Raw genomic sequence first — 139,347 nt, 5'->3', positions numbered from 1 at the left:
GTCACTGAGGGCGAGGGAGGGAGCCGGGTGGACATGTGAGGGAAGAGCTTTGCAGGCAGAGGGAACCGGGCAGTGCAAAGGCCCTGAGGCAGGAGGCAGCGAGGCGGAAGTAGTGCTCGCAGAGTAGAGCTGTGGGATGAGACTGGAGAGGTGGCCGGCCTCATACAGGACCACTGTGTGCGTGCGGAGAATGCCGTGACAGGAGCCAGGCCGGAAAGCAGGGACACCAGCTGGGGGCGAGCGTTAGCAGTGGCTCAGACCTGGGGGGGCCGAGTCTGGCCACACGCTGCAGGTGGAACCAGCAGGCTTTCTGGCTGGACTGCATGGGAGATGTGAGACCAAGAGGAGTCTGGGCGACACTGGTTTGGACAGAACCCCAGGAAGAATGAGCCCTGTCCTGAGGTGGGGACCCTCAGGGGTTGGCTTTTGACCTCGTGACACTGGAGATGTCGTAGAACATCCAAGTGGGGATGCGGAGGGACAGCCGTCTGTGGGAGACATGAGTCTGGGACTCAGGAGGTCCAGGCTGAGGACCCTTGGGCATCGTCGCGGTGGCCGTGGGAGGGGTGGTGGCAGCAGGTCATGGGAAGCCACTGCCCTGCCTTTCTCTGCCCTCAGCTGCACCTCAGAGAAGAGGGCCAGACAGTCCACCGGAGCCCACCCCACTTCACCCACCAGCCACCCGCCCCACCCTCCTCCTTCCCTTTGCAGTCCCCTGCCGGCTGTCTCTGTGTGGGTTGTGGAGGGGTTGCTATTTTGAGCTCCCTCCACCCCACACCGAGCAGGGGAAAGAGCCCCAGAGCCCATCGATGCCAGCCCCAGCACGCTCCAAAGAAACTGGGTCGCGATCTAGCTCCGGCCCCATGGGTCACTGACCCGAGGTTGGTGTCCCTGTTCCCAGAGGGTGCCATCTGGGCCGCGTATGGCTCTGGTCGCCACCCCCCAAGCCCCTCCTTTTCGGCTTGGAGTGTGGAATGGCCGGCTCTCTGTGGTTCCATTGCGTTTCCACCCGCAGACGTGTCCCCAGGCTGACCGGAGCCGGCCCCCGTGATGACCAGGAATTCAAGTGGCTTTGCAGAGCCCCAGTCCTGTATTTCACCGGAAGGAGTCAGACTCACCCAGAACTGTCTTTGACTAAGACTTTCATCTTTTGATCAAGCAGGTTAGCTCTGAAACATGTGTAAAGAAGAATAATTTTTGTTGAGTTATAACACACACACACACACACACACACACACACAGCCACTGCCTAACTCGAGATCTAGAACATCCCCCCCCCCAGGCTCCCTCGTGCTTCTTCCCACCATCAGCTCCTCCCACCCTGCGCTAAGCCGGCCCTGACTCCATCTCCAGCGACTGGCTTCGCCTCTCTCAGAGCGTCCGCTATGTCCCCTACATGGAATCGGCGCTTCCTGCCCGGTTTCTCTCGCCCGAGGTTGTGCCGTGGAATTCGTTCCCCCCAGTGAGCGCAGCAGTGGCTTGTGCTTCTCTGTGCTTCTCATATCCCTTTGTCTGGGTCTCGCACTCGTTTGGTGTTAATGATTTTGCTCTAAGCAACATGGAGGCCTGGATGCTGTGTCTTTCTCAGCACAGAATCCACAGGAGTCTGGCGCAGAGTTTGCCCAGTAAATGACTGAATCGTTGCTTTTCCCTCGGGGGTCATTAGCCAGGGCTGGATCTGAGTCACACGGTGTGCGGGCACCATGCTCGTGGATCACCTCTAGGTCATGCTGGGATGACCTATCCAGGACCAAGAGTTGCTCATGGAACCCTCTGGGGAGGGCCTGGAGTCCTGTCCTTGTCCCTCCCTCCTGCTCCATGAAGAGTGTGTCCCCTCCTCCATCAGGGTATGGCAGACCCCCGACACCTTGTTACAAGCCTGGTTCCGGGGTGGCCCCTGACATGACTCCTCGGTCCTCACCTTGGGAAAGGGGAGAGGACATCCCTACATGAAGTAGTCAGAAGTAGTATATGCTGCAGCAGAGACGTGCCTAAGCCAGAGTAAGGAGACAGGCCTTGCTGTGTGACCATGGCCACAACACCACCCTCTCTGGGCCTTGCTTCCCTTGTCTGTACAAACAGTCTGGCTTGGTCCCATTTCAGGTTCTTTCAGGATTTCTGTCCACTGTTGCCACAGCTGTGGGAGCCTGTGGTGGGACAGGCGGGGCCGTTTCAGATGCCCCTCCTCCGTTGGCTGCCGGGATGGGCCGAAGGGCCCCCAGCTCCAGAAGACAGCTGTTGCTCAGCCAGGCATTGCGGATAAGACCGCTCCCCCAGCCCTGCCCCGGCCCTCGTCTTTGATGGTGACATGTGAAATCAGAAAGCGGCCAGCTCTCGAGTGAAGTTGTATCGAAATGAATCCTTCAAGGCAAATGGGATCTTGATTTTTTTTTCTGTTGAGTGGTTGCTGTTTCCTGAGTGGAAATGTAAAAGATGACAGCGTGCTTTCAGGCAAAACCACCGGGGGCTGGCGTGAACGTGAAGTGGGGTGTCAACACCGGGGTCTTCGTGAGGAGGCTGCCCTCCGAGAGGCCCTGGACCTTCTTACGCCGCGGCTTCCACACAGTCTAAACATGGGGGTTTGTCCACACAGGTAGCACATGTACGACACACATATGACCGACCCACTCCCGTACCCGTAACAGCCATCGTCCGTCAATCACAGCGTTCTTTCCTGCTGAATTCGGATCCGTTCCCGGCACAGACAGCGCTCCCGGCCAGCAGGCCTGGTACGCGTGCGCATCGAAATCCGCGTGTGACCTCTGGTCGAGGTCAACCCAGCTGTGCCTGCTGCCCGGTCTGTGGACTGTCAGAACTGAGCACCTTAACGGCATATGTAAAGCGGAGACGTGATCTGTCTTCCTCACTGGTGGTTCCGCGGGCTCGGCCCCATCTCCGCTCCTTGTGGGAGATGGCCTTCTCCCCTGGTCACCCGCACCCTCGTCACAGTGCTCCTGGGTTACCTGCTGCCTCTGGCTGTGGGCCGGAGGGTGGGGGACGGCACAGTGAGGCGAGGCTGCTGGGCTCTCTATGGACCCGGCCTCTGCAACTGGCCTTCCTTGCCCTGAAGCGGAATCAGCTTCTTAAATGCTGCAGGGCCTTAAGGGCAACTCCCATGAACATCTTCCTTATTTTCCTGTCCGGCTCTCTCTCAGTCACTGTGGACGTTTTCTGGGGACTGCAGGCTTCCGTATAAAAATAGACTGCTTTCCAAGTGAGACCTATCCCGAACCCCCAGGGAGAAAACAGAGAAGCTTTTCTGTAAAATCATCCCCAGTTTGATCCTGCACGGACAGTGTTGGGTCTCCCAACCAGTGCCCACCTCCAACCCTGTGCTCTGCCCAGTCTTTCCTCCAGACGGCTGCCAGTGATCTCTGTCCCACAGAAACCTGTCACCTCACCCTGCCCCCCCTTAAAGAACCCTTATTCCCAGCTCTTCAGCCCCTCCCCCATCACAGACACCAAGCAGGTAATATCAGTGAAATAACTGGACTAGAAGGGGAGACATCAGGAAGTGGTGGGGCCTGCATTGAACTGGGGGCATAGTGACCCCCCATCTACAGAGAACCATCCAGCCCTGATTGTTACCATAGAAGGATAGAGGCCCCATGTTCCCAGATCCTGATTTTCAACACAACCTGGGAAATTGAAGTTTTTCTATTAAATCTCCCAATTTTCAAGTGTCGGTTCATCTTTTTTATTTTTTTATCTTCACCCAAGGATGTTTTTGCATTTATCTTCAGACAGAGTGGGAGGGAGAGAAGGAGGAAGAGAGAGAGAGAGAGAGAAACATCTATGTGAGAGAGACACATTGATTGGTCACCACCCGCACAACCCCAACCGGGGCCGGGGACGAACTGCAACCGAGGTACATGCCCTTAGGGGAACCAAACCCGGGTCTCTCTGGACCGCAGGCCGACGCTCTAACCGCTGAGCCAAACCGGCCGGGGCTGGTTCATCTTTTTAAAAAAGCACCACGCGGGCCACCAGCAAGGCGTTTCTGTGGCCGCATGCCCACGTACTGTGACCTTTGCTTGTGCTGTGTGTCCGTGAGATGCTGGCAGCTCTCTGCAAACACCCTTTCATCTCGTGATTCCCCGCGTCCTGGTCCTGAGCTATCCTGGTAGGTCAGCTTGTCCTCGTTCAGACTGTGCTCATATCAGCTATGTGGCTTTGGCCAGGTAAGGGACCATCCTGGTGTCTCAGGCCCCTCCTCCTAAGGTGAAGATAGCAACGGCACCCACCTCAAAGAGTGAGGGCAACGATGATGTGTTAATGGCTTGTAAATGTTAGATTTTGCTTGGCAGAGTGTGGGCGCTGAGCCAGGGTTAGGTTATCACCTCCTCTGAGAAGCCTCCTGGGCTCTTTGAGGACAGACCGGCCCCTCCCTTGATCCTGTAACATCTGTGCACCCACATCCCTCATCTCACTGTATTTTTTTTTTTTTTTTATCTTCACCCAAGGACATTTTTGCATTTATCTTCAGATAGAGCGGGAGGGAGAGAGGGAGGAAGAGAGAGAGAGAGAGACATTGGTGTGAGAGAGACACATCAACTAATTGCTACCCACACCACCCCAACTGGGGCCGGGGACAAACTGCAACCGAGGTACGTGCCCTTAGCGGGAACTGAACCCGGGTCTCTCTGGTCCACAGGCTGATGCTCTAACTGCTGAGCCAAACCGGCCAGGGCTCATCTCACTGTATTAACTGTTGACTTCTCAGTCACCCCTGGGCCAGAAGAGGCCTCTGCAGAGGCTCATTAAGTGGATGGACCTTGAATGAATGGTGGACTGGAGGTCTGATGACTTGGCTATTTCGAGCCAAGGCGAGGGGTGTGCTCCTTCTGGAGACACAGGATGATGAGCTTGTCTGGCCCCACGTGGTGTGACAGCCCTCTCTTCCAGCAGCAGCCCCACGGATGGAAGCAAAGAAACAGGAAGTGAAATTGACAGTGACCAACCCCCTTTCACTTCAGGTGTGAATGAAAGGGACTGAGCCCCTTGAAGGGGGAGGGTGAGTCATGATGTGTCATCGTGATTTTTCTGGATACATCTTCATTTTCAAAAGCGTGAAGCACGGTGACTATGGGTTGAGACCTGGAGCACCAAATGACTGTGTCCCATGTGGGACGCTGCTCGTGCTGTCTGGTAAAGTACCTGGGAGTTTTCTGTGCTCCAAGGGAGGTTGGTGGCTGAGCTGTTAGCCTTAGAGTGGTGTTTTGGTTCCATACAGTGGTGTTCCTGAAACTCTGAGCCCTCATGAATTATTCTCCCTTTGAGCTGCTGTTTGAAAAAAAACATAAAAACCTTCTGTGGTCAACCAAGATGTGATGATAGACTTTGAGCCCCGAGAGTCTCACTCAGCCCACTCCGCACGTTTTGGGCATGCTGTGAAACTCGACGGAGCTGCCTGTCATCGTGAGAGAACCGAGCGAGTGGGGGCCAGACGCTCAGATCAGCACGAGTTCTGTTTCTCGCTGGCTGTACAAACAGGCACTTGCCGGAAGCTGCCTCGGTGGGAACGAGGAGGAGCCTCGCGAGGGCATCGTCAAGTCTTTGCTGGGAATGATGGAGGTTTTTTCCATTTTCTCATTTTCCATGACTCGAATACAGTTATGACCGGGGACTTTTTGTGTGTGGGGTCCTGGCTGCATGTTCATGATTTTCAGGAGTTCTGGTGGGAGTCGGGTGGGGTGTGGATGGGGCGAACCTGAAACTTGCCCTAAATTTGTGTTCCATTCATCGCTGCCAATTACTCTCATGTGGGTGATGTGTTCGAGAGATGCTTGGTGTGGCTGAAAGAATATGGGATCTAGAGTCAACTGGGTTTGGTCTCTCCTGGACACCTTGGTTGGATTAACTTCTCCACCTCTCTGAGCTCCAAACCCTCATTTTAAATAATGCATTTGTGATGTAGGATTAAAGAGACCGTGTGCAGGCAGGTCCTGGGACAGAGTGGGTGATATGTGGTTGTTATCGTTGGTGCACCTGCTCCCATCCCCACGCTCCAGGCAGATTGACCTTGAAGCTGGAGAAGGTCAACCTCAAGGCCATTCACTAACATGGATCCAATTTTATAGGTTTGCTCTTGGGTCCTTTTTAAAGAGGACCTCCAAAATTGTATGCGCTTTCAGCCCAGTAGAACCTGGATCTGTCCCTTGTCGAACACCACGAATAATAAAGTACTGGCTCAGTTGACTCTTAGAATCTTGGCTTCGTCTGTAGACAGGGTCCAGCTATTGACATATTTGTCCATCTTGTTTGCAGCTGCTGTGAAAAGTATTTACTTAATACCCCAAATAGGAATCGTATCTCCTGGAACCAGTCTCTCACGGCTGAGCAGTGAGGGTGGTCCCAGTGGGGATTTCTCAGCCTACAGCGGCCGTATATACCTGGTGCTGCACGATCTCACAGGTAGGGTTTCAATGCACCAACAACTGTATGAGAGGCGTGCAGGACACCATTATCACACTTCTATTCAGCTACTCTTCGGCTGGTTATTTAGGCCGATTGTTCTGTCATTTAGTTGTCATTTCAATTTGGTCCTGGGAGGAGATGAGCCCAGCCTCCACCTACTCTGCCGCTGTCTTGGTCCCTCACTGTTATCCCTGGTCAGCAGGTGCACAAATAGACCCAGAGACGCTAAGGAGCTCGTTCAGGTTCTCGCTGCCACTAAGTGACATGGCCAGGATTCAAATCCAAGTCATTAACACCCCAAGCTCAGTGCTCTTTCAGCTCCACCACACTGCTTCTCCGAGAAGCTGCGCACAAGAAGGCTGGAGTGGGTGTGCCGACAGGTGTTTGCTCTTGTGGAGTGACCTCACCTGAACTTCACCCACCGTGGCGGGGAGGGGGCTGTGTGCTGGGCTCTGTACCCCAGCAGTCACCAAGGCCTCTCAGTCCCGCCAGGTGTACATTACTCTCCGGGGTTAAGGGGAGACACTCTCCTCCTCCTCCAGCGTCTCTCCTTGATTGTGAGGTTCAAGGTTCACCTGAGGAGGATGGCGATGAGTCTACTGGTGGAAAACCAAGTCCCACCTTGGGGGACGTGGAGCAGTGAGGCTGTCCGACCCTGATCGATCCAGGTCCTGCCACTTACCCCATAAGTGACTTAAGCTCTGTGAGCCTTGGTTTTCATGTCCGTGTAACAGGGGTAGTAATACTGACGACTTCCTGCCTAGGCCTGGGGATTAGCCCGGAGAATGCATGGAAACCACGGAGTAAACAGCCTCTGTCAGCACCGTTAATACCGCGGGGCTGACGAAGAGAGCTTGGAATTGGTTAACTTGGGCCCAAGGGGAGGCTGTCACCTTCTAAGGCGTTCGAGGAAACTGGCAGCCACCGTCACTGGCCAGTGGTGATGGTAGAGGCAGGACCTGTTTTCAGGCATGAAGCTCAGTTCGGTGGGGAGGGGCCCGTGGGGGTGGGGAGGGGCCCTGGAGAGCCCCCGGTGACCTCTGTGACTCTGCACTTGTCTCACCGAGGAGGTGGGTTTAGAATTGAGTGGCTGGAGTGGGAGGGTGGCGGGTTAGCTGGGGTGCACTTTGAGACCCAGCTAAGATGTGTTTTCCCGAGAACTGCTCTGGCCGTCAGGGTAAGGATGGGACTGAGGGCAAGGGAGGCTCAAAGCAGGTGAGCTTGCCAGGGCCTTGGGGCACGGGGCATGCGGGTCTGAGGATGTTGTGCAGGCCGTCCAGGGGAGAGCTCCCAGAATGTGGCTAAGCTACAAGGAGCCTGAATCCAGCCTGGCTCCCTTTAGGGTCCAGCAGTTCTTAGCCTTGACTCAGAATTCCCTGGGGAGCTTAAAAAGCCCCTCTGTCCAGGCTGCACCCCAGACCAATTAAGTCAGGATTCCCGGGGTGGCTGCAGCAGGATTCTGTGTACCCTGAGCTCAGCCTTCGTTCAGCAAATTCTGAATAGACCCATTTGTGACTGTGACTACTTCTTAGTGTGATGGGGTGATGCTGGACAGCACTGTGTACACCCTCGGGCCATGCCGGCCTCACCATCAGTTCCTCCTCGGGTACTTTCGGGCGGCTCTCTGCTGACAAATGACTCTAGTAGGTGCCCAAACTGGTGTTTACTCTTCGGGTGGTTTGCGTCCCATGTCTGGTCACTGATGTGAGTAATGGATCACCGAGGAGAAGAGAAAAATAATCGTTGGGGTCTTTATGATACTGATCTGGGGTCTGCACTGACCGAGACTTGCAGGCATCGGTGTGGTGACTGACATTGTGTGGTCCACGGCTCTAGAGGGGCGGGCCAGATCTGTCAGCTGCCGGTCATGTGACTCCCCCTCGCCTGGCCTCAGTTTCCTCCTTTGTCCTGGGGGACGTGTGTGTCTGCCATTGCAGGGTTGCGGTGGGAAGCCAGTGCAAGGCTTCTGCTCCACGGTGTGCTTTGCAGCGACTGAGCTGTGCACCTGCAAAGCCCCGGTGTCAGGCTGGGAGCTTCTCATTTTTTTATTTATTACCTCTGACTCAGCACATTAATGGCCGACTCAGACACCTAGATCTTTCTCTATTTGCATTGCTAGTTCCGTGCATTACTTGGGGCCAGTGATTCTCAAACTTCTTAAGAATTACCTGAGTATACTTTTTATTTATTGAATTAATTTTTTTATTGTTGATAGTATTACAGATGTCCCCATTTCCCCCCCCCACCCAGCCCCCACCCCATCCCAGGCCTTCATCACACTATTGTCTATGTCCGTGGGCTGTGCATATATGTATATAAGTTCTTTGGTTCTGAATAAACGTTTTATTTTTATCATTTTTTAATTTTTTAATCCTCACCTGAGGATATTTTTTCATTTATCTTCAGATAGAGCAGGAGGGAGAGAGAAAGAGAGAGAGAGAAACACCGACCTGAGAGAGACACATCGACTGGTTGCCACCCGCACGACCTCAACCAGGGCCGGGGATGAACCACAACTGAGGTCCATGCCCTTGGTAGGACTCAAACCCGGGGCTCTCTGGGCCGACGCTCTAACCACTGAACCAAACCAGCCAGGGCCTGAGTACACTTTTTAAATGCAGCTTCTCCGTTTCAGTGAGTCTAGGTATTGGGCCCAGGGATTTGCATTTTCACGAGGGTCTTCACTTTTTATTTGAATAATTTCCACAGCCCACTGTGTGTGTGTGTGTGTGTGTGTGCGTGCGCGTGAACACCAGAGTCCCATTCCCTCCCTCCTTTATCTCAGCCCCTTCACTGCATCCCTTTGGGCACCTGCACTTGGGCTTTGGCATAAATAGACCAAGTCTGACTCCTGCTCTGCTACTTACAACAGTGAGACTCAGGACAAGGTGCCCCATCTCTTTGAGCCTCAGTGTCCTTGACTGTGAAACAGGGCGACAGTGTGGGGCTACATATGCATCGGCAGTGTTGTTACATTGCTGTGTGCCTGCCCGGGCGCTTGGGGAACAGACGCAGCCCTGTGATGGGCTGAGCTCTGGGCTGGGGACAAAGGGTCCGTGAGCCGCAGAAGGGACACTGTGATAAACAGGATGTGTCTCCAGCCCCGTCTGTTCTCGGGGGCCTCCTGTGAGCGGCCGGGGTAACAATGGCAGGGATGAGGGTGACACGAGCTGCCGGTTACTGAGCACATGGCTGTTTGCGGGGCGCCTACCAAACGACTGGCATCTTTAACCCATTTCACCTTCACACCAGCCAACGTGAGGCTGTTACTCACTCCATTCCAGACACAAGGGAGAGGAGGCCCAGCCAGCAAGTTCTGGAGTTGACTCCAGGTCTGCGGTGCGGCTGCACCCAGCTCTGCCACAGCCTTATTCATAACTTGGGCTGGCATCTCCATAACACATTACACTTTTCAAAACACGCAGGGACACAGTATCTGAATTGATTCGCCAGGTACTTTTTAAAAACAGCTTCGCTGAAGCATTATTTACATACCATAAAAGGTGCCTGTTTTACTTGTACAATGTAATCATCTTCAGCGAATGTACAGAGCTGTGCCACCGTCACCACGGACCAATGTTAGGACAGCGCCGTTACCCCAGAAAGATCCGCAGGCCCACTCGAGGTCACCCGCCATTCCGCCCCAGCTCCACGCGGTCACCAACCTGCTCTCTGTCTCGCTAGTTCTGCCTTTTCCGGATATTTCACGTAAACGAAACTGTAGACTGTGTGGTCTTTTGTGTCTGGCTTTTGTCCCTTAGCACGACTTTGAGGGTCGTGCTGGCTGTCGCCGTGTCAGGACATCCCTGTGAGTGGTGTTCCATCGTATGGATAGACCACTTTGTTTATCCAGTCGCCGGGGGATGGGCCTTTGGGTTATTTTCTCTCTTACCCCCAGGTTCTCATACTGCTTCTGTGACATTTTACGGTGCAAACACTGAGAGCCGAGTGTAACCCGGTGGGGGCTCACTGCCCAGTGGGCATAGAAGTTAATACCATGGCAGCGGCCTCTGGGAAAAGAAAAAGCTGTATTTGCAAGTTGACTGGCAAGAAGACAGGAAGCAAGGCTCAAATCTGTCTCCTCGGTCCAGGGTTTGAGGCGGGATTTTAATACCGGATCTTCCTGCACAGTAGACCCTTCGCTTCCGAAAGGATTATGGTGCCCAATGTCCAGTCCTTGGTTTGGTGGGGACAGGAGGTGAGGGTTCACAGGCGTTACTTGTAAGTGGGGTATCCAAGGCTTAAACCTTGGTTTCGGTCTCGTTAGAAATGGATAGGACCAGTCTGAGCTGCTTCTGCGGTTCCAAGGGTCGTTACCGGCTTACAGCTGCCGTGTCTTGCTGATGGACCTGTTAGAAAGTGTCAGAGCTGGACTGGCACCCAGCGGCCCAATTCGAAGCCCGTCCATGGCGCCCTCGAGCCCTGGCTGCAGCTGTAAGCGGGGCAGCCAGGCCTCCTCTCCCTCCCTGCCCTCCCCCCGCCCCCTGCTCTCCCAGGATGGGCATCACCAGCCTTGTTCCTGAGGCCTGGGATCAATTTCAGCTGAATAGTGGCTCCCTCCCTCCCTCCCTCCCTAGAGACAGGAGCTGATTTCCGGCAGCAGCAGTGGTGAGGACAGTGATGTGTGGTTTGGGCTTTTGACCTGGCTGCCCCCACCCCCACAGGTCCGAAAGCTGAGCGAGCACTGAACAGGCTTTGGTGTTGATTTAAAAGACTCCCAGATGCTGAGAAACTAGATTCAGACTTGAGCTGCTCGGGCATACGCACGGATGGTGTTTTCTGGTCTCTGTTTACCGTCCCTTGGTGTTGGAGACACAGCGCTGGCCGTTCTGAGGGCTGGCTGCTCCCAGCAATCCCTGGGACAGCCACCTCCCAGGTCTCTGGCCCCCAAGTTACCTTCGAGGGTCCAAGGGTCAGGCCATGGCTGGGGAGATGGGGTAAGCCTGGGGTCCCCTCTCTGGGCCCACTGCCCAGCCCAGCTCCCTGACTTCAAGGGAGGACAAAGACTGGGTTCACATGTCCTCTCAGCTTTGAAAGGTTTGCTCCAAGGAGGCAGGGCCGGTGGGAACAAGGGACTTCCTGGGACCAAAGTATGGTCCAGAGGGGGCTTCACCTTGGCGTGTGTGAGTGCTGGGGCCGGGGCCCTGCAGGAATGGAATTATGGGTGTGATGGGGTCCTCGTGCCCTGGACCTCCATGCACTGGCTCCCCGAGCTCCCGTCTACGGCTGCACGCTTGGGAAGACACGCATGTCCTCTGCATGTGCGAGGGGGCAGCAAGGGCAGGGAGCGGGCACTGGACAGGAGTCCAGCCGGACCTGTGGGATCCTGGACATGTCGTTTCCATGTGGCCCTAGTCCAGACACTTCACCTTTCTGACCCTTAGTGTCTGCACCTGTAGAATGGGGACCCCTGCACCTGCCCTGCCTCTTGCTGGGTGTGTCCCCAGCATGCTTAGGGAAAAGAAAGCAGCCTGAGACTTGAGCTGGACAGGACCATGGTCTCTGTAGCTGCTGCCTCTCATTTTTCCAGACTCCTTCCCAGGCCCAGGATGTGGTACCTGGGGGCACCCGCAGAGCCCGGAGGAGGAGAATAGTTCTGTCTGAGCACTTACAGGCAAAATGCTCGGTATTTAACTTCCTCCAGACGTGATTTGTTCATTTTAGCTGGTTATCATGAATCAAAGGCCCAAATGTGCAGAAAGCCGTGTTCACAGAGATTTTGGTGACGCCGAAGGGAGCTGGAGAGGGAAATGGCCTTTCTGAGTCTGGAACCGGGAACCTCGGTGCTGCTCCCGTCCTGACTGTGCCCAGAGATGAGCAGTTTGTTCTGTTCAGAATCACAGCTACAGTGAGTGAGCCTTATGCTGCCACTGAAGCCCGTGTGACGGTTTCCACGGACGCAAGTGCTGGTGTGGTGTGAGCGGCACACGCAAGCTCGCCCGGGGTACAGGGTGACCACAGCCGCTTCATGTATTTTAAGTTGTAATTTATAACTTGGTATTTTTATTTTCAATTTTTTTGTTACTGATTTTAGAGAGAGAAAGTGAGAGGGAGAGAGAGAGAGAAACATCGATGAGAGAGAACATCGTCTGGCCGCCTCCGGCTTGCCCCCCACTGGGGACTGGGCCCACAACCTGGGCATGTGCCCTGACCGGGAATCGAGCCTGAGACCTCTTGGTGTGTGAGTCGACGCTCAACTAGTGAGCCACACACACCAGCCGGGCATAACTTTGTATTTTTAATTTATAAAATACTAAATATGTAATGTAGAAATATAGTTTTAATTTTAAAATATTGGTTACTAATTATTTACTAAAATGATTGTTTATGCCTAAATAGTTCCTGCTTGATGGGCACTCCCTGTATACCAGGGGCTGCCAACAGCCCTTGCTGTGTCTTCCCGAATCCTCACAACCGTGTGAGACAAATTCTCTTTGTTTCCCCGTTTCCCCGCTCTTTATGTTATACAGACACACGCTGTTATACAGACACAGTGCGACACACAAGTACTTCATGTCCGTCAGCGGAGAAGGGGGTGGGGAGATTGAAAAACAATGCCTAAGAGGGAGCATTGATTTTCTCAGGGGTGGAGAGCTTGCTTATGGGCAATTTAAAAAGTTTTTTAGATGTTTGGGCATTTCTAAAATGTTAACATGTGACTGTATAGGGGAAGTAAAAAAAAAGAAAACACAAAATGTTCCCTTTACACTGTTAGGTTCTGTGCCTGGGGCCTGCGAATGAAACTGATTAAAGACAGAGTAATAGGAGAAAATGTTTATTTTGCATGAATATGCAAAGGAGTGAAAACCCAAAGGAGAGATTAACCTGGGAGTTTTTATACCATTCAAATGAAGGGTGACACACTGTGAAAAAGTAGGCAGAGGAAGGGGTGGGAAGCTTTCACGGGCGCTGGGGAAAGTGAATATACGGGGAAAGTAGTGGAGGATAGGGTGATTTAGTAAGGCTCGTTTTGCAGACTCAAGTTGGTGCCTTCTCCACTGATTAAGAGCCATCCTCGTCTTCCTGGTATGGGAATCTACAAATGGGAATTCACGTTACCTTCACAAAAGGAAATAGAGCCCCCCCCCCCTTTTTTTAGATAGAAAAGAGGAGAGCAGAGCTCATTGCTTTCAACTCAGAACAATTTTTACGCCAAAGTGGCTTATTTTGGAGTGGCATACTTCAATCTCTTTCAACTGTGGGTTACATTTGAGTCGGAAAAAATATGATTACACTGTTTGTCTTAAATGTACTAACTTTAAGGACACAATTTAAAGGAGAAAGATCTGTGTATTTTTTTTCTTTTTTTTTTTTATCCTTACCCGAGGACATTTTTCCATTTTTTGTTCAGATAGAGCGGGAGGGAGAGAGAGAAAGAGAGAGAGAGAGAAACATCGACGTGAAAAGGACACATCGAGTGGCTGCCACCTGCATGACCAACCAGGGCCAGGGACAAACTGCAACCGAGGTACGTGCCCTTAGCGGGAACCGAACCCGGGTCTCTCTGGACCGCAGGCCGACGCTCCAACCGCTGAGCCAAACCGGCCAGGGCAGATCTGTATATTTAAATGTCCACTATAGACCAATGTGCCACCTAAGACGGGACTAAAAGAAGGACCAAAAAGCCTTGGGCGGCTTCTCTCTGCTTCGGATTCCTGCACAGAATGTCTCATTCATTGTGCTGTAAAACGTGGCTGACCCAAGGAACACAGTCAATTCATTTAAACAAGGAAAACAGAGAAAATCACACCAAAATGGATGACTTTCCATCACAAAGCATCATTTCATTACAAAATAAAAAAGAATGACAAGAAAAGGGTCCTCTTCCCTTTTCGGAAACTGTGGTGGTTGGTGTTACAAAGAAAACAGAATTCGGCTGAACCTCCTGCGATCATGTGTGGAAAATAGATGTCAAGGGCTTTGAAAACCCAGAAGCAGTGATAACCACAGAGCATCGACAGCTAGGATTTATTGAGCGCGTACTGTATGCCAGGCGCTCAGCTGGAAGTGCCCCCAGAGCTCCCCATATTGTCACAAGAGTTTGATGGTGATGGTGATGACGATTGCGTCACTACTAGCAGCGGGCCTTTGTGGCGCGCAAGCCCTGCTCAGAGCACCTCTGTGCTCACCAAGAGCTCACAGAGACCACCCAGGGAGACGAGCAGAGGATACCCAGAGAAGGGAAGTCAACAGCCACCTCGTGGTGGGGGCTGGGCGCCATGACGAGTTCCACTCCGCCCGAGAAGAAATTAGGGGCTGAGAGAGGCCAAGTGACTAACTCAAGGTCAGCGGTACACGCTCAGGGCAGGCACCGTTGGTAGAATGACTAAATCAACACGTTGCGGGGTACACGTGGTGTTTAAGAGCGCTTCTTTAGAAGCATTGTCTGGGTGTTGGGCTCCATAATGATTCGAACCAGTGACAGGCCCTGCGGCGTGGAGAATTTGCCACCACCCTTTGCCAAGGCCAAGTCTTAATGACAGCTCCAGCTGAAACTGAGTTAAAAAGCAAAGGTTGCATGCAGCCAGCGAGGTAGCTTTCTGCGATTGCAGTTGAAACCAGGCTAGTGTTTCAGGAACAGGCAGCCACTGGGCTCTGCTGGAGGGCCCGCCTGGCCCGCGGGTGGGGCTGGGGGATTGGAAGCAGTTCCTGCAGTAGGTGGAAACGGAGTGGAGGAAAGAGAGTGCCCGCCAGGGTTTGGGTGAGTCTGGAAGGCTTTGTGGGTGAGGAGGGGCTCACCGGGGCCCCACCTGATGGTTGGGTCAGGGAAGGCCATGTAGGTGGGGGGACAGCAAGCACAGAAACGGAGCAACCAGAGGAAGGTGATGTCTGTGCAGAGGTGCACCTGAGGTGGATTCTTACTTGTCTGTGCAGGGACGTGTGAGCTTTAGAGAGCGGAAGGTGTTTGTTTCTTTGTTTTCATTTGTTGTTGTTTTTTTTATCCTCACCCGAGGACATTTTTTGCATTTATCTTCAGATAGAGTGGGAGGGAGAGAGGGAGGAAGAGAGAGAGAGAGAAACATCAATGTGTCTTTCATTGATTGGTTGCCACCCACACGACCCCAACCGGGGCCGGAGACAAACTGCAACCAAGGTACATGCCCTTAGCGGGAACTGAACCCGGGACTCTCTGGTCCGCAGGCCGACACTCTAACTGCTGAGCCAAACCGACCAGGGCTGTTTTGATTTTTAATTCAGACTTTCTCTTAGTGATCTTAGAACCTGGCCACTCATTAGGATCCACAGGAGATGGCCTTGCAAGGACAGTTTTATTTTACCGACTCTGTCCCCTTTACCTGCCGGGCAAGGAGAACGGGCCTGTTTTGATGGTTCAGAACACAACGTGGAGCTGCTGGAGATGCTGTGAGAAGGGCCAGCCACACACTGTGTTTGGAAGGGGCAGGGACTGGGATGACTCAGGTCAGCTCTTCCAGGTGATGCCTCCTCCTCAGGTGACCCAATCATCAAGTGTGGGGAAGAGGCTGGGAATCAGGGGCCTGTCCTTTGTCCTATCTCTGACTTCTAATGTTTGTTTATTCCCCTTCTCATTCCACAAAGGGTACGAGGCAGCAGTGCATTAAAGGGAAGAGGATAAAAATAAGAAGAGAATTATGGGTGATAGGAAAATAAGGATAGAAAACAAGATGAATTTAGTGGGAAGCTTGTCACTATGATGCAGCACACCAAAAGGTCTGTCTGCTGGGTGGTGGGGCATTGGCTTGCTTCTGAGCTTCCTGGTGGCCAAAGCAATGAGGTGAACTCAGCAGCCTGTGGGCTTTCTCTGCTGTCTTGACAGACATTCTCATCACCTCTATGAGCTATCAACAGCAAGTTTCGTGGAGCTGTTTCTTAGGAAATTCCTCAGTGCCTGAAGATCTGGCCCAAAGTACAGTTCAGTAAAGGCAGTTCTTCAGGGGCCAACAACAAATGAATGCCTGTGAAAGAAGCATCAATTACTGTCATAGCAAGTAGCAGAAATGTACCTATCAGTGGACAGGGCCTTTTTCAGCCCGGTTTCTAAAGTCAGAGACATTCTGGGAGTTTTGGCGAGAGTTTTCCCTAAGTGTCTTCAGGAACTGCCCACTTCTCAGAAATTGAAAGACACATGAAATGTGATTAGAACAGTCCCTGGCACATAGTAGGTGCTCAATAAAGTTTATTACCTCTGTTGGTTTAGAACTAAGGTGCCCAGGCGGAGCCCACTCGTGGGATTGCTACAGCATCAAAAGCTTTTTGCTAAGCCCTGGCCAGTTTGGCTCAGTGATTAGAGTGTCAGCCCTCAGACCACAGAGTCACGGTTCGGCTCTGGTCAAGGGCACATACCTCAGTTGTGATTTGATCCCTGGCCCTGGTTGGGGTCATGCAGGAGGCAATCAATTGATGTTTCTCTCTCTCTCTCCCTCTCCCTCCATCCCATTCTATATGAAAATCAATGGAAAAATATCCTCAGGTGAGGATTTTAAAAGAAAAGCTTTTTGCTAAGAAGAGGCTCGTTTTAGGAGCATTTGCAGGGAATATAGTGATGCTAGTAGGTACATTATTGAGAGATTTGTTGCAAAGCAACATGAAACTCAAGGCACGCTCGTGTGTGTGTGTGTGTGTGTGTGTGTGTGTGTGTGTGTGTTTCAGGGAAAGATGCAGGAAAGAGAGAGACGGGAGTGTGGGAGCATTCTGCAGAAAGAGGGCCAGACGCCTGGGTGGGAGGCAGGTGATGGCGCAGACCTTTGACGTTGGTCTGGCTGAAGGCAGCTGCATTCGAGTGAGTGTATGGCCCCAGCTGGCATTGGAAGTCACCTTCAGTCACCTCCAGATTAGGAAATAGGTATTGTTTAAACCTGACAGGTGTTTGAGGGCTTTCACGGTATCATTTGGGAGAGGAACACTATTTTTATCTGTACTGTTTATTCTAAATATGCCGAACACTTCGTATTCTTGAAAAATTGACTACTACCTCAAGGGATCAGCTGGAGGCATCTTAGGGTTCGTCTGATGTCCCCCATGTCCTCATCTTACAAAGGGGAAACCAGGCTTCAAGGACGGGGGTAGTGAATTAACATGGGTATGACATAGACAGTGAATTAACTAGCTTGGAGGCTGACTCCCAGTCCTGCTCACTCACTCAGACATTAACCACTAAGTGAAGTGTACAAACGATCTCAGTGTGCTTTCATAGGGCACTGGTTACATACATCATGGTAGATCCATTCAACAAGATGTATGGCAGGAAATATTTTAATGCAGATCATTAAAAAGGAATGCGGTAAATGGACTGTTATTGATGCAAGGATGTCTGGGACATATTGATGAGTGAAAGGAGCCATTTGCAAAACAGCACTTTCATGTGTGAGAACCTGTGACTGTACAGTAAAATGTTGGAGGTGATCCTTTCCAGGTGGTAAACTTTTTAGATTGTTTTTACTTTCTTCCCTAAGTGTTGTGTAGAGCGTAGCCTTTTTGTCTTTCAATGAGTATGGATTTGTTATAATCAGCTGTACTAATTTTGAAAACTGTTAGCTGCTCATTTAAAATAGCTTTTAAAAAGTATCCAAAAAGTACACATTCATAGTGGAAAACTATCTTTTCAAACTAGAAAGAAAACATTTGCCACCAATCCCAGCCTCCAGAGCATCCCGGGCAAGCCCTAGGTTTGCGTACTGTATGTTTTGCTGAGGTTTATAAAAAACAAAACAAACCCAAAAACATGGCATATAATGAACAAAATAAGTGGATGAACAAAACAGATCCAGAGACATAGAAAGAATTATGGTTCAGACTGACAAACCTCAGAGGAGGGGGTAGAGGGGCAGGGGAGGGATGAGATGAATCAAAGAACTTATATGCATGTATATGTAACCAACGGACGTAGACAATAACGCTGGGGGGGGGGGATTGGGAGGAGGGTGTCTGCGGGGGGGGGGGAGGGGGAGAAACAACTGCAACAAAAATAAATTAATTAATAAAAAAAATTTAAAAAAACCAAAAACCAAAAACACCACTTCTGAAAACTGCATAAAATTCTATCTAGTCCACACACCAGAATTTCCTAAATGCTTTTCCTAGATATGAGACACCCAGTTCTAGTTTCCCTTAGGACAGTAGAGCCATGTGCTGCTATGCGTGTGCCAATTGAAAGGACCGAGCAGACGTGAAATGTCAGGGAAATGCCCGCAGGCCGTTGACCGTGGGCCGAAGACGCTTGGTGCTGTCTTACAGCCCGTGTTTTGTTTTTACATCTGTACTGTGAGGAAGAAATGATTTTATAAGTAAGGATGTATTTAAGTCGTTACCATAGGGTAAAAAGTACAACTGAATGAAACACACACAACTCCCTAGCAACACACAGAAGGAACACACACGGCATTACGTGGGTTCGGAGGTTGAGCCGTGTTTTCTCTCCCGTCTGTCTTTTCCAAATTTTCTTCGCCTTCTCGACACTTCTCCACTCGGAGTGCCTCTGAGGCGGAAGCAGTGGGTCCCACTGTCCATCTGGAAAAGGTGCAACAAATAAGCACTGTCTCATGTGCGTTTCCAGACTTTTTGGACACTGTAATGTATTCGCTGGGCTGGAGGATGAAGAAAAATATATTAAGCGCAATATTTGAAACTTGAACGTGCTATTTAAAAATAAGTTTAGCTGCTGGGGCAATAAACACTATACAACCTCTTTGGAAAATGGTTTGGCAGTTTTGTTTGTTTGTTTGTTTTTTTAAGCTTTATCCGAGGATATGTTTTTATTGATTTTTTAGAGAGAGAGGAAGGGAGGGAGGGAGAGAGAAATATCGATAGGTTGCCTCCTGCACACTCCCCGACCAGGGATCGAACCTGCAACCTTGGTATGTGCTGACCACTTTCCAGTGTCTGGGATGACACTCCAACTAAGTGAGCCACCCAGCCAGGGCAGTCTGACAGTTTCTTATACAGTGAAACGAAAACGTGAGACCCAGACGCGGCGGGTGTGCAAATGCTCAGAGCAGCACTGCTCATAACAGCCCCGCTCTGGAAACCACCCAAATGTTCGCCAGCAGGTCCTGGGACAAACCGTGGTATATCCAGAGCTGAGAACATCAGAAAAGGACAAACACCAATGACAAGATAACAGGAAGAACCTCCAAATACGGCACTGAGGGAAGAGGCAGAAAAGCACACCACACAATTCCATCTGACAGGACTCTGGAGGCGACAGAAGTACGCTCTGGGGACGGACAGCGGGTCAGTAGCTGCCTGAAGCTGGGCTGGGGGTGGGGGCTGCACAGGGCATGAGGGAATTGTCTCGGGAGATGGAGATGCTCTATATCCTGATCGTGGAGGTGCTCACATGGATACACATTTGTGAAAACTCATTCACGGATCCACTTAAAATGGGTCCATTTTGTTGTATGTAAGGGATACCTCTATAAAGCTGTTTTTTCAAAAGTGAGTTTGTTCTATGCGGGGCCAGCAAAGTAATTAAGAATTCAGATGGTAGCAGCAGAGTATTAAACCGCGCCCAAGGTGGGTGGGGGTTGGGGCTGCACAGGTCCTACACCATGAAGCTGGCCCTGATTCTGTTTCCTGACTTTTCAGATAGTGTGTGTGTGTGTGTGTGTGTGTGTGTGTGTTACAACACATAAAAGGGATCTCACTACAAGTGCTATTTTAATTTTTTTAAATATGTTTTTATTGATTTTTTTTTGAAAGAGAGAGGAAGGGAGATAGAAACATCGATGTGAAAGAGAAACATCCATCGGCTGCCTCCTGCATGCCCCCCACTGGGGACTGAGCCTGCAACCCGGGCATGTGCCCTCATCTGGAATTGAACCGGGACCTCTCAGTCCATAGGATGACCCTCCTCAATCCACTGAGCCACACTGACTGGCACAAATGCTGTTTTTTTTTTTTTTTTTTTTTTTAGAGAGAGAGGGAGGGGGAGGAAGAGCGAGGGAAAGAGAGAGATAGAAATATTCATGAGCGAGAACATCGACTGGCCGCCTCCTGCAGCCCCCCACTGGGGATCAGGCCCACCACCTGGGCATGTGCCCTGACCAGGAATCAAACTGGTGACCTCTTGGTGCCTGGGTTGACGCTCAGCCAGTGAGTTAGATTCATTCTTTAACTCAGTAACAAGCTGAGGCGGTGTCTCCAAACCCATACACCAGCCTGACAGCCTTCTCCAGCGAGCACTCTGCTGCCAGGCGTGTGCTCGTCAGCGTGCCATCGCTGACGCGACAACCTCCTTCTGCTGGTTTTAGGATGTTTTCCATTCTCCACAAGTGTCAGGACCCAGCCCCCACCGCAGGGGCCTGCACAGCAGCGAGGTCGAGGTCGAGGTCGAGGTCGAGGCCGTTCCCAGCAGCCGCCCCGCCCCACCGGCGACAGCGCCCAGGTTGTTTGCCTTCTGCACTTCCCTTCCCGCTTTCTTTTTCTCTTGAGCTTTAAATAGAGCGGGGAGGTCTCAGTAATCTCCTGCCACCACTCCTCCTCCAGGGCCCGTGGGATCGGCTCCTTGCACCCGAAGGAGGTCTTGCTCCTGCAGAGGCCCCCAAGTCCCCCGGCTGGAAAGCGAGGCTGCATCCCGGCTTCCTCAGGGTCAGGCAGTCAAGCCCTCGCCCTGGTAGGGCTGCCACCCTATGGAAGTCAGCAGTGGGCCTGACCAGCTTCGTGGCCTCAGGAAAGCCACCTGACGCCCTCAGCTTCCACGTCAGTGTAATGGGATCGTTGCTCTAGGGGGTCTTCAGGGTCTTGAAGGTTTCCAACGTCCACGCCCCCAAGGTCAAGGTCCAGTCTCTGCCTCTCCGCAGTAGGAGGAATGTTCCTCCGCTGGGAAGGACTTCAGTCAGCCCTGAGCTCCCAGAGCACCAGCAGGTAACTCCTCTGCAAGGAGACAGGCTGGCCCTGCCGGTTGGCTCAGTGGTTGAGCACTGACCCATGCACCAAGAGGTCGCTGGTTCAGTTCCCAATCAGGGCACATGCCCAGGTTGTGGGCCCAATCCTCCGCTGGGGGCATGCAGGAGGCAGCCAATCGATGTTCTCTCTCATCAATGTTTCTATCTCTCTTTTCTTCTCCCTTCCTCTCTCTAAAATCAATAAAGAAAAAATAAAAATAAATAAAAGACAGGCTGAGGGGGAGGTGAGGGATTCCCTGGGAGCAATGGGGACTGGCCAGTGAAACCTGCCGGCTACCTTGGCTGGCTGGGTGATGGTGTCCTGCTGGTGGGTGCGGAGGCCTCTCAGGCCCCAGCTGGTCCCAGGTCCCTCGGGAAAGAGCACTGTGGTTGACCTGTAGTTCTGCCAGTGGAGGGATTTGCACCCTGTCAGCCATCACCAAGTGGGCACCATGGGCCATGTGGGCAGATGGTGTGCAGCACTAACTACTGTCCGGGGACTCTGAGCTCAAGTTCGGTTTGCGCAGGGGTGGCTGGTGATTTAAACAGAGAGAGAAGGGGCCGTGGTGGGGGCTCTAGCAGAGTCAGGGAAGTGAAAAATTATAAAAAGCAGGTACAAGGATTGGTCAGTGACTGGGCCGCTGTGCCTGCTAACTGGATTTATCCAAGTTAGGCTTCTACACTCCCACAGAGATGGTGTCAGGAGCCCGTCCTTCCTGACGATCCCATTCAAAGCAACGGCTCCCAGGTCCCTGAGACAGGCACTCTTGAGTTGCAGGAGATGCATACACATCTCAGAGGGATGCAGAGAGGATGGACCATGATCCGTTTTTAAAATAAAGGCTCTATGGAAAGGGAGGTCACGGGACTTCCTCGGGTGATGGCTGGAAGAAACTGCAAATTCTTTTGTCTGTCTTGAGCTTTTCCAGACAGAAACGCGGGGGGCTGGGGCACCCAGGGTGTGGCCTTGGGCTGCTGGCAGCCACCCTGGAGCTCCGTCAGGTGTCCTCGTGCAGGGGTTCGGACCGAAGAGTTCATGCTGAAAGCATGTGCAGTTCTCAACACAGAGGGCTTCCCTTTCTTCGCCTTTGACCCAGGCTGGTGGCCTCCATATGGGAAGGGGCCGGGGGTCTCAAGGGAATTGATTCCAGACCTTCGACCTCCTTCTGCGATCCACTCCCCACCCTGTCTACCTCCTCTGGCTCCCCTGGTCCCCCTTTCGTGATTGCTCTTCTCCCACTTGGCCAAAAACGATGAAGTCCTAACCCATCTCTGATCCCACTGGATGGAAAAAATAGTGGGCCGCCGACAAAGGGAGCTGAAGTGTGGGCGCTGGCGATGAGGAAGTGAGCGGCTCTAAGATAACAAATCACTTTGCGAGGCAGGTGGTTTCTAGCTTTTATTTTTGACAGAATCTTACAAATTAAAAAATAATTCAATGCTAGATTACTTTGTGATGGTTGGCATCTAACTTAGACACAGTGAAAGCATTGAGTGGCATCACTATTAAAAAATTCCTTCTAGCCCCATCCCATCCATGCGCACATCTATAAAAAGGAACAAACAGGATGCTAATATTTTGTTTTAGCAGGAAGTAATATCCATCCATTGATACATTAACTAAATGAGGGGTGGATCTAAATATTAAGAGATGCATTTTCTATAAAATTTAGTTTTTTATGGCTAATAATTATTTATCATTAAGAGATACCTTTCCTATAAACTTTAACTATTGTGGTTAATAATTATTTATCAAAATTGTAATACCCATGTTATTTTAATTTGTTGCTAATAATAATTGTAATACTTGTAACATACTCTAAGGAAAAAAATTTATTTTTCTTTATTGATTTTAGAGAGAGAGAAAGGGAGAGGGAGAGAGTAGAAACACTGATGAGAGAGAACACTGACTGGCTGCCTCTTGCATGCCCCCCACTGGGGATCGGGCCCACAACCTGGGCATGTGCCCTGACCAGGAATCAAACTGGCGACCTCTTGGTGCATGGGTCGATGCTCAGCCACTGAGCCACACCAGCTGGGCAGGGAAAATTTTTTATCAGAGCCTTATGGCCACAGGAAATGGTAAAGTTTTCATATTTGAATTTCTATACATTTTTGTTTCAAAGCATGATAGGATGAGTACCATAAGACTTAAAAGCATGAACATATATCAGGATATTACTAGATGGAGGAAACAGAATAAGAGTTCAAGAAGAAGAGGGAACGATGTAAAATCATTAACCGTTGAAGAATGGCTTACTCAGATAGTTTAAAAATAGGCAGTGGTTGTACACTATAGGGGAGGCACATTTTTACCTCCACTTACTTAGGCTTTTCGGCTGGCCTAAAAACTGCCAGGAGACAGATTAACGAGGAAATGCATACTCATTTACATCGTGTCACGTGACGAGGAAGTCCTCATAAGGGAAGAAGACCCAAAGAAATGGTGGAACCTAAGTGCCTTCACAGCAGGTGGAACACACAGAGGCTATGGCGGAAAAGTAACTTAACTATCTGGGAGGCTAAAGGCAGACAAGAACTTTTTTTTTTTTTAATTATTTTTATCCTCACCCAAGGACATTTTTGCATTTATCTTCAGATAGAGGGGGAAAAAGAGAGGGAGGAAGAGAGAGAGAGAAACGTCTATGTGAGAGAGACACAGCGACTGACTGCCACCCACACAACCCCAACCGGGGCCGGGGACAAACTGCAACCGAGGTACGTGCCCCCAGCGTGTACCGAACCCAGGACTCTCTGGTCCACAGGCCGACACTCCAACCGCTGAGCCAAACTGGCCAGGGTGACAAGAACTATTTTAACAAGGTCCGTTGGTACAGAATTCTCTCCATCTCCACTTCTCGTCAATGATGCTTTCCTTCTGGCATAAGGAGACCATCTTTCACGTGGGAATTTTACCTTCTGCTTTTAAGAAAAAGGAAGGAAGATCAGAGTGTTTTTCTTGTATTTGCTGTTTTTCAAACTAATCCGTATGCCAAAGTGGCATATTTTGGGGCGGCACATTCTGCCACCCTTCAGCACCCACATCCACAGCAGCATTAACAGGAGCTAAAATGTGGGAGCACGCTGTTGGCGGGTGAATGGAGAGGCAAAATGTGGTCAGTATGCAGAGTGGCACATTATCCAGCCTGGAACAGGAAGGCAGTTCTGACAGCTGCTACAACACAATGAACCTTGAGGACATCATGCTAAGTGAAATAAACCAGTACTGTTTGATTCCACTTATGTGAGATACTTAGAGTAATCAAAATCATAGAGACAGAAAGTAGAATGGTGGTTTCCAGGGACGGGGGTGAGGGAAACGGGGAGTTATTGTTAAATGGGTATAGTTTCAGTTTGACAAGATGAAAAGACTTATGGAGATGGATGGTACGTGATGAATGCGTAACATTATGAATGTATTTAATACCGCCGAACGGTTCTTAAAAATCGTTAAGATGGTAAAATTTGGGTTGTGTGTATTTTACCACAATAAAAATTTTTGAAAGAACAAAACAAAACAAAAAACAAAGCGCAGTGGTGGATATTATCGAAGTTCCATCCCACCGGGTTCATTGCAAAGGATGATGTAACCGTTTTCTTTGAAAATGTCAGTATTTAAAATATGACATTGAATATAAAATAGGAATCACATCCTGCTCCATTAGACTTTTGATGAAACGTTTTAGAAAACAACTTACAAATGTGTGAAGACTGCTGATGCCTCTTCTAAAGACCCTTCCGGCAAACCAGGGCCAGCGAGCTGCCTCCCCCGGGTAATGCTGGCCCAGGGCTTGGTTTTATACGGCCTGCAAACCGAGAATGGCTTTTTTCTATGTTTAAATGGTTGGAAAAAAAGGGAAAAGATGATTATGTTGTGACACATAAAAATGATATGCAATTCAAATTTTAGCATCCATAAATAGAGTTTGATTGGAACACAGCCACACTTAATCGGTGCATTTTGTCTATGGCAGTGTTCACAGTTTCAGGCAGCGTGGAGTAGTTTTGACAGAGACCGGATGGCCAGCAAATTCTGAAGTACTTACCAGCTGGCCATCTACAGAAATGTTTAGCCCTAGACCCCAGACTCCGGAAAGCTGCCTCGTGGCTCTGGCTGTACTCCTAACCATGGATAAACCACTTCACCTCTCCCATCCAAAAAATCGTGTGGTGGTGGGAATTGTTTACTTCCCATTGGCCTGGTTGCAGGCTGCTCACAGGTGTAACATATCAAATCTTGTGTCATTGTGATGGTTTTCTTTTTCTAAAGACCAAGGTGGTATGCATTCTCACAAATGGTGATGTTGTATTAAAATAAGACATTTTTTTTTTTCTATTTTTAAAAAAACAAAACACCTTTAAAAAAAATTGTGTTGCTTGGACAAAGTGGTCCCTAAATTTTCTTCCAGCTTAGAAAACATGGATGTCCTGGGCACAGTTCATACTCGGGTGTTAATGGCTGATACCTGCTTGGAGTACCTGCCTTTAAAAGGGACCCCTGAAGAGCCTACTCCCTCACTGAGACAGATGAAACGCCAGCAGACAGCAGGAGTGCACGGGGATGATTTTGTTGAGTCCCAGCATCGTGCGATTTCTGTGTTTGTGGTGAACAGACGGAGGTTTGTACAAATCAATCTGTCCAGTTACAAACACCCACTGACTTCCCCGGAGGCCAGTCCTGGTTTATTCCAAGCCCACAAGCTTCCTGGGTCCTGTAAATGCCTCAGGGTAGACCAGGCACAGAGCAGACCAGAAATAGCACCGTGCTTAAGCCAGCCCACCCCAGTGCCAGGCTAGGTCGCTGGATGGGTGCAGCAAGACTGCTTTTCTTCTCTTCTTGTGAGGGGCTGGCAGGGAGCCATGGAGATGCCACCCAAGTTACAGGCAGACCAGGGACAGGCTACCCCCCAGGCCCTGATGTTCCAAGGCCCCTGGAAGGGTACAGTGCCACCTCCCATCTACTTCAGTGGCTGTGCACTGCGGGGGTGGCAACCCAGGGCCAACAGGGTCCCTGGCTGGGGGAGAAGCAGCCCTGGGCCATCGCAGAGGGGCTGCCTTGCTCCAGCCCCAGCTGACTGTAGACCATAATTGAGGTTCCAGACCTGGGGTGCCAAAACTTGCAATTTTTCCAAAAAGCCAGAAAGGTGGAATTGTATGTGAAATCTGATTCTCAAATGTTAGCAGTTTATTTTTTTTTAATGTAAAAACCAGCAAGCTGACCTCTAACAGCGCAAAGGTAGATTACATTTGGGCTCCAGGCTACCGGTTTGAGACCTGTGGGAAGGAAGAGCCTCACTCTGGGCTCAGAGGTCGGACTGGTGTCTCACTCCGGCACTGACAGTGTGGGGCCTGAGGGCCTATCCTGGGAGCCCAATGAGCATTGACATTTTTCACCTCCAAAGCGGGGTGTGTGTGTGCAACAGTCCGCGCCAATGTCCCTCCGTTCTTGGCTTGGGAACTTGGCTGTGTTTTCCAGCGACAAGAAAAGGGAGGTTGGGGTCTGAGATTCTGCCCACTGCTCCTTGTCTGGCTGCTTGTGGAAGGGAGCGCTAGACTTGCCTGGGGAAGGTGCCCGGGCAACCTCACTGTGCCCGTGTAGGTGTTGCCAGAGGCCTGTCTGTGGCCCCTCCACCCACCCAAGGAAGCCTCTCAGACTGAAGATGGTCTAGATCCCACTGACGGAGGCCTGGGGAGGGGGCGGGGGCTCGATGGCGCTGATAACTTTGTCGCACTGGGACGCGTTCGGTGTTCGCGTGGGCGTTTCCCCTGGTCCGGCGCCGGTCACGTGCGTGACCGCAGAGCCCAGGGCTTGGCCTCCATGATGCGGGTTTGAGTTCCACGTTGCTGCTGGTCACCTGCTGTTCCCCAAGCTTCTGTTTCTCCACCGCAGGAAGGAGGTCATGGCAGCCACGCAGGACCGAAGGCGGCAGGCAGGTGCCAGCCGGGCACAGAGCCGCACCGCGAGGAGGGGCTTGGAGCTGGAGGGGTACATACGGCACGAGGAATGAGAACAGAAGGAACGGGTGAGGAAGGCCATTCTTTACCTCTGCTTTGGGAACTAGTATGATGCCCACTAGGTGCCCCGAAGGCTTTCCCACTGTGTTTCCCACTCTGTGCCTGCGGGGGAGAGGGGGGGCAGGCAGAAGCTGGGGCTCCCACAGCACGGGGTTAGCAAAGAACAGCACGGGGAGGTGACTGGGACCTTCACAAAACCGGGGCCTGGCCTACTGGGGGCAGGATGGGGCATCTGCTGGGGCACAGAGAGCAGGGGAGGAGCGAGGCTGAGCCTTTTCATTGCTTTAAATTGGGGCAGACATGAGGGATGACAGTAACAACCATTTACAACTTAAAAAAAAAACACCTTTTTGGAACACAGATGTTCAGGTTGCAGCATAATCTATTTATAGAAACACACGTCAAAGGAAGGAGCAAGACTACTTCTCAAACAGACAAAATTAAACTGAAGACCTTCCGACGCTGGGTAAAAGCTGCAGAATCTGGTTCTCCAAGGACACGTGCCTTCTGCACCTGCCTCTCTAGCTGGCCTGGGTCTCTTCCTCCACCGTCCCCTGCGACGGGGAAGCAGGCCAATTCAAGGGTTTTCCTGAGCGCTCCCCAGAGCGAGGGGGCCAGATGGTCTCCACCTTGCCTCCACTGCATGAGATCAGTGAGACCTGCCCTTTTCTCTGCAGCCGGCCCCTTGTGTTTCCACTCCGCCGCAGAATGCCCTGCGCAGTAACAAAGTAACGGCACACGCCGGGCCTAGGCAGGTGGGCGGGGGGCGGCGGAGCGCTAACGCTCCTTCATCCGCCGACGTGGGTGACTCAGACTCTGCGCCCAGGGATGTCTAGAGGTGTCTGTGCAGGAGGAACAAAAGGGCCAGAAGCTTGAAAGACGCTGGGACCAAAGCTGAAAACTGCTCCTCCCTCCCTCCCTCAGAATATATCAGTTGTATTGTTTTTCTGAGGAACATTCTGTTAGAATCGGGGGAGAGGTAAGGACAGAAAAACAACAAGTTTAGGCCTTGCCCTTGAGGAACTTATAAACTTGAAGAAACTATGAAAAATGTAAGAAGGAAAAATAATAGATAGACTCGAAGATTGAATGGTGGATGGTGGGAGCAGGTGTCTCGGTGCCGTGGTGGGAGGTTAGGGACAAACAAGGGAAGGCTGGAATGATCCCCTGGTACTGGCTTCCGGGCAGAGGCATGACTGTGGACTGATGGTCACCCCAATATACATACAAGTGGCTACGAGTGGAGATTTTTATGGATTTGTAAGTATACACAGGTTATTTACACACACGCACACACACACACACACAATGTGGGTCTGTGAAACACAGGAGCCCATGGGAGGAGCTCCCAATGACCAAACTGCACAAAATAACCTAAAATAAACCCCACAACCCATAGTGACATCAGTAAATCACTGAAGAAAAAACAGAGGAAAACAGACAGTTCTCCCGAGCAGGAAAGTTCCAGAAGTTTATGTAGGTACTCTGTCCTCGACGCACTGGAGTGTCGGGTGTACACGGAGACTTCCTCCGAGCGAGGATGAAGAGTAACTGCGGTGGAGAGACCTGAGAGATGTTGCCTCCACCAGTGACCGAGGTCAACATCAGCAGGGAAAGGCCATGTTGAAAGATGTACCGTAGATGGGAGGGGGTGAGAATGGCCCTTTACCTCTGTGGGCTTCCTCTCCCAAACCATAACCCCTGTCTGAGGACGAGAAAAACATCAGACAAATTGCAGCTGAGGGTCACTTTACAAGATGCCCGGTCAGCTCTGCTCCAGACTGTCGTGGCCATCAGAAACCACGGAAGTCTGAGAAACTCAGCCGAAAGGGCCCACGGAGACACGATGATTCAGTGTCATGTGGTGATCGGGATGGGATCTGGGAGCAGGAAAAGGATGTTAGGTAAACGTAAAGGGATCTGAATAGTATATAGACTTTAGTTAATATAATGTCCCCACAGCAGCTTGTTATTGTGGTACATTTGCCATTACCAGTGTGAGGTGTTAATAATGGGGAAACCAAGTGTGAGGTGTAGGAGAACTTTGTACTACCTGTGTCATTGTTCTGCAAATCTAAAACTGTTCTAAAAGGAAAAGTTAATTTAAAAAAGTGAAAAATGCCACAAGGGAAATGGGGAGGAAGCCTCGCTTGCAGAGGAACCGGGAGAGGATGACGAGGGTCCAGCAGGAATCAGAACAGACACCTGAAGACTAGGCGGCTGGGGCGGCTCCGTCTTCCTGGGGGTGCTGGTCCCACACCTCGCTTCTCACACACTGACCACGTTCTCTTGTCTTCACCAGCTCTGGGCTGCCCCTGCTGTGTGCCTGCTCCCGGGGCACCTGCTGGCCCCAAGGTTGTCACCTCTGCACTCCAGGGACCCCAGGAATGTTGGGATTCGGAGAAGCGAGCTCTATCTGGACACTCGTCCATCCCTGTCCCACCCATAACTGTCTCTGCCTGGCTGTGAGCCTCCTCGGGCAGGGACCATGTCCTCTCTTGGTGCCAGCACTCCATAATGGGCCTGGCTCTGAGGTGCCCATTCAGCAGTCGTGAAATGCATGTCGCTGAGCTGGTAACCACAGGACAGGAGCTACATATCATTGGATCACCAGCCACTGGTGAGAAAGCGATGCCCTGTCAATTCTGTGCCAGTCTTTCTCATGGCACCGCGAATGGCTCAGGCTGGAGTGAAGACGGCTAAACACAGCCCCCCCTCCTTGTCCATCCCCACCTCTAACCAACACAGGCAGGTCTTGGGCTCAAACTTAGCAACCAATGTATCCAGAAAGAGTAATGTCATTGTTTTAATTTAATTTATTTTAAAAAATTTTTTTCTTTATTGATTTTAGAGAGAGAGGAAGGGAGAGGGAGAGAAACAGATAGAAACATCAATGAGAAAGAACGTTGATTGGCCGCCCCCTGCATGCCCCCCACTGGGGATCGGGTCCACAACCTGGGCATGTGCCCTGACCGGGAATTGGACCGTTGACCTCTTGGTGCATGGGTCGATGCTCAACCACTGAGCCACACCGGCTGGGCAGCACTGCTTCAATTTAGAATTACCTTTGCCCTGGCTGGTTTGGCTCAGCGGTTAGAGCGACGACCCATGGACCAAAGAGTCTCAGGTTTGATTCCGGTCAAGGTCGCGTGCCTCAGTTGGGGTGCTGTCCCCAACCCTGGTCAGAGTCATGTGGGAGGCAACCAATCGATGTCTCTCTCTCTCTCTCTTTCCCATTCTAGCTGAAGATAAGTGGAAGAATATTCTCAGGTGAAGATTTAAAAATAAATAAATAAAAATAGAATTACCTTTAATTGGTAGTAAGTGATGCTGTTATGACAACATAAAGTTTCTCTCAAATGTGTTTTATTTTATTTTAAAAAAATTTTTTCTTTATTGAATTTTAGAGAGGAACAAAGAGGGAGAGAGAGAGAGAGACATTGATGACAGAGAACATTGATTGCTGCCTCCTGTATGCCCCCCACTGGGGATTGGGCCCATTACCTGGGCATGTGCCCTGACCGGGAATCGAACCCATAACCTCTTGGTGCGATGGGTCGACACTCAATCACTGAGCCACACTGGCCGGGCTAAATGTGTTTTAAAACAATTTCAGACTTAGAGAAAAATTGGAAGAATAATGCAAAGGATTCCTGAATACTCTTCATCCAGCTTCTCCTAGTGTTAACATTTTATTGCTTTATAGTCTCTCTCCCTCTCTGTCTCTCAGCTTCCTTCCCTTCCTCCCAACCTCCTTCCCTCCCTCCCTGTCTCTCTCCCTCTCTCTGTCTCCCCCCCACCATCTCTCTCTTCTACCTACCACACCCCACACACACACAGATTATCTTTTTCCAAACTATTTAAAGATAAGTTGCCCCACCCTGACCGGTTTGGCTCAGCGGTTGGAGCGTCGGCCTGCAGACCAGAGAGTCCCGGGTTCGGTTCCTGCTAGGGGCACGTACCAAAAAAAAAAAAAAAGATAGGTTGCCCCTGTACGTCTGACACTAATACAGAAGAATATGGACTGTAAATGTAATTGAAAAATAAAACAAGAGGTTGCCCCTTCACTCCTGAACACATCCATGCCTCAGTGTGCATGTCCTAACAGCATGAAATGTCCTTACACAGCTGCAGTGCACTTATCAGGACCAGGGGGTCACCACAGACACGGCACCGGCATCGGATCTGCGGCTCGTGTCCGCTCACCATCTGTCCCCAGGTCCTTCAGAGAAAAGAGACCCGGGGTGCACCTGCCACGTCTCTTAGGTTCCCTTCATCTGGAACCGTTCCTGAGCCTGCGTGTCCGTGACGTCAGCATTTGGAAAAGCACATTGAGGTATTTTGTAAAATGGCTGAAGTTTCCTTTTGCAATAAATTTAACTTTCGAAAAACGTGAATCCATTGAAAGAAAAACCGTTAAGCGGGCAAGAGGACCAAGGGCCCACAGGAAAAACAAACGCTGAGGTTTGGAGCCAGTGGGCACAGACAGTGGTGTGGGGAAGGCAGGAGGGGTGGGAGCAGGGAGGAGAGGGCAAGGGGGGCAAAAGGCGGGGCTTCTGTCATACGTTCAACAATAAAGATAAAACAAACAAACAAAAACCGGAGGTTTGGGAATATTGGTTTAAATGGACTGTATTCTGTCCCTGAATGGCCGTCACCCCATGCTCCAAGGGGTTCCCACAGCTGGAGGTGCAGGGTGACCTGGACGCCTGTGCGCCTCCCGCACCTGGAGGCTGGAGTGTCGTGGGCCTGGGAAAGGGAGCCCAGCAGGGGCACCTGCTCTCAGCCAGGGTGGGGCTGGGTCCTCTTGGGGAGGCTGTCTCCCATCCCCCCTTGGCCGCCGTCCCCCTTCGGGCTGTCCAGCCCCCTGCCCATCTCCTTCCTCTCCTCCTTCCTGCCTGCTCTCTGGGCTCCTGTGTCTGCTCCCAGGGTCCTAGCTGGGTGTCCTTGAACGAGTTCGTGACATCTCTGGGCTTCACTTTTTCACCTGGAAGACAACAGAGAGCAGGAGGCCTCACTGCCCTGAGGGTCTGAGGATTAAGCGAGCCGCACATGTCAGGAAGGGACCAAGGCAGCCTTGTGGGGCCCACTGTCTCCCCAGTGTCTGCGCAGACACGCGGGGCCTCCGCTCCTCCTCTCTGTCTCCTTCTTCTCTCTCTCCTCTCCCTTTGACTCTTTCTTCTTTGCCTTCCTCTGTTGCTATTTTGGTCCTTCCTCGATGATGTTGGTGAGGGGTGAGCCTCTTTTCATGTCAGGATGCCAGAACCCCGTCAAGCTGGTAAACAGCTGAAGGATGTGGTGGGAGATGAACTTTCCACTGAGGCGACTTTGAACTCGTCCTCCCTGATGGGTCTCCCCTGCTCCTCCTCTCGCTGGAGCCTCATCCCCCCTTCACGAAGCCAAGCGGGGGGCCTGGGGCCCCGGCGAAGAGGGGTCCGCACCGCAGCCACACGGGGCTCCGGCCACCTCTGCTCCTCTGCAGACCAGTCAAGAGGGTCTTAGGCAGGGACGGAGGCGGAAACCACAGATGGAGCGATAGGGAGGGATGGAGGCCGAGTGGTGGCCCGATAGGGAGGGGTGGGGGCCGAGCGGTGGCCCGATAGGGAGGGATGGGGGCCGAGCGGTGGCCCGATAGGGAGGGATGGAGGCCGAGTGGTGGCCCGATAGGGAGGGATGGAGGCCGAGTGGTGGCCCGATAGGGAGGGATGGAGGCCGAGTGGTGGCCCGATAGGGAGGGATGGAGGCCGAGCGGTGGCCCGATAGGGAGGGATGGAGGCCGAGCGGTGGCCCGATAGGGAGGGATGGGGGCCGAGCGGTGGCCCGATAGGGAGGGATGGGGGCCGAGCGGTGGCCCGATAGGGAGGGATGGGGGCCGAGCGGTGGCCCGATAGGGAGGGATGGGGGCCGAGCGGTGGCCCGATAGGGAGGGATGGGGGCCGAGCGGTGGCCCGATAGGGAGGGGTGGGGGCCAAGTGGTGGCCCGATAGGGAGGGGTGGGGGCCGAGTGGTGGCCTGATAGGGAGGGATGGAGGCCGAGTGGTGGCCCGATAGGGAGGGGTGGGGCCGAGCGGTGGCCCGATAGGGAGGGGTGGGGGCCGAGTGGTGGCCCGATAGGGAGGGGTGGGGGCCGAGTGGTGGCCTGATAGGGAGGGATGGAGGCCGAGTGGTGGCCCGATAGGGAGGGGTGGGGGCCGAGTGGTGGCCTGATAGGGAGGGATGGAGGCCGAGTGGTGGCCCGATAGGGAGGGGTGGGGGCCGAGTGGTGGCCCGATAGGGAGGGGTGGGGCCGAGTGGTGGCTTGGCCGACGTGCCTCGGAGGCGAGGCTTCCAGTGGGAAAGGCCAGGTCCCAGCAGGCGCTGCTCGAGCCTGAGCTCCTGGGAGAGGCCTCGGAGCCACGGTCATGCAGCCCGGGAGGGACAGGAGCGGAGGGTCCTGGAGGCATCGCTCTGCCCAGGTCCGGGCCTCACCCCCGGGCTCTCCCAGATGTCTGTCAACCGTGGGGCCGAAGCATTAGTGCTGTTTGCCTGGGCGGTCAGGTCAGTGAGCACGAAGGAGCCCGCAGTGTGGAAGCCACGCGGAGCAGCAGCCAGGGTCGAGCTGACGGCCCCAGGAAAACCTCTGAATCTTCCTGAGCCTCGGTTCCCTCCCGCCTAATGTGGGGATCATACGAACCCCCCAACCCCGCGCGGGGTTTTGTATTACTGAGTCAGTAACTGTGATGTACCCAGAAGGGCCTGATGCTTTCTAGCTGTGTGACTTGGGCTTTTCACTTAACCTCTTTGGGCCTCAAGTTTTTCCACCTAGGGAACAGTTGGTTTGAGAATGGACTGTCCTCGGTCTCTTCTCTCAGGTTGGACCACCTCTGACCTCCAGGGTTCTGTGTCCGCTCATCCCATCGACGTGGGCTGCCCCTCCGGACCTTCATCCATAGGACCTTCATCCTAACTCCCACTCACCCTATATGACCCTGAGGTGGGGTGGAGGAGGGTAGGGCCGAATGATGACGTGGCTATTACCTCTCGGAGTGACCTTAGACAAGTCCTTTCCCCTGCCAGGCCTCAGCGTCCTTATCTGTTAAATGGACAAGGCGCTCATAGCTGCTTCAGCATGAATGGCTGACTGTCTTCTCTTGTCCCTTCTCTCCGTTTAAGGAGCTCTCTCGCCTCTATTCATTAATCTAACAATGAGAGGGAACCTTTATTGCCAAGACTCTAACCCTTGCCATTTGCCTCTGTGGTGCCTACTACTGCTGTGCACTCTCTACAGACAAACTTCATAGCAAAGGCTCAGAGATGTCGAGTGACTTGCCTGAGACCACACAGCCAAGACAGGGTGCAGTTGGGATTTGAACCCAGGCCATCTGACAAAAAAGGCTTTCACAAACTGCCCTGGAAGTCTGTCCCCGCCCACCCCAGCACTGGCCCCTCCCCTAGGAGTCCCCCTCTGTCTGGGGGGGGGGGCATCACAGTAGCAGCCACATCCTGTGACGGTTTCGTGGGGAGTGCCAGCCCTCTCCCCACCTCTGGGACAGGTGAACAGAAAACGGGCCCTGCTCAGCCCTGCAGAGCATGATCCACAGTCCAGCCTCCTCTACCACCCCCTGCTCTGGGAGGGCTCAGAGGGGACCTGAGCCCCAGCCCTCACCCGAAGAAGGCAGAGCTGGGCATTGGCCACTGCAGCGAGCCTAAAATACGAGCGTCTGAGCTGGTGGAGAATTCCTCTTATGAGTCCCCTCCACGGCCTCCTCCCGATCCACCAGCCCTTTCTCCAACTCCTCCCTGGCCTGGGGTCAGTTTCCTTTCCAGGCAGCTGTGAGCATGAACCCCCTCGCCACCCCGCCTCGGAAGCTTTTGGAGGCCCAGGTGGGAACTCACTCAGCGCAGCAACCCCAGCCCCAGGGCGCCAGGGCTGGCACGGGGCAGATCAGGGCACGGTGGCACGGTGGCTGCTGACCGCACAGCCGCCTGTCTCAGCGTCCATCTCCTTCAGGGGACAGGCCCTGTATTTGTCCCTGTCTCCCCAGCATTTTCATGGCGCCAAGCCACAACAGGGTTCCCAGTTTGCCTAATAGATAGAGCTGCTCCCACCCAACACACACACACACACCCTGGGTTCTGTGAGTTCAAGGACTTGTCACTCCACACCTTGGTTTCATTCAGCAACTAGTTTAATCCCGGGATGCTCAGAACAGTACACGAAGAAGCTGGCCCTGAGCCCCCGGCCTCTCTGGAGGCTGACTGGTCATGTCGATGGTTCTGGGCACACTGCAATTCACAGGTTCATCTGGGAGGCCCCCGCTCACCCGAGCAGACAGAGGGGCACCTGGTGAGTCTCAGGGCCCCTCCTGGCAGATGTCTCTGCACTTCTGCCCCTTCAGGGACTGAGCCCCAACTCTGGGTCTGTGCTGGGACCATCTTTGTAAAATGCTGGAAGCTCAGAGTAAGGATCCGCTACGCAGGGACCGTCAGTGTGGAACAGGGCTGTGCCCCTGGTGGGCTCCGAAGGTCTCCAGAGGACCCGCTGGCCTCAGGTCCCAGCCCCTTGGTGGTGGGGGTGGGGCAGCTGTTCTGCTCACTGTCCGCTGGCTGTGCCCAGAAGGCTGGACTCCTTGTCCTGATGGAAGCCTGGATCGGGCAGTGTGCCACCCCACCCCAGAATCTAGCTGTCAGGGTGACCGCAGACTAACAGCCCCTGCACCTGGGGCCTCCTGGGCAGCACTGGGAGGGGCCGCTTCTGCCCCTCTCATTAGTTCTGGGCCTGAGCTGTCTGAGGCTTGGCACCAAAGCACCAGACACCTGAGGACTGTCAGAAGGAGTCTCAGGAGTCACCCAGTTCAACCCTTCCATGCAGCCTGCTGAGAGGTGGCCCGGCCTGCTTGCTCGTCCCTGAGACGAGCCCACTGCCTCTCGCGGCCAGCACTCTGCGCCTTGGGGCTGCTGTGGGCAGGCGGAGGGCTGTGCCTGCAGGCCGTGTGGTGGATGGAGCCCGAGAGGTGCAGGGCGTGCAGTTTCCTTCCATCTCTCTGGGGAGGCTTCTCAGCACCCGGGGGCACGACTGGGAGGACAGGGTGGGACAGGAGGAGGGCTGTGCCTGCAGGCCGTGTGGTGGATCGGCACCCGGGGGCATGACTGGGAGGACAGGGTGGGACAGGGAGGCAGAGCAGGAGCCCAGGGGAAGGGGCCTCGCTGGGACTGGCTAGGTGGCCCCGATGTCATCGTAGTCCTCGTTGTCCGTGGAATCAGGCTGGGGATTGGTGGATCCTGTGTGGCCGGGAGGTTCAGGTCAGCGGGAGACCCAGTCCTTGCCCCCACTGCCCCACGGGACAGAGCTGAACTTTCTGAGTCCACACCCCTCACCTCGTGACCCTGTGGGGTGAGGCGCATCTTGACCACTGCCGTTCCCCTCCCTGGAACGCCGGCCCAGAGGACAGAACCTTATTTTACCTGATGGGCGATGGATGCTGGGGGTCCCCCTGCCACCACAGTTCCCCCCAAGGGGCCACCCAACTGCTTCTGTTTGGATGCCTCCACTGGTGGGGAGTTTACTTCCCCTCAAAGTGTTTTCTGGATCTTTCTCTGTCCCATCCTCCATTTTCCCTACCTTCTCATGTCCCTGTTTTTTGGTTTTTAATCCATTTAGCTCTCTTCTTGTCTCCTTGGGTTGGTGGATCCAACAGATCCACGCATTCCCTCCCCAGTCCCTCTCTGTCCCCCTCCCAGGACCCCCCGCCCCTGGCACCTGGATGCCCAAAGTGCTCCGCAGGAGGGGGCTGGGGCGGCGGCTTGAAGTTCTGGTACCACTCCCCGGAAGAGGTGCTGGAGCTGTCGTCAGCTGAGGGCCCTGTTGGGAAACCCCCAGAGCTTGTCACCCTCTGCCCGGAGACAGTCCACGAACTGCCCGAGCTGGGCGGCCCTCAGGACCCCACTGGCTTGACCAGTGAGGAAATGAAGGCCCGGAGGGGGAGGAGACTCGTCGGAGGTCACAGCCGGTGGCCATGGAGCAGGGACTCGAATCCTGGACTCAGCCTGGATCCAACCTTTGTGCTCTCTCCAGCCAGGCTGGCCTCAGGGGGAGGCGGGGCCGCACCCGACCGCGGCCGCTTACCTGAAAACGTCCCCCGGGAGCCAGCCAGCTCCAAGTTGGGAGGCTGCTCCAGGAGGGGGTTCCTCTCCGAAGGAAAGCCCTGCGGGGTCCACGGAGCGGGCCTGCTGTGGGGGCTGTTGCAGTAATCCTCCCCGGAGGAGGTGCTGGACCCGCTGTGGCTCCTTGGGTGCTGCTGGGGGCCCAGGGAGGGGGGATCTGCAACACAGTGTCCAGGTTCACAGGTGGGACTGGGCGGCATGCACCCCTTCAGGTCCCGGGCCAGGAAAGGGACAGTGGTGAGGAAAGAAGGCTTTAGATTCGACTTGACAAGGGCTGACTGCCACTGGGAACTGTTCAGGTCAGGAAGGCCCTGATGAGGGCGTAGCTGCCGGAGCGTCTCCAGGTGAGCTGGGCTGCTGTGCGAGGCCGGGCTGGAATCGCGCCCTCCACGCCCTCCCCAGCCGACTCACCTTCCTCCAAGGGGGGCATCTGGAACCTGTTCTGCCGAACCTCCTCATCTGTGACTCGGTATCGCTGGGAATCTACAAACAGAGGTGGTGGTGAGGAGGGGTGCAGGCTCCATCCCCTTGTCCCGGAGCCTGGAGGAGGGGCCCCTGCCGCTGAACCCAGGGGTACGGAGGGCCACAGCCCTCCCAGGCTCAGGTCCTAGTCCAGGAAGACCCTGAACCTCAGTCTGAAACCCGCAGGGGGACAGGTTGCCTCGGGCCAGAAGCCCTAGTGCCCTGCACGCCTCACGCACAGCGCCCCTCCTGCCTCTGAAGGCAACATCCAGAGTCCTGGCCCCTCCTCAGGCTCGTGCAGATCTGGGCAGGAGAAGGCCAGTGGCCCCTTCGGGGAGCCTGCCCGGAGCGTGAGCCGAAGGGTCTGGAATCTGCATCACCAGCCCTGCGGCACCTTCGTTTCAGAACCGAGGAGACGGACTCAGGACTGGAAGGACTCAGTGTCTGGAATCTTGGAGTCAGCTCTTTCGAGCCTGGTACCACTGACTTTCAGTCTCAGTGTGCTGGGTTTTTGGACACTGTCTTTTATCTTACATGCCTGGGCTCAGGATCTCAGGTTCCAAGGACCCCTCATTCCTGGGGCTCCCAGACACGGGTGCAGGGACCAGAAGACATGGAATCATTGGTGTCCCGCCCCTAGTGGCCCTGCTTCAGCAGGTGGGGCAGACATGGCTGGCTGTCCTCAATATCCATTCTCGCCCCCAGCAGCAGGAGCCCCTCTGGCCTTTGTCGGGACACACAGCGGCCCCGGACAGAGGCTTCGTCACTCCGCCTCTCTTGAAGCTGGTGGGTTAAGCTCTGGCTAGTGAACCCTGAGTGGGAGTTATGTGGGCACCTCTGGCCTTAAGGGGAGGGCACACCCCACCTTCCTGTCCCCCTCCCCACTGGTGGCGAGCCATTCTGGACCACGTGGACGAGGGCCTCATCTTAGGAACTGCAGAGCAGCAACAGAGGAGCCTGGGCCCCAGGACGCTGTCAGTCACACACAGCCAAACTGTCACCCTAACTTATATAGCAGGTGAGGGGTGGGGGCTCAGGAATCTGTAACAAGCATCAAGGGATTCCACAGAGAGGTGCAACGTCCCGGCTTTGCATGGACCCCGCCACCCCAGAAGGCAGAGAGAGCCGGAGAAGCCAGAGGGCAGGTGGGGCTGGGCTCACAGCGGAGGCTGGCGGGTGAGGTCGATGGGGAGCATGGGAGACGGAGAGCACGTGAGTGTGCAGGGAGCCTTCTGCACTGTCTCTCACCTGACTCCCTCATATTTCACAGACACAGCACCTTTGGGGGAATGTCCAAGGACAGGTCCTAAGACCCTGCGTGGCCAGAAGCAAACATGGGAGGGAAGGAGGTTGGGACTGGAGACATCTGGAGACATGGAGATGCCTCCAGGGTCGAAAAGCATTTGGAAAACTTCAGTGTGCCACCATTTACAGCCGATCCAGGGGGGGTAGCGAGGGTGATTTCACCCTTGCTGTGCAGGGGGCGTCAGGTGGAACCTACTGAAGGTCCCCCAGGCAGCTGGGCCCTCTGATCCAGGCCAGAGGGCCCTTGGGCGCTGCTCCAGGCACTCACTGTAGAAGGTGGTCAGGGCCACAGGAGGCTGGGCGCTGAAGTCATAGTGCTCATAGTCTGAGTCCGAGCTGGAGTCGGAGTCCGCGGGGGGCGGGGCCAGGACCTGGATGGGCAGCTTGGGAACTGGGGAGAGAACAGAGTGGGGGGCACAGCAAAGTGGTGGGTGCAAGGGTGCAGGGGGAGGTGGCAGACAGCGTGGATGGCAGGAGACAGAGGCAGGGGAGTGCCAGGCAGCCCATCTTGTACCAGAAGGTCCAGCCTGGGTTTTCCAAGCTCTTTCCACCCATTTCAAGCATGGGGAACGAAATGACATTTTCTTACGTAACAAACACTTACGTAGCAGTCACCGCATGGCAGGTGCTAGTCTAACATTTACAAATATTATCTCATTTAATCCTCATAACAGCCTTGTGAGGTAGGGTACATTAGTGCCCCCCCATTTTATAACTGAGGCACGGAGGTTCCCACCTGGCCCAGAGAAGCAGGCAGTGTGGCTCTTAGCTTCCCAGAGGTGGGGGACATCTGGCCCATGCGCCGTATAAGGCCTGAGTAGTCGATACCAGCTAACATCACAGGCCTCACCAAATTAGCCTGACCAAATACAGCAGGCTCATTTTTAAGCTGATAATTGTGTATGGACCGCAAACGACGTCATAAATATCCAACGGCTCTTGGCAGAAGAAAAGATTCCCCACCCCTGCGGCATATTCAGTGAGTGGCTGGCTGCTCTCTGCCTTGTATTTACGTTCTCTTCTCAAATATATGGATACAGCAGAGAATATCAATACTATGTGGCTGAGTTTTGTACTGGTTTTCAAATAAATGTTCTTTAATATACTCATAATGCAATGTGATTAAACTCCAAAACTGACTCCTTTGCAAGAGTTCCAAGAGGTATACATCCATACGTCCTAAAACATGGATAAGTGATCCAATTTTTGCATTCCAAAAACATTAAATAAAATTATGTTCTGGGAAAACCTTGACGGGCTCTGCAGGGAGGCTGACTGAGCAAGCCATCGAAAGAGGCAGTGATATCACAAACTACTAGCCAATCAGCAGAGCCGAAATTTCCAATGAGAGCAAGGTCCAAATGCCCTGGGCCTGTGTTGGTCCAGAACTTGAGAGCCTAGGGTCCTAGGATGACTGCTAGAGGCTCACGTGCCCATCGAGGCCCAAACTGAGACTTGATGTGCTCAAGGTCCCATGCCACAGTGGGCTGGCCCAGGTCTCATCCCTGGCTGGGGCACTGCTTTGATATGGCCCTCCAAAAGCATCCCCTTCCTGTCCTCTCCAGCCCTCCTCACCCCAGGGTGGGTCACATCCTACCTTCTTCTTTGGGGATGGTGATGGGGACCTCTTGATAGCTATTGATCCCTGCTGGGGTGGTGGTGGGTAGGTGTTGATGGTTCACCGGAGAAGAAAGGGCTGAGGGAGGGGAGGGAAAGATTCTACAAGTCATTTTTTGTCCCCTGCCAGTCTGCCTGGTTCTGTTCTCACTGAGACACCTCCCTCCTCATCCCCCCCACCAAGCACACACACACGCACACACAGTCTGATTCTCCCGTGGGGCCCACGTTGGTCTACTTCTGCTGAGCATGCTGGGAAAATCCTTCTCACCAGGGGGTGCTCCCCGGTCCAGGGCTGGGTGACCATTGCTGAGTCACTCCTCCTGCTGGGGTCCCCCAAGCTCATACCACCCAGGGAAGGTTGTACCTCAGGCCTGCTTCTTCCCATCCCTGGGCCTTCCCTGTGGCTCTGCGAATTCTGCACTTACCATATTTTCCTTTGATTTTCAAGAGGATGACGGTGATGATGGTGACTGAGCCAAGGAGGAGAATTCCCAGAATGATGCAGGGGATGAGGAACATTAGCTCCCGAGATGTCCAGACCTCCATTTTCACATTCATGGAAGGTTCTGGAAGAAAGAACCTCAAATCAGGGAGAAAGAGAAACAGACATAGACTTCTCCTTGCCCTTCTTCTTGCCTCTCCAACCCGTCTACCGCTCAGCCACATTTCTTTGGACCTATCTTCCTCTTCCCGTTTTTTTAAAAAAAAATTTCTCACCTTCTTTTAGGTGCCTAGTATACAGTAGGTGCTCAAGAAATGCTTCTTGATTGAATAAGTGACGGAGGGAAACTTTCTCCTGGCCACCAGCCCACAGGGATCTCTCTCTGCTCAACCATTATTGAGCACCCACTGTGTGACAACAGTGTCACAGGCCGTCAGGGTCTATGTCTAGTGGGGTGATCAACAAATCAACTCAGTCCAACACAGTGAGATGCCTGCTGTGACGGAGGTCTGGATGGGGGCTTGGGGGGTGTGAGGCCCTGGTAGGGGTGCCTGATTCTCTATGGGAAAGATGATTGGCTTCCCAGAGAAGGTAGCTTTGAGCCACCTCAGGAAGCATCACTCATGCCAGGAACTCCCTGCCTAGACTGAATAATCACGAGAATGACTGATGACCAGATAGTGCTTACTGTGTACTGATCCCTATTCTACACGCTTCATAAAAATTAATTCACTGGGGATTCACAGCAACACTAGGAAAAGTGTGATGGTTATCAATCCCATTTTATAGTCAAGAAATCTGAGGCTCAGAGAGGTTAAGGACTGCCCAACATCACACAGCTAGCGAGAGTCACAACTGGGATTCGAGCCCCAGGAGTCTGCCCCGAAGCCGGCCAAGCTACACACTGCTGGCGAACAGAGTTCAGAACCTTGGATGCAAATTCCAGCCAATACTGGCTGGCTGTCACTTCACCCTCTGAGCCTGGCCTCCTTCCTCTGTGAAGGGTTATGATGAGCTCTCCCCAGCAGGCTGTCAGGAAGGTTAAAGGGTTGGGAAATAATGGTTGCCATGTGCTGGGCCTGCGCCTGGAACATTCTAAACACATTGTTACCTCAGTGTCCCCACCGTCTGGCCCGTGCCAGACCAGCTCAGCTCTCCAGCTCTATCCTCCTGCCCTATAGATGCTCACAGGAGAGTGGGGAGTGGACTCCTGTCCACAAAACATCAAGACTCGGGGAGCTGTGGAGCTGATAGGCAGGAAGGGGAGGAGAGAGGGACACAAGGCACCTGGGGAGCCTGGGGGAGGCAAGTCCAGTGTCTGGAGGTGGGCGATGGGGAACAAACCATCAGGCCCCACCCAGGCAGACACCACACACACACAAATGCACATATGCTCCTGAGTCTCTGAGACACTGTGTATCCATTGACACTCACCTATGGTGACCGGCTGGACAGTTGTAAGAATTTCATCAGTGGACGAATTGAACCGCCTCTGGGAACCTGTCAGGAAGCATCACTCATTCACTTGACACCTACTGTGTGCCATGACAGACAAGGGACCTGGGACTGGGGGCACAACCCCAGGGGGCACGTGGCTAAGGACACCTGTTTTTCCTACCCCCCACAATAAGGAGGAACATCATAGAGTAAATGCTTGGAAGGTCCTTTGCTTAGAATATGAGGCTAATACAATAATAAACTCTTCTCTATAATCTGCTACAGATCACAGATCCCCTTTCCATTCAGTCAGGTGTGTTTTTCAGGTGGGCCTCCGGAGGTGCGGAGCTGACACTCATCATTGTCATAAGCACTGGACAGGTAAGGGATGACAAAATCCCAAAGTCCCATGGTGATGTTCTCTGAGTTCCCAGCTACCCTGGGAGTAGCTGGTATCAGCATCCACATAGTCATGAAACCGAAGCCTGGCTGATCATTGGCAGAGATGGAATGCATAGCCAAGCATCTGAACTCCATAGACACGCTAATACCATGTTTCTTCAGGTCTGACGCTCTCATGTTTTTACACCTTAACACCTCTGAAATCAAGTGATGGCATCAATCATTACAACTGATGGCATGTCAAGAGTTTGTTTTGGCAGTATTTTTGTCTGTCATGGTGCATAAAATAATAATGGTGTGACAGACATATCAATGCCATCTTAGATTTGTTAAAATACGGTAGAATCCAATTCATAGAGTGGAAGTGAGGCTTAGCCAAAATAAGACATACCAAGTGCTTGGCAATGCCTGGTACATGATTAGGGCTCCAGACACTGTCACTGATATTATTATTAGCGTCTCCTAATATTTTTACTATTATCAGCAGCCCTGTGATGGCAAGTTGGTTTCATCTCCTGAGCCAACTCCAGTCCACAGAAATCACGTATTAGCATATAATAAATATTTGATTCATGATTCTGAGGCTGAGTTGAGGATTTGTAGAAAAGATGCCCTGACTAATTAGCGATGTCTGCCTGGGCATGCCAGGGACAATGGTTCCTCTACTGCCAGTGTTTGTCATTCCTGATCTAGTCCAAGCTGTGGTACTTGGGTTGCAAGTTCTTAGGCTGTGGATTCAGGTGCAAATTCTGGTTCAAATCTGAGGTGAAGGTGGAGAGGGGTGAGTGGGGGAGGTGTACCTGAGCAGAGGACCCTGGCTGCCATTGACTGGCTGCAGAGGTTGAAGTTGTTGAACCTCCAGGAACAGTTTGAGAGGCTAGGTTCGTCTCCCTTGCATGAGTAGTACATCTGGCCCGACAGAGAGTGGGGTAGCCCCTTGGGTCTTCCGGTCATTGTCCCACAGCCCAAGGTCTTGCAGAGTACATTGGCCTCTGGTTCGTACCACTCACTGTCACACACTGTGTTCCAGAGCCCACGGAAGTATACCTCCACCTGCCCCTCACAGGGGTCAATGCCCCCGGTCAGGCGGAAGGACTGGTGCTCTGCAGGGGAAGGGGAAGAGGAAGGGGTGGGGCAGAGTCAGATCAGGATCCTTTGGGCCCAAATCCCCACCAACCCAGACCCACAATTGGAACACCTCACAGCCAATTGGTCTCCACTTGTAAGCTCTCCCTTCAGCATCTGCACCCTCCTCTCTTCTGCCCCATCTGCTCTGGCTGCAGTACCCTACATCCTTGCTACTCAAAGTGTGGTCCATGAACCAGCAGCATCAGCATCAACTGGAATTGTAATGGGAAACGAATAACCCATACTTATATAAATTTACCCATATTAATCTTAGTAAATGTTAGGCCCAGCTTGTTACTCTAACCTAATTTTTCTTTTAAAACTAGAGCTTGCATGTTAGACCCTTTTGTCAGTATAATTTACAGTTTAGCAGTTTCAGTTTCTGAGTTAAACCAAGGAGCAGCCTGACCTCAAGACTTTGAAATCTTGATGGCCAACTCAAGGACACTGACCATGAAAATCCACACTGGGACTAGCAAGATATTGCCTGCATGTCCACAGACTCTCCCTGTCTTTGTTCTACTTTCCCTCTCCCTCCTTATGAAAACCTCTGCTTGCATGCACTAAGATGTTAAGATGGGCTTTGGGATAAGAGTCCTCCATCTTCTCAGGTTACTGGCACTTGAATAAACCTCTTTTCTTCTCACTAGCACCTTTCTCACTAGTTTGGCTTTCCTTGCGACAGGCAGCCTAACCTGGGTTTGTTTACAGAATCTTGTTAGAAATGCAGAATCTCAAGTCCTGCCCCGAAACTACTGAGTCAGAATATATATTTAATGAGAACCCCTTCCCCCTGCCATTCTTTGTGCACATTATAGAGAAGCATTGGCTGGACCTGAACTTCACGGCTTCATCTGGACTGCCAACAGCCTCCTCAGGAGCCTCCCTGCCTCCATTTCCCCTTGTTGCTCTGAACCAGGTGACCACTCAGGAAGAGCCTCACTCTAAGTCACCTCTTCCAAGAGGTGGACACGCTGATCCCTCCAGCTCTGGATTGTCTGCTGCCTCTAAACCTCACCTTCTTTTCTTTCTTAGGGCATTTACCACTTATTTCCCAAGGGTTATATTTTTCTGGCTCTCATCTTCCCTCCTCGGCAGTAACAATGAAAGGACGGGGACAATCTCTCCAGCACTAATGCCAGGCCTGCCCACCAGGTGTTTAGGCCTACACTAAGTTTTGGTGGAGGACCAAGGTTCAGAGATGTTACCCACTGACCTGAGCACACCACGCCAGCATCTTCCTTGTGGCCACAGTAGCCATTTCCTGGAACCCCTTGGCAGTCCCACAGGTAGGCCTCGGACCCAGAGCAGTTCACCTCATCCCGGTGGATAGGTCCTTTGCCAGGGGTGAAGTGCAAGCCTGGCAGGGCCTGGATGGCCCAGCCACAGTGCAGCTGCTTGCACACCACGTGGGCATCCTTCAGGTCCCACGTGTCATCACACAGAGAACCCCACTGGCCATGTTCCAGCATCTCCACTCGGCCGGCACATGGGCCGCCACCATCCACCAATCGCAGGTCACGTTTCTCTGGGGCTAGGAGGGGAAAGGGTTTGTGGATGTGTTTCGGGAAGAGGGAGAGAAAGGGAGGGGATGGTTCAGTGGTTGAGACTGGGCCAGATAATTATGAGTGGGGCTGCAGACCCAGTGAGAGGGGCTGTAACCCTTTGGGCAGGGTGGGGGAACCCTGCAGGGATGGGGATTTAGTACACTGAGGTGGCGGAACTGGTCAGTACTAGGGATTCAAGGGACAAAGCTGGATACTTTGTAGGCAGGGCTGGGGAGGGTGCAGACTAGTGGGTGGGGTCAAGCACCTGGTGGGCAGGCTTGAAGAGCAAGCCCAGGCCTGGGGAGTGTCAGTGCTAAGGGACCCTGGGAACCTGGCATATTTATGTACATTGTGGGTAGGGGCGGAGATAAAGGAGACAGAGTTCTAGAGCAAGATGAGGGACAGGACCAGCAAGTAAAGCCTAGAGACCCGTTAGGATTGGGGACCTAAGGGGTTGTGTTGGGGATCAAGTGGGCCAGCTGGAGATCTAGTAGGGGGAAAGGTCTGCAGGCCAGATCTGAGGAAATGCTCAGAGCTGGAATGATACAAAGCTGCAGTCTTAGGGCGTGGAAACCAGTTGTGTTTGCCTTGGTGTTGGATGGGGGTAGACATCTGAAGGGCAAGGCTGTGTCCAGTTCCCAGGGCTGGGGACAGGAGTGAGGGGCAGTGGCTGAAGGCCGGCGAGGTATGGGGGGCCGGGCAGGGGCTTAGCTGGCGGGCGCAGGGCGCGGTCTGCTGTACCTGCACAGGTGACCTGGACGGGCCTCCCGCCGCTGGTGCATTCTTGCTCCACCACCTTGCAGAACTGCCATTCAGGGCTGCTGCACAGGATGTCGGGCACAGGGGCCTGCGTGGCGTTCAGTGTCCCACTGGCATTTCCCACGAGTGGCAGCTCTGCCGGGCCGCAGTTCAGCGCCTGGCACACGGCCTGGGCGGCTGAGGAGTTCCAGAGTGCCCCACACGGGGCCTCCCAGGACTGTCCTCGCAGAACCTCCACCATCCCGCTGCAGCGGCTGCTTCCGTTCACCAGGCGAACGCGCTCCCCTGGAAGCACACGTGGACTCTGCCCATGCCAGGAATGTGGTAGCGGCAGGCGGCCACTAGGGGCCCACCGCTGACCTGCTATGTGACTTTGGAGAGTGCCCTACCAGACTTTGGGCCTCAGAAGTTGGCATCCCCAAGCCCCCCTGGAGGCCGGACCCTCTGGGTCTCCTTAGAATCAGGAAGATGGGCTGAGGGTGACTTAGAGGTTAAGCTGAATTAGGCCTGGAGTGACAGAGAACCAGGGATGCAGTCCCCACAAACCCTCCTCCTCTCTTGCCCTGTCTCAAGAGCACCCTTGGGTGAAAGAAGGTCAGAGTTCTTGGTTCAGATCCCGCCACCCCCCCACTGCAGGTGCCGTGTTTCCCTCCCAGGCCTCCCCACTGTCCTAAGGGTGCTAAGTGCAGTGAAGGGCCCCTGTGACCCTAGAACCCCGCAGGACAGACAGATGGGTGTGGGGTTGGTAATGGGGGGGAAGAGGTGTGGTGTGCATGGTGGTTCTCCATTCCCCAGTGCCCCTCCTTGGGGAACCACTGCCTGTTTCTGCCCAGCATTGCACCCCAGTGTTAGTACACAGCTTTACACAGAGTAGGTCCTTTATAAAGATCTGTTTAGTTAATGTAGGAGCCAGCTGGTGGAACCCACCCCCACACCCACCAAGGCTTCTTTAGCTTGTTCTCAACAAATCCCCTTAAAATGTTCATTGACCACCTTGCCACGTGAATGTGACTTTATTGGTGGCCTCCAAAGATGGTAGTTCTAAGATCTCCAAGTAAGTCTAATGTGGACCTTCAGACATTGGGTTAGGAAGGAGAGGTGCTGTCTGAGGTTAGGGAGCCTCCCTGCTACCCTAAAAGTCCCTTTCCCCTTCCTGTCGCCCTGGAACACCACCTGCTTGGTCTCAGAAAGCTGATCAGGGACTCCAGAAAGATCATGTCCTCACCTGGCTCCAAGGGCTGGCTCTCTGCCTCGGTGGTGCTGGGCTGGTCAGATGGGGCCGGAGACGGGTAACCTGAAATCAACCAGCAGCAGCCATGGTGGGTGAGTGAACTCAGGCATGGGGGGCACAGGGGTGCCTTGATGGGCAGGGGGCACTTTCTGGAGGCTGCTGTGGCTCTATGGGACCTCTGGAAAGCCATTGTCCTAGGCCTTGGGTGCCTTTGCCTCCCTTCAGGGGAGGGCAATTTTCAAGCTTTGGAGTTGCAGCACCCCCACTTCATCTATTCATTGTGCGCATGTCCTCAGAAAGCACAGCAGATCGCAGAGGAAGGACTAGGCTGTGGGGCTGGGACGACTCACTGGCTGAGTGACCACGGACAGCTCGTCACTTTCTCTGCCAGAGTCCCTACTTGTTGGCGATAACACTTGGGAAAATATCGTGGGCTAGAAGGATACCAGATCTGTAACATACCTGACATACAAAAGAAGCTTGAAAATGGAGTTATTTTTAGGAAAAACCTGTTTGTTCGGAAAATGTGTTTGAGAGATTCATCCTGGGTTGTGAAGCATTTGACAGCAAAACCGCTTTCTGACACTGAGAAATTAACATTTGCTGTGGACTAATTATGCCAAGTTTTTGCATGTATTACTGCATTAACCTTCACCACCACAGTGAGGCAGGCATCAGCATCCACTCTTCACAGATGAGGAAGGGGGCACAAAGGGTAGAAATCGGTTGCCCGTGCCACATAGTGTGCCTTTGTCCTCCCACAGTGCTGTCCACTTGGCCATGGGAGGCTGACCTGTTTGGTCAGCATCTTCCTGGGCCCCCTGGCTTCTGTCCTGCTCAGCCAGTGGGAGCCCTAGCAGAGACAGGAGGGAGGTCGTGGTGACTGTTTCCCCGGCTCCCTCCTGGTGAGATCCGAGCAGGCTATGTTCCCTCAGGGTAGCCACCTCTCCTGGACCCTCTCCTTCCAGGACTCATGGACCCCTCCCTGTCTTGTGTCCGTGGACCAGGGCAGTAATAGTTCTGTTGCTCTGAGCTCCTGCTACTGTATCATCCTCTGTAAACAGTGCTTTTGTTAATCAGCCCCCATCAAACTTCTATTTTGAGTGTGCCACCTGTTTCCTGTTAGGAGCCTGACTGATACATGGCCTGAGACCACCAGCTACAAGGGGCAGAGCCAGCATTGGAACTGTCCCTAAGAAAGAGGCTCCATGCCGGGAGGGGACATTCCAGTTTGCAGGAGCATGAAGGGAGAGCTGTGGCAGGGACCACTGTGCTCACCGAGGAACACTTGCACATTTCCACGCCTCATGTGCTTGGGTTGGGGGCCACTGAAACCTCGGCAGGTGGGCGTGTGCCCACTGCGGGGCCAAGGTAGGTTAGAGGCAGGGAGCCTCCTCCGCCTCTTTCTTCTCTGTCGTAGCTGTATCTGAGGTCCTGGGTTCCAGATGCCATGACGAGATGAAGGGGTTGTTGACCCACCTAGAATGTTGTGTAAGAAGTGACCCTTTATTGTGTTGAGACATGAAGATTGGGGGTGTGTTTGTTACCACAGCCTGGCCGACTGGCCCAGGAGCTGCAGACGCAGGCATGCCTGCCGCGTGTTCTCGGCCTCATCTGAGAAGATTCCGAGGGCTCCCACCCAGATGCGCGTGCACGAGCGTGCACACGCCGCTGCAGACACTGCTCTCTCACGAGCATCGTCGGGGCCACCCCATCACTCAGACAGAAAGCAATCGGGCCTTTGATTGCCCATCCTCACCAGCTCTCTGCTTGGCTGCCCAGCCTGGTCCCCGAAGGAGAAGTGATCCAGAATTCAGAGCACAAACTCTGCAGCTAATGAAATATTCAGAACAAGAATTCAGATGCCCTTAAGTTAGGATTTTGAAGTCCCGGTTCCCACGGCAACAGTCCAGCGCTCCAGTGTGTGTGGTTCTCGATATCTCCATGTGTGCTGGGGAGATGGGGGGCTTGGGATGCTGGCTGCAGTGGGTGTGACTGCGGGGTGTGTGTGCGTGTGGTTGTGACCATGTGTGTACCATTGTGTGCATGTGTTTGTGTGTATGCATGTATGTGGAGGACTCCAGCTGAGCTCTGTGTCATCTCTCTCTGGGTCTGGGAAGCCACTTTGTCATGCCTAAAGGCACATAGGTCTTCTGCTAGACCAGAAAACCCTGGAGGGCAGGGCTCAAGGCTGAGTCACTCCACGGGGTGCCCAACACAATGTTTATTGACTGACTGACTGACTGACTGACTGAAAGACGGAGCAGAAGCTGTCAGCTCCAAGGACAACTGTCGCCAAGGCAGTTTACTGATACTAGATGCACTCAAGGGCGTCTTTTCTGTGTCATAGGCATTCTGTCCCCGTACCAGGTTGGAAACCTGGGTTTTGTGTTCTCTGATTTCTGTGCTGCTGGAAGGGAAGCAGGAGCTGCCTCCCCCTCCTCCATCCAGGCCCCTGCTCATGGAGGCCCAGTGCAGAATCGGGGCCTCCGGGCTCCACCCTTGTCTTCAAACTGCATTCACTTCTTTGCTGCAAGAAATGTGTTTGAAAAGGAATCTTTACCCTTCCCTGGGAATCGGTGTTACTGCATGAAGTCGCATGAATGTCAAAGTATTTGTTTCAGTTCTGCCCTGGCAGGTTTGATTCAGCATTTAGAGTGTCGGCCCACGGACCAAAGGGTCTCGGGTTTGATTGCGGTCAAGGGCACATTCCTCAGTTGCGGTTTGGTCCCTGGCACTGGTCGGGGTTGTGTGGGAGGCAACCAATTCATGTGTCTCTCTCACATCGATGTTTCTCTCTCTCTCTCCTTCTCCCTCCCTCCCACCCACTCTATGTGAAGGTAAATGGAAAAATATGCTTGGGTAAGGATTAAAAATATATATATTTGTTTCAGTTTTTTGAGGAGCAGACAGTCAGAAACAGAGGAGTGCCCATCACGCATCAGGTAAACACACAGCTGTGGTCCGTTACAGCAGCCCCGGCGCAGAATGAACCAGACTCGCAGCAGCCGGAGGCTTCGCACGCTGTGCTGAGCAAGGAAGCAGGATGCAGAGAGGAGATCTAGTATGAAACAACTTTTTAAAAAACATTGTCCAAAAAGAACCCCTCCCATAGACTGGGTATGATGTGTGAACATGGGGAAAAGTATGGAAGAACACAGATCATTAACATGGGAAAATTAAGAAGGTGGGTTTCAGGGGAAGTCAGAGCAGGGCCAGCTTCATGGATGTGTGACCGTGTAGTCACGGGGCTTGGCGCTGAGAAAGGCCCAGGCTTTCGGTTTACTGTTCTGCTGTCTCCATTTTGAAATTCTGAATAACTTTTGAACAAGGGACCCTGCATTTTCATATTGCACCAGGCTCTGCAAATGAGGTAGCTGGTCCTGGGGCCAAGTCATGAAGGTGGGAGAAGAGAGGAGGAACAGAGGAGAAACAATGAAAAAAAAAAGGCCCGGCCGGTGTGGCTCAGTGGTTGAGCACTGACCCGTGCACCAAGAGGTCGCCAGTTCGATTCCCGGTCAGGGCACATGCCCAGGTTGTGGGCCCGATCCCCGGTGGGGGGCATGCAAGAGGCGGCCAATTGATGTTATTTATCATGGATGTTTCTCTCTTTCTCTCCCTCTCCCTTCCTCTCTCTCTAAAATCAGTAAAGAAACAAAAAAATTTTTTTTTAAAAGAAAGAGATAACCCTGGCCTGTTTGGCTCAGTGGCTGGAGCGTCAGCCTGCGGACCAGAGAGTCCCAGGTTCGGTTCCCGCTAGGGGCACGTACCAAAAAAAAAGGTAAAAAACAAAGAGATAAAAAGCTATACTTAAAAAATCATGTATAATATGATTCCATTTACAGAAAATTAGATACATAGGTAGACATGCAAAAACTTAGAAAATTTAAAAACACAAATGGACTTGTATTGTTTGCCAAAATAGAAGGCGAGTGAAAAAATAAGTATACTAAAGATTAAGCCAGGTTAGAAATGTTAAAATGCTAAAAGACACATTATTATCAAATAAAGACAGAAAGAATGATAGAGCATTGAAAATAAAATAATTAAGTAGTTTTCTTACTACGTGGTTCCGTGTTATCCAACGTAAAACACACAACAAACGAAGCCCTTTTGACCTGGTAATTCCACTTCTGGGAACCCGCCCTAAAGAAACAACCCAGAATACCCTTCAGAACCGGAAATTTCCAGGTTCTTTTCTCGCGCTGAGCCCCTTCCTAACTGTGTGACCCGGGCAAGTCGTTTAACCTCTGAGCCTGGGGTGCCCCTCTGTAAAAAGGGAGCAATGAGCACCCATGTGGCAGGCTCGTTGTGAGAATTAAATGAGATGATGGACCCAACACCCTGGGGCCGCGCCCTGAGCTGTGGCGCTGTCAGAGCTCCTGGACATGTGGTTTCTAAGACACCCAGCCCAGCTGGCGTGACTCGGTGGGTGAGCTTCGACCCAGAGGTCACGTGCCCAGGTTGTGGGCCTGATTCCAGTGGGGAGACATGCAGGAAGTGGACAATCGATGTTCTCTTTCATTGATGTTTCTATCTCTCTCACCCTCTCCCTTCCTCTTTAAAAATCAATAAAGAAAAAAAAAAACCAAACTGGAGAAAACGGAATTATCTAAAAGCAAGTGGGGGAAAACACCACACATTAGGAATATTTGCAAAAATATTTACAAAGAGTAAATAACCCCACTAGATTCTGAGCATCTCACTGGTACCCTAAGGCCCACATATTCCCAGTGTAGTGGTCTCCTCAAACAGCCCAGCTGCTCAGGGGCACTGGTAGGTGTGCCCCTCTCCAGGACCGGCACTAGGGCCCTGACTGCAGTGCCCGCAAGCTTTGGGAGACCAGAGCCCTGCTGGCCTGGAGACCACCACCGTCTGGTTTCCGCAGACCAGCCTTCCGTGGCCTGCGCAAGGACAGCAAAGGCTGTGAGGACGCTGGCTGGCCTGCCCCCAGGGTCTTAGCTGGGGCCCTGGATACTCAAAGGTGTCAGCGCTGGTTCAGGGAGCTGTCCAGAAACATCCACGGGGCCCCAGCCCTGAGTTTCAGGGGGCGGACTGCCAGTCCCAGTTTGCAGGTGGACATTTGGGGACAGCCAGGTGGGCGCCTCCTGTTCTATTTCCAACCCTCACTGACGGCAGCAGGTCCTGGTCTCAGAGTCCTGGATCTGAGGTGCAGGAGGCAAGGGGAGGGCGCTGTGGCCACCCATTGCTCTGCTGGGAAAGGGGAGGCCCAAGGCGTGTCACCACACACCTCCTGGCACAGCTCGGTGATGCAGCTGCTTATTATTCAGTGCTTGTTATTCACTAGGCCCTTAAAAAAATACTTTAGCTAAATTAACCAATTGAATTCTCACAGACAGCCCACAAAGTGGGACAACAGAGGCACAAAGAAATTCAGTGATTTGCCCAAAATGACACAGCTAGAAATGACAGAGCTGGGGTTTGAACCCAGGCTGTCCAGTTCCAGAGCCCTCACCTGCACCACCGACTCGAAATCCAGCCTCCTGGTTTCTGCTTCAGTGATCGTGCCAAGGGTGCGGGGCAGGGAGCGCTGGCAGCCCAGTGGTCTCCCTAGCTCCCCCCAACTCTGCGGGGCTCGGCCAGCCCTGAACTTAGAAACGATAGCCCACCCACCATCACCAATGGCTCAGCCTGCAAGCCCCAGACCTAACTTCCAAAGGGCTCTTGACTCCGAAGGTGAGCGACAATCAGGGGACTGTCCTTCTCCCTGGGCTGGCATTTGTTCCACCAGCCCCACACCATGGACAAGATGAGGGCTGGCAGCCTGGCCACGGGCTGCCCAGCCCCTTTCCCATCTGAACCACTGTGTTCAGAGGAGAAACGGATCACTTGGAAAATGAGGGTCAGTGACTGTTAGAACGAGGAACTTTAGGGGAGGAGCAGGAAGTGAACGTTTTTCTTTAAAAAATCCCCTTAATGTTGTTATTGATAAGCTATCAATAAACAAAGAAACACCCTGTGATTCTAGAAGCATAGTGTTGGCTCACAGAAGTCACTTAGAGGGGCTAGCTCTGTTCTGTCTTTGAAGGGACTTGGAGAGGTTGTGACACCGGCTGGTTTGAACTACCTTTGTCAAGAGACTGAGGCTTGTCCTGGGGGCTCAGTAGGACGGTGTGGTCCTCGCTCGAGAGGTGAAGGGAATGGAGTGGCTGTGGGGAACAGACCAGGCTGTACCCACTGGGGACTTCCCAAGTTCAGGAAGGACGGGGTGAGTTTTGTTCCTTCGGAATCCAGGGGAAAGTCAGCAATTTGGTGTGTTAGTCTCATTTAACTTACTTTCCAGGATTTTTGTTCCTGCATTTTCATTTACTCTCATCATACCTAGGAAGGGCTCGGGGACACAAAGAACCCCCAATACACATGCTGCCAACCAAACGGTTGTGTCCCCCGAAAATGCATATGTGGATGTCCTGATGCCCACGGTGATGATTCTAGGAGCTGGGACCTTTGGGAAGTAACTAGGGTTAGATGAGGTCCTGAGGGTGGGTCCTCGGGATTAAAACAAAAGAGCAAGAAACACGAGACCTTGTCTCCAACCCGTGAGGACACAGCAAGAAGGCGGCCGCCTGCGAACCAGGAAGGGGACCCTCGCCAGATGCCGAATCTGCCGGCACATTGGTCCGAACTTCTCGCCCTCCAGAACCATGAGAAGCATTCTTTTTTTTTTTAACCCTCGCCCGAGGATATTTTTCCATTTATTTTCAGATAGAGAGGGAGGGAGGGAGGGAGGGAGGGAGGGAGGGGGAGAGAGAGAGAGAGAGAGGTGAGAGAGACACATTCTTTGCCTCCCGCATGACCCCCATCAGGGCTGGGGATGAACTGCAACCGAGGTACATGCCCTTGACTGGAATCGAACCTGCAGCTCATTGGTCCACGGGCCAACGCTCTATCCACTGAGCCAGACCAGCAGGGGCGAGAGAAACACATTCCAAGCCACTCTGCCTCTGGCATTTTCTATCCCAGCCTGAGCCAAGGCAGCACATGATTGACAGAGAGGGGGTGGCAAAGGCTTCAAGGCCCAGCCCCAGTGACTTCAGTCACTCAGGTCAGAGAAACCCAGCCTGTCTAACCGTCCTTTGCCACCATATCACATGACAGAAGACATTCAGCGGCAGGACACCCTTCCTGCATGTCCAGATTTAATTCCCCTCCTCTACCCCATCATCCAAGGGGACACGAAGGACAGTTCATGATCCGCACCGAGAGGACGCACAGAGACAATGCAGCACCCCGGCCCTGGGCTGTGTGATTTCTGGGGCTCCCCCTCTTTCTCTTATGCTCAAGAAAGTGAGGGCGTGTGAGCGACACTATCCTGAACCTGAAAGATAAGTCTGTTGCCGTCTACATTCAATTCCGTTAACATTTGCTGAACTTGCACGCGTGCTGGGACCGGCAGGAATCGGGGAGATGAGTGTAAGGGGGAGGGTCCCGGACTAGGAGGGCCCCCAAGCTTCCCTGGGCACCCACGCAGCTGCTGAACAGTCGCCCCTCCGGGGAATTGTTTTGTCCTGACTTAGAATGGAGACCTTGGGAAAGAGAACAGTCATCCAAACCTACCTCTGCTGTGTGGCCTTGAGAATGTCACTGAGCCCAGTGAGGCTTGGCTTCTCACCTGGCCCTGGGCTAACGCACCGGCCACATCGGATTGCTCGAGGGGTGCTGGACACTGTCGCGAAATGCTTAGGACGTGGCATATGGCAGCGGCCATTCTTAATCTCACACCTGCTTTCTCCTGTCCAGTCCTGAGAGGACATGGGAGGCCCGCTGCCCAGCTGACTCTTGAACCCGGCAAGGGTTAGGGGGCCAACCCCAAACAATAAAAAATCTGTGTTTCACTTTTGACTCCCCCAAAACTTACCTACTAATAAGCTGCTGTTAACCAGAAGCCTTACTGATAACAAAAACAACCAATGAACACCTATTTCGTATATTATATGCATTATATACTGTATTCTTACAGTAAAGTAAGCTAGAGAAGAGAAACTAAGAAAATCGTAAGAAAGAGAAAATAAGTTTATAGTATTTACTTTTTTTTTTATCCTCACCTGAGAACATTTATTTTTTGCATTTATCTTCAGATAGAGCAGGAGGGAGAAGGGGAAAAGAGAGAGGGAAACATGGATGTGAGAGAGATACATCGAGTGGTTGCCACCCACCCGACCCCAACCAGGGCCAGGGACAAACTGCAACCAAGTTACGTGCCCTTAGTGGGAATCGAACCCGGGACTCTCTGGTCCATGAGCCGACGCTCTAACCGCTGAGCCAAACCGGCCAGGGCTATAGTATTTACTTTTAAAAATCCACGTGAAAGTGGACCCAAGCAGTTCAAATACCTATTGTACAAGGACCGGTTGTATATGCATTCCACCCGAGGTCTGAGGAAGCATGATTTCTCCGCTCTGCAAAGGGGCAATTTCTGTTCCCCAGAAACAACGTTCCCCACACTCACAACTTGCAGCTCCCTTCCCTGGCTCTGCATGTGCCCCGTGCTGCTAGAGGTGAGCTGTGGACGGCAGCTGCCATGGTAACAGGAGTTCCTCTCAAGGGAAGGCTCCTGTGGTCCTCGCCCGAGGCTGCCCAGGTCCCCGTGCCAACCTATCCCTTCTTTGCAGCTACCGGAGGGTAAGACGACACATCCCAGGCTCAGAGGGTCACGGGCAGCTCAGTACAACCGGAAGGATGTGGCTCCAAGAGGCCCAGTCGGCCCGAGACACGGGCCTTCCACAGGCCTCGTCTACCTGCAGGTTCAGAACACAGTGCGGGACGTGGGCGTCCAGATCCCTCCGCTAGAATTCCGATTCTCTGGTCTCGGATGGGCCCTTGAATCTGATTGGTTTGGGCAGCAGACAGAGCATCGAATTGGAACGGAATAAGCCTGAGACTGAAACCAGCTTCCTCCTTACTAAGGGGGCCTTGGGCAAATCTCTCCATTGACCCGACTTGCCTCCTTCACCTCACGGTGTCAAACCCTCACAGGACTGAAGTAAGATGACAAGACAAACCCATCACCTGTCCCACGGTGAGCACCCACACCTGTCCCACGGTGAGCACCCACACCTGCCCCACGGTGAGCACCCACACCTGCCCCACGGTGAGCTCCCACACCTGCCCCACGGTGAGCACCCACACCTGCCCCACGGTGGGCACCCACACCTGCCCCACGGTGAGCACCCACACCTGCCCCAGAGTGAGCACCCACACCTGCCCCACGGTGAGCACCCACACCTGCCCCGCGGTGAGCACCCACACCTGCCCCGCGGTGAGCACCCACACCTGCCCCGCGGTGAGCACCCACACCTGTCCCGCGGTGAGCACCCACACCTGTCCCGCGGTGAGCACCCAACACCTGCCCCACGGTGAGCACCCAACACCTGCCCCGCGGTGAGCACCCAACACCTGCCCCGAGGTGAGCACCCACACCTGCCCCGCGGTGAGCACCCACACCTGTCCCAGGGTGAGCACCCACACCTGCCCCGCGGTGAGCACCCACACCTGTCCCACGGTGAGCACCCACACCTGTCCCACGGTGAGCACCCAACACCTGTCCCACGGTGAGCACCCACACCTGTCCCACGGTGAGCACCCACACCTGTCCCACGGTGAGCACCCACACCTGTCCCACGGTGAGCACCCAACACCTGCCCCACGGTGAGCACCCACACCTGCCCCGCGGTGAGCACCCACACCTGTCCCACGGTGAGCACCCAACACCTGTCCCACGGTGAGCACCCACACCTGCCCCGCGGTGAGCACCCACACCTGCCCCGCGGTGAGCACCCACACCTGTCCCACGGTGAGCACCCAACACCTGTCCCACGGTGAGCACCCACACCTGTCCCACAGTGAGCACCCACACCTGTCCCGCGGTGAGCACCCACACCTGCCCCGCGGTGAGCACCCACACCTGTCCCGCGGTGAGCACCCACACCTGTCCCACGGTGAGCACCCACACCTGTCCCACGGTGAGCACCCACACCTGTCCACAGTGAGCCCCACACCTGTCCCCGCGGTGAGCACCCACACCTGCCCCGCGGTGAGCACCCACACCTGTCCCACGGTGAGCACCCACACCTGTCCCGCGGTGAGCACCCACACCTGCCCCGCGGTGAGCACCCACACCTGTCCCGCGGTGAGCACCCAACACCTGCCCCACGGTGAGCACCCAACACCTGCCCCGCGGTGAGCACCCAACACCTGCCCCGCGGTGAGCACCCAACACCTGCCCCGAGGTGAGCACCCACACCTGCCCCGCGGTGAGCACCCACACCTGTCCCAGGGTGAGCACCCACACCTGCCCCGCGGTGAGCACCCACACCTGTCCCACGGTGAGCACCCACACCTGTCCCACGGTGAGCACCCAACACCTGCCCCACGGTGAGCACCCACACCTGCCCCGCGGTGAGCACCCACACCTGTCCCACGGTGAGCACCCACACCTGTCCCACGGTGAGCACCCACACCTGTCCCACAGTGAGCACCCACACCTGCCCCGCGGTGAGCACCCACACCTGCCCCGCGGTGAGCACCCACACCTGTCCCACGGTGAGCACCCAACACCTGCCCCACGGTGAGCACCCACACCTGCCCCGCGGTGAGCACCCACACCTGCCCCGCGGTGAGCACCCAACACCTGCCCCACGGTGAGCACCCACACCTGCCCCGCGGTGAGCACCCACACCTGCCCCGCGGTGAGCACCCACACCTGCCCCAGGGTGAGCACCCACACCTGCCCCGCGGTGAGCACCCACACCTGCCCCACGGTGAGCACCCACACCTGTCCCGCGGTGAGCACCCACACCTGCCCCGCGGTGAGCACCCACACCTGTCCCAGGGTGAGCACCCACACCTGCCCCGCGGTGAGCACCCACAAGACCTTGCAGAATCAGTGAGTGCACATGTGCATCTGCGGTGGCTGCGGGTGTGTGCACATGCATAGTAGGTGGGAAAAGCAGATTATAAACAAAGATGCAGGACGATCCTAGCCTTATCAATGCAACGCAGGGAAAAATGCCCATGATACCTCGTCAAGTTGAAGATGCTCGTACTTGAACCCCAAGCAATCTATGTATATAACCTAGAAAAAAAGTCTCTGGTATGTTCACATGCAGCTATATACAGGGATTTTTTAAAAGCACTGTTTGTAATAGAAGAATTTAGAAGTATTCTCACAGTCCCCCAGCAGGAAATAATTAAAGATACTGTGTTATCGTCATCGATTGGATTTAGTTAAAAGAATGAATTAGACCTATACCTTGGATAGATCTTGAAGACATAATGTACTGAGTGAGAAAAGTAACTTGTAGACCAATACGTCCAGTAGGATATCGTTTATATAAAATACATGTACCATCTGTTGGGTATTGATACATTTTTGTGTATGAAAAGTATAAAAACATGGAAGGAAAGGGTGCATCTGCCACTCTTTGGAGTATAAGTGCTCCCGGGAGCGAGGAGTAAGGAAGCATTTTAACAGTATCTGTATGATTTTCTTTCTCATTAATATAGATCTGAGCAAATATGGCAAAAAGGTAAAGATTCCTTAAATCTGGGTGGTGGGGATGCCTAGGGGTTGTTAAAACATTCTCAGTGCGTGCAATATTTCTAACAAAGTGTCTGGAAGATTCTATAATAGGGTAATAACAACAGTCATCGTTGAAGGTAAGTTTAGCATTCCTGGTAATTTTTTCCCCTTTATTTTGTAAATTATGTAACATTTGTACTATATATACTTTGTGGCGAAAATAAAAACAACAGTTTTTAAATGAAAAACTTTGCAAATTGTTTGAATCGCATCAGTGCCTACTGCCAATGACAGTGTGCTTACGTGGGTAAGAAATCTATGGGCTTTGATAGCTCATAGTTCAAAGTTCTTTGATCTCCTTCTTAGTGATTGGAGATGGTAGTATTGTTATCCCCACTTTACAGATGGAGAAATTTGGGGTCCGAGAAGTAAAGGAACTTTCCAGGACAACAGGACTCATAAGAGGCAAAGCAGAGGTTTGAACCCATCTAGAGGGTTTTCGGGCTCCCTGATCACCACCTGACAAACACCTCAGCGCACATAGTCAATGCTCAACAAATCCCAGTTCCCGTTACTAATGGAGGAATCTATAACTCTCCTCACCTCCACCATGTCCTGCACCAAGCCCTCGGCCAGGCCTGCTCTGGGCACTGCTATGGGAAAGAGGAGGTGAGGGAGCCCCCAGGCCTGTCTTCAGCCCGGGGTCCAGCAGGAGCCTGGGAGTGAGAGCTGCCTCCAGCCCCATCTCCGTGCAGACAGAGGCGTGGACAGTGTGCCCCAGGAACCCGGAGGACGAGTCCAGGAAGTGACTGCAGGGAGGTGACCTTGGGGCCAGGCCCTGGTGGTCACAGAGCACCTTCCTGGGGCAGGCGAAGCTGATCCATATCTATCAAGGACTTTCTCTGTGCTGAGTCAGAACCCTCACGATAACTCTGTGAAGAGGTGCCACTATGAAGCCTGTTCTACTGACAAAGAGGCTCAGAGATACCAAGTTTCTAGCCCAAGGTCACACAGCTTGAAGTTGACAGAGCCTGAAGTTAAATCCAAGTTTGTTCCCCAGATTCTCTCTTGCCACTGGATCAGGCAGCTTCAACCAGTGAGAGGAGGCAGAGGGCATTCTGGGTAGAGGGTAGAGCACCAGCAAAGGCCTGGGCACAGGACAGGGCCTGGTGTGCTAAGCTAGACTCAAGTACATAAAATGCAAGAATAAAATCCCCTAGAGCTTGGCCCTCTGTGCATAGGGCACTACTGGGTTTCTGGGTTTCAGTGGAGCTAAAACTCTGCTGGGCTGGGCAGGGTTTTTCAGGGGGCCTGCCCCCACCCACCAGCTCTCAGGAGGGACTCTGGTTCGAAGTCTCTGAGAGCTGCTGGGACAGCAGTTTCTGGGTGAATGAAGCTTGAGCGTGGGCAAGGGGTGAACATCCCCAGCTCCCAGGCGTGGTGCTGAGACCTAGCTGAGGTGGCCTAGAGCCCCCTTCAGAGAAGGGCCACCCTCATGTCAGTCATCCAGAAAGCGTCTGAAGTCATCGGCCTCACTCCCAGGAAGGAAACAACCCTTCCCAAGCAGGAGGGACTTCAGGCTGGCACCAGAATGTCTCCTTGGGGGAGCAGGGGCCAGCCCTGGCTCAGCGGCTGTGCCCCCCAGGCATGTCTCAGTGCCCATCAGCTCCATGCTCCAGGGGTCCCCTCCCCATCCACCACCCATCCAGGTTCCAAGGAGAAGCTGGAAGACACTGGGGGTGTTCAGCCGACTCTCTCTGACCACCCACATCATTAACAGCTGGACCAATGACCACGTGGCCTACTGGATTCGGGAGTTCAAGGAATGAGTTTGGAAGGCTGGTAACATCTGAATGCCTACTGTGTGCCCCTCCTTTACACACCTGGCACACACTCTCTTACTCATCTCCGTAGGACCCCAAGAAGTCTGCTTTCCAGCTGAGAGGGATGAAATGACTTGCCCAAGGTCTCAGTTACTAGGACGTCACAGATTCTAGGAAGTGAACAGACTATGACTTTAGGTCTCTCTAAGTCCAGGCACACTTTCTGAGCCACAGGCCTCATGGTCATCTCACACTCACCTCCACAGCTCACATCTAGGTGCTTCTGGGGTGGTTGAAAGTCTCTCCATGCCCTGGCCGGTTTGGCTCAGCGGCTGGAGTGTCGGCCTGCAGACCAGAGAGTCCCAGGTTCGGTTCCCGCTAGGGGCATGTACCCCCCAAAATAATAATAATAAAATAAATAAATAAAGTCCCTTCACGTTCCTGCCTGTTAACCTTTAGTCAAGAGTGCCGTTCGTTCCGTCCTTCATTCATTCCCCCGTCAGTCGGGCTCTGCGGCAGGCCCCACGCTCTGGTAGAGGACACAGATGTACTCAAAGTTTTGATCAGGTGTAAGTGCTATCCTGTGGTCGGAACAAAACACCCTGGGAAAAATAGAGGTGAGAGGGACTAACTTTGACTCCAAAGAGCAGGGGGAAATTGGGAGGGGTCTTAGAGGATGAGTAGGAGTTCTCAGGGGGGAAAGAGCGAAGAGAAGGTGATAGCCAACCTTTGCCCAACAATCTGGGAGCTCTAACTTGCATCTTTCCAGAGGGTGGGTGGGCTAGGAGGAGAGGTCACGTAGGGCAGGGACTCACCACTCTCTGAAAGTGCCCCTCCCCCCCCCGGCCAGTGGTCTAGAATCCGGGTGCTTGTCCATCCCTCTTTGCAAAGGTGCTTGAGCCCTGACTTAAGTGCTGGGAAGACACTGCTACTTTCTCAGGCCTTGAACCCTAGTGATGGATAGGACTCCTGATCAGTGCCTGTCCCCATGGTGTCAAGTTTTTAGGGCTCCAAACTGGGGCAAGTAGACACCCATCTGAATGTTTGGTCGATGCCAAAGCATGATGAGCCCTCAGAAAGTTTTTTTTTTTTTTTTAATTTTTTTCTTTATTGATTTTTTTAGACAGGAAGAAAGAGGGAGATAGAGATAGAAACATTGATGAGAGAGAACATCAACTGGCCACCTCCTGCATGCCCCCCACTGGGGATCGGGCCCACAACCTGGGCTTGTGCCCTGACAGGGAATCGAAACGGTGTCCTCTTGGTGCATGGGTCGCCGCTCAACCACTGAGCCACACCGGCCCAGCGCCCCTCAGGAGTTTTAAAGAGGTTGGAGGTGAGCGCCCCAGACTCTGGCAACTAGCACCCACTGCTTCGGGGTGAGGGGCTGACTCGGACAGATGTCGTCTCTGTTACTCCTCAGCCCCACCCTGTCCTCCCAATCCATTCCTCTGGTAGCGTTGTTTCCAAACTCCAGAGTCCTGGGGAGCAGAGAAGCAGAGAAGCTGTCCCCACAGGGCTGGAGACAGACTGGTAGAGTTGGACGTGTGTGGGCTTTGGAGTCAGACTGCTATGGGTTCAAATCCCGTCTCCTCCTCTTAGCACGAGGATCTGAGCCTCCGTGACCTTTGTTCACATAAGCGGTGATGCTAATCTCAACTTCCTGGGGCTTGAGATTAGAGGGGAAAATGGCCCCTCAGGCTTGCCTCTCAAGTGCCTTTGTGGAGACACTCTTACGCAATCCCTTACTGCAATTCTGAGGCCCCCACACCCCCAAACTGAAAGTGTTCACATAACTGTTGGTGGCAAGACCTGACCAGAACTGGTACGAGGCCGTTCATCGTCATTACTTATGTCATGTGGAGTGAAGACCACACATTTCGCTGCTGAAGTGTCCGTGACTTTGATGCAGTGGCTGACCACGCTCCTGCGGAGACGTCCGTGGTATCCAATCTATGCACCGCGTCAGCCTGCCCCCAGCTACGCCGTCCTGATTCTGAGCGGCACCTGGCCCCACGCGTTCCGGAGAGAGACAGAGGACCTGACGCAGTTTTCTAACCCCCCCCAAGCAGTTCTCAAAATTTCAGGCCATCAAAGCTGCCCTAATTCCGCCTCTCCCCCTCCTTGTCTTCCCTAATGGAAACGATCCTCAGAAGAGAATCTCTTTCCTAGATCATTGAGAAAAAGGCAAGCAACAGAAAAATGCGCGGGAGACAGGAAGAGGCCACGGACGGACCCATGAACGTATGAAAAGTAACCAGCCTCCCAGTGCCCGGAGACAGAAAGTAAGGCCACAGGGAGATAGCATTTGACTTCCCTCCACTGTCTATAATTAAGAAGTGTGGCGGCTAGGCTGGCGAAGGCGGGGGTGGGGGAGCAGAAAGGAGGGGATCAATGGGGAAAAAGGGGGGACATCTATAATACTTTCAACAATTAAAAAAGAAGTGTGGCGGGAGGATAAATGGTGATAGAGGGGACTTGACCTTGGGTGGTGGACACACAGTACAGTGTACAGATGATGTGCTATAGAAGTATACATCTGACATCTATATAACTTTATGAACCAATGTCACCCCAATACACTCAATTTAAAATATAAAATAATAAAAGAAAAACACATTAAAAAAAAAAGAAGTGTGGCGATCCTGAGTGTTGGAGGGAAGAGGGATCAGCAGGGACTGTGTACACGGCTGGGGACGGGGGGGGGCAAGGTCGGCGCAGTCACGTTAGGCAACATCTCCACAGTCATGGCCCAGACAGTCCACGTCTGCGGCACGCACACGCACACCCGCACACACGCACTAGTGCTACGGGGTGAACTGTGTCCCACCGAAAAACACAGGCTGCAGTCTGGCTCCCGGGACCTCAGAATGAGACCTTATTTACTGTGGCGAAGTGTCCATAGCCCGGGAACACCAAGGAATCCAGCAAACCAGGGGAAGGTAGGAGCGAGGCCTGGAGACTGTCCCTCGGGAGGGGCCCCCCCTCCAACAGCCTGGGCTTTGACTTTCAGCCTCTAGACGGGGAGACAAGACGTTTCTGTGGCTCATGCACCAGGGTGTGGGGCTTCGTCACAGCCCAGGAAACTGAGTCACACACGGACCTGCAATCTCTGGGGGCAGGAGCTGGGGTGAGCCCAGAGGTGCTTCTGGGGGATTCTGAAAGGACAAGGAGAACCCAGCAGATAGAGGGATGAGCCCCCCACTTCGCTTCCAGAGTCTGTACACCTATAGGTGCTTCGTGGGACTGGGTTTCGTGGCCCTGTGGACGTGGCTGGGCCTGAGGGGGCCCCCACAGAGGCAGGTGACTGAAAATCACCCCTGAGGATCTCCAGGAAGGGAGGGCTTTGAAGTCTATCCAGAGAGCAGGAATTGAGGGGCTGACTTACAAGTCGCACCCATTTTCCCTCAGAGAGGGTCAGGGCCTGGCCCAAGGTCGCAGAGGAGGAGGTGGAGCCTGCGTGGTCCACGTTCCCACAGCCATCCTGACCAATACTGATCAGAAGCAGCACGATGCCCGTCGGCACACCCACCTCCGTCCTGGTGAGACTGAGCTCCCGTGATGCTCCCTCCGGAACCAAAGGCCGTGCTGGGTGAGGGTGTGGGGGGCTCTTTTAATGTGGTTCTCACAGCGTTTTTACAATAAGGATGACTAATGTTTACATCATGTCTGGATTTTCAGCTGGAATCAGGTGGGAGTGACAAAGAGGTGGTAAAAGTGAGGCCAGCTACGATTATGACCTTGGGCAAGTCCCTGCCCCACTCCAGGGCCTCAGTGTCACCACGGTTAAAGGCTGAATTGGACCAGTTGAGGTCTGACTGCTGGAGGGGGTGGTTCTCTCTCCTCTGACGGCCTCTGATTTTAGGCTTCCGATCAGACTGTGCCTGCCTCCCTCACAATGCAGCCCCCAGTGATCCCCCGGACCTGCCCCCGACTCATCTTTCCACCAGTTAGCAGGCAATTTCAGATTCCAGATGAAATAGTATCGTATCACAGAGTAAGCAAGTTATTCCTTTTCTAGTTCTTCAGTCCCTGGGCTTAGAGACCTTGGCGGTGCCGCTCCGTTTTTAACCCCTGCCCCCTGTTAACACAGAGAGCTGGCTTGGGCTCGGAGGGTAGGTGGCTAACTACACTTTGTTTTCAGAGTATTATTTGTTTATAGGAATACATTCTAGTATTGAAGTCATATCGGTTTGAGATCTATGATAGTGAGCGAAGCTTTCTAGGTTTAAATAAACTTACGTTACAAATGGAGTTGAGCCCTGGCCAGTTTGGCTCAGTGGTTGGAGCGTTGGCCTGCGGACCAGAGAGTCCTGGGTTCGGTTCCTACTAGGGACACATACCAACAAAATAAATAAATAAATTCAGAGAGAAAATTAATTTAAAAAAAAAATGGAGTTGATGGTAAAAAAAATATTTGTTAAGTAACAGTAGACATATGAAGGCAAATCAGATCACATCCTGCCGCACTGCGCTCTCCGATGACTTCCCATTCCCTCTAGATTAATTCCAAGCCCTTACGTGCTCTGTGTTCCCTGACACCTGCCCACCTCTCCCACACCATCTCCTCCCCACCCCCCACTCTGTAATCTCCTCCAGGGTGTCAGCCTCATTCCTGCTTCAGGACCTTTGCATCGGCTGTTCCCTCCACCCTGCATGACCAGTTCCCTGATCTGTGTACTCCCAGCTAATCTCATCAACATGATCTCTGCTCAAATGCCCTCCAAGGCCTCACCTGTGTCCCCACCCCAGCCTCCGTCTTCCTTACTTTGCTTTATTTTCCTTCCTGCACATTTTTTCCTCCGACATAATACTATTTTAAGAAGGTGGTTGCTTGTTTGTCCGTTTTCTGCATTAGAAAATACACTCACTGAAGTCTGGGGCCTTGTCCCTGCCCTCAGTGCTTGAAACCGGTGACCAACACGTCCTAGGAGCTCAACAAATAAATGGCAAAAAGTGTAACGTGGAGGGAGAAGGGCCTGGTAGCAAAGGGGAGTCCAGCCAAGTTCTCAGATCTGAGGTGAGGCAGCATGGCCATCGGAGGCCCCTCTGCAGGGAGCCGGCGCCCAGCCTCCGCAGCACCGCCCTCAAGGCGCTGGCTCCCACCCACAGAGCCGGCAAAGCAAACCAGCAACTGAGTCAGCAGCTCAACGGGTGGAAGGGACAATGGAGGTACAGCATCATCAAGAAACTGTCGTTACAACCGACTGGGGCCAGGATCATCCGTAACGTTACCACGAGCCGGTAAAGGTTTGAGAGGGACCAACATATGTACGTATTCTCAAAGAATTTGTTTTCGGTGTGTTATTTGTTTATAGGACTGCATTCTAGTATATTCTAGAATACATGTTATTCTAGATACATGTTAATTTAAAGAGGAGAAGAGTAACTGTACCTAGCAGACACGACCTGGGCCAGGCAATCAAAAATGTGTACCCTTGATGGGACAGACTTCTAAAGACTCATATAAGCGAAGCCACTGCAAAATGGAGTCAGAGATGCCAGCCCAGAGGGGTGGCCTTGGGCGTCTTACTTCTCAGATCTTTGGAATGTTAAACCTGAGCAAACCGACCTCGGACGTGGCCAGAAGCAGTGCCTCCCAGACATCTGTTTGCAAAGATAACGGGAAAGCAGATGTGGTGGCCACCTGACCGAGGATTACAAGCCTTCTTTAGGATTAATATCACGATGTTAGCTTATCTGCACCTGCGGAAATTCCGTCCCTCTGCAAATACCCCTAGCTGTCACCTACACAGGACTTGGGTTTTTGTCTGAAGGAGTGCGCCCTGAATAGCTATTCTTTTGGGTCTCAGACACATGCTTGCTGCCTCTCCTTTTGGCCTTTTATTTTTAAGTGAAGAAGCTGAGGCCACACACCTCTGGGACGATGCAGGACAGGACGTCACTCCTGTGCTCTTCCTGCCAAAGACGTGCGACTTCACTGTGACCACGAGGAATCAACAGACAAACCCGGAAGAAGGTCGTTTTACAGAAATACTGGCCTGAACTCTTCAAAAGGATGGTCAGTGGGAAAGAGAGAAAAATCTGAGAAACTGTCCCAGAGCAGAGGAAAATAAAGAGAAGAGAATGCAGCCTTGAAGGACATTGTTGGAACAACTGGCAAAATCCGAAAAGGGCCAGTGGATGATCTGATAGTGTTGTATCAGTGCAGTGACCCAATTCTGATAAGCAGACTGTGGTTACCTAAGAGAATTTATTTTTAAAGACACATCGAAGTATTTATGAGAGAGGGGCATTGTGTCTATAACCGACTCTCAAATGGTTCAGGAAAATAAAAGAAAATGATAAAGTGATTGTGGTAACATGTGAACAGTTGGGGAACAGCGTGAAAAACATATGGAACTTACAACTTCTCAGCGCATCAGAAATTATGTTGAAATAAAAAGTTTTTAAAGAGAGAGAGAGAGAGAGAGAGAGAGAAGGCAGAGGATGGGGAGGGCAGCGGAGCTGTTGAGATGGCCAGGCAATGTGAGGCCACTCTGGGCTACAGCCCTCCCCCGACACGTCCCATCCAGGACGAGCTGAGCGGGCACAGACCCCCACACACCCTTCTGGGTAGTGTGGGAACAGGTCCTGGGCGGGGCCTGCAGACCTGGCTTCTCACCCAGCTCGGTGACCTTGGGCACGTCCCTCCCCACTCTGCACCTCAGTGTCCTCCTTTGAGAAGTAGGCAGCTTACATATCAGATCTGGGGTGTCTTCCAGCCCAGACACCTTCCCGATGTTTCTGGAATACTATCTGGAGAACTCAGCACACGGCTCCGAGGAGCTTAATTCGTTTGGCGGGTGTGTTTACTTTAGTTTAGTGAAGGAGGAGGAAGAGACCTCTCGCTGAGCAGCGTCGGGGGTGGACCTCCTGCCCGTCCCGTTTCTCTCCCTCTGCCCCGGCTCAGCCTAGCTCCCAGGCACTGGGCTAGAGGTGAAAAATTACACTGAAGCGTAGGTGAAATCCTTCCCCTGAGCTCCATTTAGAAAGCAGCAGCTGGTGGGGATAGGTGGTGACCAGGAAGTGACTCTGGTCTCTTCCGTCAGCAACAGGCTGCATGGTGTGACCTCTCGGAGCACGAGTTCGCGCTTCTGTAGAATGGACCGAGTCATGCTAGACTTTGAGCGTAACCATGAGGACGCAGGGACTTCGCCTCTCGTCCTACCTGGCTCAGGGCTCAGGAGGTGACTTCCCATTGGAATTGGGGTACTCAGATGGGATCTCCAAGACACCTGGAGAAGCCCCCAGCTCTGAGGTTCCTCGTGTCTCTAATAGTCTGTGTCCCCACAGGGCCCTGGCCACCAGCGCCAGGCAGACTCCCTGGGTGTCCGCCGGCACTGCCCGACAGCCCAGCCCGGTTCGGGTCATGATGGAGTGGTTGGGTGGCCTGGAAACTTATAGGCAGGACCTTCTAATGTGCTCCCCAACCTCCAACACACTGTGGCGACCCAGGGGCGCCACCCTTGCAAGGGGAGGAGAGCGAAGGGATCACTTTGGCATTGGGGGACCCCAGTCCCGCATCTCACGCGGGCCCCACCACTTTCTCCTCGGCCCATCGGCCCTGCCTCTGCCCAGGCTGGGCTCCTGGAGGCTCTCTCAGCGCCTGTGCAGGCAGAAGGCAGTCAGGCCACAGGGGTCTACAAAATGTGGGCAGGGGCCAGGGCTGTCCCATGAGCTCCTGCCCCAGCCCCAGGCCCTTCAGCAGTTGTGGCCATGAGGCTCTCGAGCATCCCCAGGAGCCCTGTGTTTCCCCACGTACCGCACAGGCCACATCTCATGAGCTCTGGAGGTTGCCACCAACCCGACTTACAGCTGGCGAAACTGAGGCCCACAGTGGACACTCGCCAGGAAGTGGATTCTGGCCCACAAGCACCTTCAAGGTTTTCTTTGCCCTGATTCTAGTGGGTGGTGGATGAGGTGAAGAGTCCCCAGAGAATGGGAGACCGTCCCTGCAGAAAGAGGGAAGAGAGGCAGAGAGAGTCTACCCCAAACCCTGCCCATTTTCCAGGGCTGGGAAAGAGCATGGATTTGGAGTCATGACGTTGAAGATCTGTTAACTGTGCAATCTGGGAACAGTCACTTCTCTCTGAGCCTTAGTTGCTTAATCAGTAAAATGGGGGCGATCACTCGTACTTAGTAGGGCTGCGATGCAGATACAAGAGCTTTACGGATTTGCAGAGTGCTGCCAGAGAAGCCACTGTCCTGTGCTGGTCCGGCTGACATGTGTCAATGGGTCTGTGTGGGCACCTGATAGGCCCATCCCTCTGCCTATATTCTCACAAGTTTTAGCTCATTCAACACTCATGACCCACCAGTCTGGATGAGTCGGGAGAAAGAAAACAGCCTGGATCTCAGCAACTTTGGGAATAGTGGCCCCACCCACCTGACACGCCCTGTGGGACCCGCTGGGCTGGCTGGTCACAACTGTCACCTTGCCTGTCCTGCCTCCGGGCTGCTGCTCAAATGGGTCCTTTTTGCCCGAAATGCCTTTTCCTCCAACCTTCTATTATGAAATTATAGATGCACAGGAGGTTGTAAAAATAACACAGAGAAGTCCCGTGCTCCCACCATCCAGCTTCCCCGAGGGTGACACAGTGTGTCCCTGCAGTAAGTTACCCACACCGGGAAGCTGGTACTTGCACGACGCAACTATCTCACCAGCTTTGGCACGCATGCGATTTTCCAACGCTTTGTGCCAGGGATGCTTGCCGTCCTCTCTGGGCGAAGCCATCTATCCTCCATGTCCAACTGCTCTGAGACACTGGTGTCCCCTCTCTGGGAAGCCACTTGTGTCTCCAGGAGGCTCGGGCCCTCCTTCCTCTGACTCCCAGCTCCTGGAGACAGTGCAGCCCAGTGATGGAGGTGGATTTTGGAGACTGTACAGACATCAACCTGACCTCAGCATCAGCCACCAGCCTGGGACAAAATAGGGGATTTTCTGGACCTCTGTGTCCCCACCCCTAAAGTAGGATGGTTGCCCAGTGTCTAGGTGGGACAACCTCTCTGCTCTTTGGAGAATGGTAAATCCCCTGCAATGCATGGTGGTTACGGCTTGCACTGTGTTGCATCTGTGATCACTCCTACCCTGGCTGACCCTTTTGTGTTTGATTACTTCCTCACAACACTCAGAAAGTGTTCAAGGGCAAATCTTCATACCTCATATCTCGGTGCCAACAGAGGGCCTGGCACACAGCAGGTGCTAAATAAATGTGCCTAGACACCCTGCCAGGCAAGCTGTCCCTTGGCACACGGTGGCTGTTTAACTTCACCTTCATTCATCTCTGGCAGCAGGGCGCAAGGTTAGTGTGCAGCAAACCCTCTGAGACTGAGCCACGGTGAGGGAGGCAGCCACTTTGTGCCCAGCTGTCCCTGACAAGCCTGCCAGGGACCCCAGCACCCTAAAGGCCCCCGGGGGCCCTCCCTGGGTGCATGGGTGAGGCTGCAACATCTAGGGGAGATGCCTCAAATTTGGATGGAGCTCTGAGGGCAGCAGCCCGGAAACAAGCCAGGCCACTTTCTTCAATGGAAAGAGCCCTGAGCTGCCAGTCAGGAGACCTGAGCTCAAGTCCTGCCACTTACTAGCTAAAGACTTTGGACAGGCCTCTCAGCCTCGCGAAACCTCAGTTTCCTCGTCTGAACAATGGTGTTATCATGTGGGTGCACGAGCTCACTGTGCAAACTGGGTTATGTTAACCACTAATCCTGCAGTCCCATGGCCTTGCTGCGTGACATTTATAAGCTAACATTTTGGAACACTGCTATATTCAGGCATTTTCAGATGCATTATCTAAATTAATGCTCACACCTTGGTGAGCCTGGTGTTTGTATCTGTAGCACAGAGACAGTAAGAAACAGCCACCGGGTCACACAGAGCTGGGATTAGGAATCCAAGTCTGCCCGCCACTAGGGGTTCTCACATCCTCATCCGAGGGCCAGTTGCTAACAGAGCCTGCTGCACAACCACAGGGTCTAGAGAAACACACACACACACACAGGACCAGGACTTCTAGGCTGGGTCTTTAGAGTTCAATTTGCTCACTTTTGCAGTGAAGAAACTAAGGCCAAAAGAGGAAGGAACTTGCCCAAAATTACTCAGCAAGCCGGAGCCAGAGAGAGACCCAAAATTCCCTCCCTGCCTCACACCTCCTCGGGGCTCCTTCTTCCCCTGCAGCTGGGGTTCAGCTTCCATGAGCTGAATCAGGGACAGGAGTTTGGACACCACCTCCAGCTTCAAGGCTCACAGGGAAAATCCAGGGGCTGCCCAGGGAACTTGGGGACAGCCACGTCCAGGGTGTCCCCGGGGAAGAGGAGCAGGCAGCTTCCCTGGGCTCCGTCCAGCATGGAGCAGACAGCCTACCTCCACTGTCCTTCCAAAGTGTGGGCACACACCCGAAGGGTGGAGAATCGATTGAGGTGGTCCCTGGCATGGCATTAATACCACCACGTTACTGAAGGAAGTTATGCACCTTCCCTTACCGCTTTTCTGCTTACTTGGAGGAGAAAATCTCCCAGAGGGCTAGTCCTCAGCTCCCCTCTGATGCCTATGAGCCCCTCTTTTGAGCACAGGGAAGGCAGCTAACTTCCGGCCAGAACTAGATGACACTGTTCCCTTCTGTTTATTGTCACCATTACTACCGTTAAGGTAATTTGCAAATGGCTTCATCTTTAAGGGAGCAATACAAAGTTTTGTGTTTTTTTTCTAAAAATAAATGTATTTTTACTTTAAAATCAATTAAGAAAGAGTATTAAGTTGTCAGGTGGATGGCAGCCCTAGCAAACACTGGGGAACTCACATCACCCTAGCCAGTGCGGGGCCAGTGCGGAGGGGTGCAGGGCCTGGGGACACTAGGGAAGGAGGTGGACCTGGGGATCCCCGCCCCACCCTGGTCTGCTCAAGGCAGGGCTGAGCAGCTGGCGTGGGTGTGAGCTGGTTCATGGCTGTGGCCCGGGGTGGTCTTTCCCTCCAAACTCCTGTCCCGCAGCCTCCGTTGGGACCACCTGCTTATTCCTCCTGTCCCAAGGGGAAGGCTGATTCCTCAGCCTCTGAATTCAACACTGGGGAGACCAATTTAATTCCAGAGCTTTCTAATGAGAAAATGAGGCTGGTGTGGAGCAGGCCTCAGTAAACGCATACTGAGCGAGGGAGGCCGTGGGTAGTGTTTCTTCCTCATTCTAGATCCTTCTGTGATCAACATTTAGCTAATGTGCCAGCCCCATGCCCCAGCTGCCTTGTCCCTTGTCACCACTACAGACAGGCATGTTTTCTGTCCCCACCAGTCAGTGACCTGTGCCCGGAAGCCAAGCTAAGCCCCAAGAAATATGCAGACACCTGTCATACGTTATTTATATATCTAGGAGCTGTAGTCTTGCCAGGCAGAGAGAATGTGAAAAAAAGAAAAAGAAAAAGGAATAGAGTAGTAAACACATTGGTTCAATTTCACCCAATCAGGGGCAGGTCTAGAGAACTAGGTTGTATAACTAGGATTCAGAGGTCATAGGTCAAGGGGCCAGCCCAGTGGGAGGACACGGGCCCTGAAAAAGTGCCCCGCGTGTCCATCAGCAGCACGATGATCCCTCATATTTGGCAAAACAACAAGAAAGCTGACCTCATCCCCGTCCACTGAGATGGAACTCCACCCGGCAGCAGATGGCCCGAGTCACCCTGGAGAGGACAGGTCCCTGTTTGGTGAGTGGCTTTTAAGCCCCCAAAGATGCAAATGTGAACAATAAAGACCCAATAAACAAAAACCCATAGCATGTGTACATTTGTATTGAGTGCATGTCGGGTCAAGTTTTGTGTGTTCGTGTACCAAGCCCGGTATTTTTTATGTCTAAGCACAGTTGGCCGCTATGGTTTCGCACGGGTCCGAGGGAGTTCACTGACATCAGCTGAAATTTTAAGTCGGACATTTAAGAGAAGTGGACAATGTCTGTACACAGATATTAGAATAGTTAAGAGAAGTGAATATTCACTTTGTTCATGAGTTTGTTTTTCAGATTGGGACCAATCTTTGAAACCCTTGGGCAGGTTTCGTTTCTTAGTGGTGTGTGAAGCATTTACAAGAAAATGAAATTTATTAAACGTGTAAATGTAGTTTAGCGTACCTAAGGCAAGTGAGCGTACAGGGCAGGGCAAACGCAGGTTTACAGCTGCGAGTACACGAAACGCAGTTTATTCTCGTTATTCTGTAGTAATTCCTGTGTTATTTCCCATGTGAACAACTGTAAACCTACTTTTGCCCCCCACCCGGTATGTCATTTTAAATCTTCTTGTAGCCACATTTGAAAAGGAAGATGTAAACACAACTGGAGTGAAATGTATTTAACCCAACATATCCAAAATAGTCTCACGTCAATGTGTAATGCATGTAAAAGTTGTTAACAAGACGCTTGACAGTTTTTGAGCACATCTCCAAAGTCTGTGTACCTCGCGTTTCCAACACGTCTTGGGTCTGACCACGTTCTCAGCACCTGCTCTGGGGCCTACGGCTTGGACAGTATGAACCCCAAGGGGTCAAACCAGCTACGTGTGGGTGGTGGTTATTATTTAAAGAAGCCTATTCCGTTCCCCCTGATTTACTGAAATAGCACGCAAAGGCCCCTTGAGAATCACTGTTAAAAATTACTGGGCCTGTACATAAAACAAGATATGTACATTGAATTAAGTTAAGAAAAAAGAGTAAAAACTTGTTAATTTAAGAAGCCACCATGGCTATTTTAAAGTAACCACAAATAGCATTTTCAGTGCGCAACAACAGCCCTTGGGGACCTCGCCAACCACAGTCTAGATGACACCAGAGTCCCTGATCGCGACACTGGCCCGAGGTGGAAGGCCTGGTTCTTTGTTCCTGGATCACATGCAGAGCTCGGAGCTGCTGAGCCCTCGGGGACTGTCTGCCCGAAGCACCCCGTTCCACCTACAGGAACACCGAGGTCCAGAGAGGAGAAGGAGCACACGGTGAACCAGAGGCCGGGACGGGGCAATACCTCCAGCCTCCGGACCCCACCCCATCCTCACCGGTCATGGGCTTTTAGTTCATTCCCTCTGCCTCTCCATCCCCAATGGGCTGACCAGGAAACTGAGTCACAGAACTGGAGAGTAGGTGGACGCGGGCCTCCAGGGAGTCCCAGCAGAGAACTGGACAGCATGGCTCTCGAGGCCCCAGTCTCTGCCCTGGTCATTCCATAGCACAAACCTAGGTCCGACGAGAGTCCGGGCCAGAGCCTGGGCAGGGAAATAGCTGTGTGAGCCTGGATGGAGCCTGGAGCTGGGACAGACGCGTCCTGCTTGGCACCCTCTGCCACGGCCAGGTCGGCCAGGGCCCCAGAGGGCCAGAGCCAGCTGCCTGCAGTCCCAGGGCGTAGCCTGGTGACCCACCAGGCTGCACACACCACTCTTAGGGTGAAGCCCTAGAACCTCCCCATGAGCCCCATTCTCCCGGCCCCCTTTCCTCCTCTTCTCGGTTCCTTCCCTTCCTCCTTTGTGTTGCCTCCTCGGAGGTGCTAATCTTCCCCAGCCTGGTCTGCCCGACACACCGATTTGGCCAAGGAGAACCCCACAAGTAGATCTGGCTCCGTCGTGCTGGGGTTCAGGCCAGGGGGAAACCACTCAGATAGGCCTGGGTCATGGTCTGCCCACGTCCGCTCGCTCTGGCCGGACAGGAGGCCCCCTCTGCGCCCCCTCCACTCCTGGGGGCTCTGGCCCACGGTTTCTCCTGCCTGGGATGCCTTCCCTGCCAGACCATGTCTCCCAGCACTAGGGATACAGGCCACTGGGGACCTCAGGAGGGTCTGAGGAAGCATCATTAATGCCACTCAATCACCTGGAGAGCAAACGGTTTCCTACGCATTTCGAGCCCCCCTAAAGCGTCAAGAGAGAAGTGACAACTGGAGCCAGATGTCTTTGTCATTTCCCTCGACTCCCCTGAAACAGATGGCGGGGAGGCAAGGTGTGGTCTTCGGGCTCCAGAGCTCGTACCTTCCTTGAACTTCTCGTGAGCACGTCACAGAAACTGGCTCTCACCACTGTTGATCTGCGTGCTCACCTTTACCTTTTACTTATGGAACATGATGTCGGTTTTCTTTTTTTTTTTTTTTTTTTTTTTTTTTTTTTTTTTTTTTTTTTTTTTAAATCCTCATCCGAGGACATTTTTCCATTTTTTGTACAGACAGTGTGGGAGGAAGAGAGAGGAAGAGAGAGAGAGGGAAACATCGATGTGAAAGGGACACATCGAGTGGCTGCCACCCGCACGACCAACCAGGGCCGGGGACAAACTGCAACCAAGGTACATGCCCTTAGCGGGAACCGAACCCGGGTCTCTCCGGACCGCAGGCAGACGCTCTAACCGCTGAGCCAAACCGGCCAGGGCTGATGTCGGTTTTCCATTTGTAATAGTGACATTGTTTCCTTCAAAACTAAACTTGTATTGCCCTGGCCAGTTTGGCTCAGCGGTTAGAGCGTCGGCCTGCGGTCCAGAGAGACCCGGGTTCGGTGCCCGCTAAGGGCACGTACCTCGGTTGCAATTTGTCCCCGGCCCTGGTTGGGTCGTGCGGGTGGCGACCACTCGATGTGTCCCTTTCACATAGATGTTTTTCTCTCTCTCTTCTCTCTCCCTCCCACTCTATCTGAACAAAAAATGGAAAAATGTCCTCATGTGAGAATAAAAAACAAAACAAAACAAAAAATAACAACAAAAAAACTAAACTTGTATTAGTAACAAGCGAGTCAGCTGAATATGAATGCAGCTTTAAAAACACGCAGGAAATCACCATACTGGGGTGGAGGGGCCGGGCAGGAGTGTCAGGATGAAACCGGGACTGAAGTGTCGGGAACTTGGCTCCAGAGGTCCCTTCGCTTCACTGTCCTGAGCTCTGCCCGGGCCCTGGGTCCCGCTTCCCTTCAGGCTCCGTTCAAGGTCAGTCTCCTGAGGCTCGAGCGCCGACCAACAGACCTTTCAGACTCAGACTCATTCCGAGCTGAGGCCAAGGCTGGGCCTCATGGAGAAGAACAGAGAGCGAGGACGGTAGAAATGGGGAGGAAGGGGTCCTCTCTGACCATCTGTCTCAGCTCAGGGCAGGTGGCTGAGCTCCGGGCGCTCCTGGGACAGCCAGAGAGGCCAGGCTGATTCGCAGGGGCTGAAGCACTCCCATGCCCGCTTCCAAAGCCAGACAGCTTCCCCTGAGCCCGAGCGAGGCCAGGAGGCTCAGAGCACACGGTGGACAGAGAAAACAGCCCCCCAGTGCTCCCAGACCTCCAGCTGTCTCAGATGGCCTCCTGATGAGGTCTTCCTGGGTCTCCTTCATACCAAACCAAAAGCGCTCGGCATCCCCGTGGCCCAGAATTCTGTTTCACACCAACCTCCCTAACCCCCACATGTGAGGGCCCAACCGTGACAAGATCTCTTGCATTGCTGGGCCCCTGCCCGGCTCCTGGCAGCTTGGACCCACATTTGGCAGGGCCGATAGCGTCCGATGGTCACAGCCCAGTGCCCAGACCTTCTAGCCACCTGATGCCTTGGCCCAGGTCATGAGGGTGTCCTGGCACGCAGCGGGAGCTCATGAGAAAAGGGAGGTGGCCCTCAAGAATCTTCCTGTTTATTTGTGTCTTAAACTGCCCCAAACGGTTGTGTGAGAGCTGCCAGCGATTAGCTGTCCTCAGCTCCCTTTGGCTTCCAGAATTCTGCCCCGGGACTGCTCTCCTGTGAGCGGCACGGGCCTAGTACTGCCAGGTCCTCTGCTCCGGGGTCGAAAACACAATCACCAGTGGTCCTATCTCTCTGGGAGGCGAATGGTTCCTTCCTGAGAGTGACAAGAACTAGGGAATGGGGGAGTTGCTGAGCCTGTGGTGGGAGGTGTCTCCCTCCTCAGACCCTGGGAGCCTGGTGGCAAGAGCTCGCATGTTCCTGAGCTCCTCCTCAGCTCTGTCCAGGGGGTTCCCATACCCTCTCCGGGCCCCGACGGCGGTTGGCACAGCTGAGGCCTCCCTGGTACCAAAGTACAGCCTTGGCTCCAGGCTCTGAAAAGGCGAGTGTGAGAAAACAACCAGAAAGTGGGCCAAGAGGCCAGAACCCAAGTCCCCCAGCTAGAGCGATGGGGATGGGCGAAGGGGGCTACCTGCGAGGGCTTCCGTCAGCAATCCAGCGGCCACGAAGAAGAACCACATGCCTGGTGCCATCTCTGACTGCTATGCGTGTCCAGCAGCACGGAGCGCCATCCTCGGGCCAGGAAGTGGGCACGGCCGGCTGAGTGCCCCTCACACCCGCTCTGCCCCTCACCGCTGCTGTTTGTATCTTCCCCTCTGCAAGACAGAGTGCTCTTCCACGCATGCGGGCAAACAGCCGGTGAGTGTCTCTCACACCTCTGTGTTCTGCTTGTGGTTTTGTTCTCCAGGAAGCCAGGTCTGTGTTATAGGGGCTGGTAGGGAGAGTCCAACGGCCTTTGCTGTGAGCCCACCGGGCCTGAATGAACCCCACGAGTCCCAGTGAGACACACACACACACACACACACACACACACACACACTCCTTAAAGAAAAGTTAAGTGGAAGAGGCAGGCCTTGTTTCTGGAGACCTGATACATAGTAGATGTTCAATCAATGCATGTCAGAAAAGTGGACGAGGGGCCCACTGTCTGTCCCTTTCCATAGAATCTGGCTCTCCTGGAATTACATCCTAGTGGTTGCCTTGTCCTTGGGGGCAGGACAGCTGGGAAGAGGGAGGGTATGGTCTGGCACTTCTGTGAGGGAGAGCCTCCCATGTCCTGCGCAGAATCGTAGAATGGTACATCGGGTAGGGCCTGAGAGGTGGTTTGTTCCCACCTTCTTTGCAGGCTGAAACCATGGCCTGAGATGGCAGTGGAGAGGCCTGTGCCCCCCACTCCCAGGCCCCAGGCGGGGTGTTCATTCTGCTGAGGGAGCTGGGCCCAGAAGGAGGAACAGAACTTCAGCAGGGAGGGATGATGGAGGCCTCTGGCCCAAAGGAGCAGAGAGAGCAGAGGGCAGGCAGAAAACCCAGGGCTGGCTGGGAAACACCAAGTCGTCCGGTTGGGCTGCACTGGACACAGGGAACGAGGCAAAGGCCAAGACTTCGAATTCCCCACTGCACTCACTGTGGGACCTACAGTGGGTGCTGAATAAACGTCACTGAGGGGACGAAGAAACAGATAACTGGGTTGTCCCAGCAGAACCCTGAAAGAAGTCGAGGAGACCGTTTCTGTCCTGGCCATTCCTGTGTGGCCGCGTGTCAGATTCGCCTGGCCTGACGCGTCCCTCATCTTCACTTACCTTCATTTCCCTCCCCGTGGGACGGGGAGGATTTCGGAGGACTTCTCTCTTGGGTCCAATGGAAGAGGGCATTTCATGGTGCAGATTTTGGAGCCACAGGGAACCTAGCTCCTCCCACCACAACCCCACCCATCCCTGCAGGGTAGAAAAGGCTCTGCACCAGCTGAGGCTGCCCTCATGTGGAAGGTCTCTGGTAGCACAGGTGGTGGATGGGTGCCTTCAGATTTAATTTAATTCAACTGACACTTTGAGAGACATCCTTGTGAGGAACTCTGGAATGGGCTCTGTGGGAGGTGACAGAACCACCATCCTGCCCTCAAGGAGCACGTAGTTCACAAGCACAGGTGACCAAACCACAGGCCAGGGTAAGATGAACACATTGGGAGGTCTGCTGATGAGCAGAGTCTTAAGAGACACACGTTTGAATGGGCCATGGCTGGACTTCTGTTTCTGGCAATGTGGTAGACAGCATACGCTGAAAAGTTCTCCTGAAACAAAGCGCGTGCACACACACACACACACACACACACGCTGGATAAAAATATTTTAAAACGATTAAAATGCATAGCTGAGGCAGCAAGAAATTAAGGATAATGATCAGAGACTGAAAATGACAGGAGAGCATAAATCCAAAGAGATCATTGAGAGCAGAAGCTCGGGTCGCCCTGAGGTACCTGTTGATGCCAGGTGACCGAGAGCTTCAGTTTAATGGGACAAAACTTTGAGTCCTGAGCAAAGTGAAAAACAAAATAAAACCCAGACCTTGAGTAGACTGGATGAGGCCCATTCACTTTGGAGAGGGCAAGCTGCTTTAGTCTATTGATTCAAATGTTCATCTCATCCAGAAATACCCTCACAGACAGACCCAGAAATAATATGTAGCCAAATATCTGGGCACTTTGTGACCCAGTCAAGTTGACACATACAATTAATCATCACAACAAGTCATTTTAAGTAAAAATTGCACAAAGTAGTAAATAATAGACTCAGACCTTCAAAAACTTTAGATGAAATTATGGCATATGTTTCATAGACTTAAAGAAATAAAAGTTAGGCCCTGGCCTGTTTGGCTTAGCGGTTAGAGCGTTGGCCTTTGGTCCAGAGAGACCTGGGGTTCGGTTCCCGCTAAGGGCACATACGTTGGTTGTGGTTTGTTCCCGGCTCTGGTTGGGTCATGCAGGAGGCAGCCACTCGATGTGTCCCTTTCACATCGATGTTTCTCTCTCTCTCTCTCTCTCTCTCTCTCTCTCTCTCTATCTCCTTCCCACTCTACTATCTAAACAAAAAAAATGGAAAAATGTCCTTGAGTGAGGATAAAAAAAAAAGAAATAAAAGTTAGTAATCAAATGTATAGATAAGGACAAAGACTATTTTAAATAACCAGGAAGATTGGGAAATTTAAAAAGTAGTACTTCTATCAATGGAAAATATAATCTTCAAAACTAGCGATCCAAAGACAGATTAAACAGCAGATTGACATAAGTGAAGAGAGGGCTAGTGAGCTGGATGACAGATCTGAAGAACTTAACTAGAGTACATCACTGAGACAAAGAGATGCAAACTATGAAACAGAGGTTACAAGACACAGAGGATGGAACAAGGATTTGAATAGGTCAGTCTGGAAAATTTCCAGAACTGATGAAAAGCACAATCCTCAGATCCTGAAAGCTCCCCCAAACTACACATGATAAATAAAAAGAAACTGACACCAAACACATATGGTAGCAAAACTGCTAATTGCTAAGGAGAAGATGGGTGAATTACAAGGCAGTCTTGCAGCTAACTTCTTAACATCAATGATGGAAGCCAGAAGACAGTGGAACAATATCTCGAAGTGCTAGGAGACAATAAACGTCAACCTTGAATATGTTTCCAGAATGAGGTTGAACAGATATATTATTTCCAGATAAGAATCGAGTGCATTTACAACTACCAGACTGTCTCCTAAGGACCTTCTAAATATGTTCTTCAGGACCAAAGAAAATAACCCCGGAGGAAAAGTATAAGATTCAAGTAGAAATGGTGAACAAAGAAACATGTGAACATGGAGATAAGCATCGATGGTATAAAGCAATTATAATTTGTGGGGTTAGGGAGAAAAAAAAAAAGATAAAAGTGAAGAACCAGACAACAGTAAAAACAAATTGGTGAAGAGTGGTCAGTTTAGAAAGGTCTATTATTTGGCAGGCACACAAGATAGTGACTAACTTTTGACTTTGTTCAATTAAGTGTACATATTAAACTAGTAGATCAGTACAATGGAATGAGGAGGACAGCCTACTAGAAAGCCAAAAGAAGGTCTGGCCGGTGTGGTTCAGTGGTTGAGCACTGACCCATGCACCATGAGGTTGCCAGTTCGATTCCTGGTCAGGACACATGCCCAGGTTGTGGGCCCGATCTCCAGTGGGGAACATGTAGGAGGTGGCCAATCGATGTTCTCTCTCATCAGTGTTTCTATCTCTCTCTTCCTTTCTCTCTAAAATCAATAAAAAGAAAAAAAATTTTTTTTTAAAAAGCCAAAAGAAGGCAGAAAAGGAAATGAAAAAAAATAAGAAAGGCAGGACAAACAGAAGGACGGGTAGGTTTCAGCAGGTGGAGATGGGTGTAGGGTGGCAGGCAGGGTTCTCCTGACAGAGGGCACAGGGTAAGTAGAGGCAGGACACTGCGGTGAGAGCATCACTGGGAACTGACGTGATGCACCTCAAGCAGCCCGTTTCACAGACATGACTCTTTGAACTGCAAGCTGGAAGAGGTGCCCAGCTGGGTGCCCATCAGTGAGCTCATTTTTATTTATAATTCTTGGAGCCAGGACCTTTGGAGCCCAGTTTGCAAGGACACCTAGTGCTTGGCCAGCCTGTGGAGAGCCCAGGCATTTTCATCTCTCCTGACCTTGGCTAAGCAAAGTGGAATACGATGCATCATTGAGCGGGGCCAGGTCTGAACAGAAGGAATGAAGAGAAGCCCCTGCCATGTAGCATGCAGGAAAATTCAATGCTGCTGACATACTTAGAGAGCACTTCCTACTGTGCCAAACATTTTACATGGGATCCCCTTTCCCACTGTCCTCATGACAACCCAGTTACACAGGTTATATCCTCAGTACATCCTTGCAGATAAGGAAATTGACGTTAGAGTGGTAGTTTTCTCAAGATTCCACAGCCAAGAAGTTGTAGGGAGAGTCTCTGAACTCAGGTCTGTCCGATCCCAAACCCTGAGCTCTAATCACAGGTGATTCAGCTTTTTGGGGTGTCGCCAGGAGGCAGCTGTTGCCTAGACAACCATAAAGTCTTTGGCTGAAACATGGTATCTCTGGCTCCATAGGACTTGACCAGCCCTGCCCCTAACCCAAGTGGAACTTATTCTTTCATCTCTGGAGTCCAGAAACTCCTGCCCTGACCACCATCCTCAAACCAACCACAGCCAAGACCTCTTGTCTTTCCTGAGGTCCAGAGTTCCCTACCACGGTCTAAATAGTCAGACCTACATACACATGCATTAGCTCTAATCACATAGTCATCATTCATCCAACACAGCTTGATCTTGTGTTCCAGGCGCTGGAGATGCAGTCAGTGCTGAACAAGACGGACAAGTGTTCCTGTCCTTATGGAGCTCATATTTTAGCGGGAGGATCACGTGATCAACAATAGACCTACTAAATAAGTAAATTGTATGGAGAAAAGAAATAGAGCTGAGTAAGGGGGTTAGGAGTGCCAGGAAGGGGGGGGGGTTACAATTTTAAATAGGGTAATATTTAAATAGCCTGTCCCCACCCCCCAAATAGAGCCTTACTTGCTGATAGGATATCGAGGGAACAGAGAGAGAAGCAAGGAGGAATGGAATGAAAGAGAAGGAACATCAATAAAAGAAGGCATTGTTGAGTTGGTCATTGTTTGAAAGGTTCTCAAAACCGTCTGCCCATGTATCGCCTTCATCCCTGCGACACCTTGTACCAGCACTAGAGTGGCCCAAGGAGAGGAGCTGGCGACCACCCACAGGAAGAACAATCATGCCCCTTGATTGTTGGAGGCCTCCCTAGTGTAGACCTTCTTGGTGGGCCATTACTATAAGACATAAAGAACTGCATGCTTGGGCCCTGGCCAGTTTGGCTCAGCGGTTAGAGCATCAGCCTAAAGGCCAGAAAGTCCCGGGTTCAGTTCCCGCTAAGGGCACGTACTTCAGTTGCAGTTTGTCCCTGGCCCCAGTTGGGGTTGTGTGGGTGGCCACCAGTCGATGTGTCTCTCTCACATAGATGTTTCTGTCTCTCTTCCTCTCTCCTGCTCTATCTGAAGATAAATGCAAAAATGTCCTCGAGTGAGGATAAAAAAAAAAAGAACTGCATGCTTGGTGCCCCCTCCCACACACCCACCCATGTGCCTCCACCCCAAATATCCTTGTCTCTGAATTTCCAGGCCCTGCCCAGGAGTTCCAATGATCCACACCTGCAGCCACCAGCCACTTTTCCTTCCTTGCTCAGTGGATGATCGAAGGCACTCCCGCATCTCTGCCCATGGGGGGAGGATTTCCCTTCATCATTAACCCTTAGGGCCGCCCCTGAGCCGGTGGTGATGCAGCTTCTGTCCATTTCTAGTTAGTCACAACTGACTGTTCTCTCTCTTTTGTAAACCAGGCCGGAGGGTTTCTCCTCCATCAAGGGCGGCTCTCCTGAGGCCAGAGTTACAAGTGCCAAGAGAAACATAGATGAAACACAGGTCAGGGCCATCTGTTCATGTAATGTACTTGCATGTTCTGGGCCTGTTTGGGCCTGAAGCTGTTATGCAATGAATCACTGTGCATGATCACACCCAGCTCATGACGAGCCCTCAGGTCACCTAGCCATTGGTGACTCGTCACCGGGCACGCGTCTCTCTTAGGGACCAGTAGCACAGCAGAAGATGATTTACAAATGACAAGTGGCTCTCTGTTGCAGGAGTTATGACTTTGCTGCAGGAGCCTTGAGGTTTGTGCTGCAAATTCTCCCCCATTGGAGCCTTCCAGAGACTCCACAGCATCCTCATCTATCTTGGCATCTCCGGTGTGATTGGACTGCATGGATCTTTCGTCCAGGGTGGTACAGCCGCCTGTACGACGGCCTGGACCTGCTGCAGAGCCTGCTCTTGCTCTGGGCCCCGCCCAGCACTGGCAGTCCCCGAGTCCCCTGATAAATGGGTCAGAACAGAAATCCCAAGGATGATATATGCTCCAAAGTGGCCACCACACCCTGTGCCCTGTCCTTGGTGGGAGAGGATGCAGGTACAAAAGCTTGTTCCTCACCCGAGAGGCAGAGTCCTGGCATGCTCGAGACCCTTGGGTCCCTAGAACCTTCCCCAATATGGCAGCCACCTAAATCTCTGTGGGGTTTATCTCCCACCTTTCAGTATACAAAGGGCAGCCATCCTCAACCTTGTCGGTCTCCAGACTCCTATATAGTCTTAAAAATAATCAAGGACCCAAAGAATTTTTGTTTATATGGGTTATACCCATCGATACTTATCATAATAGAAATTAAACTGAGAAATTGAAGGCATTTATTTTATTAATTTAAAATAGTGCCCTGGCCCTGGCCAGTTTGGCTCAGCGGTTAGAGCATCGGCCTGCGGTCCCGAGAGACCCGGGTTCGGTTCCCGCTAAGGGCACGTACTTCGGTTGCAGTTTGTCCCTGGCCCTGGTTGGTCGCGTGGGTGGCAGCCACTCGATGTGTCCCTTCACGTCGATGTTTCTCTCTCTCTCTCCCTTCCTCTCTCTCCCTCCCACTCTATCTGTACAAAATATGGAAAAATATCCTCGGGCGAGGATAAAAAACAAAACAAAACAAAACAAAACAAAACAAAAAAAATAAATAAATAAAATAGTGCCCTGGCCGGTTTGGCTCAGCGGTTGGAGCATTGGCCTGAGGACCAGAGAGTCCCGGGTTCGGTTCCCGCTAGGGGCACGTACCAAAAAACAAACAAACAAAACAAACAAACAAACAAAAATAGCAACAATGAACGCATTACATGTCAGTCTAAATAATATGTTTTATGAAAAATTACTATATATTCCAAACCAAAACAGAAAAGTCGAGTGAAGAGTAGCCTTGTCTCACATGTTTGCAAATTTTTTCAATGTCTGGCTTCATAGAAGACCCTGGATTCTCATACTTACTGCTTCAACAGTCTCCTGAGATAGGTCCTTTTGGTTGAAGCATACAGAAGAAAATCTGGCCTCATGATGTGTAATTGGAGAAAGGAGGAATAGTTTTAGAGCCTTTTAAGGTAACTTTAGATATTTGACAAGTGATGGTTTCTGTAAATTACTGGCAATATGGGATCTGAAATTGTATTGACGAACTTTAATACCCAGTTAAATGATTACCCACTGGTCTATCTTGCTTTGAAGGGATATTTTATCCACGCATGATTTCGGGATAACATGCCTCAGTCATCTGGAACATCCTGGTTCACGGAGTCACGCAGATCTTCCGACTGTTGATACGTTTCATGATCCAATATAAAGAAATCTCACTCATTAATATCATCTCTGGTCCCACCAGAAGACCTTAAGTATTGGGAAGCTGTCAAGATCATAGTGGCAGATGTGTGTTTTCTAAAATTCGAATTTTCACTTAAAAGCTCTCATTTCGTCCCGGGCGACAAATACCACCTGTCGTTTTCTTTGACACAACAGCTTACTGAGTTCACTTCTGAACATTTGTCGGTCACATCCTCAAGTCTGAATAACCAGGGTTTCCAGTAAAGATGCTGGTCCGTGGAGAAAAACAAATAACCAACCAAACACAAACAGAAAACAAAACCCCAACTGGTCCAGCTCGCAAACCGGAGCACCGGGGCGCTCCCCGGGGGGGCCGTCCCCCGTGGGGTCAGCAGCAGTGCTGTGTGTGGACTTCTCCTTGTGTCACATAGAACATTCAAGAGGCATGTATGCAAGGATTGCGATTTCATAACATTAATAGCTTTAACTGCTCCACTGAGGACATTTTTACCTAACTAGCAATCCCCCCCAGTTTTTTTTCTCGGGGTGCCGGCTCAGGTACAGTTTAAGGCCGGTGCTTCCACGCACGCTAAGGCACGAGCAGTTCTACCCATACATTGCTTCCACACCAGGCAAATTCTGTCTGAATACTGTATTATTATGAGAGAGGTTTTGACCTCATCGGTCCCTGAAAGGGTGTCAGGGACTCATAGATGCCCAGGGACCTCACTTTGAGAACTGGTGGTTTCGAGGGAAGGGCCATGGAGCTAAGATGTTGAATATCCAAGCTCTTCCCCTAAGCATTGTCCGAGACACGGAAGCCCTCTTTGGGGAGATGTGACAACAGGGACATACCGTCCCAATGTCTTCTCTCCCATGGTAGGATTCCAAGGCCTTTCCCCATCCTGATCACTCCCCATTGAACCTCGGGTACTGCTGAACCCAACACTCCATGTGGGACCCGGAGCCCAGCAGCGATGCCCCCTGGTACCAAATTCGACCTTTGTGTGATCATCTAAGCCTCAGAATCACCTTAGAGGAACTCTGGAAAGTTAGGGAAAGAAAAAAAAAATCACTCTAATCTCATCACCTTGACAACCGCTGTTATGCTGTGGCCTAAGGTGGCCCCAAAGAACGTTGACTCATCCTGAACGCACGGTTGGTGAAAACCCCCTGGCTTTTTCTGTCCTGCTACTGCTAAACCACGCTGGTCTTTTCCTGGTGGGTCTACAGGCCCCACGAAGAGGGCCTGACATTTCGGGTCTGTCCACTTTATCCACACAGAGCTGCCTGTGCTGGTGCCTTCGGTGTCTGGAGGCTCCGGCAAAGTTTCTATGAACCCTCCCAGCTTCTTGTGATCTGCGAACAGGGTCACCCTCGTCCACGTCGACGATCTCTTTCATAAAGTCTCCTGTGGGAATCTGATCTTGGATGATAACGTTCAGTAGTAAAACCACACTCACCGATGACATTCCTCTTCTGTATGGGTGTCCTGTGGCCGCTGTAACAAATGTGGTGACTGGGACACCAGGAACTGATTCCCTCACAATTCCGAGGCCAGAAGTCTGGTGTTGAGGTGTCGGCAGGCTGTACTCCCTCCGGGGGCTCTTGGGGAGATCCTGCCCCTTGCCTCTTCCGCCTGTCTGCTCTGTTCTGCCCCTTTCAAGGCACCTGGCTCTCTGGTGGCCACGGGAATGGAATGAAACAGCCGTTCTCAACCTCGTCCTGCAACAGCACCGCCGGAACAGGGCATTCTGGGGCCGCCGTGCGCCTCACCAGAATGGGAGTCCCGCGTGGACATTCCAGGTGTGGCTAGTGCAATCTGGTGCACCTGCCATGCACCAAGACCCGCTGGGATTGGCCCCTCCCCCAGCACTGAAAGCCGCTGTGGATGGGCGACAGCCCAGGCGTTGCCAGGACTGGCACCGTTCCCCCCTCTGCTCTGCCCCTTCTCGCTCCGCAGCTGTTATGGCTTCATCCAGGTGGCTCGGCGTTTTGGTTTCCACCTATTCTCAAGCTCAGAATGCCCTGCGGGTGCAGGAAGGGAGTTGCCAGGTGTAAGAGAAACCCTGATTGTGTGTGGCAAGCCTTGGGCAGGCCTGGGAGATCAGTGTGGCCCCGCTGTGGGGGCCACACCCTGGCCATCCTCGGAGCCTTGCAGTGAGGTTGTGCCTGCGTGATGCTGACCATGGTGGAAGGACCTTGGGTGGCGGAGCAGGGATGTGACTAAGAAACTGTACCTGGAAACTAGAGTTAGGTCTACGCCTCACTGCTTTCTTTCTTTTTTCTTTTTAATTTGTCTGTTTCTTCCCTTTATTCAAAAAGTATTTATTCCCCTTCATCTTTTTCACCCATCCCCCCACTCCCCTCCCCTCTGGCAACCGTCAGTTTGTTTTCTGTATGTATGAGTCTGTTTCTGTTTCGTTTTGTTCGTTCATTTGGTTTGTCTTTTTTTTTTTTAATTTTTTTTTTTCTTTATTGGTTTCAGAGAGACAGGAAGGGAGAGGGAGAGAGAGATAGAAACATCGATGAGAGAGAACATCGACTGGTCACCTCCTGCATGCCTCCCACTGGGAACCTGGCCCACAACCTGGGCATGTGCCTTGACCAGGAATCGAACCGGTGACCTCTTGGTGCCTGGGTCAATGCTCAACCAGTGAACCACACTGGCCGGGCTGTTTTATCTTGATTCCACATATAAGTGAAATCGTATGGCATTTGTCTCTGACAAATTTCACTTAGATAATACACTCCAGGTCCACCCATGTTGTCACAAAGGGCAAGATTTCATTCGTTTCTATTGCTAAGTAATATTCCATTGTATAGATATGCCACATTTTCTTTAGCCATTCGTCTATTGATAGACACCCAGGTGTCTTCCATCTCTTGGCTATTGTAAATGATGCTGCAGTGAACATAGGGGTGCCTTGTAGCCACTTAGCTTAGCAACAGATGGTCACTAGGCTCATCATGGTGGTCACATTATAAGACACATAAATATCAAATCACTATGCTGTACATGGAAACCAATAGAATATATATGCCAACTATACTTAATAAAAATTTTTTTTTTAAGAAGAAGAAATGAGGACACAGATAGATATGGAGAAAAGCCCACATGACTACAGAGATAAAATGGTCATCTGCAACCATGGATAGAGGCCCCCAGAAATCAACCCGGCTGTAGGGTCTCTGCTTTCTTTTTCAATCACATAAAGTAATTGAGCTGGGTTTTCCAAGGTGGGGCTGGGAGCCTAAGAGGTTGAGTAAGGCCCACTTTGGGGTTTCCCACCCCCGGCATCTCTCACTGGCCTGGCAGAGTGCTGTCAGAAGGACCTGGAAGAACCCACGTCTACTGGACATCCCCGGCCTGACCCCTCCGCGAATGCTGCAGGCAGCTGCCCCTGCACAGCAGCTGCAGCCAGATGTGCAGGGCAGAAGGCTCATTCCCCAGCCCCCCACCACGCACCAGCAGGGCCACTGGAGCACGTCACCGAAGTAGGTGAGGAGGCTGCACCTGTGTCCACATCCTGGCCCATAGCTGCCAGAACCTCCCCGATTTCAAGAATCTTCAGGAATCTAAATTTTTATGTGACCATTTCTGAATTTATAAGGAGATAACTAAATTTAAACAAAATTTTAAATTAAAAACCGCCAAAGAACACACACTCACGTCATGTGGCCAAATGCTAGCTGAGCCAGAACCCCTATGTTAGTGGGTGTGGTCATGGGCCCCCAGCTCTGGGTCTCCTCAGTACTAAGATTCTGCTCTCCAGCCCCAGTGTTACATTCGTGCCTGGGTGACAGTCACATCTATTCTCAGAACGCTACTTCCTCTATCTACAGGAGGCAAATCGCCCCTCTGGTCTCCCCAGCTAAGCAGGTTCCCAGGACTTCCCCTAGGCGCCTCACCATAGTTCCTGGCCCCATTCACCTCAAGGACAAAGACTAGACAGAAAGAAATTGTGCTTCTCTTTTCTTTGATGCTTTCCTCTGCTGCCCACATTGGTATCGGGGACTTTCCCTTCAACCACCACACCCTGAAGGTCACTAGCAGCAGCTTAGCACTCTCATTTGCAAAGCTCAGGTCTCTGGGATGGCATTTGTCTTCTCTGCCACCCTGGTGCCCTTAGTGAGAGAGGACAGGGCTGTGTCTGATACGGTGTGCATTTGGTCACCACACCCTGGCGGCCCTGGGCTTCCTCCAAGGAGAGGCAGGGTCAGCTGAGGTGGACCAGCTGGGAGAGACTGGGGGACCCGTCTCCGTCCACCTCATCCAAAGCACCTGTCCTTGGCTGAGGTGGCTGAAACAGAATGCGCGAGCTCATTTCTCACCATCACCCTTACCCCTGCATTACGCCTTACCCCTGCAGGGGCTTGTCCCATCTGTCACAGCGTGGCCTCTTACCCCATATAAAATTTTAACAAGCCAGTTTTGGGTGGTCTCTACCACTTTTGCAAGACTCCATTTGTGTTGGCTTTCAGCCTTCCTGATGCTATTCTTACGAATGTTGGCTTGGGACACTCTTTCCATTCATGATTCAGTCAATATTTATTCAGCACCAACTGTTTGCCAAGCACTGGGCAGTCACTGGACATAAACCTGTGAAAGTTAAACAAGTCTCTTCACCAACTGGTGCTGGAACAGCTGGACATACACACACAGAAAATGAATCCAGACACAGACTTTATATCCTTTGCAAAATTTAATTCAAAATGGATCATAGACCTAAACGTAGAACATACAATTATGAAACTAGATGCTACATATCCATGGGTGATGCTTTATTAGATACAACACCAAAGAGATGACCCATGAAATAAATAACCGATAACTGGAGTTCATTAAAATTAAAATTTCTGCTCTGCAAACGACATCAGGACAATTAGAAAACAAGCTGCAGACTGGAAAAAAAATATTTGCCAAAAAAAGACACATCAGATAAAGGCCTGTTATCCAAAATATACAAAGAACTCTTAAAGCTCAATAGAAAACAACCCAGTTAAAAAAAAATGGACCAAATGCCTCACCGGAGCAGATACCTCACCAAAGAGCATATGAAAAGATGCTCCACATCATGTCATCAGGGACATGCGAATTAAAACAGCTAATAGAATGGCCACAATCCAGAACAGTGATAACACCAAATGCTGACAGGGATGCGGAGCAACAGGAACCCTTGTTTGCCCTCTCTTGGCCAGCTGGGGGTCGTCACAGTGCAATGAACTACAAGCAGACACTGCTTGGAGTGAGGGGGAACATCGCAGGGGAGTAAATGCTCCTGATCTCTGGATACAGGCCAATTTATCTGCAGTGATTCACTAAGTTACATGGTAATTTAGGTGGTTAAGTCCTTGAGCTTGTGTCTCTGTTGACCTTACAGCCAAGCCCAGCGTTCTTCCTGCCTCTCATTGTTTTCAGCAGAGATACATAATACATTCACACTTGGGCGATAAGTCCATTGGGCGCCTTCAGGGTGGCTTTCCAACCCTTTATCAGATCTACCTTATCTATCCACACGCACACTTTGATCCTTGGCTGGCCAGGCCAGGAGAATGCAGACCTCAAGGTTACATTTCGTTCATCCACCAAACCCCCCCAACCCTACATTGTTCATTGTTGGTAGGGTTGCAACATGATGCAGCTGCTTCGGAAGACAGTTTGGTGGGATATTTACAAAACTAACAGACTCTCACCATACAATCAACCAGTCATGCTCCTTGGTATTTACTGAACACGGGTGTCCTCACAAAAACCTGCACACAAATGTTTATGGTAGCTTTGTTCATAATTGCCAAAACTTGGAAACAACCAAGATGTTCTTCAGTATGTGAGCGCATAAACTGTGGTCCATCCAGGCAACTGAATATCATTCAACACGAAAACGAAGTGCACTACTGAGCCATGAACAGACATAGAGGAAACAAATGCACATTGTTAAGTGAAAGAAGCCGACCTGAAAAGGCTCTACAGCATCTGGTATGATTCCAACGACATGACATTCTGGAAAAGGCAAAACTATGAAGATGGTAGAAAAGATCAGGGGCTGCTGTGGGGTGGGGGGTGGAGAGAATAGGCGGAGCACAGAGGATTATTAGGGCAGTGAAACTACTCTGTATTCTAATAATAGATACATGCCATTATACATTCGTCCAAACCCATGCAATGTACTACATCAAGAATAAACTACTCTTGGGTGATTATGATGAGTCCATGTAGGTTCATTATTGGTAAAACTGTATCATTCTGGTGAGTGATGTGGATAATTGGGGAGGTTATGCCCATGTGGGGGCAGGGGTATATGGGAAATCTCTGTATCTTCCCCTTAATTTTGTTGTAAATCTAAAACTGTTCTAAAAAATAATTAAGTCTTCAAAAAGAAGTTAGACAAGACCAGATGAAACTTCTATTCTACTGGGGGGGGGGGGCGGGTAATAAACCAGTCTGCAGGAGCATTATGTGCTCTGAGGACATTGAAACAGGACAATGTGTCAGAGAGAGAGGGTGTTGAGAATCCATCAGGCAATCACTTAGATAGGATGATCGGGGAAGGTCTCTGTGAAGAGGGGCCATTTCAGCTGAAACCTAAACAAAGAGAAGGAGCCAGCTGTGCAAAGACATAGAGAAAGAGCAGTTCTGGCAGAGGAACCGGCAGATACAAAGGCCCTGAGGCAGGAAGGAGCTCAGCATGCGAGGGGAACCAAAAGAAGTTCAACGAGGCTGGACTTGAGTGGACATGGGCTGCCCTGAGGTTGGAGGAGGGCGGGGGTCAGACGTCCCTGGGCTTTTAGGGCCGGATGGGGGCTGGCTCTTAACCCAGGTGCAGGGCAGGGCTCTGAGTAGGGGAGGCCTGATTTTGATTTAGTCTGAGGTCCACATGCCTCTCAATCTCGACTCATTTGTGGGCACCGTGTGGTGCCACACACGTGCTTCTTGGCCGTGACTACTTCCTTCCTCACAGTGCCATTTGCACAATCTGAATTGCATTTCCGGAGCTGGCCCTGTCACTCAGCAACCAGGCAGTGGTTTGCCCCTCGCTCAGTTACCATGACCGGTCATCCCGCCTCCCTTCCTCCCCCTCCACTGGGCCTCAGTCTCTGTATTTGCAGAGAGGGTGGGTGGGACCAAACGACATATGGCCTTTCCAGTTCCACCAGTCTAGCTTTGGATGGCGCCGGGAGGGGGATGCAGCCAGAGAGGTCGGGGGAGAAATGAAAGCGAAAGATGGAAAGCTCTCCTCTAGGCTCCTGGAAGGCCGGCTGGCGGCGGGGGGTGGGCGGTTGGCAGGGAGGAAGGGAGGTTTTTAGAAAGCTGGCCAGGCAGGGACCCTGTGACCCAGGCTTTCATTTCTCCTAAACACCCCGCAGCACCACGTGATGCAACTGGGCCACAGGACCAGCAAAAGGGGAAGCAAGGAGCTCCCAGGGTTTCTCAAGAAGCAGCGGGCTGGCGAGGCTGAGCCCCGACGGGAGCGCTAGAAGGGATCTGGAGGGAAGGTCGGGGACAGAGAGGCGGTGGAGGAGACAGCACAGGGAGTCTCTGTGGAGTACCTCTTCCCCAGAGTGGGGGCCAGGTGTCACAGGGGAGGAGACAACTGTTAAGAAAGGGCGACCAACTAGAAAGGAAGGGGAGGGCCGGAGAAGTGGAGGGAGGAAGGGGTGGCGGTCAGGACTGAGGAAGGGGAGAAAGAAAGAGCGGGGTGGGGAAGGAGAGAGAGTTGGGGGTGGGAGGAGGGGAGAGGAGAGAGTTGAGAATCCGGGAAGGGAGGGAGGAACCACGTAGCAGCAGAGGGACCTGGGGGGAGCGGACACAGGGACAGGGAATCGGAGGGGGTAAGGGTGGGGGGAGAGGGAGCAATCAGGGGTGAGCAAGGAGGGCAGCCAGTTGGGGGAGGAAGAAAAGAGTGGGGTCGCGGGGAGGGGCGGAGGCTGGGGAGGGGGTACGATGCCCGGGCCTCTCGCCCCGGGGGAGCCTCGAGGGCCCGGGGAGCGCCGGCCGCTGCTGGCGCGCCGGCCGCGGGGGCCCCGACGGTGGCGGCGGGCGGCGGCGGCCGCGGTGCTGCTGGTGCAGATGCTGGAGCGCGCTGCCTTCTTCGGCGTCTCGGGCAACCTCGTGCTCTACCTCAACAGCCCGAACTTCCACTGGGCCGGAGAGCAGGCGTCGCGCGCGGCGCTCGTCTTCCTGGGCGCCTCCTACCTGCTGGCGCCCGTGGGCGGCTGGCTGGCCGACGTGTACCTGGGCCGCTATCGCGCCATCACCCTCAGCCTGCTGCTCTACCTGGTGGCCTCCAGCCTGCTGCCCGCCACCGCCGTCTCTGACGGCCGCCGCTCCTTCTGCGGCGAGCAGCCCGAGTTGCCCATCACGCCCGCCTGCCCCTCGCCCGGCTGCCCGCTCCCCTCGCCACCCGCCTACTGCGCGCCCACCCTCTATGCGGGCCTGCTGCTGCTCGCCCTGGCCGCCAGCTCCGTCAGGAGCAACCTCACCTCCTTCGGGGCCGACCAGGTGAGTGCCGGGAGGGGAGGCCCTGGAGCTCCGAGGGAGATGGAGGGACCTGGGCAGAGCCCCAGGGGTCAGAGGCTCTGGCTCCCCAGGGCGACCTCCAGCAAACCACTTCCCCTCTCTGGGCCCAGTTTCCTTATTTGAAAGAACAGGGGGTGCCCACTCTAACAATAATACCATAGTTATCCATCATTCACCGTGTGCCACGTTCAGTGTTTTAACTCACTTGATCCTTTTAACTACCCAGGAGGCAGGCAGTAGTATTGTGTCCATTTTACAGATGAGGGCAGTAAGGTTTCAGGACATTGATCAGCCTGTCCAAGGTCACATAGAGAGCAGGTCCAGGAGCTGCATAAGAGTAGCTGGCCTTCAGGCCTCCCCATGAGCCCCGCCCCCCCCCCTTTATGTGGGGCTGGGGCTAGGTGCCAGAGGATGAATTAGGAGGGCTCGTTCAGATCCAGGTCTGCCACTCAGTAGCCAGGGCCCCTTGGGCACATGTCTTAACCTCTGAGCCTTTCTCTGGACCCGTTGGACAGAGTAGGGCATGTAGGAGACATTCAATAAATATTTGCTAAATGAATGAGAAAGTGCCTTACAACATGGCTATATTTTAATAGTACTACTCAGTGGGATATTAGACAATAACTTTAAATAACATGCAGCATGATTAAAACGACCATGCATGGGGTTAATGAGCAAAGGCAAATGCAGAACTGCGTGCAGAACGTGATTACAGCCAGGTGGAAAAACTCGGTGCCAACTAAAGGACAACTGGCAAAACAGTTGTAACCGTAGTGTAAGCACATCACTGAACCAAATTGTACTTCTTTCCTAATTGTTCCTGTTTTTCAAATGTTCTCGAATTGTGTGTTTTACACTCACAAAAGGGACTTTTTTTAAAGGAATCATTGTATCTGTCTGGCATCCACAATCCAGCATCCAATGCAGTTTCCAGCGTCCTTGCCAAGGAGTTGCTCATTAGCCTGCATGGATTCCCGTGATGACGGGGGACTCGGGGCCCCCAGAGCAGCCCTGTCTACTTCTGAGTCGCTGTTGGCCCTCCTTCAGACCAGGAGACTCCACTCTCTGCCCATAGGAACTCTTAGCTTCCCTTAATTCTACTCTTTCATTGACATCCCACTACAGCCCCAGGTGTCCCTCACCTGTGCTCTTGACCTCTCTGACCTCTAGAGAGCCTCAGTCATGCAGTGCCTCCTGTCTCTCCCTCCTCCCTCTTGGTGGCAGAACTGGTCTCCCTGAGGCTACTGGGCAGAGCCTTCCAGTGACGCAAGGCCTCACTGCAAGGCTGCTTTAGGGGTCTGAGCCTGAGCCCCAGGACAGCTGGGGAAAAACCGAAGTGATTGGAGGCAGGATGGACATCACTGGGTTTGCATCTCTAACGTGGCTCGGCTACAGTGGGTGGGAGTAACAGGAGTGGGCACCGCAGAGCAGTGAAGGGCTGTTGTGAATTCAGGGGAGCAGTCAGATGGGGGATGTGTGGGTGGGAGGGCTTGGCACCATCTGGCAGACAGCTATACCCAGGATCCCCGTGTTTAACACACTGCCGGTTTCAGAAAGGGCCATCCATCACTCCCGACAGAGTGTTCTTTTATACCCTGAATCTGCTGCCTGGTCTTCCCCCTTAGAGTTGCAATTGTCATATCCATTTACATCCAATTAAGAAATGGAAATGGCTGCTCATAAAGGGACTTATTCAATTTTCTGCTTGAAAGATTACAGCACAGGTCCTCAGAGAGGGGACATGCCCATCCCTCTCCATCGCCAAGAGGACCCTCAGAATCTCCAAGGGAGTACAATTTTGAACGCATCTCTATGGACTGTCATCTTACATTTGAAAAAGGAAGAAAATACTTACCTTTTCCGCCAGTGTAACTACAGAAAGAAATAGCTAAGTGTATTTCTTAGCTATTAGAAATATGTATCTCTGGATAGAAGGAGAGCTTTGGAGTTGGAGATTTGGGGGTCACTGAAAGGATGAGGGGTTTCACAGTGCACAGAATCATTATCTAGAGAAGTGACCTTCAGTTCTTACTGCTTTTTAGAAATGCAGATGCCCAGGCCCTGCCCCAGACCTGCTGAGTGAGAACCTAGGATCAGGATCTGGGGGGGCGGGGCAGCCAGTGCCGCTGACTGGAGCCAGCAGACTGGAAGGGAGCCTGGGGCCTGACTGTCACAGATTGATTCAAATCCCGGGTAAAGATTTTCAGCCCTTCTGCCCTTGCTGCGGGCCCGAATTTTGTTTTCCTCCCACTCTTGAGGCTGTGTCCAGGACTACCTCTGCTGTCCCTGATTATGCCAACTTTGTTTGACTGGGCATAGATCAGAGGGAGGCAAGGCAGGATGAAGGGTATGGTCACAATAGAAAACGATCTCCAAACTGGAGAGGAAATTCTCAATTAGCTGTTCTTTCAGTAACATGCATACATCACGTTTACTCATGTGGAACCGGCCTGAGGTCTTTATTGGCTTTTTTTCTGATTATAAAGTTGATGCATATTGTAGGTTGCTCAGTCAGAGACAAAGGGATAAATCAACCAGAGATGAGCAAAGAGGCATCAGAGACATCTGTTCTGTGCACTGTTTGGTGACAATAAAAAAGCAATGTGTGTCATGGGCATGAGGGAACAGCTGTGCCAGAATGTCCTGATTGTTAACAAGTGACTCCCTCCAAAAGAGCTTATTCATTCACTCATTCATCAAATATTTATTGAGCATCTATTTATTGCTCAGGGGTTAGGAAAGTGCCGGCATGTGCCCACCCACTGACTCAAGAAGTATCTCTGTGGGCGAGGGAGTGCAGGTACAGAGGGTACGTCATGGCAGGGTGCCCCTGGTTTCCTCTGGCCCTCACTCTCACCCCTACCTGGCAGGTGATGGACCTTGGCCGCCATGCCAGCCGCCGCTTCTTCAACTGGTTTTACTGGAGCATCAATGTGGGTGCTGTGCTGTCGCTGCTGGTAGTGTCCTTTATACAACAGAACATCAGCTTCCTGGTGGGCTACAGCATCCCCGTGGGCTGTGTGGGCCTGGCCTTCTTCGTCTTCCTCTTTGCCATCCCTGTCTTCATCACCAAGCCCCCCACGGGCAGCCAAGTGTCCTCTATGCTAAAACTTGCTCTCCAAAACTGCTGTCCCCGGCTGTGGTGCCAACACTCTGCCAGGTAAGGAGGGGGCTCTGGGCTCCCTGCTTCTCCTGGGATGTCATGGCCTAGCTGCAAGATGTCCCGGTAGCCCTTTAGGATGACCTGATCTCCAGTGGGCCAGAGCTGCCCACCGTGACTGAGGACGGCCATGGAGGTCAAGGTGGTGGTGGTGGGATCGACGATGGGCTAACTATAGAAACTATGAGGAGGTTGATGGTCTTCACAGTGATGGTGATGATAGATGGGATGAAGGTGTTAGTAGCTATCATGAAGATAAACCCTGTCAATGGTGATAACAATGGCAATAGAGGTGGTGGTGATGGAGATGATGGTACCAGTGAATGTTGTTGGGGTATAGTGTAAATAATTCCATGCTTCCCTGATATTACGGCTAAGAAATCAGCCTGACTCCTCCCTCATTAGCTGGCAAACAAGGGAGGGAGGTTCTGAATGGCCTTGTACTTGCATTTGCATAATGGCTCCCTTATGCCTCCTGCTCCCTAAGTGGATCAGTACTTATGCCAAACTAACCTGTCTCTAGGCCTTGGGGGCAGTTATAGTTCCTGTCAGTGGGGGCTGGAGGGGGGAAAGGGCACAGCGTGCTTTCCCCAACCTCGTGCATTGCCCCGGGGCTTGTTTTAAGGATCCGTTGCTGCCTAACAACGGAAGCCTGGAACTTCCGCAAGCAACCACCTTCCACCACCTCTCACAATTCTGTGGGTGACGGGGTCAGCCGGGCAGTTGTTCTGCTTCTAGTGATGTCACTGGGGGCTGCAGTGATTTGGGGACCTCCCAGGTGGCTCACTGACGTGGCTGGCAGTCGATGTGGCTGCCAAGGAGGCACCTCGGTTCCTTTGCACGTGGCTTCGCCCTGTGGCAGGAGCTCTCACAGCAAGGTGTCTGGGCTGCGGGAGGAGGGAGCGCACATTCCAAGAGTGGGTGTTCAGAAGGTCAGCACAGTCACAAGGCTGGCCCAGGCTCAAGGGCAGGGTAAGTGACATCACACACTGCGAGGGAGAAGCTGGTGTTGGCCATCTTTGGACATGACCACATTGGTACTGCCCCTTTTTTTAGAATCTTGATGAGGCAAGGCTCTTGGGCAAGAAGGGACCACGACAAGGGGCAAATGGTAAAGGTTGACAGTGGTTGATCTGTCCTGTTTCTTAGGAACGTTCCCTCCACTCTCTACCCCCTTGCCGTGTAGGGAGGGGCTCTCCTGTTGAGATGGGCTTGGAGACAGCGAGTTGGGGCAGTTTTGGCAAATCAAATCTGTGACTGCCTCTCTCTCCGAGTCAGGCGTGGACTGGGGCATCCTCGGCTCCCACGGCAAATGGATGCTAAGAGCCAAAGAGTCTTCACTTCCTTCAGGACCCACGGGGCCCAGCTGGAGGGCGGAGTGGGTCCTGGGCAGCCGCCTTTGCTGCAGAGGCGATGAGGCTGATGATACTGACGGAAGGGGTGGGGTGCTGGCAGTCAGATCAAACGACAGGACAGACTCCACGGAGAGGATGGCTTTGGTGACAGTGATCACATCCCTAATGGCAGCGGCAGGGAGGACCCTGGCATTGGTGGTGATGGTGCTAAGGGTGGAGAGAGGATGGGGGTGCCGTCGGAGGTGACGGCTGCGATAACTCACTGTCGGGGAGTAGGATTCACTTAGGACGTAATGAACGAAACCCGTGGCCTTGGTGGTGGAGATGACAACTGTCATTTTATTTGCTGCCTCACAGAGACCCTCAAGGCGCCCAGCTGCTGCCTGACCAGAGGTCTCCCCAGCCTGGCCCTTCCCCCGAAGAGGACATCGCCAATTTCCGGGTGCTGGTGAAGATCTTGCCTGTCATGGTGACCCTGGTGCCCTACTGGATGGTGTACTTCCAGGTGAGCACCGCGTTCGCTCTGGGGGGACTGTCTGCCCAGCCCCCCACCGGTTTCATCTCTCAGGGTGGAAGCCCAGGGCACATCCCGAACATTTTCCCCAGCACACGGTGAACAACGCCGCCTCCTAGTTCAACCCCCTTGGGCGGTAGAACCGAGAGCCAGAGCCTGGGCTGAGGCGCATTGCGGAGGCCGTGTCCCCGGGCCTCAGCTCCCTCACATGTCGGAGGAGCAGGGAGACAAAGGCTCTGACGCTTCCGCAGCCTTCAGATCCTCCCAGCTTGGCAGCGGAGGCCCAGGGGAGGTCTGCGGCGGGCCGAGACCCCACAGCCAGTCAGGGGCAAGCCCAAGGCGCTGAGTACTCCATGGCCATGTCTCCCCACCTGGCTGTACCTAGACGCACCTGCAGAGCTTTAAAACAGGAAAGAGCTCTGGCCAGTTTGGCTCAGTGGTTAGAGCGTCAGCCTGCAGACCAGAGAGTCCCAGGTTCGGCTGCTGCCAAAACAATAAAGATTCCCAAGTCCCGCCGCAGACCACTGAAAGAGTCTCTGGCTGGGAGGCTGTCTAGTGTATTTAGCTTCTCAGGTGATACTGACACTCAGCCGGCTTGGAGAAGCACTGCTTCCTGCCCCTCCCCACGGGGAAGGCGAGCAGGTGTAAGGTGTGAGCCCGTGTGTGTGGGTGTGTGTGTAGGGTGGGCAGCAGCCTAACTCCAGCCCCTAATCCCCAGACCACAAGGTCATTGCCTCCCACACCCCTCCATAGAAACCGTATGTGGAGCTGCAGGAGATGGGAGTCATGCAGGGTCAGCCTGCTGCTTGGGGGTAGTAAGAGGTAGAAGGTGTCCATGATGGGACATGGTCATGACGTGTGTGTGTGTGTGTGTGTGTGTGTGTGTCCATGGCTGATTCTCAGTCATACTGCTTGTCAGAATATTGACACCCTTCCACACCAATTGGGTTGCTGCCTGAAGCAACCCAAGTGCCCCCCCCCAGACCCTCCAATGGGACTCCCCTGCACGCCCCTCCATTATATAACAACTACAGGAGTAATGCCTGCACCTGCCACAGTCCATTCCAGTGGGTCAACCGGTGGGACTCAGCTTGGCCTCGGTGTCAGCTGAGCACTCCCCGGGGGACAGCCATGTCATTATTTTCCCCATGTCAACAAGCATTTGTCCAGGCCTAGTCTGTGCCAGGCCCTGGAGACACAACACGGGTCCCCGCAGCTGTGCTCAGCCCTGGAATAAAGCCGTGCACACAGCTCCCGTGCCGAGAGCAGAGTGCAGCCAGCTCCCTGGCCAAGCCTCCCTCTGAGGAACAAGGAGGGCGGGAGGTCGCTCTCCCGAGGCTGGGGAGGGACAGCGTCCTGCGCTGCCGAGGAAGGCCTGCCTGCCAGCTGGGGCGGCCGCTCTGTTCCCGCTTCACCCCACCTCTCCTGGCAGATGCAGTCCACGTATGTCCTGCAAGGTCTCCACCTCCACATCCCGAACGTTTTCCCCAGCCATCCTGGCAACACCTCGGTGGCTCTGGGAGCCCAGGACAGCAGCTATAAGGTGAGCGACAGCCGGTGTGCTCAGCCCTCAGTGCAGGCCAGGCCAGGGGCTTCCTCCTAGAAGAGGAGAGAGTGAAGCTGCCTTTACACTCCCCTCGGCCCGTGGCAGGGTGTCCACAGGAAAGGCACCCAGAGGGTCCGAACTTGTGCCACAGCCCAGACACCCTGCCGAGAGGCTCCACTGCTCCAAAGCGTTCGGCCGCTTCGCTCCCACCCTCTGCCCCTTTGCCCCAGGCCTTCACGTCAGGTGCACTCAGGCCCCTCCGCTCTGCCTTGTCCTCTCCCTCTGGGACCCCTGCTTTTCATCAGGACTTGCCACCAACCCCTTGGCACTTCAGAGACTCATAAAACACAGGCTCTTCAGGGCTTGCAGACGAATGGCATATCGGCCGCTCCACCTCCCTGTGTTGCCCATGGCAGACATCACTAATCAGCCGTGGCATCCTGTTTGCTGAGCCCGTGACTGTCCCAGGCGCCACTCCCTGTGGACAGAAGTTAGAGGAACCTATTTGCCACTGTGAGCCGATCCCGCCCCATTACACAGCCGAGGAGTGTGCCTTCCGGAGAGGGGAAAGGACCGACTCGGTCACCCAGGGACAGTAGTGTCCAGGTCTCCAACGCCGACCCCGAGCTCCTTCTGCCCGGCTAGCCTGCCTCTCTTGGCTCCCTCTGGCCCAGATCCCTGAAGCCTGGCTCCTCCTGGCCAATGTCGTGGTGGTGCTGATCCTGGTGCCGGTGAAGGACCACCTGCTCGACCCTGTGCTACTGCGGCGCAAGCTGCTTCCCTCGGCTCTGCAGAAAATGGCCCTGGGGATGTTCTTCGGCTTTGCCTCCGTCATTGTGGCAGGTGTGTGGGCCTGCGGGAAGGAGCGTGGGGAGGGAGGCCGGCCTTGTCTGGGGTGGGGGAGGCTAGCTGCACTCTGACATGTGCTGAAGCTGGGGGCCTGGACCGAGCATACCCTCCACCTGTGGACGCCAGTCTTGGCTTCCCAGAGGGTGGTAGCTGACAGACTTTCCTCGTTGAGTCCAGCACCCCCTCATTCGACAGATGAGGACCAAGAGAGGAAAACATACTTTTCCCAGTGGGATGCAAGCTCCCTGAAGGCAAGGGTGTTTTCTTTTTTATTCACTGCTACGAATAATGCACATGGGTGCTGGACAAATGTGTTGAATGTTCCAAAGACACACAGCTTCTTAGTGGTACATGGGAAATTTTTTTTTTTTAAGTATTTATTTATTCTCTTATTCCATTTCAAAAGAATTTGAAACCACTTATTAAAAAGGTGCTCAGGTCGCCCAGCCAGTGTGGCTCAGTGGTTGAATGGCGACCCATGCACCAAGAGGTCGCCGGTTCGATTCCCGGTCAGGGCACATGCCCAGGGTGTGAGCCAGATCCCCAGTGAGGGGTACGCAGGAGGTGGCCAGTTGATGTTCTCTCTCATCGATGTTTCTCTCTCTCTCTCCCTCTCTAACATCAATAAAGAAGAAAAAAAAGGTGCTCAGGTAAAGCAAGCTTTCATGCTGTCAGGCAAACCTAAGATCCTGAAGTTTCTTAGCGTCTCGGAGCCTCATCTTTAAAACTGAGGTAGTAACTCATTCGGACCTGGTCGGCACAGGGCTCAGGCTCTGCCACCTGGAATGTAGTCTGGCAGGAGCACTGTGTAGATTAGACAAGATGACGTCTGTCGAGAACCCAGCACCGTGCCTGGATCACAGACAGGAGCCAGAGGAATTAATAAACAGCATTGTATTGCAAGGATGAAAACCAAACTAGGTTCTTTTTTCTTTTTTTCTTTATTGATTTTAGAGAGAAAGGGAGAGGGAGAGAGATAGAAATATCAATGAGAGAGAACACCGATTGGCTGCCTCCTGCATGCCCCCCACTGGGGATTGGACTCACATCCTGGGCATGTGCCCTGACTGGGAATCGAACTGGCAACCTCTTGGTGCATGGGTTGACACTCAACCACTGAGCCACCCCAGCCAGGCCAAACTAGGTTCTTTTTGAGCTGTGTGCTCAAATGCCTTTTGTCCTATTTCATCCTCACAATAATACTTCTCAGCGAGGTTAAGGGATGTGCCCAAGATTACATAGCTAGTCAGCGGCAGGGCCAGGCCTGGAACCCAACTTCACATGCTGTCTCCTAGGTAGTGAAGGGGAAGGTGAAATAAACTTGAGAGCCAGGTTAGAAACCCTACTGCAGTGGAGGAGTCATGTGATATCACAGAAAGCGGGCCAGCTTCAAAACCACACACTGGGGCTTACATCCAGCCCCAATTACTTATCAGCTGTGTGACTCTGGGCTGGTTGCTTAACCTAAACTTCTCTTTCTTCATTTGCTAGAATGTATATTAAACGCCTAGCACACAACAGGCTCTCAGTTCATGAGAGTTGTTCCTGTTATTGAGTGTAAAACCTAGCTCTGAGCTTCCTAGCAGCCAAGGCAAAAAAGGGAAGAGTTGAAATCCAAATCTTGACACACACCCACCCTGGTTCAGCCCAATCAGTCATTGGCTACTTAGTGAATGCCCACCACATGCCAAGTTCTGCCTTGGACTAAGCTGCCTGAGTGGGCCTGGCTGTAGTCCCCTTCTCTCCCTGACCAGGATTCCTGGAGATGAAGCGTTTAGACTACATCCATCACAACCAGACAATATCCCAGCAGATCGGGAAGAATATATACTATGCAGCACCACTGTCCATCTGGTGGCAGATCCCTCAGTACCTGCTCATCGGGATCAGTGAGATTTTTGCCAGCATCCCAGGTACCCAGGCCCCTCCCCTGCTCTCGCACCAGATGTGGGCTCTGCCTGGTGGTGCCTCAAAGCCAGAGGTCTCACGGGCACACCTCTAGAGCTTGTCTGCATGAAGAGGCGAGATTTCCTGAGTGGGGCTGCATATACCCAATGGGGATTCATTAGCACCTGGTTTGTGCCAGGCCCTGTGATGGGCACTGGGGATTTGAGGGGAATAAGACGCTTCCTGTACCGACTTTCCACGTCCCCCCCACCCCCCCGCTGCCATGTTCCCAAACTCCGTCTCTGCAGTTGTGGTTACCACTGCCCCAGATTGAAAGTGAATTCCTGTTCGCCCCTCAGTCCCACGCCTAAGTGCTGTCTCCTTCATGAGGTGCTTCCAAGGCCGCCTCCCACCGCGGGCGGAGGGGGTCCGCTCCCTCCTCCCTCGTCATCTCTATCACAGCACAGGTTGCTGTATTTCCGGCTGTGTCCCCGGCAGGACTGGGGCCTGCTCTGCGGTGACCCCAGGAGCAGGGCCCACTTGGCTGCAGGCATAGGGGGAGGCTGGGGTAACAGTCCCCTGAACAATAAACCCAGTGGAGTGCTGTGGAAGTGACTTCTGGGGAAGCCCCGGGGCAAGGTGGGGAGGGGACTGAACTGCAGAGCTGAGCCCTGCAGGGAGCGAGGGGGAGGAGGCGAGAGGCACAGGTCCCTGTGGGTTGAGCTTGGATGTCAAGGTTTCTCCAGATGGCAACACGCCCTCCCCAAGGGGATCTGGGCAGGGAACGGACCCCGTTAGAGATATTTTAGACATCTGGCTGTGTGCTCAGGAGGATGGGAGATGGGGGTTTAAGAGGCGTTTGCAGAGGCTCGGCAGGAAATGACCAGGGCTGGAGTGGCCCAGGGCAGACACAGAGGAGGGTTCTGAGGTTGAATCAAAATGACTTGGTGTTGATCTTGAAGGTGGGCAGAGAGGACAGGGTGAGGATGGCAGGGAGGCGGGGAGGGCAGGAGTCAGAGCTCGTGGGACAATGGGGGTGGTGTCCAGGGGAAGGACCACGGGTGGATGAGCAGGACAGAGGTGACAGGCCAGGGGTGCACTGGCATTCAGTCATCTGGGGAAAGCCAGGGTGGGGGTTGCAGCCCAGTGGGCAGGGCCCCAGGCCCCTTCCTTCACCCCTCTTTCCTCTCCGCAGGCCTGGAGTTCGCATACTCAGAGGCCCCGCGCTCCATGCAGGGCGCCATCATGGGCATCTTCTTCTTCCTGTCTGGGGTGGGCTCGCTGTTGGGCTCCAGCTTGCTGGCACTACTGTCACTGCCAGGGGGCTGGTTACACTGCCCCAAGGACCAAGGTGAGTGGGGGCCGCCCTGGGAGTGGGACGTGGGTAGAGGGAGGCTCGGAGAGGTGGCAACTACCGAGAGCCTTGACCAGAGCAGAATGAAGTAGCAGGCTGGATGGAGAACAGGGCTCTAGCTGAAGCTGGCCAATCACCAAGAGCATGGCCTCCCCTCCTTGGGCCTGTCAAAAGGGTAGCATGGAACTCAATGGACCTCCAAGGTTCCTTCCTGCTTCTCAAACCCGGCCATTCTGGCGGAGGGGGTCCCCTTTCCCTGTGGTATTTGTTTTAAGCCCCCGAAATAGCTGACTCACGGGGAACTGTAGACACAGGGCAGCCAGATGCTAGAGGGCCACCTGCCCAGTGTCTTCCGATCCCACCTACTGGCTACCTGTTCAGCTGCCAGCTCCAGGGGAGCCCCGCCTGACTCGAACGCCATCCTCTCCTTTCCCCAGGGAACATCAACAACTGCCAGATGGACCTGTACTTCTTCCTGCTGGCCGGCATTCAGGCCGCCACGGTCATCCTGTTTATGTGGATCGCTGGTCGCTATGAGAGGGTAGCTCATGGCCCCGCCTCCCAGGGCTGTCCCAGCAGGGATAGGGGCTGACGTGCCCCTCATCCACCTCTTCACTTCTTTCTCCTGGAACACAGACAGCAGCAGCCCCAGCTGGAGTTTCCTTCTCTGTTTATTCTGTACCCACATTAGGATGAAATGATTCCCATAAATAAGGGGCATGAGCCTTTCCTCATGACCATGGTCCATGACAAGTAGCAGAGCAGAGGGGGGCCGTGGGAGTCCTTGAGAGGGGCCAGGCAGGGGAATTGGACCAGTGAGCACCAGAGGGTGAGCAGGAGGCTGCCCAGCCCAACAAGCCTGGGCCAGGCAGGCTGGGGGGGGTCAGGAGCTGCCCCGGATCCTCTCCATGTAGCTGCGAAGCTCCTCGGGGTCCTTCAGCCCCATGTCCTCACACACCCAGCGGATGTCCTCCTCACCTGCCACCAGGATGGACTGCACGGCAGGGGCCCCCGCGGGCTCCTCGGGCAGCTGGGCTGGGGGGGCTGGCGCAAACGTCACAAACTCTACGCGCTTCCGCCGCCCCCCAGCTTCTTTCCGGGCCAGGGTGCTGGAGGAGCTGGTGGTGCTCCCGGTAGGTGCCGGGGCCAGGAGGGTCTCCCCTCCCCCACTCTCACAGGGGCAGCCTCTCTCCCCCTTGAGCGGGCCCGGGGACTGCCGGTTTAGCTGGCGACTCAGTTCCTCCTGGTCAGTGCCCAGCCAGACCCAGTTGTGGGGCTGGGGGGAGGCAGGGTCAGTGGCGCTGTCGGGAGGTTCCTTGCGCTGGTAGCGCAGCACGAAGACCACACCATTGACCAGGAAGATGAGGATGGCCAGACAGAAGATGCCGAGCAGGGCATACATGCCTAGCTCTAGGTCAGTGACTCGCTTAGGGGCAGGGACCATCTCCTCCTCTTCCCCCTCCTCCTCCGTAGCCTCTGTCTCCTCCTTCCCAGCCTCTTCTGCCCGCTCAAACTTGCCCCTCACACTGCCTGCCACCCGCTCTTCACCACCAGTAATATCCTCTGTGGCTGGTGAGCTCCAGGCAGGGCCAGATGGGAGGGCAGGGGCCGGAGTGGGGGCAGGAGGCAGCCCAAGCCAGGTGGTGCCGGAGGCCAGGGGTACACGGTGGCGGCCCCGGCGGCAGGGTTCAGGGGGGTGCAGAGACACATGCAGAGGCAGCCCCTCGGTGCCTGCCCCACTCACCACCACCCCAAGCTGGGCACCCTGCTCCTTGGCTGGCAGGACGGCGCTGGGCTCCTCGGCCGAGACGGAGAGTCCCAGGTCATGGCGGTTGTAGAGCTCGGCGGGGGCCAGAGTGTGGTCAGAAAAGGACAGCCATAGGGAGAGGGCCACCTCCTGTGGGGCACACGAACACAGGCAGAGACACGCGAGGGCACGCACGCATGCACACAGAGACCACTCCCACAGAGACAGGCCACATGGAGGGAGAGAGAGCAGAGAGAAACAGACACAGGCAGATAGACAAAACACAGGGAGAGAGGAGACATGGGTCAATCACCTGTTGGCCACTCAGCCCCAGCATCTGAGTCACCAGAAGGGTCCTGAGTTACAGCCATCTAATCAACCTCCCACTGACACACTCCAGCACTGCTTGATCACCTCTAGCTGCAGAGAGCTCACTACCTTACAGGGTAGTCAGTCTTTATTCTGAAAACCCTAAGTGAGCGGTCAAGGTAGCTCCCACCCCCCATCATCAACCCCTATCTGGAGATGTTGATCTTATCCCCCCGATCCCCAGCGGTCACCTGATTTGGGGCAGGAGGGGCTGACTGTGCCCAGCACGTGGCTGTGACCTCCCCAGGGTGGGCAGTGCCCCGGCTCAGGGCCAGTGATATGCCCATCACTGGCTGCACCCGAAGCTCCAGCACGGAGACCTTGTCATCTGTCACAGCCAGCGCCTGCTCCCCCAGGATGGAGTCAGACAGTGGGGAACGCACCTGAGGGTGAGAAGGAGCTGGAGGTGGGGATCCTCATACACAGACAGCCCCATGAAGGGATCAGACTTCTGTTTCCAGCATCTGCACAGGCTGCCCTCCCCAACACCACATCCCATGCTTACCTAGACCCTGATCCTACATGTGGGGACAGCTCCCTCCTCTCTCAAAACGTGGTCCCCACATACCCAACCCCAGCCCTTCTCTAGAGGTCTTCCCCCATTACACCGGCCACCCATTCCCACCCAATCCAATCCCCAATCCCACAGGGCTCACACCTCCCCAGGTACATACATCCTGAGCCCCTCCAACACCCTTCACACCTGCCCATGTACATTCTGGGGACCACCCACACCTTTCTCAGAGGGTTTTCTCACCTCGATGGAGGTGATGCCAGGCTCCAGGCCCACCAGGACACGGCCACCCTCCAGCGACGCTACGCGTGGGTCCTGCACGCGGGCGTGGGGCGCCACAAGGTGGGTCACGTCCAGCAGCCAGTCGGGGCCGAGCAGGTGTGTAAGGCGGCGGCCGCCGTCCAGTGGGTGGGCCGCAAAGGGGACCAGGAAGCGCACCCCAGCACGCTGGTACTGCAGGCGGCAGCCTCGGGCTCGCCGCTCCGCCTCCTCCCCTGCCACCACCGCCCCCTCGGGCTCCAGCGCCCTGCAGGAGAGGAGCGCCCCAGGGAGGGACCTCAGCACAAGCTCCGCCCCCGGCGGCGAGGACCCGCCCCCTGACCCCCCCTCCAGCCTACAATGGGCGCCATTCTTCAAGCTCCGCCCACAGTCACACCGGTTGGGTCAGACCTCTCCACCTGCAGGCGCTGCTCCCCGGCCCCATTCCTGATTGGTGCCTGTACCTATCCATCAAGCTGCTCTCATTCTCCTCCTTCTCCCAGTTGGAACTTGGGGGTGCCAGGAGGCCTTCCCCCTCTCATGGGGAGACAGGGTTACTCACTCTCTGTAGGGCCTGGGAGCTCAGGTTCCTAAGGCCACTGCACCCTTGGGCTCTGGTGGGACCCCACTGATATTTACTGAGCTAGGTGCCATCTTAGGCTTTGAGGGTACAGCAGTGAGCAGAACAGACAGAACCCCTGCCTTCAAGGGTTTACATTCTGGGGAGGGGGATGGAGGGGCAGACAGCCCACACACGAGGTGAATCGGATGATACAGTAGAAAGGGTCTGCACCACAGGAACGCGGTGGGGAGGGGAGACAGTGTGGAGGTGGGCAATGACAACATGGCCAGAGGCTGGGTGGTGAAGGGCGGGGGTGGGTCGAAGGAACCACCTCAAGCCCACAGCTGTGTCCCCTAGGCCCTCTCTCAGAGTCCCAGAGCAACTTTGCCAACATCAGCCAGCTTCTCCAACCCCCACTTACCCTTCAGCTGGGCCGGGTACCCGCCAGCCTCGGACCTGCTCAAGGGTGGTGTCGGTCAGCTCGATGCGCAGGGGCAGCAGCGGGGCCCACACGGTTAGCCGCAGCGAGGCCCGCAGCCGGCGCCACCAGAAGTCCACCCGCACACCTCGAGCGCCCCGGCTCTCCTTGCCCACCACAAACACCGCGTCACAGGCCTCCGACACCTGTGGGAGGGCAGGGGGAGGACTAAGCCCAGGATACAGATGTGAATCAGAGAGCAGCCCTGACCCCACTCCACAAGGTGGGACAGCGGATACCCCGTCCGCATTCTACTGTCATGTATGTCCTTAGATCAACATTTCACCATGCATCCGAGATCCACTGTCCCCAGAGGAACCAGCCACTCCAAGTTTACCTGGGGCTCAGTTGGGGAAACTGGCGATTTGCATACCACAGAATCTTTCTCCTGACAGAGGAGGGTTTGAACCCCAAAGTTTTCCTCCTTAGTGCTGGCCTCTGACTCTGGTGCGGGAGCCAGCTGGCAACCAGCTGCAGGTAGGCAGGCAGAGGTGGAGGGGCGCTCAGGTAGAAACCACTTACACAGGGCAAAGTGCCACCAAAAGTGGCCACTTAGGCGGCCAGGATTTAGGAAATGCAGACTCCAAACTTCCCATCTTAGAACTTCAAAATGGGAAGAGTTGCCCAGCCTTTTTTTTTACTTCATAGGTCAAGCCGAGGCTCCGACAAGAACAATTATCATTATGTGTTATCATTATATAACTATAGCAACAGCAGTTGTCATTGTTTCAGCTCCCGCTCTCTGGTGGATACTGTCTTGGGGTGCTTTTCATTCTTGCAACATCCCTAAAGTACATTCCCATTTTACAGCTTAGCAAACTGAGGCTGAGAGGTTAAGAGACTTGCCCACAACCACACAACTAACTGATAACAGCGTTTCCAACGGAAACTCTCTGATCCCAAAGTACATGCTCTTAGCGTGCTCTCCCACGGCAGTTCACTTGCCAATGCGATAATGAACGTGAACGTGCCTAATTGGGGGCGGTTGGGATTACACAGCCCCCGAGTGACTCTGGAGAGAGGCGGTGGGAACAAAGGAAGTTGAAGCTGTAGCTCCTCCCAAGAGGTTTCTGGCATCAAGAAGCCGTCCCCTTGGGGACCTGAATGGGGAAAGCTGTGTGTGCATCACTGCGCACAAATGCATACTCACGTGGGATTGGCACGTGCCACTCACCTGCAAGACCTGGGCATTGGCCGACTCACAGCCGATGTGCTCTGTCACCTCCGCCAGAGCCCCCTCACTGTCCACGGTGACAAGGCGCACGGGGACACGCCGCGGCACTCCAGTCAGCGGTGCTGTATTCACCAGCTCCTCGGCCTGGGGGTGCAGGAGGAGCTCAGCCCCAAGCGCTTCACCTGACTCGGCCCCCTCGCCTGGCTGGACAGAGGGGACACCTCTTACCTTGGCCAGGGGGATGAGGGCTCTTATGTCCCGCTCTGATACCAGGATCTCCCACACCATTTTGTCCTTCTCTGCTTCGGGGGCTTGGCCTGGGTACTCCAGCTGCCATGTGACAGGGCGAGTGACTGCCATGCCCCCACTAGTGCCATTGTCCACCAAAAAGTCCACCCACAGGAACTCGGACAGTTCGAGGGGGCTGCGGCCAGAAGAGAGAGAGACAGAGTGCTTGCTAGCAGCCAGACACTCCTGTGTTCATGAGGTAGGCTCTATGATTATCCCTGTTTTATAGATGAGGAAACTGAGGTTCAGAGGTTACATAAGTCACCTGAGGTCACAGTGAAAAGTGGCAGGGCTGGGGTTAACCCTAAGCTTCCTGGCTCTCTTGTGCCCTACAGGATCCATGTAGCCACTCAGCCCTCCCCCCACCCCACCCCTGCTTGCTGGCTCTCCGGCCTTCCTGGGCCGCCTCCACTCTAACCTTTGCCTTCCACAGCCCCAGGGTGGCCTGACACCTGATTCCATTTCTATCAAGGAGGAAGATTTGCTTCCAGGCCCCAGGACTGAATAATAACCCTCATAGCTTCCTTTGACCACGCACCTGCCATGCCAGGAGTTGGCCTGGGTGTTGGCTATGTAGTATCTTCTTTCATTTCCGCAAACCCTAACAGCTGATTATCCCCACTTTACAAGTGAGGGGACTGAGGCTCGGGGGAGGGGGTGGCTGCAGGGAGATGAACTGGTTTGCCCAAGGCTATTCATCCAAAAACCAGGACTCAAACAGGACCTTCAAAGCCCATGACCTTGACCCAGGCTCAGGGCATGAATCAGAACAGTTTGTAAATGTTAAGAATTGCAGCTGGACTTTTGGAAATATTAACAGCCTCAATAAAGGGACCCACCTGGTGATGGTGGGAGGTGGGGTAGTGGCTGTGAGGGCTGTAATGGGGTGGCCAGGATAGATTGGCATCACCTAGAATAAGACTCACAGGCGCTCACTGAATCTGGCATGTGACTGGGGATGGATACATAGTAGCTGAATGAACGCACGCATGAACGAATGAATGAGTGCTGTATCTGCTTTATACTGCTTTCTGAAGGAGTCTGTTCTGTGCCTGCTCTCATGGGAATATGACTGCAGCATGGCAGCCCTCCTTCCTAGAGCCCATAAATCACCCACCAGCTCCCACTCCTCTGCCGCCATCCCCAGGGGAGGAAACTACCCACCTGGAGTCTGGCCCTGTGGGCCCAGCACGGTGGCAGGTGATGAGGGTGGTGTGGTGCTTGGAGCCCTTGAAGCGGTCAAGCTTGGAAGTCCAGAGGGTGGGCTGGGCTGGGCGGGCAGCCGTCACATGCAGCCCCTTCTTCACCTTGATCCTGGGGAAGGACACAGGTCAGGTTTGTCAAGGTGGGTGCTAAATTGTGGGCAAGATCCAAGGGGGAAGGCAGGGGGCTAAAGACGCCAGGGTCCTGTCTGGCTTCCCCTAGGTCAGGTCCAAATATCCTCCTCACCATCCTCTGACCCAGAAGGACCTAGTCTCAATGCAACTCTCTACAGGAGGACCCAGTCTCCACATAGCTCTCCCTCACTGAAAGACCACGTATGACTCCCCACTGGCTGCGAGGTCGTCTAAGCCTGGTATTCAAGGTCTTCCAGGGTCTGGTCCAGTTTTATCTCCACCTGTGACATCTCTCCATCACCCTTTGCTCTAGCTACACCCCAAGTTCTTCCCCACATACAGAACGCCATTCATGCCTCTAAGTCTTTGCTCAGGCTGTGCCTTCCGCCTGGCCTGCCCTTCCTTTCTTTATCTGTTTATTCTTCAAGCCTCTAGCACCTCAAAACCCATGTCCTTTAGAAAGCTTTCCCCATGGCAGGATGAATTTCCCCTTCCTCCACCACCCAACCCAAGCCCACAGCACTGTGTACCTTCATCAGAGCAAAAGCTCCAGTTCATGCCCGTCCACTCCCTTCCCTACCACTGGGGGCCCCTCAGGGCCAGGAGGGGACTGGGCTTTGCTCCTCTCTCCAGGAAAGATCTAATGGGTCTATGAGTGAGCATAGGAGGATGTGAGAGACAGGGGGATGGGACAGGCGTCTGAGAGACACAGAGGGAAGGGACACACACACCAACCCAAATACGGAAGAGGCAAGTCACTCTGCAAGTCCTTGTTACTCTGCAAGACTGGGACTGGGTGGGGAACTGCTTTGGGGAAGCTTTCTGCAGAAAGGGACCCAGAGGAAGTCCTTTCTGTGGAGAGGCACGAACTCTGTCCAAAGGTGAGGGCCCAGCAGTGAGGGTGGCAAGAGGGAGACCATGCAAATGAATGAGACTGGGGCAAAAACCCATCCCGAGGCTTCAGAGCATTAACTACCCCCAGGCACTGCACTTGGCAGTTTCCAAGCCCTTTCCTGTTTTCCCTCCCTGGAGCCTCACAGCCACCCTGTGAAGCAGGCAAGTTAGCCCCACCAGACAGAGGAGTCTTGGGGAGATACCAGGAGAGGGGAGCTTCCCACTTCTGACCTCGAGTTCAGGGCTGTGCACCTTGCTGGGCATCACAGTGCTTGGCCGGGAGGGGTTAGATGGACCCATGTTTTACAGAGGTCAAGGATTATAGTAAGGACCCCAAGCGGAGCTGGCACCTGCCCAGGCTTCCTGTAGAGGTTGCTGCCTCCAGCCCACCCTTAGGGCCTTGGTGCTCACCGCAGCGTCAGGACACTGGCTGTGAAGTTGTGGCGAAGCAGGAGGGTGGCACTGAAGACCTGGCCAGGCCGCACAGGCACATCGGGCACCCGCAGGGTCACTGTCTCATCCAGGGGCACCTCCTGGTACTGTGGGGGGTCCGCCGGGCGCAGCTCCACACTGCCCACCGGCAGGGGCTGTTCGCCAGGGTCTTCCTCACCAGGGCCGCAGCCCCCAGGGCCCTCGGCAGCAGGCTCCAGCGTGTAGGCTAGCTCGGCCCGCGTGGTGGAGTCCTGCGAGAACCAGTGCGAGGGGAACTCCAGCTCCACCACGCAGGCGCCCAGGGATGTCTGCAAATACACAGTGGCTATGGTTGGCAAGTCAGAAAACCCCGAGCTGGAAGGGTCCCTGGCAGGCAGGGCCAGTGTGGGCCAGAGATGAATCCCGGGTGACAGCCAGCTAGGGGCAAGGCGGGGCAAGGTCTCAGGATGCATCTAAGGGCTATTCTTCTGCCTTTGGGAACAGTCTCATTCCAAAGGGACCGACCCCAATACCTCCCCCTAACCATGCCCACGACTGCCCTGACTACAGCTCAGGTTTCTCAGAATCTCCAGGACCACAAAATACCTCTCTCCAGTGGATTCCTGTGCTAGACTCCAAAACGGCGGAACTCGCAATGACAAAAGTAATGCAAGCCCTTTGCTAAAGGGTTGCTCTGTGCCTGGCATTGCATTCATCTCACTTAGTCTTTATTCCAACTCCACAGGTAGGAACTGTCACTGCCTCATTTTACAGGGGAGGAAACTGAGTCTCAGAGAGATTAAGTGACTTGCCCCAAATCATATACAATGAACTGAACTCCATCAGGGGCCCTAAGTAACCTTTGCAGGAGCTCGTGAGAGCTAGCACAGAAGACTGGAGTAAGGTGGGCCGTGACCTCCACTTCCCAGGAGCAGTGAGCCCTCTCTTTCCTACTCCAAGACCACCCTCAGGCGGGTGCCGCAGCAGGGCCAGCCTTGGTGGGCCCGCCCACTCACCTGGAAGCGGCAGGCTCGGTGAGCTGTGCCTGCAGGGTGTGTGGCGTAGAGCCGGGCACAAGGCAGGTTGCCAGGTCCCGGCAGCCAATCCTGCCCTTTGAGGTGGAAGAGGACTCGGGCATGGGGTTCTGCTGGAGTCACAGCCACTTCCACTGACACGGCCCGCACATCCCACGGGACCGGCTTTTGGTGGGGCTCAGTGACCCGAGGAGGGACAACCTGCAGGGAGAATGGGGGTGCTCAACAAACAGGAGGAGGGGGGAACTAAGATGTGAGAAGATGGGATGCCAGGTTTCCAATTCCAGCCTGGCAGGAGAGAGCCTTTGTGGACCTGTTTCCCCCTCTGGAAAGCCGTGAGCACCTCTGGGGCTGGGGCAGGCCCTGAGCCTCACACAGCAGACATTGGCTCTGAGCCCTTTCAGCCTGGGAGTCCCTGGTGCCCCTTCCTTACCTGCTGAGTGGCAAAGGGCGGGTAGGAGGCCCGGAGAAGTGGCTGGGCCCTGGGCCAGGGTTGCAGGAGCAGAAAGGTCTCAGATCGGGAGCCCAGAGAGGAGTTGGCAGGTGGGTAACGGCCCACCTGCTGCACACGGAAGTGCTCGGGGGCATCCAAGAGCTCTAGGGCTGCTGGCAGGTACACGGGGCCCAGGGGATCCTGGTCACCGTCCACTGAAGAGGGAGAAGGGGTAGACAGAGATGGTGAGAGCCCCAGAGCTGGCAGGGACACAGTGGCAGTGGGTAGTGGAGGAAGAAAACGGTTATAACTGTCCCACCCCTGGGATGTGAAGGACTCACCACTGCACAGGGGAGGAAACTGGGACTCAAAGAGGACCACACAGGTAGCATGTGACAGGGCCAGGATTTAAATCAGTGTCCAGGACTGGAAGCCAGTCCTGTGACATTCCTTCTTCTACCTTCATCCAGCAGAACCTTCTCCTCCTCCCCGCTTCCTACCCCCTATGTAACTGCCTCCGACATCAAGGCAATTTTGGGGTGCAGCTCTCTGCAGACAGGGCCTCGGAGGTAAAAGATGGTGACTAGGTGACCTTTGTAGAGGTAGAGACTCTTTCTCTGCCCCTAGGCCCTCGGCCAGACTTGGTTGGGCATCTACCCTCCCTCCTCCATCATCACCATGGCAACATTACACCAGTTTCCCAAACTGGCTTCCTTCTATCCCTATTCCAACAGGGTTCTGGAGTGTAAGAGTAGGAAGGGGGTGGTGGGTGGGAATCATGAGCCTGGAAGAGAGTCTGGTATTTAATAACCAGGAAAAAGGACCACTAAGACCATACTTGGTTTGTACCCAACTGACTATTAGTTAGCCCTAATAACAATAATTAACATTTTTAGAATGCTAACTATATGCAGGCTACTATTGAAAACCCTTTACATACATGTATTAACTCTTTCAGTTTCCGTAATAACTCTGTGAACTAGGTTCTGTGACTATTAATTCCATTTTATGGATGCAGAAAATGGGGCTGAGAGGTTAAGGTACTTGCCTGGGGTCCCCCAGCTGGTACATAATGGAGCTGGGAGTCAGAGTACAGGCATCAACCACTGGACCACCCTGCCTCCACCCTCTTCTCTCTGCACCCTATGCTGCTTGCAACAGCGTTCACTCCCTACAGGTGGGTCTCTCCCTCCTCTTTCAAGACCAATAGTGAATGTTGCCTCCTTAAGGAAGTCTTCCTTGATAGCTTGCCCGCTCACCCGTCCCCTCCGTTATCTGCACCCCTGGTTGCCTTCTCTGAATTAGTTATCTTCCTGTTTACCAGCTGGGCCTTGTCGTGCTCATCCTGGATCACAAATTGGGCAGCTTTCCCTGGAGAGGATGTCCTAGGAGCCTGGAGACCTGCATTTACACCCTAACTCTGCCTCACTGAGGGTTGGGTCAGTGATTTAAGGGCTGGGAGCTCCGTTTCACCTGTAGAACTGGCGTTTAGTGACACTGTGGACAGGAGAGGGCTTTGTACACTGTGGAGCACAGCATGGAGGAGGGGTTGTTGCTGCTGCATAATGGATGGGACCAGGCTTTCCTCATCTCTGTGTGAGGAGTTATTAGGACTCCTGCAGGTCCCCTGGGGAGGGGAGCAGGTGGCTGAAAGCAGCCCCAGAGCCAGCTCCCTCTCAGTCCCACTGCTGGGCTAGGGGACTTGATGGTTTCAACCTCCTTCAAGACCCTCCCCATCAATGAGCATATGTCTGAGACACTCATCCTGCCCCCCTTCCCAAGTGTAACAGGTGAGTGACTATGGCTCCCACGGGGCAGCCACTGGCTGCCCTTCCTCCTCCTAATTACAAGATGCTGGGAGGCCTGACTCCAGGACTCTCAGCATCTGGATCTCAGCTGTGTGTGTGTGTGGGGGGGGGGGGGGTAGAGAATACCTCAGTATCCCCCACTTTTCTGTGGCATCATCCACCTAGCAGCCACAGCCCATGCCAAGAGCAGTCCCACAGGGGAGTCACTGCCCCTTCTCCAGTGATCAGGATTTCCATAAGGGCTCAGGAAGGCATGGATGGGACAATCTCTTGGGACTCCAAGGTCAAAGAACTCCTTGGGGCAGGGGCTCGGGCAAAGGGGCTGCTTCTCATTCCCGGGCAGGGTTGATAGTGTGGGGAGGAGAACAGGAGCCACCGGGGTACAGCTCTGTGGAGGGCAGAAAAGGGAGCTGGTGTGCTCGGGTCCGGGGGCAGCTGGGTTAGATGACCTGGCTGGAGGGGAGGCTCATGGAAGGTACGGGGACCACGTAGGGACCCGGAGATGACGGGGACTGCCCCGGGACCCAGCCTGTCCTGGGTCAGGAAGGAGTTGCTGGGTTGTGCAAGGTGAAGAAGCAATGGGGCAGGATCCCGGGCTGAGATCTCCAGCCCTCAGGCACGCTGCGGGCGAGCCCGCTGGGGTTTAGTCCGAGCACCCGAAGGTCTCCGGCTCCCGGGCATCCCCTGAGCTCGGCCGCGGCCGGGGACCAGCCGCCCCTCGCCCCGCCCCACCCCTCCCGCTGACCTCTCACGACGTCCAGGGCGAGGGCCACCAGGAGGCAGAGCCAGGGGCCGCAGGGCCCCCGGGGAGCCGCCGCCGCGCGCCCCTCCATCCCAGCGCACATCCTTCCCACGGAAGCCGGGGACTAGGCGGGCGGTTCAGGTGACCGTGGCATCTCCCGCGCCCGCTCGGCGCCGACACGATCCGGCCGGCTCTGTCCGGGTCGCCGCCCGCCCGGCTGCAAGCTCGTGGCTGCAGTTCCCAGACAATGGAGCGGGAGCTGGAGCAGGAAGTGGGCGGGAGCGCACGCAGCACATGGGCTGTCCCTCCGCCCCTCCGGGTCCTAGTGCCTCACGAATCCCCAGCCCCCAGGCGCCCCCAGGCGCCCCCAGGCGCCCCCAAGCCCGGAGTCGGGATGAAGGCCCCTTCCTGGGACACTGAACAGCAGGGGACTGACCCGCCTTTGCCAAGAGGGACAGGACGCGTTCCGTTCGCTCCCTCTCAGGAGCTCCCGACTCCGGAGGAAAAGCCAGCTCCTCTGCCTCGCGCCCGCCCCACACGCAGCTCACCTGTAAAGGCGTCTGACACCTGAATCAGAACATGAATTCAAGGACTAGGGGGGCCGTGCTGCGTGGGGTGGAAAAGGGGTGAAATGGGGCCTGTAGGGCTGGGTGATAACCACCTGGGCCACTCCTGGGGAGGAAGGACTCCAGGTGCGGGCAGTTAGTTTCATGCCCAGCCCCATCCCAGTGAGAAACCTGTGGGCGTAGGGAGTGAGCTGGCCTGCCTCTGCTCCAGAGGGAAGGCCTGTGTCCCTGGCCGCCGGGCCAGGTGCCTGCGAGGTAGTGTTGGGAGAAGTTGCCGAGCAGGCAGCAGGCTGCGTACCCAGGCAAGTTGAAAAATAAAAATAAAAAATCCACGCCCAGACCCCCGACAAAACAATCCATTCAATCTGTGGACTGGGCTGGGAACCCCAGCGCAGGAAAATCCTCTCTGGTGGTGGAAGAAGGGAGGGCAGGCAAGTCTCCAGGCTTTGACACTAATGCGCAAAAGGGTGGGGTGCCAGTCAGTTCCTGGAAGTTTCATAATGGGGGCAGGCCTCCTTCATTCCTCACACTCCTGGAGGGAAGGGTACCTGGTACCAGTCTTCCTTCCTGTCCCCTCCCCTCCTTCCCTTTCCACCACCTCCACACTGCCCCTGCTGAAAGAAGTCAAGACGGCTGTGAAGTGGCTACAGAAGTGGCTTTAGCTGTAGAGTGTGAAGCAAAGCAATCCAGACTTTAAGTAATACATTTGACACCAAACAAGATAATAAAATAGCGTGCACTTTATTTAAAACCAACCAAGCGCTGATAAAAATATATATCACTGCAGCTGTGACTCAACATCAAACCTTAACAGTAAAAACCGGGCATTTATTCTCAATTCATGTCATGTGCATCATGTGCTCCGGCCTGGCAGAGGAGGATGCCCACCTCCACCGGAGCCTCAAAGGAAGAATGAGAGCCCTGGTGGAGAGAGGTCGGCAGGCTCCCCCTGCTCCCCACAGAGCTTGTGAAGGGAAGGGGCTGTGCTGCCATCTCTGGGGTGTCTGCTCCGTGATCCTCCCAGGCCACTGGAGTGGGCCCTGATCAGCAACTCCTTGGTGGCAGCGAGTGGAGGGAGAAATGAGACCCGCCTGGAGCTCTGCAGACAAGGAGAGGGGTCCTCCTTCGGACTCAGGTCCCTGAAATCCCCACAGGGGATCTGACGGCCACTGCATGGTCCTACTTGCAGGCACAGCCTATGAAGCAGTCATCTTTTGCTTTGGCTGAAGGAGAATCAAAATCCTGAGAGAAACCACTCTCTTCTTGACACAAAGCAGCCACCATGCACTTTCCTACATACATACAGCAGCGGGCAAGCAGAGGGCCCACTGGCTTGGATTAAGGCACTTGTAACAGACTCAATGTGCATCTCGTCCCCAGCCCTGGGGGGAACATCCCCACTTCCCTTCCCCTCAGGTCCGATATGCCCTGTCTCTTTCCCACCCTGGGCAATGAAGGGGACAGGAGCAGGCCTTGAGGGAATGGTGTGGTTGGAGCACAGGGCTGGAAGGAGACAAACAGGGAGGGAGCTGGAACTTGGGCAGTGATGCTCGCTGAGAACAGATGCACAAGCTGGAGGCCGGGGGTGGGGTGGGGGGGGTGCCCTCCAAGCTGCCCTGGCTGAGATAGACAGAGAAAGGTAAGATAACCAACCCCAGACAGGGGACCAGCAGGGGGGATGGTCTTCCTTCCTGTCAGCTAGGGGGTCTGGTACAGAGATAGAAGTTCTGATGGTTCAGAGATAGGGCAAGAGAGGGGCAGGGGGCTGGAAGGAGGGCCAGCGACCCAGAAGCAGCTCAGCTCTTTGGTACAAAGGTGGCGGAGGCGTTGTTGGGTGTCCTTCTCACTCCTCCTCCATGCTCCGGGTCCCCTTGGCTGCTCGCCTCTGCCGCCAGCGCATCTCCTCCACCTGGCGCTCCAGTGCCCGAACCTTGGCCTCCAGCTGGGCCCCCGAGGCCCGGCTGCCAGTGAGCCGGCTCAGCAAAGCGTAGAGGGTCAGCAAGGCCAGGAGGAGCAAGGCCCGGGTGGAAGGGTCTGGCACCGACCTCACCAAGGCCACAAAGCCGACCAGGAAGACGACAAGCTTTAGGCCCCACAGGATCCGCCCCAGCAGGGCCAAGACCAAGCCGAGGAGCAGGGACAGAAGCCAGTAGATCACCAGGGCCCCAGCTCCCCACAGCAGGAAGGTCTGGACCTGACTGGGGCTGAGCTTCAGGGCCTGGGTGAGGTGCTCTCCTGAAAGGGGGAAGAGTCACAGAATCAGCCACCTGGAGTGGTGAGGGGCCAGCTTGGGGGGGGGGGGGCAGGGCAGGTTAGAACCCAAAGAGGGGGAGGACTTACACTCCCTGCAAAGGAAAACAAATCCTTCCCACTGGGTCACAGAGATGTGAGCCTGAATCTTGGCTCTGGCTCCTGCTGCATGGGTAGATTACTACCCTTGGTTGGGCCTGTTTCGTCCCCAAAGTGGGAGTAATTCCCTGGGCTGTGGGTAAGCTAAATGAGACACCGTGGCTTAGCTTGTCCTGACATGGAGCTAATGCCTAGGAGGTGGTCGTAGTGTTTGGCCTGCTCTTATGCTGGCCTCTTCGGAAACCTGGGAAGTGTCAGGAGGCTGGGGAAAAGTTTAGACCCTGAAAAGACAAACCCCCACAAACAGCTATGGGCTAAGCTCCAGCTGACCGACCAGTTCCCTGTCACTCACCATCCAGCCCCAAGGCATTCAGCAGCTGCGCAGCGATCCCGGACAGAGCGAAGAAGGCCACGGAGATGAATGAGGAGATGGCCCACATCGCCTGAGACGTGGTCTGTGGAAAGAGCAGTGTTGAGATGAATCCGTAACTAATGAGGCGCTTCTCCTCCAACCCTCACCACCACGGCACGAGCAAGGCCCGCAGGACCGTCTCCCACCCGCTTCTCAGCCAGAGGTTTGCCCACCCAGGCCTGGCGGGGGGTCCCTTCCACAACTGCCTTCCAGTGCACAGGGATGGATAGCAGGCCATTGCTCCTTCCTGAACTAGAACCCAGGACACCTGGGCCCTAATTCAACTGGAACACTTTACTGGTAGCCATGGGTGTATGTTCGTGGGGAATCATCAAATCCCTGTTGTAGTCACCATGTAAGACTGGGGTCCCCCTAGCCTCCAGGAATCATGAAGTAACAGCTGTAAAGAGCTAGGATGCTTCCGTGAAAAAGGAGTCAGTCAGCTCTACTATATTACAGATTTTATAAATGATCATCTCAGCCATTTAGCACCATCTATCAGAGGTATGTGACACCATGTTTGGGATGCCATGAAGTAGAAGAGAAAGTCCTGACATAAGCCCCTGAGTCAGCTCCCCACCCCCACCTCTACAGGTGAAGAAATGATTCGGGTCTTGATATTTTGCCAACTTACTACTTTAGGTCAAATGTAGACCAAAGTCAGACTCCCGGTCACCCAGTGGCATGGATTTGTAAATATGGCTCATTTTCCAGCCTTTATGGCAAGAAGGGGCAGGAACAAGGGGAAGATGGGGGTGGAGTTAAGGGCCTTAGAGTAGAATTCAAACCATCGGCGTGCAAAGGCAGGTACTGTCTGCTTCATTTTGTGGAATTTGGGGCTCTCTGCACCAGAGATATGACACAGAGGATGCAGAGCCAAGATGGGGTGGTCACGAACAATGTCTCCTCCTTTGTCTTTCTCAGTGCATGTAGTCACAGCAGGGACCACCTTCCTTACCTCAGAAACCACGTGCATGGTCTCTGGCCCAATCCAGGCATCCAGTGTTCCCTGCACAGACCGACCTATCTGGCTCAAGAGATCAACTGGCACCTCCCTCTTCTGCTGGCCTGGTGGCACAAAGTCTCGAGGGGAATTGGACGATGCTGAGTGGACGAGGACAAGGGCCACTAGGACCATCAGGATGACTTTGAACAGATGCTTGCCTGATGGCCAGGTGCTGCTTGAACCTGCCATGACTGGGTCTGTAGGGAGAGAAGCACAGGGTGAACCGAGGGCCAGACTGGCATAGAAACCTCCTGTCTCAGCTATGACCTGCCCCAGTACCCTCCTCCGGCCCTGCCCTGCTAGTGAGAAAGTTGAGAAGGTTGGAACTGGGGCTTCCAACTTAAGTTGGGCACAACCATCTGATTCACAGATTCCTCTTTCACACTCTTTACCACTTGCATATTAATTAACCAGTGCGTATTACTCAATGCCTTGGGCTGGATGAGATGATCTCTCTGATGCTTACTCCAGTTCTAAGAATTTTGAAGGCCTGTCTCTGTTTTAGGTGCTTTGGGTATTAAAAAAAAAAAAAGTATATGATTATAAGGCTTTGTCCCCAAAGAACTTATAATCTACTTAAGATAAAGCTAATATAATACAACTTAAAAAAACAGCACACAAATAGGATTACCACCATATAACAATATAAAGAAAAGTGCTCAGTTATGTGTTCAAACAAGAATGTAAGTGTATATATATGCCATTTGCTCTGCAGGACCATCAGGTGAGGTGGGTATTATCTTCCTCGCCTTTACTGACACAGATGAGAAAAAACTGGGCTAAGTAGAAAGGCCAGGATTCGAACTCAAGCCTCTGCTCTCAAATCACATACTCACTGGAGTACAGGTAATACAGCGGACCTCAACTGTGGCTGCTCACTGGGATCATGTGGGGGCTTCACAAAGGCCTGATGCTGCTGTCCCAAGCCCAGAGATTTTGATGTCATTGTCTGGATGTAGCCTAGGCTTAGACCTGAAAAAGCTCCCCAGGTGATTCCACTGTGCAAAGTTGAGACCCAGAGACTAGAAAGACCTCAACTCTCCAGCCCGAGAAGTAGGCAAAAGGTTAAAGCACAGTCTTTAAAGAATTAATATTATCATTAATAAAAAGCTAACCATGCACCACCTATCTCATTTAATCCTCATAACAAGCCATCATGTAGGTGTTATTTATTCCCCATTTGATTGATGATGAAACTGAGGTAAGATAAGAAATAAGTGGAAAAACCAGGATTTGAATCCAGGTACATCTGACATCAGACTCCTTACACACACCACCACCCTGCTATATGGTCTCTGACGGAAGTCTCAGAAGTGATTCAGAAAGTCACACAGTAGCTTATTTGTAAGCTAAAAGAAATGTGGCATCTACCAATCATCTCTGTGAATTACTGGTGACAAATTCACTTAACCACTTAGGGTTTTGTGCTCCAATCTCATCTGTTACATGATACTATAGGCGAGTTAAGACGTGCTCTTTGCTGCATGCTTGAGAAATGTCAAACAGCCCCAGCTTCCAGGCTCAGAAATGAACTTGCGTTTTTCCAGGGACTTGCCAAGATTCAGACCTGATGATCAGAGGCTAAGCCATGCCCCTGAGGTAGGAGCAGCCAGATGGTTGAACTTTTGGCAGTCACCAGGGCACTCTGAGATTTGGCCAGAAATCAGAGCCACCGAGATGGAGGAGAGGGAAGAGAGGATGCTCCCTTTTTGGCTTAGTGGGAAGGAAGAGGGCTCAAGAAAGGCTTATTTATAAAAATACTGAATTCGGGCACTTCCTGGTTCTGAAACAGCTGCCCTAAGTCTCTCCTGAGACCTGTAGGATCAAGCAGGGCTACAAAACATGCCATTCATGTGGAACGACACCATCATGGGAAGCTTTCTACTCTGGCACAAATCAAGAACCAGATGGTTCCTGCCTGCCAGTGGTCAGAGATGAGGGAAGCACAGGTCAGTTCCTGAGCTATCTGGGTCATAACCACACCGGGGACTTAAAGAGCAGGGTTGTTATCTTGGGTTGGATTCTATATCCAAGGACCTCCACCTGCAGGAATCAGATGTCGCCTCCTCCACTCCAGAAGGTCAGGGTGACATGAGTGGCTCCCCCGATGGCAGCCTGCTGAGTTCTGCGCTAGCCTCCATTTTCAAGCGGCCACCTGCCCCAGTTGAGGGGAGCTGGGGGACCTTGAAATAACCCCTCTACAGCGAGGCCAGCGTTGCTCTGCCAGCTGACCTTCTGAAGTGCACCGGAAACCTAATCTAACAGGATTCTGGAGTGTGCCCTTTGCAGATAAGAGTGCAGATTACTGGCTAGTCCATTTCTTCCAATTGTTTTCTTTAACAGGAGTCTTGTCTTCCAGGTTAATCCCAGGTAGCAAGAATCTGACCCATCATCATTATGCCTCCTCACTTCAGCCCAATCAAACACTTTCACTCAAAAAAGCCATGGTCAAGAGCAGAAGCAGTCTTGAGCTCTGGGAGAAAGTATGTCTTAGGCATCTTCATCTCCTGCAATGGCTAGCCTCAAGTAGTAGGCACTCAACGACAACAACTTGTGTGTGTGTGGCTTTATAATTTACAAAGTGCTTATTTCACCACTTCACTTAACTCTTAAGACTATCTTATAAGGTACTGCTATTCTCCACATTTTACTCAGAAAACCATGGCTTAGAGAGGTCAAGTGACTTGTTCAAGTTCACATAGCAGAACTGGGACTTGACTCCAGAACCAAAAGTCTAAATCCTGCCCTTTTGCTCACTCCACACCCCTACGCTGCCTCCATAAACTATGGTCCCTGCCCTCAAGGCACTTAAAGTTCTTCCCAATATCAACAAGCTCAAAGTAAGAGGACATCCAGACTCCCAGGACCAGACTACACGCCGGGAGATGACCCACCTGCTGGGCTTATAGGCTGTGGTTTTGTACCAAGCAAGAGACATGAGGACTGCAAAAAAAATGGGGACTAGTCCTGCCACTGTTGTTCAGGCAGCTGCAATATGGCTCAGCAGGGCCAGGAAAACCCGCTGAGCAGGGGGAAACTGCTTCCTTTAACTGTGGTAGTGAGAAGGCACTGCATGTTTAGGTGTGGTTTGTTAAGAGGGCAGGGTGGGTTGGTCCACACACCCCTTGCCAAGGCTCCTTCCTCTGTTTGGTTTCCTTTCAGACTAGGAATCACTACGTGGTAGGAGGGGCAGGTCACCTGGTGCCCTCTGCTGGCCCTGACTTCCCCATCGTTGCTCAGAGCTACCCCTGTGGAGCAGCGGTTCTCACCTCTGGTCTCCTGTCAGAATGGCCTTGTGGATGGGGCCTGTCAATGCAAGGATGTCTGCCCCACCCGGGCCAACTATCTCAGACTCTCCCAGAGAGGGCTCAAACTTCTGTTTTCAGAGCAGCCAAGGATTTCTGATGCATAACCATAATCAGCAGTCCAGGGAAAAGCACACTCTAGGCAAAGTCCTAAAAGTGTACCAGTGTACAAAGGACCCTCAATTTTGGTCTCAGGCTCAATTCTGCCACAAATTAGAAGCCACCACCTTGTGCCTGTTACTTATCTGAGTTTCAGTCTCCTCAAATGTACAATAGGGTTAAGCGGGGTTAAGACTCTTTGCAAGGAGTTTGTACACAGTAAACAGATGTTGCAGTACAACACAAAAAGAAAAACAAAAGACAAAAACAAAGAAATGTTACAGTACACAAATTGCCAGTATACCACTCATTACATTGTAGCAGAATTTAGCAGTTTATATGCCTGCCTCCCCCTTTAGACTTCCACAACGAACTTTTCTTGGAATTCTCCGTGTCTAGCATAGAACAATGACTAATACGTGCTTACTAAATGGCTGTTAGAAGCCGCCTAGAAGCTGTGATTGTGGCAATGGAAAACCATAGAGAGGTGGGAGAGGGGCTTATTTTGAAGTTAATCCAAATATGCAGCGGCCACCCAAGAAGGACAGCTGTGCTTAAAGGAAGCTCAAAGAAGGGCGAAGCTGCCACAGAGAGGAATGAAGTCAGCGTCCTGTTAGGTGGAGACAGCCCCCGCTAAACAACCCTCTGACAGCTGCTTCCCAGCAACTGTTTGGGGGCAGGGCGATAGGCAAAGGGGCAGCTTCCCAGCCGCACTGAGCCCTCCCCGGGGCCCAGCCTACCCGAGACAGGGTGTCAGTGGCATGCGCTATTTCGAACAGCAAGTCTCTTGCCAAGCCCTTGCTGGGTGGTGTCTCTGGCAAGAGACCTTGCACGGCCCATGTATTCGGGGTACCCCAAAGGGCTCGCAGCGAGGCCGCAGGAGGCTGGGGCGGGGGGCGGGGGCGAGTTGCTCAGTGCTGGCCTCGTCCCCCAGCCTGACCGCCACCGCGCCTCGGCGGGACTTCCCAGCAGCGCTCGGAATCCTCTGCTCCCGGGAAACGCGTGCCTCCTGTTACCTAGTAACGACGCCCCCTGTTGCATAGCAACAAGGATCCAGGTCCCCAGTCGCCTTTCCCGCCGCGCGACGTCGGACCCCTCCCCACTCGTGCTCGCTTGGCCTCGCGGCTCCGCCCTGGCCCCGCCTGCCCTGGCTGCCCACTCCCTGGCCCGGCCTGTCCCTGAGCCCGGGTCTCAGCTCACACTCACCGGCCTCCGGCCACTGCTGCCCTTCACGTGCGACTTCGCTAAAACGAGCCACCAAACCCGCGCCTAAGTCCCCGGGCGTTGGTTTATCGTCTGCGCACGCGCAAGGCAGACCGTGCCCGGTTGCCTACCGCTCCCTCCCGGCCTAAACTTGGTGCGCTATGCGCATGCGCTCTCGATTTTTGTTTTTGCCCAGGATTTCCCACCGGGAGAGTAGTGGGATCGGAAGCTCGAGCTGGGAACGGAAGTCTGTGGCGGGAAAGGGGAAAGACGTGACCATATCTGGGCTGTAGAGTGTGTACTCTGGATCTTTGATTTCAGGGTCGAAGCCTATCCGCCCCTCCTGCTCCTTGGCATTTCGGGCAATGTAGTCCTTGAGCGTGTATTGACTCCTGGGTGATGTTCTAACGAAGGGGCGCCCAAGAGCCAGCCCATGGTCCTTTCAGAAACTTTACTTGCTGAAAAAGGCACAAAGGGAAGAGGTGTTGGAGCAGTTAAAGCCACACAGCGCTGGGGAAATGCATCCGCTCTCTCTGAGAGCAATTCCACTCCCGAAGTCTGCAGATGGCACCCAAATGTTCAATTGTAGAGAAGGAAAGGAACCAACTCCCAGACCCCATCTCTACAAAAGAACAGCATTCGGGGTTGGAGATGGGGGTGGGAGGGCAAGGATTTGGAAGCAGGTGATAACCCTTGCCTGCTTTGTAATTCAAGGCATGTCGCGTCATCTCGGAGTCTCAGTTGTTTCCACTTTACTATAAAAACACTTCACAGTAGGTATGGGAATTCAACGCCTAGATCACCTTGGCTGCCCTGGGAAAGCTCCCCTTTGATGTTAAAGCAGTTCCTGAAACTCAGCACTCTAAAATGGAACCCTTAACCCCTACCCGAATCAGCCTTCTAATTCTGTCTTCTTTCCAGACTACCAGAGGAGTAACAACCAGCCTGTCACCTCTTCTAGTTGTTTCTTTCCTTCAGATGTTTGTTAGCACATCTATCTTGCTCTGGACCCTCATCACTTCCTGCCTCAGCTAAGGGTCTCTCTTCTTCAACAGGCTCTGGTAACATCCTGGGCCTCACCTTCCAGGCTTTCTAAGGGTTGTGCCAAGTTAAGTTCAAAGCACTTTTTATTTTTAAAATATGTATTTATTGACTTTTTTAGAGAGAGAGAGAGAAATATCCATGTGAGAAACATGGATCAGCTGCCTCCTGCACACCCCCTGCTGGGGATCAAGCTTAAAACCCCGGCTTGTGCCCTGACAGGGAATCTAACTGGAACCTTTCAGTCCATGGGATGAAGCTCAATCCACTGAGCCACACTGGCGGGGGGTCAAAGTACTTTTTATTTATTTATTTAATTTTTTTCTACTACTTTATGTATGTATGTATGAATGTATGTATGTATTTTTCTGGTACATGCCCCTAGCAGGAACCGAACCTGGAACTCTCTGGTCCACAGGCCGACGCTCCAGCCGCTGAGCCAAACCGGGCTCAAAGCACTTTTTAAATATTAAGTCTGCACAACAACTCTATGAGTTGGTTCAACCCTTGTTATCACTGCCCTGTTTTACAGATGAGGAAATTAAGGCAGATAAATTCACATAGTTTACTAGCTGGGTGGAGCTGGGATTAGAGCATTCACAATATGATTTAAGAGTTCATGTGCTGCCCTGGCTGGTTTGGCTCAGCGGTTACAGCATTGGCCTGAGAACCAGAGAGACCGGGTTGGTTCACGCTAGGGGCACATACCTTGGTTGCAGTTTGTCCCAGGCAACCACCCTCTCACCTCGATGTTTCTCTTCCTCCCCCCCTCTCTCCTCCCTCTCTTCCTCCCACTCTGTCCTCGGGTGAGGATAAAAAAAAAAGGGTCCATGCGCTTGGTCGTTATGCTGCACTACTCTTCATTCCTGCACCTTTTATTCTTCTCTCCAAGCCGTTGTTTGTGCTGTTCCTTCTCTTGGGATGCCCTCTGTGCTCCTTCTCGGCTATCTAAACTTTGCCCATCCGTCAAAATCAGGGTCATTCACACCTATTCAGCGAAGAAGACCACATCTGTCTGTCCTGAGGCTTAGTCTGGATCCCTTATAGTCCACACCACATGTTCTGTACATGATTTCTGGGAGTATCTTATCTTATTTATTTATTTATTTATTTATTTATTTATTTATTTACTTATTTTAAAGAGAGAGATAAACATTGAGAGAGAAACGTGGATCAGCTTCCTTCTGCACCGCTCCCACCAGGAATCAAGCCTGCAACCCGGGCATGTGTCCTGACCATGAATGGAACGGGGACCTCTCAGTCCATGTGCTCAGTCAACTGAGCCACACCGGCTGGGCGGGGGTATCTTATTTTATAGATATCCACAAAGAATCTTACACGATCTGAGTTGAATGGGAAACAGAAGTCATGTAGGAAAGGGGCAGAGAAGCTGATGACTTGCCCAAGACTGCAGAACAAATTGATAGTAGGGAGAGGACCAGAACGGTTTCTTGGTCGGTGTTAGTTTCTCAATCCATCTACATCTGTGCTTTCTTCATCTGGTCACCTAGCAGTGTCTATCAAAGGGTAGTCCACGAAACACCGCAGAATCACATGGGACACGCACCGAAAATGCAGACTTTCTAAGGCAGGCCACAGGAATATGCCTTTTACCAAGTTCGTTAGGAAATTCTCGCGTACACCAGAGTCTGCAGGACTGTGGTCCCATGGCCCAGCGCCTACTGTTAAAAATGTTACAGAATTGCACAGGTTTTTAATTCCCATTGCACCATGGGAAATGTAGTTCCGGATCCCTTCTCCCCTGCTCCGGGGAGCGCTTTACGAAAGGAGCCGAATCAGTCCGGAAACAGGCGAGAGCTCTCTGGCGGGCCCTTTCCTGCCCGGTTGCATTCTGGGAAAGGGCAGTTTCCGTTAAGTGCAGGAGGCTGAGGCGCGCGACCAGCTCTAGTCCCACGTGAAGGGCTGCGCGATCTTCGCTCGGCGGGGCAGCTCCCGCTCGCCGCGGGGCGTCCCGGAAGCAGCGGGGAACAGGAATTGGCCCGCGGAAGCTCCGAAGCTAATCCTGGAGCCCGGTGTGTGGCGCCTCGGAGCACAGCGACGGCGCCATGTCCCTGATCTGCTCTAGTGAGTATCGGCTGCGGCCGATCCCGGGTCGCAGGAGGCCGGAGAGCTGAGCGGGAGGATCTGCGGGCCGCTGCAGCGGAGCGGAGATGGAAACGGGGTGGAGGTGAAAACGGGGCTCCCGGGAGGCTGGGCGGCGGCCTGTCAGCACCGGGGTCCTCCAGGGCGTGGGATGCATTCGCGCAGGGGTTCAGAGTTTACGTAACGCGTCAAGTTTATTGTCGCGGGCATCTCTGACGCCAGCCACCTCGTTTTCGCAGTGGGAATCGAGGCCTGAACCGAGGGAGCTGGTGCAGGGGAACCAGCTCTGGTGTAGGAGTCAGGATACCGAGGGCTTGTGCAGGATCCGCCTCCGACAGGCTTTGCGATCTGGTGCGAGGCGCTGTGCCTCAGTTTCCCCTGCAAAGTGAGAGCATTGCACTGGGTGTTGTTTTGCCATCTCGCTCGGATAGGCAGAGATTCTGCAATTGGCGACGGTCACACAGTGAATTAGGGGCCGTGACAGGGCTGGAAGCCAGGTCTCTATCTCCCAGCCTCACCCCGTACGACTGGTATCAACAGCGTACATGTCTAAAGCCCGTATTGGTTTACGGTGCACTTCCAAGTCCGGGGTCCTGGTCTTGGAATTCTCCAAAGCGGAAATGAAGGTCCGTTTTCTCAGACGAGGATGTAAGGTCCAAGGAGAGTATGGCTTATCTAATGCAGCACAGTTAGGAAGTGGCAGAACTGGGGGAGGGAGCAAGGTGCTCTGGTCTCGAATCCATGCTTTTGTCATGCATGTACTGTCTTTCCTTTTGGCATCTTATCGTGCCTGAAGATGTTTTCCATTCTCATTGTTTCATCGGGTTACTAGTTTCTAATCCCTTTTTCTTTTTGCTTCCTAACTCTCAAGCCCTTTACTGTTAGAATCTCGCCATAAAATTTTTTTTAAAAAGGGGGAGGAAGGAAGGGCAATAATGGCTAGGAAAAGGAAGCCTTCACATTGAAGAAGTCACAGTTTGCAGAGTATTTTCACATGTTGTTTTCTTTAGTCCTGAGGAAGCTGTTTTCCAGCACCATCCTTCCTCTCGTTCGCTCATCTGGTAGATGTTCACCAAGTGCCTGCTGGGCATCTGTGTTGTCAGACCAGCTGCAGTCTCTGTCCTCCAGGGGTGCACAGACTACTGAGGCAGGCGTGTAAATGATACCTCTTTTGGGGGTCGCTGTGAGGATGAATTAATCTATAGAAAGTCTTTACAGTGGTGCTTGTAAACTAGTAAACAACATGTAAATGTTTTGTATTATTATAGCACCTGTCACATTGCTTTGTAATTTTTTTTTTTTCTGATACTCCATCTAGACTCTAGACCAGCGATTTCCAGCTGGCCTGCCACAAGAATTTTAAAAGCATGCAATACCTGACTATAAAGTCAGGGACACTGACTTCTCTTCCCTTACATTGTCAAGTAAAAAATATGACAACAGCCAATACAACAATAGCCTCCAGTGTGAATGAATCAAAATCATACCTTTTTTGTGTGTGTGTCAAATTGGCAAAAAATATATAATTTTTGGTGTGCTGCAGAATTTTAGTAATTGGTTTATGTGTGCTGTGACATGAAAAGCGTTGAAAATTGCTCTAGTCAGATTTGAGTGGCCTCCTGTGTATCTCCATGTCCTGGAGTACCACGGAGCCCCAGCATCTGTGTTCAAAATGAGATAGGCAGGGACGACTGACTGCTCCCGAGGTGCCTGGCACATAGTAGTTGTGCAGCAATTATTTGTTGGCTCTCTGACTGTCAGGAGACTGATGGAGAAGCTAGTTATGTCACTGGACAGCATTTTGGGGACAGTACAAAACTGTCTCGTTGTCATGTTTTGATTCCTGTTAGTTGAGTGTGGGATGCATGGTCTTGTTGGGACCAGCAGCAGATGAGGCATCCCTTTGGCCCAAGGTCCCTTTCACTACCCCAAGCTCACTACCTGCCTTTCCTCTGCAGTCTCCAATGAAGTGCCAGAGCACCCGTGTGTGTCCCCCGTCTCTAATCATGTCTACGAGCGGCGGCTCATTGAGAAGTATATCGCAGAGAATGGCACAGACCCCATCAACAACCAGCCTCTGTCTGAGGAGCAGCTCATTGACATCAAAGGTGCCTAGAGCTGGCTTTAGTCCACGGCCACCTTAGCTCAGCCTGTGAGGGTGGGAGGTGGTGCCAGCGCGGGGCAGGAAGAGATGGTGGTCTGTTAATGCAGGCTAAAGGGAGAAGCATGGGGGAGAGGAAGAGCCCCCATGGGTTATGGTTCTTCATGCCCACTCTCTTGGCAGTTGCTCACCCGATCCGGCCCAAGCCTCCCTCAGCCACCAGCATCCCAGCCATTCTGAAAGCCCTACAGGATGAGTGGGTGAGTCGTTGGAAGAGAATCAGTGTCTTTCCCATTGAAGACATCACTGGACTAGGACTTGGGGGTGGGAAGGATGGAGCATTATTTTTTCTTTTGAGGGGCAGGATGATCGTGGAGGAGGAGCCTGGTTGGTAAAGTCACACAGACTGGGTTCCATGCTTAGCTCCATTGCTCACGTGCCATGTGACCATAGGCAAGTTGCTCATGTTCAAGTTCTAGTTTTCCTGACTGTACACATGAATTAGTACCTGTCAGGGTTTTGGGAGAATTAGGGTATTAATTTCATGACATCAGGGGCTTGTTTCATTTATCGGTATATCTTCAGCACCAAGAGCAGCGCCTGGCACACAGTAGGTGCTCTAAAATAGGAGTGAATGAATATATGTTCAGGGACTGCCTGGCACAATGAGGGTGATCAGTAAATAGCAGCAGCATTGTCATTCCCTTTGTGAGGTGATGGCACGCCACCCGAGATTCGCTGGGAAATTAGTGAAGAAGGGTGGGAAAGAGCTGGCTCCCACTCCTGTCTGTGTGCCCAGTGTTAGGCAGGGGCGAGGGCCTCGAGGGTGGCTGCCAGCACTTCAGGGCCACCCAGATGCTGCTTGGGTCACTGATTCTGGTCTAGGGCTGTGGGATGGAGGCAGTGTCCTCTTATCAAGGGCTGACTCTTCTGCTGGGTCTCCCGGCTCCTCCCTGCCCTCTCACGGCGTTTTCCCCTCCCAGGACGCAGTCATGCTGCACAGCTTCACTCTGCGCCAGCAGCTACAGACAACCCGCCAAGAGCTGTCGCACGCACTGTACCAGCATGACGCCGCCTGCCGTGTCATTGCCCGTCTCACCAAGGAAGTCACCGCTGCTCGAGAAGGTGCAGCCTCCCCCACCCCCCACGCCCCACTCTGGACTGGTCCCACTTTATCATACTCCATTTCTAACCTTGTCTTCTCTCTCAGCTCTGGCTACCCTGAAACCGCAGGCTGGTCTCATTGTGCCCCAGGCTGTGCCAAGCTCACAGCCAAGTGTTGTGGTGAGTGTCGTCATCCCCTGTCCCCCTTTCCCGCTGCCCTTTTGTGTGTGGTGGCTCATGGCTCGTGGCAGCTCTCCTGCGAGTGTCTGGCATTCCGTGCTTCCCTAACTTTCATCTTCTCTTCAGGGTGCAGGCGAGCCAATGGATTTGGGCGAGCTGGTGGGAATGACCCCAGAGATCATCCAGAAGGTAGGTGGTGCTCTCACTTGGTCGGAATGCTGATGGGCCCTCACTTGTCACCTCTGAGTCCCATGCGAATTAAAATTCCATCCGTTTGGGGATAGAATGGTGCAGAGCACAGACTTAGACCAGACTGTCTGGGTTTGTATTTTGATGTCACCATTCATGAGCTTTATGACCTTTGGCTGACTTAACCAACTCTTTTTGTTTCTTTCCCTTGCTTCTGAAATGAGAGTAATAGTATCTACTGCATAGACTTGTGGGAATTTAACAGACGGTAATTACTGCCAAGTGCAACGTGTAGCTCTTGTTATTGGGGTTCTTTGCAGATATTAAAACATTTTGTTCCATGTTTTTATGTTTTTGGTTTTTTTTTTATCCTCACCCAAGGACATTTTTGCATTTATGTTCAGATAGAGTGGGAGGGAGAGAGGAGGGAAGAGAGAGAGAGAGAAACCTCCATGTGAGAGAGACACATCGACTGTTTGCCACCCACATGACCCCAACTGGGGCTGGGGACAAACTGCAACCGAGGTACGTGCCCTTAGCAGGAACCGAACCCGGGTCTCTGGACCGCAGGCTGATGCTCTAACCGCTGAGCAAAACCGGCCAGGGCTACAGTTCAGATTTTTGACATGCATCTCAGCTCTCATCTTAGTGGCATGGACCTGGTCTGGGAGCTCTGCAGACCTGGTTCTCCTCTCACTCTGCCATTTGCCACCTCTGTGGCCTTGGGCAAGTGACTTCACTTCTCTGAGGCTCAGTTTCCGCCTCTGAAACAAGGTGGTCACCACCCATCTCCTAAGCTTGCAGTGAGAGTAAAGAGATCGTGCTTGTCAGCCTTGAGCAAAACCTCAGCAGACAGCAAGTGTCTGCTGACACCTGTGAGAATAAGGATGTTACTAGCATCCAGCATACTGTTGTCTTGGCAGAATAACGTGTCTCACCTTGAGTCTGTTCCCCTCTCTTCCTCAGCTTCAAGACAAGGCCACTGTGCTAACCACAGAGCGTAAGAAGGTGAGTCTTCTCCCAGGGCCAGGAGAGAGAGTTGGCCAGGTGGGAGCAGCTGATGCCTCAGGAAAGGGGCTGGCTGAGGCCTGAACTCATTGCCTTTTTTGTGGGGGGCTTTTTCATTTTCTCAGAGAGGGAAGACTGTGCCTGAAGAGCTGGTGAAGCCAGAAGAGCTCAGCAAATACCGGCAGGTGGCATCCCATGTGGTAAGTGGCTGGGTCCCCTCGTTCTTGGAGATAGGGCTCTCCATGCTGTTTCTGGGATGGGCAGGCCAACCTGGGCACAGTGGGCAGAGCTGTGCAGTGCCTCTGGCCCCGTGTCTAGCCTTGGCTGCTGAGCTGCAGGCCTTCCCTTCCTGCCCAGCTCTGGCTTTCCCGGTAATGCAGGGAGGGAGGTACTGTGCCCAGGCAGAAGGCCAAGCAGTGGACAAAGAACACAGTCACTCTTGCTCCCTGGGCTCGGGGTGGCAGTGGGGGTTGTGGGGCTCTGTGCGCTGCCTTGACTTGGCTGTGATTGGGTGTGGTGTGCACAGGGGTTGCACAGTGCCAGCATTCCTGGGATCCTCGCCCTGGACCTGTGCCCTTCCGACACCAACAAGATCCTCACTGGTGAGAGCTGGCCCCGCCCAGCAGGCCGAGGAGGGGAGGCCAGCAGGGAAGCGCGTGTTCCTGTCGTGTGTGGGGGCATGGGGACAAAAGTACCTTCAGCAAAAGAGCTGGAAGGGCTTGACTCATTTTTGGATCTCATGTGGCCTTTCCAGGTGGGGCGGATAAAAATGTCGTTGTCTTTGACAAGAGTTCTGAGCAGATCTTGGCCACCCTCAAAGGCCATACTAAGAAAGTCACCAGTGTGGTGTTTCACCCTTCCCAGGTAAGGCATTCTCCAGGCCACCCTTGTCCCTCATTCCTGGGCCTTGTTTCAGTGGTTTAGGGTCCTTGGGAAAGTGAATTGGGCCCAGGAAAGAGCTCCCACTCACCAGAGTAGACATTTAGGACCTCTGTTTAGAGTCATGGGGTTCCTCTTTACTCTATAGGACCCAGTAAAACGGGTCTTCAGACCAGGCCGAGAGAGGAAGTATGTAGCTTACAAAAGCATCTTCATCGAAATAGTTACGTTAGGGCCTGGCCGGTGTGGCTCAATGGTTGAGCGTCAACCCATGCACCAAGAGGTCACCAGTTCAATTCCTGGTCAGGACACATGCCCAGGTTGTGGGCCAAATCCTTGGTGGGGGACGTTAGGAGGAGGTGGCCAGTCGATGGTCTCATTGATGCTTCTATCTCTCCCTCTCCCTTATTCTCTCTCTAAAATCAATAAAGAAAAAAATTTTTAAAGAAAGAAATAGTTACATTAGGAAAAGGACAAAACCCTACTGTGTTTTTAATACAAACTACAGAAAACAAAGCCCAACAGAATCTTGGCTCACGCATCGAGGAGTGTTCCCACGGTCCTCCAGGGTGGGGGTAAAAACTTGATGTTGACTGTTGAAAGCGGGTGGGTTAGAACTGAGGCAGGACTGCTGGCTTAGGGGTAGAGGCAGCTCCTGAGATCAGAGCAATGACATCGTGGGATTTCAGTGTTTGGATTAGGACAGTTTGCGTCTGGGTCTGTAAGTCAGTGGCCGGATCACTGCTTCTCAGTCGGCCTGTGCCCTGTACCGTAAGGAAATTAGAAACAGAAGAACCACATGTTGAATTTTTCATAAAAATACATTTATTCAAATGGAAGCACTTGTTTCTTGCTTCCTGGGTATTAACATGTCTCTTCTGAAATCATGTTGACAAAAGATGGTGATTGGTTTTGCTTTAGTTTTCTACATCCTAACCAAAATAATTGGTTGGTGGCACTATGTAAGTTCTCTCTCTGTCACAAATATTCCTAAGAATCCTTAAGTGTGGGAAACTGAACATGCCCTTCAGGCGCTTCCAGACCCGGTTCTGTTCACACCTGCGCCATCCCAGACCGGAGGCGTTAGCTCCATGTAGTTTTTAAAAATAAAATAAGCAATTCAGGTTCCCCGATTGCACCTCTCTCTCGTCCTGGAAACGTGGGGGATGTTGCACTCTGGTGCAGTTTACCTCTCTACCACTAGATGGCAAGGCCTTTCCAAGGCCACATGCTGTTTGATTTACCATTTTAATATTTTCCGGTGGCCTCTTGGGCATCACTGGGTGGATGCATGGGCTGAAAGGAGAAGCCGTTGTGGGGTTGCAGCCATCTCCAGCCCCCCTGTGAGGCGGCTACGGCCCCCTTCTGTTCCTGACAGTCTCCCCTGCTTTCCTCTCAGGAGCTGGTGTTTTCCGCCTCTCCAGATGCCACCATCAGGATTTGGTCGGTCCCGAACGCTTCCTGTGTGCAGGTTGTTCGGGCCCATGAGAGCTCTGTGACAGGCCTCAGCCTTCACGCCACTGGTGACTATCTCCTGAGCTCCTCGGATGACCAGGTGTGGTCCCACCGGGGCCCTGAAGTGGTCTCGAACATCGTGGGAGGAGGGAACAGCTTACCAACGCCAGTCGGCTCCCCACCATCCCAAGGCAATGTTTCCCTCTGCCGAGAGGAGCTGGCCTTACCAGGGTTTGCCACACTAGGGCCTCTGCCTCCTGGGGGGCGCCCACTTTCTCATTGGCTTCCTTATCCCTGTCTTTTCAGTACTGGGCCTTCTCTGACATCCAGACAGGGCGCGTGCTCACCAAGGTGACAGATGAGACCTCTGGTTGCTGTAAGTGGTCTCTTTCTCTTCATTTGCTATTTGTCATTTATTTTTCTGTTTTATTGGCTCATTTGTTCTTGTAAAAGTGCACTTACCGCTGATACCAGCTGAGTGCCCGGCATTGTGCGGGCATGGTGGGGCAGGTGGAGTAAAGGAAGCCACCTTCCGCCGGGCTTAGTCTCCCCCAGGGGCCCTGACCCTCGTCCTTCTCCCTTCTCCTCAGCTCTCACCTGTGCACAGTTCCATCCCGATGGACTCATTTTTGGAACAGGAACCATGGATTCTCAGATCAAGATCTGGGACTTGAAGGTGGGACATGGTAGCTTCCTTCTGAGCCCAGAGTTGGGACTCTTGTGACTACTCAGTGCAATGAAGTGCTTGTGGCATCTGGCCCTGGAGGGTTCTGAGGGTGGAGAGATGGGCTGTGTGTGCTGTGATAGGTGGTCTGGGGGCCCTGGGCTGGGCCACCCGCCCCTGCTATTCCTGCCAGCTGTCCTTCCCTGAAAGAGGGAGAAGGGTATCTCTGAGGTAGGAGTTTGGTAAGCTCCGTTTTCTCCCTTTCATGACCAGTGGGTGACATTTTACTACCCACCCTCCAACTCTAGGAGCGCACCAACGTGGCCAACTTCCCTGGCCACTCAGGCCCCATCACCAGCATCGCCTTCTCCGAGAATGGCTACTACCTGGCCACGGCAGCTGACGACTCCTCTGTCAAGCTCTGGGACCTGCGCAAGCTAAAGAACTTCAAAACGCTGCAGCTGGATAACAACTTTGAGGTGTGTCCCCCCGTCCCCCACACCCTCCACACCCCGCTCTCTCGCTTGCCTCCCATTTGTCGGTTATTCACTGAATTAATCTAAACTGCTTCTTTCTGTTCCCAGTGGCCCCCTAGTTTCTGTTCCTCTCGTGTGACCTCTGTTGTTCTGGCCCCGACAGGTGAAGTCCCTGATCTTTGACCAGAGCGGTACCTACCTGGCCCTCGGGGGCACAGATGTCCAGATCTACATCTGCAAACAGTGGACGGAGATTCTTCACTTCACAGGTAGGGCTGGCCCTGGGATCCTGGCCCTGGGATCCGGCCCAGAGGGAGGTGGGCAGGTCTCCCTGGGTCAGGACTGTCTAGGGGTGGGCGTTAATGGGCTTCAGCGGCTTTGAATCCCAGCCTGAGGCAGTCGAGTTCAGTGATTAAGAAAATGAACAAGAGTCGGAGTGCTTGGCTTTAAATGCTGGCTCTGCCACTTCAGGCTGTGTGACAGGGCAAGTTACTCCACCTCTCTGGGGCATGGTAACAGTGCATGCCCAGTGGGGTAGAGTGAGGTCTAGGTGCGTGCGTGTTAAAACAGGATCTGGCCCTGGCCGGTTTGGCTCAGCGGTTAGAGCGTCGGCCTGCGGTCCAGAGAGACCCGGGTTCGGTTCCCACTAAGGGCATGTACCTCGGTTGCAGTTTGTCCCCGGCCCTGGTTGGTCGTGCGGGTGGCAACCACTCGATGTGTCTCTTTCACGTTGATGTTTCCCTCTTTTCCTCTCTTTCCCACTCTATCTGAACAAAAAGTGGGAAAACGTCCTCGGGTGAGGATAAAAAAAACAACAGGATCTGGCACGCGGGGAGGATTTGCCATGGTTACATTCGTGTAGTGTCCCGGGCCACTAGGGTGAGAGCAGTGAGTGCAAGGGGTCAGGCCTCTGCTCTCACGGGCTGTGTAGTCAGGTTAGGGAGGCTGGTGTACACGACTTCACAGATGATTCCTCAACCGCGATGTGCGTGCGGGAGAGAAGGACGTGGAAGGCGGAGACGGCGGGCACCAGGGTCACCAGCCTGGTGGCTGTCTGGCCCTGGATACATGACTTTCCCTTTCAGTGTTGTAGTTTCTCCACCTGTAAAGTGGCACATGGGCACTGCTTTGCGGGTGGTGCCAGCTGGTGATGCAGAGGCGGCATCTTGGTGCCGGTGCCGGCTGCGCACCGGGCGCACGAGTGCAGCTGCTGCCGTCCGCTGGCGCCGTTCTTGTCCTGGATAGCAGGTTGTGGCAGGACCGAGATACTTCCCCCAGCCACGTGCTGTCCTGACGGGTGTCTCAGGTGCCCAGGCCTAACTGGCAGTGGGTTTGACCCCTTCCCCTGCCCTGGTTGGACGTGGAGCAGAGCGCGGTGGGGTGGTGGAAGCCAGGGGCCGTGTGGTGGAGAGCTGGTGGGCTGCAGGTGTGAGCCTGCACTCACCTGAAGGAATTTGCAGTGACGTTCATGAACTACCTCGTCCCAGAGGGAGTGTTGCCTGCCTCTTCTGCCCCGCCCCGCCCCAGCCCTGCCCTGTGTTAGGGGCCCGGGTTCCCTGGAGTAGAACCCGCTGAGGGGCCGTTCCAGTGGCAGTCAAGGAGTTAGAGCTAGATGGATTCCCAACAAGCTGGTTACTGCAGTTCAAACCAAACCAGACCCAGCTAAAATGAGAGAGCTGCTGGTGGTGGCTGTGGCGGACGAGACTGCTTCGTGGGCCATGCTGTCGCCTGGCTCGCGGTCCTCGATGCTCTCAGCTGCCAGCACTCGCCTGCCTGCCTGGGCCAGGCACCGCCCCGCGCTGACTGTAGGGCCGACTCGAGCTCTGCCCTCGAGCTTGCCATCGAGGGGAACGCAGACGAGCAGACACCGGCAGTGTGGTCGCACTGAGGGGCGGGGCCGGAGGGATTGGACGGATGTCGTCAGGGCCCAGTGCTCAGGCCCAAAGGGGGGAAGCCTCTCACCGATGCCTCTTGTCTCTCCTCAGAGCACAGTGGCCTGACCACGGGGGTGGCCTTCGGGCACCACGCCAAGTTCATCGCTTCCACGGGCATGGACAGGAGCCTCAAGTTCTACAGCCTGTAGGCCCATCCTTCCGACAGGAGCTGGGCCTCATCGCAGTGCTGGGGTAGAGTTAGGGTTGGGGTGGGGGGAGGAAGGGGAGAGACTACTGGGGGCGGGGGGTCCACGGGGCGGGACATTCGCATCATTTCACGCTGGTCTGGTGGTGGCCCGAGAACCTGGACCACCCTCATCCATGCAGCCTCCGGGCCCGATGGGGACAGACGTGGGAGGTAGCACTGTCGCCCTTGCAGCCTGGGGCCGGAGCCCAGGCCTCTCCCCTCGTGTGGGTCACTGAATTGGTGGCCATTCCACACCCACCTTGTTCACATCCTGAGAGATGGGACAGGCTGAGCCAAGGGAGCCGTGGATGGACGGGCATGAGGGCTGACGCAAGATTTTGTAAGCAGGGATCTAGTTTCATTAAAAAAGAAAATAAACCGAGCCATCTCCCTGTGTGTGCGCGTGTAGCAGGAACCCCAGAGCGGGGCGGGTCAGCGGGAGGGAGCGCCATGGGGACACGCCAGTCCTTGCCTTTCATCTCTTGCACCCCACACTCCCCTTTTTTAAATTGCACAACAGGAATCAAAGAAAACAAATCTCTAAGCATTTGCCAGGAGGTGTCTTCCACGTCCTTGCAGGCCTCGATCTTGTGTTCTGCAGGGTCCCTGGCGCTGGCCGCTGCTGGCAGGAGGGAGGAGCGTGGGCAGGACGGCCTAGGCTTGCTGGCGAGGAGCTGGGAGCCGCGAGCCAGGGCCCTTCGGTTGTGACAGGCCGCCTGTCCCCCGCTGGCTTAAATCAGGAGATTTGTGTAACTGGAGTTTGAAAACCTGAAGTAGAGCTGGTTCCAGGGGAGACAGCCAGTAAACAGTAAATAAAAAGACCAGAAGACACCTGGCCAGTGTGCTCAGTGGGTTGAGCATGGTCCCATGGACTGAGGTCTCGGTTCAATTTCTGGTTAGGGCACATGCCCGGGTTGCGGGCTCGATCCCTGGTGGGGTGCTGTAGGAGGCAGCTGATCAAT

At 53.4% G+C, this 139,347-nt stretch overlaps 5 protein-coding genes and 1 long non-coding RNA gene across 6 annotated transcripts; 3 read left to right on the top strand and 3 right to left on the bottom strand.

Moving 5' to 3' along the window:
- Positions 1 to 27,226: 27,226 nt before the first annotated feature.
- Positions 27,227 to 31,471, top strand: LOC118627638. The gene is made up of 3 exons (XR_004959208.1): positions 27,227 to 27,301; positions 30,536 to 30,563; positions 31,422 to 31,471. It is a non-coding gene; the product is annotated as an uncharacterized LOC118627638 (long non-coding RNA).
- Positions 31,472 to 36,489: 5,018 nt separating this feature from the next.
- On the bottom strand, positions 36,490 to 78,488 carry CD6 (CD6 molecule). Its single transcript, XM_036259664.1, has 13 exons — positions 78,422 to 78,488; positions 77,254 to 77,437; positions 47,764 to 47,832; positions 46,521 to 46,823; positions 45,449 to 45,766; positions 43,905 to 44,207; positions 42,700 to 42,765; positions 41,249 to 41,389; positions 40,801 to 40,899; positions 37,848 to 37,919; positions 37,399 to 37,593; positions 37,033 to 37,134; positions 36,490 to 36,554 (listed from the first exon to the last, which is right to left on the bottom strand). The coding sequence occupies exons 2-13, from the start codon at positions 77,312 to 77,314 to the stop codon at positions 36,490 to 36,492; spliced, it is 1,794 nt and encodes a 597-aa protein (XP_036115557.1). The 5' UTR covers positions 77,315 to 77,437; positions 78,422 to 78,488.
- A 14,310-nt stretch (positions 78,489 to 92,798) lies between these two features.
- SLC15A3 (solute carrier family 15 member 3) lies at positions 92,799 to 104,809 on the top strand. The gene is made up of 8 exons (XM_036259312.1): positions 92,799 to 93,392; positions 96,281 to 96,570; positions 98,283 to 98,430; positions 99,872 to 99,982; positions 100,660 to 100,828; positions 102,589 to 102,747; positions 103,917 to 104,072; positions 104,513 to 104,809. The coding sequence occupies exons 1-8, from the start codon at positions 92,835 to 92,837 to the stop codon at positions 104,665 to 104,667; spliced, it is 1,746 nt and encodes a 581-aa protein (XP_036115205.1). The 5' UTR covers positions 92,799 to 92,834; the 3' UTR covers positions 104,668 to 104,809.
- Positions 104,810 to 104,958: 149 nt separating this feature from the next.
- Positions 104,959 to 116,318, bottom strand: TMEM132A (transmembrane protein 132A). Its single transcript, XM_036259311.1, has 11 exons — positions 116,128 to 116,318; positions 113,575 to 113,789; positions 113,124 to 113,342; positions 112,108 to 112,436; positions 110,630 to 110,779; positions 109,406 to 109,601; positions 109,178 to 109,321; positions 107,947 to 108,149; positions 106,949 to 107,231; positions 106,383 to 106,574; positions 104,959 to 105,972 (listed from the first exon to the last, which is right to left on the bottom strand). The coding sequence occupies exons 1-11, from the start codon at positions 116,225 to 116,227 to the stop codon at positions 104,959 to 104,961; spliced, it is 3,045 nt and encodes a 1,014-aa protein (XP_036115204.1). The 5' UTR covers positions 116,228 to 116,318.
- Positions 116,319 to 117,429: 1,111 nt separating this feature from the next.
- Positions 117,430 to 125,148, bottom strand: TMEM109 (transmembrane protein 109). Its single transcript, XM_036258720.1, has 4 exons — positions 125,068 to 125,148; positions 120,410 to 120,654; positions 119,392 to 119,494; positions 117,430 to 118,925 (listed from the first exon to the last, which is right to left on the bottom strand). The coding sequence occupies exons 2-4, from the start codon at positions 120,644 to 120,646 to the stop codon at positions 118,534 to 118,536; spliced, it is 732 nt and encodes a 243-aa protein (XP_036114613.1). The 5' UTR covers positions 120,647 to 120,654; positions 125,068 to 125,148; the 3' UTR covers positions 117,430 to 118,533.
- Positions 125,149 to 127,976: 2,828 nt separating this feature from the next.
- PRPF19 (pre-mRNA processing factor 19) lies at positions 127,977 to 138,762 on the top strand. Its single transcript, XM_036259769.1, has 16 exons — positions 127,977 to 128,190; positions 130,167 to 130,316; positions 130,493 to 130,569; positions 131,293 to 131,434; positions 131,520 to 131,593; positions 131,720 to 131,782; positions 132,749 to 132,790; positions 132,916 to 132,990; positions 133,317 to 133,392; positions 133,545 to 133,654; positions 135,069 to 135,224; positions 135,431 to 135,500; positions 135,715 to 135,800; positions 136,097 to 136,267; positions 136,428 to 136,533; positions 138,250 to 138,762. The coding sequence occupies exons 1-16, from the start codon at positions 128,172 to 128,174 to the stop codon at positions 138,345 to 138,347; spliced, it is 1,515 nt and encodes a 504-aa protein (XP_036115662.1). The 5' UTR covers positions 127,977 to 128,171; the 3' UTR covers positions 138,348 to 138,762.
- The last annotated feature ends 585 nt before the right edge of the window (positions 138,763 to 139,347 follow it).

Source organism: Molossus molossus, unplaced genomic scaffold, assembly GCF_014108415.1.
Source record: "Molossus molossus isolate mMolMol1 unplaced genomic scaffold, mMolMol1.p scaffold_m16_p_13, whole genome shotgun sequence".
Lineage (NCBI taxonomy): Eukaryota > Metazoa > Chordata > Mammalia > Chiroptera > Molossidae > Molossus > Molossus molossus.
The sequence above is the reverse complement of the archived record's forward strand: the minus strand, read 5'-3'. Positions and strand labels throughout refer to the sequence as shown.

Bases quoted from the DNA above. Each gene is read 5' to 3' on its own strand.
- CD6 (XM_036259664.1), bottom strand. From the start codon at position 77,314: ATGGCACCAGGCATGTGGTTCTTCTTCGTGGCCGCTGGATTGCTGACG. The intron at 41,390-42,699 runs GTGAGTGTCAAT...TCTTTCTTCCAG, and splicing joins TGTCCAGCCGGTCACCATAG to AACCTTCCATGAATGTGAAA. The intron at 40,900-41,248 runs GTAAGTGCAGAA...CCCCTCCCTCAG, and splicing joins GAAAATCAAAGGAAAATATG to CCCTTTCTTCTCCGGTGAAC.
- SLC15A3 (XM_036259312.1), top strand. From the start codon at position 92,835: ATGCCCGGGCCTCTCGCCCCGGGGGAGCCTCGAGGGCCCGGGGAGCGC. The intron at 99,983-100,659 runs GTGAGCGACAGC...CCTCTGGCCCAG, and splicing joins CCCAGGACAGCAGCTATAAG to ATCCCTGAAGCCTGGCTCCT. The intron at 102,748-103,916 runs GTACCCAGGCCC...TCCTCTCCGCAG, and splicing joins GATTTTTGCCAGCATCCCAG to GCCTGGAGTTCGCATACTCA.
- TMEM132A (XM_036259311.1), bottom strand. From the start codon at position 116,227: ATGTGCGCTGGGATGGAGGGGCGCGCGGCGGCGGCTCCCCGGGGGCCC. The intron at 112,437-113,123 runs GTGAGTGGGCGG...GTGTATTTGCAG, and splicing joins ACCGAGCCTGCCGCTTCCAG to ACATCCCTGGGCGCCTGCGT. The intron at 109,602-110,629 runs GTGGGTAGTTTC...TTCTGGCCGCAG, and splicing joins CCCACAGGGCCAGACTCCAG to CCCCCTCGAACTGTCCGAGT.
- TMEM109 (XM_036258720.1), bottom strand. From the start codon at position 120,646: ATGGCAGGTTCAAGCAGCACCTGGCCATCAGGCAAGCATCTGTTCAAA. The intron at 119,495-120,409 runs GTAAGGAAGGTG...CTCTTTCCACAG, and splicing joins CCATGCACGTGGTTTCTGAG to ACCACGTCTCAGGCGATGTG. The intron at 118,926-119,391 runs GTGAGTGACAGG...TCCCCCTTTCAG, and splicing joins GAATGCCTTGGGGCTGGATG to GAGAGCACCTCACCCAGGCC.
- PRPF19 (XM_036259769.1), top strand. The intron at 130,317-130,492 runs GTGCCTAGAGCT...CTCTCTTGGCAG, and splicing joins GCAGCTCATTGACATCAAAG to TTGCTCACCCGATCCGGCCC. The intron at 136,268-136,427 runs GTGTGTCCCCCC...TGGCCCCGACAG, and splicing joins AGCTGGATAACAACTTTGAG to GTGAAGTCCCTGATCTTTGA.